The sequence below is a fragment of the Hevea brasiliensis genome, chromosome 5 (assembly GCF_030052815.1).
Source record: "Hevea brasiliensis isolate MT/VB/25A 57/8 chromosome 5, ASM3005281v1, whole genome shotgun sequence".
NCBI classification, from domain to species: domain Eukaryota; kingdom Viridiplantae; phylum Streptophyta; class Magnoliopsida; order Malpighiales; family Euphorbiaceae; genus Hevea; species Hevea brasiliensis.
The window spans coordinates 49,509,057-49,653,235 of record NC_079497.1 but is presented as its reverse complement, the minus strand read 5'-3'; the positions used below and the strand labels follow the sequence as shown (position 1 = coordinate 49,653,235).

The following is a 144,179-nucleotide window of genomic DNA, read 5'->3' as shown; positions in this document are numbered from 1 at the left end:
TTTCCCCACTTTTTCTCTATGGGTGATTTTCCCCACTTTTTCTCCATGCGTTTTCTATCTAATTGGTAGAAAACATCAAATCTATCTTTCATTGAGAGATTAGAAGCTAAGAGAACAAAAGAGTTAGAAGAAATTGAAGATTAGAAGTAGTATTGAGGTAAGTTTCTTTTCATGTTAGATTAGTTGTATAAGCCTTGAATGAAGTTAACTTATGATGAAATTTCATGAGAAATTGAAAGGAAACATGCATGGAACCTAAACTAGGGTTTTGGCCAACTTAGGAAAAATTAGGATTTTGATGTGTTTTAGTTAAATTGATGATAAATCTAAGTTAGATTGAGGTAGTATGCATGATTGGGAGTAGTAAGATTTCATGGGATTGCATAAATTAAATTATGAAAGATTAGGGTTCATGGGAAATTTGGGTTTTGGTGCTAGAGAGTGAAATTGGTGTGTGTAGTGTTAAATTATGATCATTTGAGGTTTATTTAATTTGAATTGACATTGGGTTGATGAATGGAGATAATGAAATGGTGGGATTAGGGAAATTGTAAACTTTGGTGTTTGAAAATTGTAGGTTTTGTGCTAGGAAGTGCCATTGATGTGCTAATGCTAAATTATAGTCATTTTGGGTAAATTAAATGTGAATTGAGGTTGGTTAGTAGAAGTAATTGAACAAATAAAAAATTGAACTTAGGGCAGAATTTTGCACACTGAATTTAGTGTGTTTGGAAGCCCATAACTTAAGCTACACAACTCCAATTGGTGTGAAATCAATTGGAAACGAAACTTAAGACATAGGGCTAGAATTTTCATGAAGATACCTTGCCCCGAAAATGACCTTAAGCTATCCGAAATGAGCCTTAAACTTGGAGACAGAAATCTGGAACCTGCAGAATTTGACCATATGAACAGTAAATTTTGCATGGCCATAACTCTCTCAAGAAAACTCCGATTTAGGCGATTCTTGAACCAATGGAAACCTAAGGCATAGTAGAACATTTAATATGCAGAACTTGAGGCCAAATTATGGACTTAACCAAGTCAAATAGCTGAGCAAAATTGAATCACTGAATCTACAGAATTGCAGATTTACCATATGAACAGTAAAATTTGCATGGCCATATCTCTCTCTAGAAAACTCCAATTTAGGCGATTCTTAAGCCTATGGAAACTTAAGACATAGTAGAACATTTCATATGAAGAACATTAGACCAAATTATGGACTTAACTTGACCAAATTTCTAAACGAAATTGGATCAATAAATCTGCCAGAACTGAATCTGCAGCATGAATAGTGACGTGAACAGTAATCATGTTTTGGGCATAACTTGAGCTACAAAGCTCCAAATTAGGCGATTCAAAAAGGAAAATAAAGTTAAGACCTAGATGAAAAATTTTCATGAAGAACACCTCACCAAATTATGATCGAAACTAGGTAAAAATTGGGTTCAAAGATTGGGGCACCAAGTTGTCCAAAACCAAAATTTTCTAAAATTTGTAAAGCTAACTTGGGATGCATTAGACATGCATGTAATGAGTTTTTGGCAGCAATTGAGATTGGTATTGACGTATTTTATTTGTGTATTTTCAGTAGAAAAAGCAGTTGGAACGGACAAAGAATAGAGAGTAAAGAGAAAGGAGAGCATTGAAGGTTTGTGCACAACTAACCTTTTTCTTTGTTTTAGCTTCATAAATTGATTTGAATGAGTTTGATTTGAAATGAGTTTATTTTGAATGAGGTATGTTTTTCTCTTGTATTTGAGGAATTTATGTGTTGCCACCCCTTTTATGGGTTTTATGATGATTTGAATATGTTATTGTTTTGCAAACATGATTATTGATTTAGAAACTCTTGAAAGTTGTTTTGAAACCACAGTTAGCATGACAGTCCCTTCGAAACTCCCCAGTAGTAACGGCTACTTGGGGTTTTATAATTGATATTGATTATGTTCCCATATTAATAACGGTTAGTAGGGTAAGACTGCATGAGTATTCATTAGCTAGCTAGCCCTTCCCTTATTAATAACGGTTAGTGAGGTTGAGATTGCTTTGTCGTGGTGTACAACACGGCACTGATCGTGAAATTTTGTGTTATGGCCTGAACTGTGTGTTGATGTTGGCAACACTAATGCTTTGTGAATTGTAATATATGAAGTGTGATTTCTCTTTTGAAATGTTATTCCAATAAATGGCTCTTATGGACTTAGAATTATTGTGAAGTTCTCATGCTTAAGAAAAATGTAATTTATTATGCTTTGACAAATTGTGTTTTACCTTAAGTTTTAAAGTAATTAGTTGTGCACCACTAAGTGATATACTCAACGATAGCTTCTTTATGTTGTTGCAGGTAAGGGAAAGGAGAAGGCTGCTGAGTGAGAGACTTGAAAGCAGCATTTTGGTATTATTTGTGGGTATTTACATTAGGTATACCCTTGTGATTCCTTTGGATGTATTTTATACCTATATGTATGGATGTACAAACATTGAGCAGTTTGTATATAAAAGCATTGCATTGCTATCATATTTTGAGTTTGTAACTATTTTGTATTTTACTTTGAGACTTATGAAAATGTAACTTTTGCAATATTTAGTCTATCATTATTTCCAATGAATGTTTACATGGAATTTTAACTATTCTCATGCAATTTTCCGTAAAAGAATTGATAAGATAAAAAGCTATGGTTTGTTTTAAAATCCTTTGTAGCATAACTAATGGGTTATTGGTAGGTGGAGTTCGATAATTCATTAGGTATACTACGGGAACATGTCGTGCCTTACAAGAGATAAGGTGTGACATATTTTAAGGGGGGAGAAAGGTCCCTTAGGCAAATCCCACATCGGCAAAGCACGGAGATGGTCTTGGGTTTAAAAAGTAATGATATATAAAATAGGGGAACTAATCACTAGAGGCGCCTTTTGGTGGACTAGCTTGGAGAGTTGGAAGAACTTCAGGGTTAAGCGTGCTCGCTTGAGAGAAATCCTAAGATGGGTGACCTCCTGGGAAGTTCTCCATTCCACCTATAGGACAAAACCGTGAGGCTTGTGGCCAAAGCGGAAAATTCCTCAAGTGGTTGGAACCTAATCATTACAATTGGTATCAGAGTCGCTCGCGTGTCCTCTTGGGCGATGGTGGGGCTAACCTCAGCGAGGACGCTGAGTCCCAAAAGGGGGGGAGAAAGGTCCCTTAGGCAAATCCCACATCGGCAAAGCACGGAGATGGTCTTGGGTTCAAAAAGTAATGATATATAAAATGGGAGAACTAATCACTAGGGAAGCCTTTTAGGGGACTGGCCTGGAGAGTTGGAAGAACTCCAGGGGTTAAGCGTGCTCGCTTGAGAGAAATCCTAGGATGGGTAACCTCCTGGGAAGTTCTCCATTCCACCTATGGGACAATACCGTGAGGCTTATGGCCAAAGCGGACAATTCCTCTAGTGGTTGGAGCCCGATCATTACATAGTTAGTTGCCTTCCCTTATGAGATAGCCATTAACTTCTTATCTACCTTCTGCCCATCTAAAATCTGTTGTAGTAGGTTTGGCCTCACTTGCAACTCAGCCAAAATAGCTCCATCTCGAGCCAAGGATAAACGGACATTCAATGATCTCAAAGCTGTGATGGATTTTCTTCTCAAAGCATCTGCAACTACATTTGCCTTCCCAGGATGGTAGTCAATCACACAATCATAGTCCTTCAGGAACTCAATCCATCGCCTCTGTCTAAGGTTGAGCTCCTTCTGGGTTGGCAAATATTTTAGGCTTTTGTGGTCTATGTAAATGTAGCACTTTTCACCATACAAGTAGTGCCTCCATATCTTCAATACGAAGATAATTGCTGTAAGTTCTAGATCATGGGTAGGGTAGTTCTGTTCATATGGTCTCAGTTGCCTGGAAGCATAAGCGACCACCTTACCCTCTTGCATCAATACACACCCTAACCCATTATGCTAGGCATTACTGTAAACCACAAAGTCCTTTCCCAACACTGGCTATGTTAACACTGCTGCTTCTATCAACATAGCCTTCAATTTCTTAAAACTGGCCTGACACTTGTCATTCCAGTCAAATCTGACATTCTTGTGTAACAACTTGGTCATTGGAACAGCTATTAAAGAAAATCCCTTCACAAATCTTCTATAATACCCAGCTAGCCCCAAGAAACTTTTGACCTCAGTTATATTTCTGGGAGGCTACCATTCCATCACTGCTTCTATTTTCTTGGGATCCACTCTAATCCCATCAGTTGACACTATGTGTCTAAGGAATGCAATCTCATTCAACCAGAAGTCACACTTGGACAACTTAGCATACAGCTTCTTTTCTCTCAGGGTTTGCAGAACAATCCTCAAATGCTCATCATGTTCTTCCCTGGTCTTGGAATACACCAAAATATCATCAATAAAGACCACTACGAACTGATCTAGGTATGGATGGAAGATACAATTCATAAGGTCCATGAATACTGCTGGTGCATTTGTTAGGCCAAAGGGCATCACCAGGAACTCATAATGCCCATACCGGGTCCTGAATGCATTCTTTGGCACATTTACATCCTTCACCCTTAACTGAAGATACCCTGATCTGAGATCAATTTTAGAAAATACTCCTGCTCCCTTCAACTGATCAAACAGATCATCAATTCTAGGCAACGGATACTTGTTCTTATTCAACTGTCGGTAATCGATGCATAACCTCAAAGTCCCATCCTTCTTCTTTATAAACAGCACTGGAGCTCCCCATGGTAGCACACTGGGGGATATGAACCCTTTATCCAGTAACTCCTGCAACTGGATTTTCAGCTCCTTTAACTCTGTGGGTGCCATCCTATAAGGAGCAATAGAGAATACTTGGCACATGTGGTAGACACCCAAGTGGGGAGTCCAGCATTGAGGGACATCCCTACAGTATGTGACTTTCCAGATGAGTTGCTAGGGTTCCCTCCAGAAAGAGAAGTGCAGTTTGAGATTGATGTTATGCCTGGTGTGGATCCAATCTCCATAACACCTTATAGAATGGCACCAGTAAAATTAAAGAAGTTGAAAGTACAGTTGCAAGAACTACTTGAAAAGGGCTTCATCCGCCCTAGTGTGTCACTTTGGGGAGTGCTAGTATTGTTTGTTAAGAAGAAAGATGGCACTTTCCGCTTATGTATTGACTACCAGCAGTTGAATAAGGTGACAATAAAGAACAGATATCCATTGCCTCGCATTGATGATCTGTTTGATCAGTTGAAGGGTGCAGCTGTGTTCTCCAAAATTGATTTGCAATCTGGTTATTATCAGTTGAAAGTGCAAGAGCAGAGTATTCCAAAAACTGCTTTTAGAATTCAATATGGCCACTATGAGTTTCTGGTAATGCCATTCGGGTTAACTAATGTTCTAGCTGCTTTTATGGATCTGATGAACACTATCTTCAGACCATATCTCGACCAGTTTGTGGTGGTGTTTATTGATGACATTTTGATATATTTGAGGAATACAGAGGAGCATGATAGACATCTACGGATTGTGCTACAGACATTAAGGGAGAAACAACTATATGCCAAATTATCGAAATGTGAATTTTGGCTGAAAGAAATCTCTTTCTTAGGACATATTGTGTCAGCTAAAGGGATCAAGGTAGATTCCAGCAAGGTAGAAGCTATCCTTAATTGGAAGCCACCTAGGAATATCACAGAAATTCACAGTTTTCTGGGTTTAGCTGGATACTACCGCCGATTTGTGAAAGGGTTTTCTATGTTAGCTTCTCCACTGACCAAGCTGCTTTGAAAAGATGTGAAATTTCAGTGGATGGATAAATGCTAGAAGAGTTTTGATGAGTTGAAGAGGTATTTGACTGAAGCTCCAGTCCTTACTTTCCCTACACCGGGTAAAGAATACACAGTTTATAGTGATGCTTCTCATAATGGGTTAGGCTGTGTACTGATGCAAGATCGAAATGTCATTGCATATGCATCACGCCAGCTGAAACCGCATGAGAGGAAATATCTGAAACATGACTTGGAGCTAGCAGCTATTGTTTTTGCTCTGAAGATATGGAGACATTACTTATATGGGGAGAAGTGTTATATCTACACAGATCACAAGAGCTTGAAGTATTTGGGCACTCAGAAAGAATTGAACTTGAGACAGAGGAGATGGTTAGAACTGATTAGAGACTATGATTACTTAATAGACTATCAGCCAGGGAAAGTAAATGTGGTGGCTGACACCGTAAGTCACAAGACTATGGCAAGTCTTAGAGTTTCTCCTTTGTCCATGGTACATGAGTTGAAAGCACTGCATGCCAGTTTTGAGATTGATGATGAGGGACAGACAGTAGTTGCATGGCATGTACAGCTAGTGTTGATTGATCAAATCAGAATAGCTTCTCAGAATGATGAAAAATATCAGAAGCTACTGAAAGAAGTCCAGCAGGGCAAGAAACCTGAATTTTCTGTGAGAGATGATGGTTTACTACTACATCAAGGTAGAATGTGCATTCCTAATGATGTGGAATTGAGACAGATAATTATGAAGGAAGCACATGAGTCTCCTTTTGCTATGCACCCTGATGGAACTAAAATGTACAGAGGGCTGAAAGAGCATTACTGGTGGATGGGTTTAAAAAGGAATGTAGCTGATTTTGTCTCCAAATGCCTAACTTGTCAATAAGTGAAAAGGAATGTAGCTGATTTTGTCTCCAAATGCCTAACTTGTCAATAAGTGAAGGCATAACATCAAGTACCAGCTGGTTTGTTACATCCATTGCCAGTACCAGAGTGGAAATGGGAACGGATAACTATGAATTTTGTTATGGGACTTCCGAGGACACAAAATAGTCATGATGCAGTATGGGTTATAGTTGATAGACTGACCAAGTCTGCTCACTTTCTGCCAGTCCGAATGGACTATAGCCTAGAAAGATTGGCCAGATTGTACATAAATGAGATTGTAAGACTGCATGGGGTGCCAGTATCGATTGTATCTGACAGAGATCCTAGGTTCACTTCTAGATTTTGAGGTAGTCTTCAGAGAGCCCTAGGAATTAGATTGAACTTAAGCATGGCATTCCACCCACATACAGATGGCCAGTCTGAGAGGTTAATTTAGATCTTGGAGGATATGCTACGAGCTTGTGTGATTGAGTTTGAAGGTAGTTGGGATAGACACTTGCCCTTGATTGAGTTTGCTTATAACAACAGCTACCAATCAAGCATTTGGATGCCTTCATATGAAGCTTTGTATGGCAGAAAATTCAGAACTCCCCTATGTTGGGATGAAGTGGGTGAAAGAAAGATGATTGGGCTCGAAATTATTCAGCAGACAGAGGAAAAGATCAAATTGATCAGAGATCGACTCAAGGCTACATCAGACCATCAGAAGTCCTATATTGATCTAAAGAGAAGAGATATTGAATATTCAGTGGGTGATAAGGTATTCCTCAAAGTTTCTCCTTGGAAGAGGATTATGAGATTTGGCAGAAAGGGGAAACTGAGTCCTCGCTTTATCGGACCATATGAGGTTCTGGAAAGAGTTGGTCCTTTGGCATATTGGTTGGCATTACCTCCAGAACTAGAAAGAATACACAGTGTCTTCCATGTATCCATGTTAAGGAGGTACAGATCTGACCCATCTCATGTTCTATCAGTTGAAGAGATTGAGGTAAATCCAGACCTCTCATATGAGGAAGAACCCATAGAGATTCTGGCATATGAGGTGAAGCAGCTGAGGAACAAACAGATACCCCTGGTTAAAGTGCTGTAGAACCATCATTTAGGCCAAGATACTTGGAAATGTGAAGAGGACATGAGGAGACAGCACCCACAGCTATTCAAAAACTGATGCTAGGTAAAATTTTGAGACGAAATTTATTTTAAGGGAGGGAGAACTGTAACACCCCTATATTCGGTATTGCGTTCTACTGTTATGGTGACCAGTGTCTGTCCGGACAGCTAGAATGCCTGGAACTACACTTAAATGTTAGTGAGGAGACATAAAATAATGAAATACAATAGAGGAAAATTCAAGAAAAATAAAGGAAAAATAAGAGCAATGAAATGTGATTAAGTTAAACGAGCCAAAAACCATAGCGATGGGTGACTGCACTGGGAAGTTACAGCTGTAACACCCCTATGTTCAGTAGGGCGTTCTACTGTTCCGGTGACCAGTGTATGTCCGGACAGCTAGGATGCCTAGAATTACACTTAGATATGGGTGAGGAGTCATAAAATAATGAAATACAAGAAAAGAAAATAGAAGAAGAACAAAGAAAAAATTATAGCAATGAAATGTAACCAAGTCAAACGAGCCGAGAACCCTAGCGATGGGTGACCGCACCGGGAAGTTGTAGCGTGGACCATTGACTAGTCCTGGACCACGGGGAACCCTAGAAAATATTTTTAGGACTTAAATAAACATCTATTGAAGTATAAATGTCATTAGAAATATCAAAGAAAAATTAAACAATTAATACAAAGAAAAACGGGAAATTGAGAAAACGACAAAAATCAATGTTACTGAAAAATCGAGAATGTAACTCGAACAGGGGCATTGTGGTCATTTAACACCGGAGTTGTCTTTTGACCTAAATGTCCATTAAAAATACATGATGTTACACTAGAAAAATGTCATGAAAAATTAAAATGGTGGTACATAATCTAAATAGCAAAAGATAGGAGGAAAATATGGGAAATTGGAAATGTTAGAATAAACAAACATATTAATTGATTTAGTGCTCCACTAAAGGGATTAGTGGACATATAATATATCATATTTGTGGTAGAAACCACTTCATCTTCAACCTCATAACAAACAGCCATATGAACCACCATTAAAGCTCCATTGCCGTCCATGGAGCATGCCACATGCACTCCCATTCCAAGCTTCATTTCACCATAGTTCCTTCACTAAAAGTGATCACCACACCTTGGGCAGCAATTAGGGAGCAAGAAAGATAGGTTTTGATGAGTTTTTAACAAGCTTCAAATTGAGTAAGTGCTTGTTTTCCATTTTTGCTTCATTAAAGTTTGTGTGGGTGTTGTGAGTAGTTGATTTATGGAAGAATTTTTGTTATTGATGAATTATTTGAGGAACCTAATTTTGGCAGCCATGGAACCTCAATAAGAACAGTTTGTTCTTGCATGTAAATAGTGGTTGGAATGATGATTTAAATGTTTGATTGTATTGTAGTTGAATTCCATGTGTAAGGTTTGATTTGGAAGCTTGAAAAGTGAAAATGAAAAGTGATGGGTATGTGTAAACTTGTGGCAGCCTCATGAAGAAAATTGAAGTGTTTGAGTTCATGAAATATTGTTGAATTATGTTGTCATTGATGGCAGCATGTGTATATGAATAATTGTTTGAATTTGGATATGTGTATTGTGGTTTGAATTTGGACATGTAAATGAGGTATGTCTTGTGGTTAATTATTGAAATTGGACTTTAAAAATTCTGTATTATAGTGTGTTTGTTGAGAGTGGTTACAAGCTGCCAAAATGACCAAAAATGTGTTGCTAAATGTGTTAATGTTATGGTACAAACCAGAATTGGCATGGAAAAGTGAACTTGGTAAGCATAGGATGTGTAATTAGTAAAGGATGAACAAATTATAATAGGATAGTGAATGTTTTGGCTTAGAACCTTAAGTGTGTGGCTCCAATTGGTATGAGACCAATTGGAGGTGAAACTAGGCACAAAATGTGTCAACTTTCATGAAGGAAGCTTACCTAAATTCTGCATAGAAGGTGACTTGAAAAATGACCAAATCCGGATTAGTGCTTTGAAAGCCTGAAAATTGACCATTTGGGCAGTAGTTAGTATTTTGACCATAACTTACTCAAAATAGGTCCAATTGACCTGAAATTTTTACTATGAATAATTGAGACATATATCTACAATTCTTATGAAGACACCAAAGCCCATAAATGGCCAGAACCAAGACAAATAGCTTGCACAAATTTAGGTCCAAAAACTGGCCGAACCAAAAGTGACCTAAAAATGACCTAAAGTTACCTTTTTGGTGCATTCTGTCCAGCATTGGTAAATTGACCATAACTTGGTCTACACAACTCAGAATGACCTGAAATTTTGCCCCACATGCAATAAGACATAGGCCTACAAGTTTTTAGTTTGGACCGAAACTCAAAAATCGAGGGAACTAGGTCATCCGATTAGGTCAAATTAGTACACCGAAATCCGGCAAATTGCAATAAAATGCAACATACTTGGAAATGAATTTGGTAACATGTACCAATACTAAAAGGCTACAAATGTGACATATTGGTCACATTAAAACCTAATTCATCTAGAGTGCATCGAGGGTCAACATCTTAGGTTGACTAAGGAAATAATAGAATTCAATAAGTTAATTATTAAGCTTTATTCTTAGAGACAGTTTAAATGAGTACTGAAACACTTCAAATTGTGTGTTTCAGTTAGCAAAGACTCAGGGAAGGGGAAGGAAACATTGAGTCAGAACCAAGAGACATTTATCAATGGTTTGTGCATAACAATTACTTCTTTTGAATTTTCAATTGAAATGAATTATGACAAATTGTCTATTATTGTTTAAATTGTGAAAAATTGTCTTAATGATATTTGATGGATACTTGTTGCTTGAAAAACATTGTAAATGGTTTAAAACCACAGCTATCATGTATATTGATTGAATTCCTCGCTAGCTTTTCTAGTGGTATGAATTGACTTTGAATTCCCTCTCTGGCTGAAGTGTTGAGGTGTGTGCCTGTTGAGGACGAATGGAATGAGTACTCATATTATTGCTAGCTAGCTATGTTATTCCTCACTAGCCATCGGCTTTTGAGATGAATTGAATTCCTCACTAGCCATCGGCTTTTGGGATGAATTGAACTTTGGCAACATGATTAAGCTGTGTGTGTATGATTTATTGATATTTATTGTGATGTTGTGAAATGGAGTTTAAATTCCTTATGACATTCACTGTCTTTGAATTTAACTATGGTTTTAAGCATCCACTATTTATATGACTTATGATTTGTGATTTAAAGTTGCATTTTGTTAATGTTGTGCACCACTGAGGCATTGGCTTAGTGATAGCTTTTCATTGCTGTCGCAGATAGACTGACTGACAGGGCAGCAGACTAGGCTGCTAGTGCTTCATTGAGAGTTCATCGGGTATATTGAGTATACCATATTTTACATTTTGTATTGTAATGTATGTTCAATTTATGTATATAGTGTTCTTGGTTTTGAGTAGTTGTAAATTAAAATTGTATATTGAGGTTGTAAAATAAATTGTAAATTATTTTGGCTTGTAAAATTTGTGATATATTTCTTTTATCTCAGCTTTTGAAAACACTGAAAAATTATTGTGGATTTGAGTTGACAATTGTTGAGAAACTTATTGTGTTGATTGAATACTGGAGTTTGGGGATTGAACAAAATAATTGAAGCGCTTTTTTACAGGTTTTTGAAGAACTGCTTTATTCAAAATACAGATGGCACTCTGCCAAAATTTTTATAGAAATTGTTAATTCTTCAAATGTGTTAGCTTTTCACCTCAGTTAAAAAAAAAATTTTAACACCATTAAATAGTGCTCACCACTCTAAAATGAAGTAAGAAAAGGTTTAAAATCCCTTGTAGTGTATTTAATGGGTTATCAGTAGACAAAGTTGGTAATTCATTAGGTATACTACGAGATCATGTTATGCCTTACAGAGTGGTAGGGTGTGACAACAGTGTAGACCTTTAACTAGCCCTGGACCCCGGGAAACCCTGAAAAATATTTTTAAGACATAAATAAACATTTATTGAGATGTAATTGACACTGGGAATGTTAAAGAAAATTTAGTAAGTCAATATAAACAAAAACGAAAATTAAAGAAATCGGCGGGTCAAGAAGTTAATCGGTAGCACCGAAAAATTCGAAATGCAACCCGAAGAGGGGCATTTTGGTCATATGACATCCCAAGTTGTCTTTTAACCTAAATTTCCATTAAAAATAAATGATATTAAACTTTGAAAATGTCATAAAAATTAAAATTGTGGTGCATAATGTAAATAGTGGAAGAATTATGGCATAATTATAATTTAAGGGACTTTGGATTATTTAATCTATTAATCACCATTAGTACTCCACTAAGTGAGCTTTAGTGGACCTATGTACAGCATTTGGGACAAAAAATCTATCATCTTCAACCTCACTTCAAACCAGCCAAAACCTCCCAAGAATTTCCTCCATAGCTGAACCTTGAAGGACCTCCATGTATCTATGATCCAACCATAAAAACCTCAAGTCTCCTTCATTAAAAGTTGTCTATACACTTTGGGGAAGAGATAGGGAGCAAGAAAGAAAAGATTTGATGAGTTTTTAACAAGCTTCATAAGAGGTAAGTATCCATTTCTTCATATTTTCTTTGTTAAAGTTTGTGTTGGTGTTGTGGTGAGTTGATTTATGAAGAAATGTTGAGGTTTTGATGATTTAGGGTGGTGTTCCATTTTTGGCAGCCATGGAAGTTCAAAATGTTTAGCTTGTTTTTATATGTAAATGGTGATTTGAGGTGTTGATTTAAGTGCTTAAATGTATAGGAGTGATTTACCATGTATATAGTTTGAATTGTAAGTTTGAAAATTGAAAATGGAAGCTTGATGTATATGTGTAACTTGGGCAGCCTTATGGTGAAGTTGGAAGTGTTTAATTGCATGGAATGGTTTGTTAAATTATGGTACTAAAAGTGGCAGAATATGTGTGATGGGTGTCAAATCCACCTCGATACCCCTATTAGAGACAACATGACCCAAAACAATCCCCTGTTCCACCATAAAATGACACCTCTCATAATTCAGAACAAGATTTTTCTCAATGCATCTCTCAAGAACAGAAGTCAAATGATGTAAATATGCATCAAATGAATCACCATACACAGTAAAGTCATCCATGAATACCTCAATGCAAGTATCAATGTAATATGAAAATATGCTTATCATGCATCTCTGAAATGTGGCAAGTGCATTACAAAGCCCGAAGGGCATCCTTCTAAAAGCAAAAGTTCCAAAAGGGCAAGTGAAGGTAGTCTTCTCTTGATCCTCCGGTGCAATCACAATTTGATTATATCTAGAAAAGCCATCAAGAAAGCAGAAATAAGACTTACCTGCTAACAGCTCAAGCATCTGATCAATGAATGGCAGTGGGAAGTGGTCCTTCCTTGTTGTTGAATTCAGCTTGCGGTCGTCTATGCACATTCACCATCCACTCTGAATCCTTGTTGGAACAAGTTCATTATCTTGATTTGCTACCACAGTGATTCCTGATTTTTTTAGCACTACTTGGACTGGACTTACCCAATTGCTATCTAAAATTGGGTAAATAACTCCTGTATCCAGTAGCTTTAAAATCTCCTTCTTCACAACCTCCATCATCTGTGGGTTCAATCTCCTTTGAGCTTCTCTATTTGATTTAGCCTCATCCTCTAGTAAAATTCTATGCATGCACACTGATGGACTTATAACTTTGATGTCAGCTATTGTCCATCCAATTACTTCCTTGTGTACTCTCAGAACCCTAATCAATCTGTCTTCTTGAATCTTTGTTAAATTACTTGAGATGATAATTGGAAGTGTCTCATTGTCTCTCAAGTAAACATACTTCAAATGCTCAGGTAAAGGCTTGAGTTCAAGAGCTGGTGCCTGTACCACAGAAGGTAATAATTTTGTGTGAGATATAGGTAAGTCAATCTTTGATACTTCATACCTTTTTGGAGCAGAAGGTAATGATTGCAATGCCATCACTGCCTCTTGAACCTCTACACTTAATGGTTGATTGGTAATGATTTCTTGAATTCCTTGACTAATCACCATTTCTAACTCATCTTCCATGCTTAATTCAAAAACATCCTGCATAATTGTATCAACAATATCAATAGAAAAGACAGAATGATCATCAGCAGGATATTTCATGGCATCAAAGATATTAAATTCGACAGTTTCTCCATCAAACTCCATAGTTAAGGTGCCATCATCCACATCAATTTTTGTCTTGGCAATTTTTAGGAAAGGTCTTCCAAACAGAATCAAAGCTGACTTTGATGTGGGAACACTATCCTCCATATCCAGAATGTAAAAATCTGCAGGAAAAATCAATTCTCCAACCTGCACCAACACGTCTTCAACTACTCCCAATGGGTAAGTATTAGAACGATCAGCTAACTGAATAATGACACTGGTTTTTTTCAAAGGACCCAAATTTAAAGTTTAAAAAACTGAATTTGACATAACATTAATAGATGCTCCTAAATCTGCCATTGCACGTTCAAATTTAGAATCACCTATTCTGCAGGGAATAGAAAATGAACCTGGATCCTTACACTTAGGGGGTAATTTTCACTTAATTAATGCTGACATATTTTCCCCCACACTGATCTTCTCATTATTCCTCAACTTGCGCTTTGTAGTGCATAGTTCCTTAAAGAATTTAGCATACTTGGGAACTTGTTTGATCACATCAAGTAAAGGTATATTCACCTCCACCTTTCTGAAAGTCTCCAAAATTTCTTTCTCTTCTTCTTCTTTCTTATTTTTAGCCAACCTGCATAGGAATGGAGGAAGAATAGAATTATTAACCTTATTCAATTTGGGTTCAGTATTTACCTCAACTTCAGACTCTTCAGACTCTTTTTCTCCTTGCTTTTTCTTTTTTATTGGCTCATGTGTAGTCTGATTATCAACTTCTTTCCCACTCCGCAACAGTATCGCACTTGCATTTTCTCTGGGATTCATGACTATTTGTGATGGAAGCTTTCCAGAACCTTGAGCTTCAAGTTTGCTCACAGATAAGGCTAACTAATCAATCTGCATCTCTATGTTTTGAATGCTATTTCTGGTCTCCTATTGAAACTAATGTGTATTGTTAGCCAAAGCCTTAACAATTTCATCAAGTGACATACCTTGATTTGAGGCAGGTGGAGGTGGAGGTGGTTTATTCAATTGTGGTCTTTGCTACTGGTATCGGTTTTGCACAGGTTGATTTCCATAACTCAGATTAGGATAATCTCGCCATCCTGGATTATAAGTATTGGAAAAGGGATCATACCTGTATTATGGCTGTCCATAATTTCCTACTGCATGTTGTCCATAATGTCCTACTGCATTAGCATGTTGCATTGATTCATCCTCTTGTAACGCAGGACACATATCAGTAACATGACCCGAACCCGAACAAATTCCACATACCTTAATAGTTTGCATGTTCCCTATAGTCAATTGCCTCACCAAAGAAGTTAAATCAGAAATTTGTTTCTCAAGTTTAAATGTACTTACCTCATTAACCTTCATGGGTGAGTGATCTATTCTCATTCCAAACTGTTGAGAATTTGCTGCCATGTTAGCAATCAGCCTCCTTGCCTCTTCTGGTGTCTTATCAACCAAAGCTCCTCCACTAGCAGCATCTATCATACTGCAGTCCATTAGTAGAAGTCCCTCATAGAAATATTGAATTAATAGCTGCTCACTTATTTGATGATGGGGACTGCTTGCACACAGCTTCTTAAATCTCTCCCAATACTCATACAAGCTCTCTCCATTGTACTGCCAGGTGCCACAAATTTCTTTTCTTATATTGGCAGCACGGGAAGTAGGAAAATACTTCTCCAAAAATATCTACTTAATCCCATTCCATGAGTTGACAAATCTAGAAGGAAGGTAATACAACCAATCCTTAGCTGTGCCCTCTAGTGAGAAAGGGAAAGCCCGAAGCTTGATCTGATCCTCTAAAACTCCTTGAGGTTTCATGCTGGAACACACAACACGAAATTATTTTAAATGCTTACGTGGATCCTCACCTGTAAGACCATGAAACTTAGGCAACAAATGGATTAGTCCAGATTTCAACTCAAAAGCAACATTTAAAGCAGGGTATTGAATACACAAAGGTTGTTGGTTTAGATCAAGAGCAGCCAACTCTTTCAAAGTCCTAGCAGCCATGGTTTCGTTTTAGGAACTTGACTCTGAATCCGAATCCCAACCCGAACTTAGCTCCTTTGGAGATTGTACTCCTTCAGATGTATTCGGAATCAGCCTACCTTGCTTAGCCAAATTTCTCAACTGTTTAGTTGTTCTTTTTACTTATGGATCAAAGATCAACTCACCAGATTGAGAAGTTCTTGTCATAAACAAAAAGAAATCAAAGTAAAAATAGAAAAATGCCTCAAAACCCTAGAAAACAATGGAATTTGGCCTCAAGAGGGTGGGGCCAAGGAATCCTATGGATTGGTTGATCTTGATCAGAGCGTCGTTTCCTTCAAAATAGGTATGGGCCGCCCTTCAAATTCAATCAAAATTCTTAATGAACAGTAACACCATAAAAAAAAAAATTTTTTTTCTTTCAAAAACCTAAAAATAGCAACACTTCACAAACAGAATTAATAATAAAATATCCTAACACTAAAAACACGAAATCCAATGAATTTCAGTCCCCAGCAATGGCGCCAAAATTCTTGATGGGTGTCGAATCCACCAGAAATTAAATTAACTGAAATTACCAACTGTAAAATATTTTTAGCAGCAAATGGTAAATCCAGGTCGAACCCTAGAGACTGAATTATTGAATTTTCATGCACTTATGTAATGGGAAACGGAAGAGACAAAGATTAGGGGGGGTTTTGTAACACAAAATCAGAAAAAATCAGAAATTCAAGAACTAAATATGAAAATCTCAATTTAAACAAACTTTAGTCCAAGGTAATTCTCATTCTAATGCATTGATTTGATCATAGACAAAAGAAATACAATTATCTCTTATTGAATGCTTAACGTAGATTTACCAAACAGTGAGGTAAACCCCTGACTTCCCTATACTCATCAATTCGAGCCCAGCACTCTTGTTGACTCTAATTATTAACTGAATTGGTATTAAGCAATCCTCATCAAATTAATAACTGCTTTAAGAATAGGAAGTAGTTAAGCTGAACAACAATTTATAAAGCATAAATCATTTAATTTCACCCTATTGTTTCCTTAAGTTATTATCGAAAACTGGGATCATAATCAATAAAACCTAATTGCTGCTCATGTTCAATCTTACACAACAATTACGGATTATGAAGATGAACCAGCAATTGATCTCATCAAACAATCAACTAATAGGCCTTTTTAGCGAATCATTCAATAGATCAAAGACAAATAAATCAGAAAACAATAGATATTCAAAAAGACATAAATAAAATTAAGAACCTGGTCTCACAAATCAAGCAAAAGAACTTGAATCCCTTGAACTGAATGAAAAACTTAGCCACTCATGGCTTACAAAAAAATAAAAGAAAAAGGTAAAGAAGAATTCTAAAAGACAAATAGAGAGGCTGCTGAATGATTTTAGAGGCGTCTTAATGCCCTTAAGATAGCTGTTATCTCTTCTATTTATAATAAATGGTCTAGGGTTAGGTTTTTTTAGAGTCTCTGTCAAAAACTGCAACTGGAGCAAAATTAGGAATCTGACTGTCGACGAATAAACGACCCGTGTATCACTACACGGCCCAGGGCTGTGTAACTTACTGGGGCTGAATGGGCATGTTTCGCATGGGCACAGAAAGTTACACGGGTCTCCAAGATTTACACGGGTTAAGTTACACAGCCCATGTACTTCGTCTCTTCCTCGGTTCTCTAGATTCCTTCTGGCAGAATGTTACACTAGTCTCTAGTTATGCTTACACGGCCCGTGTACTTTGTATCAACAATGCTTCTCAATCCTTTAACCTTTCCAAGCTTCCTTCCACACTATATTGCTCCGGAACTTCACCAAAACCCTAAAAAATATAGCAAGAGTCAAATTTCTCCATTTAACACAATTATTTCAACAACTCTCTAAACATATGCCTAATAGATAACAATACTTTAATCAACTGAATTAGACATAAAGATACATTAAAAACACTAAATGTGATGGGAGTAAAATTAATAAATTATGCACTTATCAATGTGTATGATTTAGTAGTGAATATATATGTAATTTGATGATGGAAGTTATATGTAATGGTTAGGAGTATTATATGGATATATTGTTTAGAATTGGATATTGTGAAATGGAAGTGTAATTGGTGCATTGTCAATTGGTTATATTCTGCCCAAAGTGACTATAATGTAAAATGATGAATGGTTGTGGTATGATACAAATGCAGAATTAGGTTTCGGAAATGAAGTATGGCTAGTTGAATGTGTGATTGGTTAGTGCTTTAAAAATGCATTAAGGGCAGTATGTATTTTAGGCTATAAATGGAATTGTGTGACTCCAATCGGTATGGGGCCAATTAGAGGTGAAACTAGGCACAAAATATGCCAACTTTCATGAAGAAAGCATACCTAAATTCTGTCCAAAAAGTGACATGAAAACTGACCAAATCCGGATTAGTAGCATTTCAAACCTGAAAATTTACCATTTGAACAGCAGTCAGTCTTTTGGCCATAACTCACTCAAAATAGGTCCAAATGACATGAAATTTATATAATTGGAAATGCTTGCTCAAGTTCGGGTATAAAACCTACCAGAATAAGAAGTGATCTAAAAATGACCTAAGTTTGCCATTTTAGTGCAACCTATCCAGCATTGGTAAAATGACCATAAATTGGTCTACTAAACTCCAAATGACCTAAAATTTATGGCAAAATTTCAATAAGACATAGACCTACAAGTTTGTAATTTTGACCAGAACCCAGAAACTGTGGGAACTAGGTCATCCGGCTAGGTCAAAACAGCATACCAAAATTTGATAAATTACAATAAAATGCAATACATTTGAAAATGAAATTGGTAACATATACCAACACTAAAGGACTATAAAATGTGACGTATTGGTAACATTAGAATTGACTTACTTAGAGTGCATCATAGGTCAACATTATAGGTTGACTAATGAAAGCAATAGTATTAAATAAATTTAATTATTGAACCTTATTGTTAGAAACAATTTAAATGAGTACTGAAACACTTTAAATTGTGTGTTTCAATTAGCGAAGACTCAGAGAAGAGGAAAGAACCACTGAGTCAAGGCCAAAAGGCTACTCATCAGAGGTTTGTGCACAACAGTTATTTCTTTTGAATTTTCAATTGAAATAAATTATGATAATTTGTTTGTTATTGCTTAAATTGTGGAAAATTTATTTGAATGAAATTTGATGGATACTTATTGCTTGAAAAATATTGCAAATGGTTTGAAACCACAGCTATCATGTATATTTGATTGAATTCCTCGCTAGCTTGTCTAGTGGGATGAATTGGCTTTGAATTCCTTCTCTGGCTGAAGTGTTGAGGTGTGTGTTAGTTGAGGACGAATAGGATGAGTACTCATATAATTGCTAGCTAGCTATGTTATTCCTCATTAGCCATTGGCTTTTGGGACGAATTGGACTTTAGAATCATAATTAAGTTGTGTGTGTGATTTATTGATATTCATTGAGACATTGTGATTGGAATTTAATTCTTTATGACATTCTCTGTCTTTTGAATTTAACTATGATTTTAAGTATCCACAGTTTATATGATTTATGGTTTATGGTTTTAAATTGCATTTTCTTAATATTGTGCACCACTGAGACATTGGCTCAGTGATAGCTGTAACACCCCTAAGTTCGGTAGTGCGTTCTGCTGCTCCGGTGACCAGTGTTGTCCGGACAGCTAGGATGCCTAGAACTACACTTCAATATGAGTGAGGAGACATAAAATAATGAAATAAAAGAAAAGAAAATATAAGAAAAACAAAGGAAAAATAATAGCAAAGAAATGTGATCAAGTTAAGCGAGCCGGGAATCCTAACGATGGGTGACCGCACCGGGAAGTCGCGGCGTGGACCGTTGACTGACCTTGAACTGCGGGGAACCCTGGAAAACATTTTTAGGACTTAAATAAACCCTTATTGAAGAATAAATCTCATTAGAAAGATCAAAGAAAAATTAAATAATTAGTACAAAGAAAAGTGAGAAATCGAAAAACAGACAAAACCCGGTGTTACTGAAAAATTGGGAATGCAACCCGAACAGGGGCATTATGGTCATTTGACACCCCGAATTGTCTTTTGACCTAAATGTCCATTAAAAATAAATAATATTACTCTTAGAAAATAAAATGAAAAATTAATTTGGTGGTACCTAAAGTAAATAAAAAAAATTAAAGGTTAAATGTGGAATAAGTGGGGGTTAAGTTTATAATATGAATTATTTGTGTGAGTGGTCCACTAATGATTAAACTAAACATAAAATGGGCTGATGTAAGTCCACTATAGCAGCTGAAACTTCATCTTCCTCAAACCCTCTCAACATTGCCGAATTGAAGAAGAATAAAATCCTCCATTGCCGTTTGGTTTAAAGCTTGATCCACTCCTCCATTTCAACTCCAATCACTTAGATAGCTTCATTAAAGATTGTCTACACATCATAAGGAAGAGCTTGATACCAAAATCAAGAAGTTTAATCAAGGTTTGGCAAGTTCCAACCATAAGGTAAGTTTGTATTTTGGAAGATTGCTTTGTTAAACTTTGTGTTCATGTTATGGGTGTTGGTTTTGTGAAGAAAATTTTCAAGTTTGAAGAGTTATTGAGATGTCCATTTTGGACAGCCATGGAGTTATGTATTTGATGAAATATTTGTGCATATATTTGATGAGAAATTATGTTGGTTATGGTGATTTAATGTCCTAGTAAATTATTCCATATGTATATGGTGAATTTTGCACTTGGGATGGAAATTGATGAATTGTATGATACTTTGGTATTGAGGAACATTTTCGGCAGCCTTGGAATTCTTGGATAAATATATGTGTTCATGAAGGTGTTGGCAGAAATATTGACATTAAGGTTGATGGATATGTATATAGATTGATTGTGTAAAGTGTATGTAAGAACTAGTAAGGTTTAGGTGTATATGTGATTGTACTTAGACTTTGTAAATGTGAGTTTTAATTGGTGTATTAAGGATGTTTGTAATCTGCCCAAAGTGATGTTAATGTAAAGTGGAATATGGTTTTGGTAATGAACCAAAACAGAATTGGTAAGGGAAGTGGACATATAGTAATGTAAGTGAGTAATTGATGTATGTTTAAGCAATGTGATTAAGGCAGTATGCATTTTAGCCTATAACTTTAAATGTGTAACCTCAATTGGTATGAGACCAATTGGAGGTGAAACTAGGCACAAAATGTGCCAACTTTCATTGAGAAAGCATACCAAAATTCTGCTTGCAAGGTGGCATGAAAAATGACCAATTCGGATTAAGTGCAATTGAAACCTAAAAACTGACCAATTGGGCAGCAGTTAGTGTTTAGGCCATAACTCACTCAAAACAGGTCCAATTGACCTGAAATTTTAACCATGAATAGTTAAGACCCATACCTACAAGTCTTATGAAGACACCAAAGCCGAGAAATGACCAGAAGTAAGTCAAAAAGCTTGCACAAGTTCGGGTCCAAAAACTGGCCGAACCAAAGTTGACCAAATTGACCTAAAATTGACCTAATTTGATGCCATTTGACCAGCAATAGTATAATGACCATAACATGGTCTACTTAACTCGGATTGACCTAATATTTTACCCCGCGTTCCATAAGACATAGATCTACAAGTTTGTAGTTTTGACCGAAACCCGAAAACCGAGGGAACTAGGTCGTCCGGCTAGGTCAAACTAGTATCCCGGAATCTAGCAATTTGCAATAAAATGCAAGGAAACGCAGTATACATAGAAATGAGTTTGGTAAAATGTACCAACCCTAAAACCCTATCGAATGTGACATATTAATGACACAAAAATCTAATTTACCTAAAACGCATCGAGGGTCGGTATATTAGGTGATTGAGCAAATAATACTCTTCAGTGAATTACTTATCGAACATTATCGTTAGAGACAGTTTAATTTAGTACTGAAACACTTCAAATTGTGTTTCTCAGTTACCAAAGACTCAGGAAAAGGGAAGGAAATACTGAGTCCAGACCAGGAGACAGTTATAAGAGGTTTGTGCACAACAACTATTTCTTTTGAATTATTTTCAATTGAAATAAATTATGACTATTTGCATATTATTGTTTTAAGTTGTGAAATTGTGAAAAATGGTTTGAATGATATTTGATGGATACTTATTGATTGAAAAGCACTGTAAATGGTTTGAAACCACAGCTATTATGTATATTGATTGTATTCCTCGCTAGATTGTCTAGTGGGATGAATTGAATTCCCTCTCTGGCTGAAGTGTTGAGGTGTGTGCCTGTTGAGGACGAATAGAATGAGTACTCATACTTTTGGGATGAATTGAATACCTCATTAGCCATCAACTTTTGGGATGAATTGAACTTGGGAACATGATTAAAGCTGTGTGTGATTTATTGATATGTATTGTGAGATTGTGAAATGAATTTAAACTCTTATTGACATATACTATCTTTTGAATTCAACCATGATCTGACTTATTGAATTTTATTGTGATATTGAGAAATGGAGTTTAAATTCTGGTTGACAATTATTGTCTTGAAATTAACTATGGTTTTAAGTATCCACTATTTACATGATTTATGAATTGTGATTTAAAATTGTATTTGGTTAATGTTGTGCACCACTGAGACATTGTCTCAGCGATAGCTTTATTCTTTGTCGCGAGTAGACAGTGACAGAGCGTGACGGGCCGCTAGTACCTCAATGAGAGACTAAGGGTATAATGAGTATACCAATATTTTGTATTTTGTAATGTAATGTATGTTCACTGTATGTACATATTGTTTTTGGTTTTGAGCAGTTGTAAATAAAAATTGTACATTGAAGTTGTAAAATAATTATGAGTTATTTTGGCTTGTAAAAATTGTATTATATTTTCTTTATCTCAGTCTTTGAAAAATTACTGTGAATTTGACTGGAGAAATATGTTGTGTTGAGAAAAATGTTGGAGTTGAGATTTGGAAATCTATTGAAGTGCTTTTTACAGGTTTTCGAAGAACTGTTTTATCCAAAATACAGATGGCACTCTGCCAAAATTTTTATAGAAACTCCAAATAATTCAAATGTGTTAGTCCTATCACTTCAGTTCAAAAAGGTTTTTAACACCTGTAAATAGTGCTCACCACTGTAAAAGAAGTAAGAAAAGTTTTTAAAATCCCTTGTAGTGTATTTAATGGATTATCAGTAGACGGAGTTGGTAATTCATTAGGTATACTACGGGATCATGTTATGCCTTACAGAGGGGTAGGGTGTGACAATAGCTTTTTCATTGCTGTCGCAGGTAGACAGATAGACAGAGTAGCAGAGTAGGCTGCTTGTGCTACACTTTTGGGATTTTGTCAGGTATATTGAGTATACCACCTCCTTGTAATTTTTATTATAATGTATGTGAACTGTATGTATATATTGTACTTGGTCTTGAGCAGTCGTAAACTAAATTTATAAATTATTTTGGCCGGTAAAAATGTTGTATTGTACTTCTCTCATCTCAGCTTTTAAACTACTCAGTCATTTTGCAGTCTATTTTTGGAACTACTAAAAATTGATGTTGAATTGAGTTTGACTTGTGTTGAGGACACTGATTTGAGTTGAGCCATATTGGAGTTTGGGATTGAACAAATATATTGGAAGTGCTTTTTATAGGTTTTTGAAGAACTGTTTTATTCAAAATATAGACGGCACTCTGCCGAAATTTTTACAGAAATTATTAATACTTCAGATTTGTTATTTGGTTTCACTTAAGTTAAAAAAATTTTAATACCTATCAAAAGTGCTCACCACTGTAAAAAGAAATAAGAAAATGTTTAAAATCCCTTGTAGTGTATTTAATGGGTTATCAGTAAACGAAGTTTGGTAATTCATTAGGTATACTACGGGATCATGTTATGCCTTACGGAGGGGTAAGGTGTGACATAATTTTTAAGGTAAAGTGATTGAAATTTTAGTGCAAACTGATATTGCAAATCTAGAATTTCCTAGAATTCAACAATTCAGCCCTGTGACCTCTATGTAGTAAAACAGGGCATATCTCCCTTTGTACATCTCCAATTGAGGTGCTACAATTTGAAAACCTAAGACATAGGCCTAAACTTTTGCTTTAGAGACCCTGTACAAAATTTAGGTGTGAAGTACTTGAATGTTGAGTGCAAATCTGAGTTGGAAATCTAAAAACCTGGAATTCTCAGGACACTGCATCCGTGAATAGTAGTTGGTAATTTAGATATAAATCATGATATAGGCCTCCAAATTAGGTGATTCTTAAACTATTGAAAACTTAAAATATTTAGGAACATATCTTGTGAAGACTACTTTGATTGAATCTGTCTTCAAGATGGTCAAATTGGCCTATGAATAGGAACTATAAATTCTAATTGTATCCAGACTTGGTCAGGTAGAAACTAGACAGTATGTAGAAAAATGAGCATAACTTGAGATCTAGATATTGGAATGAGGTGATTCTTAATTTAAATTAAAGGTAAGACACCAAGCTACAAATTGTAGGAAGATCATAGGAGCAAATTCTGTCTTTAGGGTACCCAAAGAATCGATAGAAAATAGGGTATCAAATAGGTGTCTCTCCTGAAATGATAACTCACCTTTTTGAACACTTTGTGAATAAAGGGTTATAAATGAATTTCTACATGTCTAAATGCTAATCAAATTGATTCCTAATGAAAGTTAAGACATAAATTGATATGTTTTATGAAAGAAATTAATCTTGAAAATGCCTTTCTCTAGGTTTAATTGTGATTGCAAAATGAGTTGGGAAATCTACCTTATTGGAGAGTGATGTGATTGATTCTAAATGCTATGGAATAAGATGCTACTACTTTGCCAAATGGAATGATAAATTGTATAATTATGTTCTTGTTAGGAATATGCAAATGATTATGTGATGATAAGAATTGATGTTATGAGAGTCACTACTTTGCTTTAAAAAAATGACATGTTACATGGTTTTGTCCTTATTCTGAACATGTGCACAATTATGTGATGATGAAAAATGATGTTAAAATTGATGAATGACAATACCTTGTGGATGTAAGAATGGTTGAATTATCTAAGATCATGTTATAAGACTATTAAGGCCCAAAATTCCAGCTAGCTTAAAGTTTGAAACCGGATTGTTTGGCATGCTAAATAGGAAAGTAAGTTAGCAGATCTGCAAAATGAATTGAACCTATATCTTTGATGATTTAAAGATGGCGTCTGAAAAATAGTGTCACAATGTACGTACTGATTCTAAAAAGAGCACGTAAAATGACACCTGAGAGAAGGTGTTGCAATGGTAAAAAGGACACGTAAGACAATATCCGAAAGAAGATATTACAGTAATAAAGTAAAAATATAAGACGACATTTGAAAGAAGTGTTAGTAGTATGCCCTAGAGCATATCATTTAGTATGTATCTTGTACATATTTTTATTAATAAAGGCATTTCCACTTTTCCGTTTACATAATATATTTATGTGTAATAGAAAAGGTCCATTGATATTTTATTAGAAATATTATTCTTAAGTTGTTAAGAATATGAGTGACAATATTTCTAGCACGAAGTATCATAAATAGGTTCACAATCGAGGATACTTCATAATAAGGACATGACTTATCCAGAAAGATTGTATTCATGTTTATTCCCAAGTTATTTATATGAGATATAAATAAGATGGAATGGTGAGTCTCATGCCATATAACAAACATGATAGGCACTTATAAATGATAAGTAGGCCGAACCAGTGACGCTTATGACAAGCACATGGAGTTTACTCTTGTCAATGTTTTGTCATAAATCATATCAGTGCATATAATCTTTAGACCTGAGATAGCACAGTTATCTTGTATATAGGTAGTTTGAGTTTGATACTGCTTTCATACTTGTACTATGTATGGGTATATGGGCATGTGTTGGCTCCTACTAGTTATATATGGAGGTAGGTGTTGATCAAGATGGAATCTGTTCCTCTAAGTAAATAGAGATAAAATCCTATGTTCATTTAATTGTTCTTGATGTTTCAAGTTCTGGCAGACAGATAGATTTATTCGAGAAAAGAGTTTCGATGAGAAAATCTTTTAATCAAGAACTGGAATTAAAAGAGAACATAATATTCATAGCAAATGGAGTTTGACATAAACCATGACTCGGCTTGAGTTGGGATTTTGTAATGAGAGATTCTAGTGCATGGTAACATATGATTATAGGTTCATTTAAGGTAAACCTTATTACTAATTGGGTGGCCATGGCATGCTATGCTAGGTGTTAACCATGGTCTATGAGGTTCATAAAATGATTTAGAGAAATCATTTATGGTAAGAAAGAGTTCTGATGATATTAAGAGTTGATATCATTTCTCATTGCCAATTAGTGATGAGCCTAGTAAGTCACACACATACACAAGTTATCACCTAATTAAATATGATTTAATTAATTAATTAAAGAGTTTAATTGATTAATTAAATAGGTTTGGTTTGCAATTAGATTGCAAAGTCCCTAGCATGACTTGAAACCAAATCTAGATTATTGGATGTATAATATAAGTTAAATTTATATTTAAAGTTTTTAAATATGAATTTAATTAATGAGAAATTAATTAATAGAGATTAATTAATTAATTTATATTTGATATAAATTTATTAGAAGAAGAAAATAATTATTTTGGGTTGAGAACTCAAAATTAAGACACATGAGCATTTTGGTCATTTTGCAGTGTGACACGTGGCATCATGAGATGGTGACACATGGCATAACACATAAGCTTGCCAAATGTTTTTTAATCATGTAAGATGATTAAAATCAAGATTAAATATAGGTTTGACACTTGGCACAATTTGATTGGGTCACTTAAACCTAGAGCTAATCAAAGGGAGACATGTGGCAAGGGTTTAATGTGTTAACCTAGCTATTTAAGTGTGGTTATGAAAAGAAAAAATAACCAGCAGCCTCTCCTCTCATTTTTCACGCCACTTTGAGCCTCTCCATCTATTTCTCTTCATCTCTCATCAATTCAAAGAGATTAGCTATCAATCTCTTGAATTAAGAACACTAGAAATTGTTTCTAGTGTCCTGTTTACATCTCTAATCTCTTAAAAGGCAGAACTTGAATTTCTAATTAATAGAAAAGGCTTTAGAAGCTGTTCAAGGGCTGCCATAGGTGTTCTTGGTGTGGACAAGCTAGAGGGACAACATCTGGTGTCCTGAAGACGAATCTCAAAGGCGCAGACACTGCAAAGACATCAAGAGGTTAGTGTAATCGTTCTTGATTTAATCTAGGGTTCTAAAATTAATCTGATTAATTTTAAAATCTTAAATAGCAAATACATATCCAAAAACATATTAAAAGAGTTTTAATATGTTGTTTATCATTGAAATCAATTAGATAAAAATAAATCTTGCATGATGCATGTGACCCTAGGTGAAAATTTTTGAATTCAATGGTATAAACTTGTGTTTTTCACGCTTCCGTTCCTTTCAATTGGTATCAGAGCCACTATATTTGCCATTTAGATTGTTGATTATATAATTTAATTGTGTGTTTGATCATGAGATCAAGAGATTCATTGCTGGTTGGATCAAGAGGTGTGGCGGCACACATGGTGAAGCCACCATTGGTGGCGGCAACAATGGTTCCATGGGTGGTTCAAGGTTTGGCTTTTAATTCTGCAATTGTTGTATGATCTAAGGCCTATTCTTTGACTAATTAAAGTGTTTAATTAGTTGTTTTAATCACACAATTAAATTATGATTCAAATCAGAATTTTAAAAATTGTTTGAATGTGATTTAAATCTGAATTTTAAAAGTTGTTTGAATGTGATTCAAATCTGAATTTTTAAAGTTGTTTGAATCATATTTAAATCTGATTTTTTAAAATTGATTCAATAAAATTCAGATTTGATTTTTTAAAAAATATTTGAATGTGATTCAAATCTGATTTTTTTAAAAATGTTTGAATGTGATTCAAATCTGAATTTTTTGAAGTTGTTTGAATGTGATTCAAATCTGAATTTTTAAATTTGTTTGAATGAGATTCAAATCTGAATTTTTAAATTTATTTGAATCATATTCAAATCTGGATTTTTAAGTTGAATATGAGATATTCAATTTAATTTAAGTATGTATGTTTTATTTAATTGTTAAATAGTGATATGCATGATGGATGATCATGGACTATAAAAGATCAATGTGATTGGATTTATTTCTTTTATGTTTCTTTGGGATTGTAAATTAATTAATTTATTTTAATTTATTTTGGCATGTATTATTAAGTTTGTAATATTTTTGGGTTGTAATTTCATTTATTTAAGTTCTTGTAAATTCGCCTTGGTATGCCAAGGATTACTATGTAATATTGGATTGTAAGAAGTTAAAGGAGGTTAAGAGCATTGGTGGGACTAGTGGGAGGAATTCAAGATCAAGTGTTGATTATGTACTCCTTCAGCAACTCATGTAAAATGAATGAATGAAATGCACCTAGGAATGCCCTGATTCAATTCTTGGTGGCTCAGAATTGAATCCCTTAGAAAGTCCATGATCATACCATATTTACTGCTTATCCATGAATGCATGAGATGTATGGGAATGTATGCAATTATATGATATATGCATGCTAAATGGATAATGTGCAAAGTGAGACCTTAATAGTAATTAGGATGGCTATAAAATCTTCCAAACAAATGATTAAGTTGGAAATGGTATAATTAAAGTAATTATAACATAAGCCCTCCATTGGGGCAATTATTTTAAGAAATTTTAAATAGTTGCATGAGATGCAATTAATTTAAGAGATTTTCTTAAGAATAATTGTTAAGCATGAGATGTTGTAAATATGTAAATGATTTGGTGGCCAATATTGGATGTACCTGAGGACATTAAAATTATTTGCATAATTACTGGCTCAATGGGATCAACTTAACTAATGCAAGATAAGTCAATAATGGATGTACCTGAGATTTTGAGCATTAGGGGCTAGGTAAAGGATTGAACCTCACATGAGATGTGATGGGCAAGGAGTTGCTCACTTATAGTTTATTGTAATTCCAATAATGGATGTACCTGAGGATGATCAATAGAATTATAAGAATTCAATCACCCACTAGAAATCTATCCAACTAGGATTTCCGTTTTCTACTTTGGAAGTGTAGGATTCGCTAAGTTAGTGGGAGGACCAATTTGATTAAAAGACCGTAATCATTTTGGTTAATTACATGATACATTTACTAATTAATCTGGTTATTTTTTGCAGTTAATTTTCTGATAAAAATGAGCACAAAACAACCACCACCATCCAATATCCTTGCAAGCATACTTGATCACAATAGGTTGACAGGACCAAATCTGTCTGATTGGCTAAGAAATTTGAAACTTGTCCTGAACCTTGAACATATAGGATATGTTCTAGATTCAAATGTTCCTGGTCCCTTACCTCCAGAGGCCACTCAAGAGGAACATGAAACTTTGGACAAGTGGAAGGAGCATGATATGAGAGCTAAGTGTTACATGCTTACTTCCATGAGTAATGAGTTATAGAAGCAACATGAGAACATGCAGAGTGCTAGTGAGATCCTCCTTCACCTACAAGAGTTGTATGGTGAGCACAGCAGGAATGCTAGGTATGAGATATCTAGACAGCTATTCCGTATGAGGATGTCTGAGGGACAGAATGTTGGGGATCATGTCCACAAGATGATTCGGCTAATTGAGCAGTTGGAACATCTTGACTTCAACATGGATTTCCAACTACAAACGGATTTGATCCTTCAGTCCCTTCCTGAGTCTTTTGGGAATTTTGTGACAAATTTCCATATGACTAAACAGAAATGCACCTTAGCTGAATTACTCAACATGCTGGTTATTGCCCGAAAGAATATGCCAGGCAATAAAGAAAAAGAGGTAGCTTTGGTTGCATCTTCTTCTGCTGGAAAGTCCAACAAGAAGAAGGGCAATAAGAAAAAGAAACCTCAGATTCCTGGTCCTTCCAAGAAAATAGCTAAACAGAAAAGGAAGACTAAAGCTGATGAAGGCAAAAGAAAATGTTTCCACTGGCCAGAGTATAGCAATCTAAATGAATGCAATGCCATGGTGAAAACCAACTCAAGTTCAAAATATATTTGGCACTTAAGGTTATGTCATGTTGCAGAAGATAGGATTGCAAAATTGGAGAAAATGGGGATTCTATCCTCATTGGGCTCTGAGCCTACTCCAACTTGTGAATCTTGCCTTCAGGGCAAAATGACTAGATCACCCTTTGTTGGACAAGGGCTAAGAGCTAAAAATATTTTGGAGCTAATACATAGTGATGTATGTGGTCCATTTAAAGAAATGGCTAGAGGGGGTTTTCATTATTTTATTACCTTTACTGATGATAAATCAAGGTTTGGGTATTTGTATTTGATGAAATACAAACATGAATCTTTTGAAAAGTTCAAAGAATTTAAATCTGAAGTAGAAATTCAAACAGGAAAGAATATTAAAGTTCTTCGATCAGATCATGGAGGTGAATATTTGAGTACTGAATTTGATGAATACTTGAGAGAGCATGGCATTGTTTCTCAGCTGACTCCTCCAGGAACGCCACAGCTGAATGGTGTATCTGAAAGGAGAAATCGTACCCTATTGGATATGGTACGTAGTATGATGAGCTATACTGATATGCCAATCTTCTTTTGGGGATTTGAATTAGAATCAGCTTTGTATATTCTGAATAGGATTCCATCAAAATCAGTTTCTTCCACACCTTATGAGATATGGCATGGAAGAAAACCAAGTCTTAAGTATGTTAAGATTTGGGGCTGTCCAGCTTATATCAAAAAGCTGAACACTGATAAATTGGAGACCAGATCGGAAAAAGGTCGATTTTTTGGATATCCAAAAGATAGTTTTGGATATTATTTTTATTTGCCTACTTCACAAAAGGTTGTGATAAGTAGAGATGCCACATTTCTTGAACAACAGTTTGTTCAAGAAGAAGGCAAAGGAAGGCAAATAGAGTTAGAATTGGAGAATTCTGACCAACCAACAGATCAGATGGATATAGATCCATCTAGTCAACCAATACCCGTTGATGAAACATCTACAGCTGTTCCTCGTAGAACAACCAGGGTATCTCACCCACCAGTGAGATATGGTTTTCTTCATGAAGAAGAACAAGAGTTGTCTACTCATGAAGAAGTAGATCATGGAGATGATCCACTTACCTATGAAGAAGCTATATCAGATATAGACTCTTCAAAATGGATTGATGCTATGAAATCCGAGATTGATTCCATGTATAAGAATCAAGTTTGGGATCTTGTTGACCCTCCTGAAGGTATTGTACTTATAGGGAACAAATGGGTTTTCAAGAAGAAAATTGGTTCTAATGGAAAGGTAGAGACCTATAAGGCAAGGCTAGTAGCGAAAGGGTTTCGCCAAGGGCAAGGAATAGACTATGAGGAGACTTTCTCGCCTGTTGCCATGCTTAAATCAATTAGGATTTTATTAGCAATAGCTGCATACTATGATTATGAGATTTGGCAGATGGATGTCAAAACAGCTTTTCTCAATGGATACATTGAAGAAAACATTTTCATGGAACAACTTAGGGGTTTTGAATCCCAAGATGGTTCCAAGGTATGCAAGCTAAAGCGATCCATTTATGGGTTGAAACAAGCTTCGAGGAGTTGGAACATCCGTTTTGATGAAGCCATTAAATCCTTTGGTTTTATCAAAAATGAGGATGAGCCATGTGTATATAAGAAGGTTAGTGACAGTGCTATCACTTTCCTTGTCTTATATGTAAATGACATACTATTGATGGGTAATGACACAGGTATGTTGACAACTATAAAGGTATGGTTGTCAAATACATTCTCCATGAAAGACTTAGGGGAGGCAACCTATATTCTTGGGATTCGCATCTATAGAGATAAAGCGAAAAGAATAATTGGTTTATCCCAAAGTCTATACTTGGAAAAGGTGTTAAGAGGTTTAACATGCTTGATTCCAAGAGAGGATTGTTACCAGTGAGACATGGTATCCATCTTTCTAAAGAGATGTCTCCAAAGACACCTGAAGAAAGAGATAAGATGGCTAGGATTCCATATGCTTCGGCTATTGGAAGTTTAATGTATGCAATGTTGTGTACTAGGCTGGATATCGCATATGCTATTAGTTTGACTAGCAGGTATCAATCCAATCCAGGTTTGGAACACTGGATAACTATCAAGAATATCCTTAAGTACTTGAGAAGAACTAAGGATTTATTCTTGATTTATGGAGGTGGAAACTTGCAATTGGATGGTTATTTTGATTCTGATTTCCAATCAGATATCGATGATAGAAAGTCTACCTCTAGATATGTGTTCATTTGTAATGGAGGTGCAGTCAGTTGGAAGAGTTCCAAACAGAGCACGACTGCAGATTCCACTACAGAGGTCGAGTATATTCTCGCATCGATCTCGCAAAGAAGCTGTTTGGATGAAGAAGTTCTTGACAGAACTTAAGAGTTCCTTCCATTGAGTCGCCAGTTCCACTACATCGTGACAATAATGGAGCGATCATACTGAGCTAAGGAACTAAGGTCTCACCCAAAATCCAAACACATAGAAAGGCACTACCATATTATCAGGGATATAGTTGGGCAAGGCGATATAGCCATGCAGAAAATATAACATCAGCTAAAAACCAGCTGATCCATTCACTAAGCCTTTGTCACAAGCTCAGTTAGACTGACATCTTGAGAAGATGGGTCTAAAACATTGTAATGAATGGCTCTAGTGCTAGTGGGAGATTGTTAGTAGTATGCCCTAGAGCATATCATTTAGTATGTATCTTGTACATATTTTTATTAATAAAGGCATTTCCACTTTTCCGTTTACATAATATATTTATGTGTAATAGAAAAGGTCCATTGATATTTTGTTAGAAATATTATTCTTAAGTTGTTAAGAATATGAGTGACAATATTTCTAGCACGAAGTATCATAAATAGGTTCACAATCGAGGATACTTCATAATAAGGACATGACTTATCCAGAAAGATTGTATTCATGTTTATTCCCAAGTTATTTATATGAGATATAAATAAGATGGAATGGTGAGTCTCATGCCATATAACAAACATGATAGGCACTTATAAATGATAAGTAGGCCGAACCAGTGACGCTTATGACAAGCACATGGAGTTTACTCTTGTCAATGTTTTGTCATAAATCATATCGTGCATATAATCTTTAGACTCGAGATAGCACAGCTTATCTTGTATATAGGTAGTTTGAGTTTGATACTGCTTTCATACTTGTACTATGTATGGGTATATGGGCATGTGTTGGCTCCTACTAGTTATATATGGAGGTAGGTGTTGATCAAGATGGAATCTGTTCCTCTAAGTAAATAGAGATAAAATCCTATGTTCATTTAATTGTTCTTGATGTTTCAAGTTCTGGCCAGATGGATAGATTTATTCAGAAAAGAGTTTCTGATGAGAAAATCTTTTTAATCAAGAACTGGAATTAAAAGAGAACATAATATTCATAGCAAATGGAGTTTGACATAAACCATGACTCCAGCTTGAGTTGGGATTTTGTAACAGAGAGATTCTAGTGCATGGTAACATATGATTATAGGTTCATTTAAGGTAAACCTTATTACTAATTGGGTGGCCATGGCATGCTATGCTAGGTGTTAACCATGGTCTATGAGGTTCATAAAATGATTTAGAGAAATCATTTATGGTAAGAAAGAGTTCTGATGATATTAAGAGTTGATATCATTTCTCATTGCCAATTAGTGATGAGCCTAGTAAGTCACACACATACACAAGTTATCACCTAATTAAATATGATTTAATTAATTAATTAAAGAGTTTAATTGATTAATTAAATAGGTTTGGTTTGCAATTAGATTGCAAAGTCCCTTGCATGACTTGAAACCAAATCTAGATTATTGGATGTATAATATAAGTTAAATTTATATTTAAAGTGTTTAAATATGAATTTAATTAATGAGAAATTAATTAATAGAGATTAATTAATTAATTTATATTTGATATAAATTAATTAGAAGAAGAAAATAATTATTTTGGGTTGAGAACTCAAAATTAAGACACAGGAGCATTTTGGTCATTTTGCAGTGTGACACGTGGCATCATGAGATGGTGACACATGGCATAACACATAAGCTTGCCAAATGTTTTTTAATCATGTAAGATGATTAAAATCAAGATTAAATATAGGTTTGACACTTGGCACAATTTGATTGGGTCACTTAAACCTAGAGCTAATCAAAGGGTGACATGTGGCAAGGGTTTAATGTGTTAACCTAGCTATTTAAGTGTAGTTATGAAAAGAAAAAATAACCAGCAGCCTCTCCTCTCATTTGTCACGCCACTTTGAGCCTCTCCAGCTATTTCTCTTCATCTCTCATCAATTCAAAGAGATTAGCCATCAATCTCTTGAATTAAGAACACTAGAAATTGTTTCTAGTGTCCTGTTTACATCTCTAATCTCTTAAAAGGCAGAACTTGAATTTCTAATTAATAGAAAAGGCTTTAGAAGCTGTTCAAGGGCTGCCATAGGTGTTCTTGGTGTGGACAAGCTAGAGGGACAACATCTGGTGTCCTGAAGACGAATCTCAAAGGCGCAGACACGCTACAGCACATCAAGAGGTTAGTGTAATCGTTCTTGATTTAATCTAGGGTTCTAAAATTAATCTGATTAATTTTAAAATCTTAAATGGCAAATACAGATCCAAAAACATATTAAAAGAGTTTTAATATGTTGTTGATCATTGAAATCAATTAGATAAAAATAAATCTTGCATGATGCATGTGGCCCTAGGTGAAAATTTTTGAATTCAATGGTATAAACTTGTGTTTTTCACGCTTCCGTTCCTTTCAAGAAGGTGTCACATTAAAATCCCAGTATCCGGTATAAGGAAAGTCATACTAGAAAAGAATTAGGCTTTTAAAAGGAAATAATAGAATGACAATATTCATGCCAAATAAGTTGTCCATTTGTTTGTAAATTTGGATCTTACCTTAGTAGATGAATAGCTTATTTCTATATGCATATTTCATGAGCAAGATTAGTTAATTACAATTAAATAGTTACTGTAGAATGCTTTACTTATTTTTGCAAAGTTATTATGAAATGTTACTTACTTGAAATTATTTTAATTGCTTGATTAAATGATTATAGTTTGTATAGTTATAAATAACTATTAATTAGTCGTCTTGAGCTAAACATGCACTACTAAGCTTTATGCTTAGCACGATGGGTTTTTATCTCGTGCAGGTACTGAAGTTGAGGGTTCACAAAGAGTATATCATTAAAGTTTGCATCAAAGGAGCAGAATTTAATCTAGAGTCTAATTAGGGTTGTTTCTTCACTTGCAAATGATTCTTTCTTTTTTTTTTGTGTATGAGTTGTTTAAGTAATTACTGATGTAAAGTTGTACCTAAGTGGATGACATATTATGTAAAGTTTGTATTTTGCTTAAATCACCTTTGAAAAAAATTTTATGTGATGAGTATGGAATAATCAAATATAAATTGGGATATAGATCTTATTACAGGTTATGGAAATTACAGATAATGCTCCCAGTTCAGCTGTTATGCTGCCGGATCAGGGTTTGTTGCATAGATCTTGATGAAATTCATGAACCATAAATTGCCATCGAAATGGAACGAATGAGTGAAACTATAGCATTAAATGCACAACTTGAAACTCAAGTAACATAGGAACCTCAAAAGTCTTATAGAATATGTCATGTTCTTACAAGATTGGATCTTTTAATAGAAACTAATAATGACGTATCACTCTTACCAAAAAATATTACTAACTTTCAAGAAGTAATGTGTGACATTGACCACGTGAAGTGGCTTGAAGCCATGAAATCTGAAATGGATTCAATGTACATTAACCAAGTGAGGACTTTAGTTGATCCACCTGAAGGGATAAAACCCATTAGGCTCAAATGGATCTTAAAAAAAAAGACAAACATGGATGGCAATGTACAAACATACAAAGTTAGGCTGGTTGCTAAAGGTTACAAGCAAAGGCAAGGTGTTAACTTTGATAAAACCTTCTCGTCAATAGCAATGCTTAAATCCTTAAGGATTTTGCTTGCATACCATGATTGTGAAATCTGGTAAATAGATGTCAAAATCGCATTTCTGAATGGGAATCTCCAAGAAGATGTGTACAAGACACAACATGAGGGGTTTGAATCAAAAGAATTTCCTAATACAGTACACAAGTTCCAAATGTCCATTTATGGACTAAAACAAGCTTCACGAATTTGGAACATCCATTTTGATGAAACAGTCAAAGAATTTGATTTCATAAAAAATGTGAATGAACCTTACGTTTAAAAGAAGGTTAGTAGGAGTGGAATCATTTTCCTTATTTTATATGTAAATGACATACTGTTAATAGGAAACAATGCACCATTACTCCAATCTATAAAGATATAGATATCTAAGAAATTCTCCATGAAATATTTAGGAGAAGCAACCTATATTCTGGGAATTAAAATCTATAAAGATAGATCTAGAAGGCTGCTTGGTCTTTCACATTTTGTGCACATAAATAAAATGTTAAAATGGTTTAATATGGAATAATCAAAGCGAGGTTGCTTATATTGCATGGTACTTGCCTTCCAAAGACCTGTGTCCTAAGACACAAATTGAGAAAAAGAAAATAGATAGGATCTCTTATGCCTCAGCTTTTGGATCTATCATGTATGCAGTGCTATGTACAAGACTTGATGTATCTTATGCTTTAAGCATAACTAGCAAATACAAAGCTAATCTAGGTGAACATCACTAGATGATTGTAAAGAACATTCTTAAGTACTTAAGAAGGGCTAAAGATATGTTTCTGATGCATGGAGATGGTGAACTAGTAGTTTAAGGGTATTCTAATGTCACCTTCCAATCTGACAAATATGATAGCAAATCCTAGTCTGGTTACATTTTTGTACTTAATGGTGGTGCTATGAGTTGGAAAAGTTTCAAACAAGAGACTACAGCAAATTCTACAACTAAGGCTAAGTGCACTCTGTATTTGAGGTAGCAAAAGAGACTATTTGGATCAAAAAGTTCATCACTGAACTTCGTGTGGTTCCTAGCATTTTTGATCCAGTAACCCTATATTGTGACAACAATAAAGCCATAAACAAGCTGAGGAACCAAGGTCCCATCAGTGATCTAAACATGTAAGTAGGCGATTCCATTTGATCAAGGAAATCATTGAGTAGAAAAATGCAATGATAGAAAAAGTATGTAACACCCCTATTTGCATAGCCTGGTAAATTATACTGTTCCGGTGATCGGTATCAGTCCGGATAATTAAGAGGATTAGAATCACATCTAAGACAACTAGTTAAGCCCTGAACACAAATAATTAGTAATCGCTAAATAGTTAAGTATAAATAAGAAAAACAGAACACAAGAAGTTAAAAGCCGAGAGTCATAGCGATGGGTGACCTTCTCGGAAATGACCATGAGGTCAGTCTAAACTCAAATTTCGAACCGTAAAATGTGACGCTGCGGTCCTTAGGACTATTACAAACATAGTGGAAAAGAGAAAATCATGAAAAATAGTTGTTAAGTAGGTCAAATAATTAGATTAGGGATCCGCAAGAAATATCAAATAACTTGCAAACCAGATTGAACCGGCGATGGGCAATTTGGTCAGTTCACCCCTAAAGTTGGTTCCTAACCTAATTATCTAATAAAAATGGAGAAAAGAAAATTTCGGGATCAAGAATTAAATTAAAGAACTATTGAAAAATTAATGAAAATGAAAAAAGAAAAGAAAAAGTTTTATTGCATCACCTTGATGACATCACAAATGATGTCAAAATAAAAATTTATTTTCCCCAATAATTGACCAAGTCAAAAAGCCATTTAAATACATAAAAAGAAAAAGAAAAAAATTTCATTTCTTCCTCCCCCATTTCAGCCGGCTCATCTCTCTCCTCTCTCTCTCTCTCTCATGTTTCCTCCATTAAAGCTAAAATTTAAAGCTTCACAAACCCTAGAAATCCTCTAAAAATTCAACTAAATTATGATTAAACTTTGTTTGGGCAACTAAAAGAGGAGATTGAAGAACCAGAAAGAAGAAAAAAGGAAGAAAATTAGTGATTGGAATATCAAACAAAGGTTAGTATGTAAATTTGAATTCTTTTGTTAAATTTCTATGTTCTTAGTTAAGTTAACTTAGATTTTAACTTAAATCCAAACAAAAAAAATTATTGAGGGACCAAACAAGAAATTTGGCTAGCTAGGGTTAGGGTTTGATATGAATGAGTTTGATAGTTTTGAATGGTTATTTGAAGTGAATTAGGAGTATAGATTATGAATATACACTTTAAATTGCATTAGAGTTGAAATTTAGGTAATTAGGGTTTGAGCATTTTGAAGAAATTGGAGAAAAATTTGAGAATTGGCCAAATAATGTAATTGACCTTACTTGAGTTGAAAAATGGTCAATTGTGACCATTTGTGGTGTGTATGAATTGTTGGAAACAAGTTCAAATTCAGATTGGTGAGGGTCAAGTCACTTTCAGGGCCAAAACTGAAAATTTACCAACCCAATTGGTGTGAGGCCAATTGGGAATGAAACTAGACACAAAATGACACATTTTTTATTTAGGAATCATGCCTAGAAAATGACCATAACTTAGTGAACAATTAGGCCAAATCCGGATTAGGGCACACTGACCTATACAAAAATAACCAAATAAACAGCAGTTACGTAAATAATCATAACTTGGCCTAGGAAGATCCAAATGACCTGAATTTTATACCGATGAAAATCTGAGACATAGCCCTACAACTTTCATGAAGGAAACAAAAACAAATTTTGACCATAACCTATCTGAAAATCTACCTGAATCAACCCACAAAAATTGCTAAAATTCAGAATTTGCCTAGAATTCTAGGTAACACCAAATCCGGCCAGCCATATTCAAATGGCCATAACTAAGGATACAAAACTCCAAATGGAGTGATTCAAAAAGGGAAATAAAGTTAAGACAATAAGGAACAACTTTGATGAGGGACACTTAGCTAAGTTCTCACAGTAACCAGACCAATGGAACAGTATAAAATATGGGACCAAAACTGAAAAATTGTAATTTCTCTTAGGAGACTTAGAAATTGAATTGGCAATCAATGTCAACAAAATTGACACCCAAAATGTGGTATATGAGTACAATTAGAATTAATAAATCTATTAAGTATAGAAAAGTCAACATTTTGACTTGAATGGTGCCATGAATGGTGCCACTATACACAAAAGTGTAAAGGATCGAATTTAAGAACCGTATTGGGTAAGATAAGACTACAAAAGTAAAATTATTGGAATTAGTTATTAGAAATGGATTGAATGGATTGCTGAAGCACTTTAAATTTATGTGTTTCAGTTGGAACGGGATCTTCGAAGGAGAAATGAAAGTTTGAGTAAGTTGATCAACAAAAGAGGTTTGTGCACAATAACTTTAAATTGTCATTTTCCCATTGAAAACTTGATTAGCATGCATTGTGTTAATTATGGGTTTTGATAACTACTGTGTTGCCACTTTGTGTATGGAAAATTGACTTTAGAAATTGATTATGTTTCGCATGAAATATTTGAATAACTTGATTTAAATTATTTTTTATTTACCCTTGGCATGTCAATATTAATATGTTCCCCCTCCACTTGTTGGGTTGAGTTTGATATTTGATCACTTTCCTCCCTCTCTGGCTTCCCAGTCTGAGGGGTGAGTTTGGATGAGTACTCATTAGCTAACTAGCCACCTCCCTCATTGATTTTGATTAGTGAGATGAGTTTGCCTTGTTGTGGTGTACAACACGGTATGTTTGGAAATTTTGTGTTATGGCCTAAGTTGTGTTAGTAATTGGCAACACTGTGTTTATTAAATTGTTTGATCAAATTGTATTAAATTAAGCTTTAAAAATTGTGAAATATTCAAATTGTGATTTGTGATAAATGTGATTTGAAAATTGAAATGTGATTGTGAAATATTTAAACTGTGAATTAATAACAAATGTTTTATATTATGCATTTTATATTTTATTGTGCACCACTTAGTATTTTTATACTCAGCGATAGCTTTTTTTGCTGTAGCAAATAGAGACAAGGAAAAATGCAGCAGAGTGAACTACCGATTGTTGGGACTACACTGAGGTTTTTGTACGGGTATTTAGTTATACCCTTGTATATTAGATCTTGATTATACATGTAAATATATGTGTGTAAATTATTTGAGCAGTTATACAAAAACTCTTATAATATTATTTTGGGTATGTAATTAAAATGCAAATTATTGTAATATTTAAATTTATTTCTAAGTTTTGTAATTAATGTAAATAATTCTTGTGTATTTTATGAATAATAAATTATTTCCTTTTCGGAAATGAGATGTTCCAATTGCGGTTGATTTTGTGTTGAGCATATTATATGGGATTGAGAAAATATTAGAAGTGTGTTTCTTTTCAAGTTTTGAAGAACTGTTTTTCTTAAAATTAGACGGCACTCTGCCGAAAATTTTCCAAAATTTACGTAAAATAAAAATGTGCAAAAATTTTAACTAGTCTTTAAACTTTAAGTAAATGTTTTTAATACCTGTTGTAAAAGCTCACCATTTTCAAAAAGTAAGAAAATTGTTTTAAAATCCCTTATAGTATATTTAATGGGTTACCGGTAGGCGAAATACGGTAATTCATTAGATGTACTATAGGATCATGTTACATCTTACTGAGGGGTAGGGTGTGACAAAGTACACATTAAAAAGAATTTTGCTGACCCTTTTACTAAGGCATTGTCCTAGCAAAAACACGATCACTACTTGTAGGGTTTTGGTATTAGATACATGGGTGATTTGGCTTTAGTGCAAGTGGGAAATTGCTAGTGCATGTGCAATGCAACCAATGTGTTAGTTGCAAGTGTGATCACTTAATTACATGTAACTACATATTGTTATTAATAAAAGCTGCTTTTATTTTTAATGTTTATATTAATTTTAATCAATATTAGCGAACATTGAGTAAAGATAAAGTCTATGGGACTTATATGCGTAGCCATGAAAATTATAATGAGATTATAATTATGAGATTTCAACTACTTTATAGCATAGTTTCAAAATGTTCCTAGTCAATGTTATATCGAGACTGGACAACGATCTAACCATTGAGACCAATACACATTATACTCTTTCTTTTATGAAAGGTAGCAAAAGTTCTCATTAAGCTGAGGTATATGAGATACCTATAACCAACGTGTAGATGCTTGTGGTGGCAAGTTCACTGAACTAATCCGCACAAGGATTCCATGTGGAAGTTTACCTGTGTTTATGGAAAGACTCGTGTGACAGTCTTGTAAGTGATCCTTTGACTTGAGACACCAAGTTATCTTATATAAAAATTAATGTGTTTTAATGCTACTTACATGTCATTCTACATAAGGATAAAAATGTAGCAGCTATTAGATACAGCATGAACTATATGAAGATATTTAATTGTCAACATAGGATTCATCACCCTAGGAAATTAGGGACAATGTTCCAAATATTCTTGGCTAGTATGAATTGTTAAATCCTTGCACAAGTTAAAATAAGATTGGGAATCTTATTCAATTAATAAATCACACTGGAAGAACATAAATGATTTTTACATAGCAGATACATTCTATGCATCAATGCATAAATCAAAATATTATGATAAAGGGATATTAATTACATTGATAGACTGATCACTGAAAGGTTAGTCAAACCACTTTGACAAGTTCTAATATTTGGGTGGTCATTACACATTACTAGATATCAATAATACTATGCAAATATGATTAATCAATTATGAATTGATAATAAAATTAAATTATTAATTTCTTTTTATTCTTGAGAAGGATTATAATTATATTTGCTGCCAGCATATTAGGAACCTAAATTGTAAGTGATGAATTAAAATAGGTTATCAAGTTGGACTTGAATGAAAAATAAAATAAAATAATTATGGAGGCCTATGGACCAAAGCATAAATTTTTGTGAAGACTGTTTTATGTCCGAATAATTAGTGTGAACTTAATTTAAAGTTTCAAGAGTTGTAAGAATTAATTATGTGATTTTTAATTTTTATAGCGGTCAATTTATAATTAATCAATTTAAATGGTTAAATTATTAATTACTAAAAGTTGCTCCTGTAAAACATTAAGAGCCTTCATTTTTACTTTCAGCTAGCACTTAAAGTTTTCATTTTCTCTAAGGGAGTTTTGAAGAATTTTCTCACAACCAGTCTGTGTGGATACCATTAGAGGCCGGACAATTGAGCGGCTAGCAGTTTACTATAACCCAACTGGTGGTTAGCAAACTCCCAAAGTTAATTTAGGTAATTTGCTTAACAATTAGAATTAAATTTCCACCATTCCATTAGTTGTAGATCTTTAGAATTTAATTTTCTGCTCAATAATTTTTGCAATTAATGTAGACTAATTGAAAATTGAGTCATGTACATTAAATACATATATGTCATTTTATAGTTTAATAAAATTTGTAAAATTCTATTTTTGTTTAGTATAATTTGCTGAATTGTTACTGAAATGAGAATCATATTATGGGATTGAAGCCAAGTAGTGCTCATCTTTCTCTCAATGAAATTTATCGAAATGCTAGACCATTTTCATAGGTACAATTCAAATAAAGTATAATATAGAATATTATTGCAAATACGAGATTAGCGAAGTGAATAGTAGCTAGTAGGGTATAGGCATTACAATTTCCCTCACCTTAGGGTTTGAAACAATAAAGAGAGAAATATAGGGGGCAACGAGCTTCAATTCAAAAGAAATTGCAAATCAAAATCTCAATCAGAAATAAAAATTGCAAATTGCAAAATCATAATCAATCAATACAAAATATTAAGTTTCAAAAATATATAATCACGCATTCAAACTAAATCTTAAAAAAAAAAAAAAAAAAAAAAAAAAAAAAAATCAAATGATTTTTTTTTTTTTAAAGGGCGTTACATGGAGGATCTTGAAAGATGAAGAGAGACACATTGCTTTTTAATACAGATTAAAGTTGATGGAAGATAGCTATGCCCCCACCTCTATTCCTCTATTCTATTCCTATATTGAGAGGGTGATTGAAATTTACTCTTCTTTTGGTAAAATATAATTTGTGATGTCAAGTGATGCCAGTGCACCGCGTGCTCATGGTTTGGCGTTGAATAATTTCTTAAATTAAACGTTCATTTTACAATTCAATTCAATTCAATCTACTTTTATTTTCTTAATAAATCAACTTTAATTTCTTTATTTTTAATTCAAATTTTATTTTTATTTTTATTTTCATTATATAAAATATTAAATACTTTAATTACAAATTTATTATAACTAATAGTAAAAAAAATGAAAATGATATAAAAACATTAGTCTATTAGCAATATTTGTACATAATAAATTGTTGTTTTATTTAATGAAAATACAATGAACCACAACTAAAGTTCAAACAAAAATTCACATGGAATTTTACTGGGCACATTTTTCTGGTGTTGCAAATCAATTTGCTTAAACCAGAAATTTGAATTTACAAATTTTACACTCATCACAGTTGAACTTGAAAAATAAAACAAAAGATTCTATTAACAATGATATCACCGCCTTTTTCTGGATTTTGGGGGAGGGTCTAAAGTTGGGAAGCGGGTATAGAACCACGATAAAAGGTCCGCCGCAGTCTACACCTTTCTGTCAATTTCAGCAGATCAGCCAAAGCTAACCAACTAGTTATTTGGTGCACAAGCAGCTTCTGCAAATCAACTATGTACTCAGGAGACGGATTATCATAACAAAGTATCACACCCTGCGAATGTTGAATTTGCAGAGAGGGCAGGTAGCATTAATTTGGAGCCATTTGCTAATGCATCCACAATGGAAGTGGTGGTTACAAGGAAGGGTATACAGCTCTACACCATCTACATATCTAGACAGGCAGATGCAACACTCCTGGAAAGCAACAAATTTTAAATAATATTTTCATATGGACCTATTATTCATCATTTAATAGATGCAAATCACCTACGGGGAAGAAGTTTCATTTGCTTAGGTACAAATTTATAAAAAAAAAATGTTTTAATTTTTGGTAAAGCTTAATAACAATAAAGACTTAAACTAAATGTTCTTAATAACAGGAGTTTTGCCCAACTTGATTAAACAGTATACAGACAACCTTACGCACAAATCCGCAGCACTGCCAAGTTATTTAAAACTTCATAAGGGAGACCCTCGGAACAAAAGATACTGGGGAAGGTGTTCAGTTGTGGAAAATTGAAGTAGTTTTCGGGAAATTTTTTCTAAAGAGAACTGTAAAACAGATTTTTGTATTCAAATGTGCTAGTTTTCCAAATTGAAAACTAGAAATTAATTTTCCAAGTTTTCAAAATTTAACTAAGATTTAGAACCTTTATAGCATAAGTTTTGTCTCTCAAATGGTAAACAATGACTTTTCTACAATCAAAATTATACTATAACCTTTTCATAACTAAAACTGAAAAATTATTTTCGAACACATTCATTTACAATGATAAAAATTAATCATATTAGTATAAAATAAACGAATAACACATTAAAAAAAATTAATAGTAAAATAAAATTTAACTATATTTTATAATGATTTAATATTTTAATTATGAAAAATAAGAACATTTTTTTTAATTAGAAAACTATTTTCTATTATTGACAAGTGAATATGTTTTCCATGGAAAATGTAAACTGAATTCTTCTTGAAAAATGGAAAATGGAAAGCAAAAAACCGTTTTCCACAACTAACCAGGCTATGGATATCTGCGATAAATTCCATTGGTCCAGCATATATATATATATATATATATATATATATATATATATTTACACACACACACACACGCACGAAACATGCCCTACAAAGTGGTCAAAAAATGTATGCAAACTACTCAAGTTTGTTAGACTGAATGCACATGATGACAGACCCCATTACCAACTAGTCCCATTTTACTCTATCGAGAACCATCTCCACCCATATTTATCTATTAGATTCAAAGAAACTTCAGTTCCACTCCATTATGTATTTTGCAAAATTTAATTCTCAACGGCTATTAATTCATTAACTTAATTTGAAACAAATTCTTGGAGATAGAATTGATATTTTAAAGTCAAAGAAGTCAGCTCTATCAAAAATCAAATAATAGTATTCATCAACAAATGCCATGCACATCTGCTTAAGAAAGCATGCAAAAAAATCACAAATGTAATTAGGTCTACTGACTGACTAAATTCAAAACAAGAGGAAAAGAAGCATAGATACTCACAGAATCCTCTGGAAGAAGAGCAAGTTCATTAGCAGAACTTGTGTTGCTTGACCCTAGCCTTTCTTCAAGGAATTCTCGTTTCTTATCATTGTCCAATGGCCTCAATTGATTATCTCGGCAGTATCTATATTTGGGAAGACTGCTGATGTCATCTTCAGACGCCCCTCTCCTAATTGCAACAGCATAGGCTATTGCTATAATTGGAATGCAGCAAAAAACAGCAAAGAAAATGATGCAGGCCATTCCAATGCAAAATATTATAAAGAACACGTCAAAGGCCAGAAAAACCACTGTTAACCTGCAAATCATACACCGTTTCATCATTTATGGTTCCATATGTTTGAATTGAAACAAAAAGAAAGTGAAGTGAAAAAGCATCGGAGTTAGGCGGTTCTCGTTTCATGATGAACCTATGCAATTATGAAGTGCCACATTTCAGCATCAAATTATGCTGGTTTTTGCATCACTAGCTTTGTTGAGAATTCAGAATTGACATTCTTCAGGAAGTTGATATAATTATCAACATATTTAGGTGAACATATATAATGCCAACTCAAGAGTTGGAAATAAAGATACTATGCATTTGCTTAAACAAAGTCATGATGATGTTGAATAAAGTAGGAAGTAAACCTAACATTCCATGAGCACATCACCTTCAAAAGTAGATTCTTCATCCCTCGATGAAATGAACAGAAAACAATAGTCCAAGGACATATTTAGGAACAGTTTCTTTAAAACAAAAAACTGGTTTTAAGATTTTGGTTTGGGTGCGTCACTATTTAGTCCTTAGGAATTGCCATTAACAATTTCATCCCTCTATTTTGACAAATATATTTAACCATCTCTAAGATTTGATTCCATCTACAAAGTAGTCTCCCTGTCCGTTTTTAATCCATTTATCTGTTAGTAAATGCTCTAAAAGATGGTCTAATGAGAATGAAAATTTTTATTCCTATACTACCCCTGCCCCTCTCTCCCTCTCCTCCTCGCCCCCCCCACCCCCCCCCCCCCCCCCCCGTCCTTCTTCTTTCTATCCTCCATCAATGAACAGGAAGAAGTCAACAACTGTTACCAAAAGGAGAAGAAAAGAACAAGTGGAACCCGTGCTAGTAAAATTACCTTCTGAAATTCCATTAACATTTAAACAAAAAACCAAAATTTTCTTATTAAATCAGAAAAAATAATATCCAGAGCCCATTTATTATCAAAACACCCCCTTCCCCATGATTCCAAAATGCCCGCTCCCTTTTTTTTTTGTAAAAGTAGCAATTATTATTGAAACTCAACTTCAAAATCAGCAAGCTATCATGGTAGAAAAGATTTGGGAATTGATGGGTTTCATGGCTATAGCCAGGCATGAAAAAGGCGTATCATCTGGGTAAGCTTACACAAGTTGATGGTGATATTTTTTTGCCGGAGTATTCAGTATCATTTTTTTTTTCAACCTTCCCTTAAACCCTTCTTCAAAATAAGTTCAAATCAGTATTTTCAGTGTTTATTCAGTGTTCAATTACCTAAGAGAAAGGTGGTTGGGGGCAGTTCTAGGGAGAGAAGAGAAAACCTCTCATGCCACTAGTTTCTCAGGCTCACCCTGATTTTGTGCCATTTGCCATACACTCCCTTCTCAATGGCGCAACCTTGGCACTCACTCCTGGGAAATGACAGAGGGCGGGTTGCAGAATTTAAGAATAGAAAACAGTGGATGAGAGGAGAAAAAATAGAGAGGAAAGTAAATCAAATATCTCTCACTGATGTGCTTTTCAATTATGGGAAACTTCAATTCCAATGTCGAAGCATCGTTCTTCATTGGTTTTTCAACTTGAAATCAGCTATAATGATGGATTTTGACCAAATAAGCAAACTCAGCTCCAATTTCAATGCCACAGCTTCGTTCCTTCATTAGGTATTCATTGAGTGAACATAACCAGCTTAGATTCAGCTATGATCATGTATTTTGCAAAATAAGACTTATGTTAGAATGAGGATAAATTGAGAGAAGGGAGATTGAGGTGGTTTGATCATGTGAAGCGTAGACATACGAAAGCTCCAGTTAGACAAGTAGAGCACGTTAGATTAGAGGATAGAAAGAAAAAAAGGGATAGACCTAAATTGACTTGGAGGAGAGTAGTACAACATGACCTAAAAGCATTACACATTTCTGAGGATTTAACCCAAAATCGTTTAGAGTAGAGAAAGCGAATCCATATAGCCGACCCCAAATTTTTGGGATAAAAGATTAGTTGAGTTAAGTAAGACTTATGTTAGAAGAAGGGCATTTGGGTTTATGGGTTTTGGATAAAAATCCATAACTGTCAGAAAAGAAGCTATTATGTGAAGATCTATCCCGATAGATTATAGCATTTGCGAGAAAAGCAATCAAAACATTTTGCTTTGTTGATCAATTCTGGGTATCTTTGGTCTTTTAAGATGAGTGGGTTTTTTTATGTTTTTTAAGATCAATGCTAGCCTTCTCCTTTCTTGTCCAATACAAATGGGCAAACTGATGGTTTTCTTATTGGATCAGAAGCAATGAGCTTCTGAGGGGAGGGGGACAAGGAGAGGTAAAAACAGGTGAGGGTATTTTTGTCTTCTAATTTATGACTAATAGCTGGATGTGAAAAAAAATGGACAGAGTAACCATTTTGTAGATGAAATCAAACCTTAGGGATGTTTTAATGTATTTGTCAAAATAGAGAGACAAAAATGTTAATAATGGTAATACATGTAATTGCTATGGGAGATACTATTAAAAAAAGCACCGTCTTAAATATGTTGGTCAAAGGGTATTAAGAATTGATTTAAAATTAAATTTGACAAGTTTTAGTTAAAATAACAAAATAGCTTTTTCCAAATAGTTTCTTTCGATAACATCTAAAATGATGTTTTTTTCTGAAAAATGTTTTTTTGACTCTGAACCTCAATGCGAAATGGGCAATAAATAGTAACTTGCTCCTGGTTTTACATTTTCTAAAACTTGTGTTTCTCTTATCCTCGTCGCTTCCTTTTTCCTCTCTCCTCACCTATTTCCACCCACATAAAAAATATTGTCGTTTTACCTAACCTACGACCATGGCACCATAAGCAGCCATGATTTCTTCCATTACACTTCCATCGTAGCACGTTGTATGCAACCCCCCTCCACAAACCACCAAAGGCTAGCAGTTTAAGAAGGGAGGAAGGCCACAGTAATTACAGAGGAAAAACCAAATAATTGAAATTGCGAGAAAGGGAACCAGATGTTGAAGATGGCAGCTGAAAAAGATGAAATAAACATGTAAAAAGAGATGATTCTCCTTAATATCAATTAATCTGTACATGGGTATATATATACAATTGATTCCTATAATTGTGTTCTACTAATTAGGAAGAAATCATAAATAATAAATCCTAAATAGGAATACAGAATACAGAATATACAGAGAAATAATATAGTGATTGACTTTCCATAACACTCCCCCTCAAGTTGGAGCATAGATGTTAATCATGCCCAACTTGTTACAAATGTAGTCAATCCTAGCTCCATTCAGAACTTTTGTGAAAATATCTCCTAACTGCTCTCCAGTTTTGATGTGTCCTGTTGAGATGATCTGTTGTTGAATCTTTTCACGAATAAAGTGACAATCAATCTCAATATGTTTGGTCCGCTCATGAAATACCGGATTAGAAGCAATATGGAGAGCAGCTTGATTATCACACCACAATTTCGCAGGCAGAGAGATCTTAAAACCTGTCTCATCTAGTAATTGAAGTATCCACATTACCTCACATATTGATTGTGCCATGGCTCTGTATTCGGATTCAACACTAGATCGAGAAACTACAGTCTGCTTCTTACTTCTCCAAGACACCAAATTTCCTCCAACAAAAACGCAATATCCAGTAGTTGACCTCCTGTCAACCTTAGATCTAGCCCAGTCGTCATCTGAAAAACATTCAATATTCAAATGTCCATGATTACCATATAGCAAACCTCTTCCTGGAGCGCCCTTCAGATAACACAAGATTTGTTCCAAGGCTTCCCAATGAGCAACAGTTGGGGAAGACATAAACTGACTTACAACACTAACGGCATAAGCAATGTCAGGACGAGTGACTGTAAGGTAGTTCAATTTTCCTACCAATCTCCTGTATCTCTCTGGATCTTCAAACAACTCACAATCCCCTGCTAACAGTTGTAAAGTTGGAGTCATTGGTGCACTACAAGGCTTAGCACCTAATTTTCCTGTCTCCGTCAATAGATCGAGGACATATTTTCTTTGAGACAAGAAAATACCCTTCTTACTTCTCATAACTTCGATACCCAAGAAATACTTTAACAATCCCAAGTCTTCGGTCTAAAACTGGGTTTGGAGAAAGGTTTTAAGAGATGAAATACCTGCAGAGTCACTCCCAGTGATGACAATGTCATCCACATAGACTGCCATGAGGATTAAACCAGCCTCAGATTGCCTATAAAATACTGAGTGATCACACTTACTCTTTTGCATACCAAATTCCTGTACTGCTTCACTGAATCTCCCAAACCATGCCCTAAGACTTTGTTTCAAGCCATAAAGAGACTTCCGAAGCCTACAAACTTTACCCAACTCCCCCTGAGCAACAAACCCAGGTGGTTGCTCCATATACACCTCCTCCTGAAGATCACCATGAAGGAAAGCATTCTTGATATCCAATTGATGCAGGGGTCAATTATATGTAGCTGCTAAAGAGATAAACAAGCGAATAGAAGTAAGTTTAGCTACAGGAGAAAAAGTGTCAGAGTAATCAACCCCATATGTCTGAGCATATCCTTTTGCTACAAGGCGTGCTTTTAACCTAGCCACAGAACCATCAGGATTTACCTTTACTGTAAATACCCATTTGCAACCAATAGCTTTCTTACCAGTGGGCAAAGGCAACAGTTCCCATGTACCATTAGCATCTAAAGCCTCCATTTCCTCTTTCATGGCATCACACCAGCCAAGATGAGACAGTGCCTCACCAACAGTATTAGGGATAGGAACAGAGTCTAAAGAAGTAACAAAACACCGAGAACAAGAAGACAATTGATTATAAGAAACAAAAGAAGAGATAGGGTAAGTACATGAACGTTTACCTTTACGAAGAGCAATGGGTAAGTCTAGATCAGAATCATGATCAGTATGAGGTACTGGATCTCCCAACGAAGTAGCTGGTGGAGGATCTGAGTCAGGAATCTTCAATCTTCTGGAATAAACATGAACAACGGGAGGTCTAGTAGGTCTAGAGATAGAAGGAACAGGCTGTGGGAGAGGACTAGACATTGGTTGGACAGTATATATTAAGAGATCATCCTCCTCCCCCTGACTCTCATACACAGATGATTGAGGAAAAAATGGAGTGAACTCAAAAAATGTGACATCTGCAGAAACAAGATAACGATTAAGAGTAGGAGAGAAACAACGGCACCCTTTTTGTAGCCGAGAGTACCCAAGGAAGACACATTTGAGAGACTTTGGATCCAATTTAGTAAACTGTGGATGAACATCACGCACAAAGCAGGTACAACAAAAAATACGGGGTTCAACAGGGAACAAAGATTTTGTAGGAAACAAAACAGTATAAGGAATATCCCCATTAAGGACAGAAGACGGCATACGATTGATCAAAAAACATGCCGTAGAAACTGCATCCGCCCAAAATTGTTTAGGAACTTTCATCTGAAAAAGAAGAGCAAGAGTTACCTCAAGAAGATGCCGATTTTTTCTTTCGGCCACGCCATTTTGGGATGGGGTATCCACACAGGAAGACTGATGAAGAATGTCATTTTGTGTCATATAATCGAAATTGTCTTTGAAAAGTATTCTTTGGCATTGTCACTTCTTAATATGCGTTTAAATATTAAATTGAGTTTTGATTTCATTACAAAAGGCACAAAAGATAGAAAACAACTCAGAACGATTCTTCATTAAATATAACCAAGTAACACGAGAGTAATCATCAACAAAAGTAACAAAATAACGAAATCCAGTTTTAGAAGTAACAGAATAAGGACCCCAAACATCAGAATGAACTAACTTAAAAGGGGATGAAGCCCGTTTATTGACTCTAGACACAGAAGGCAAACGATGATGTTTTGCAAACTGACACGACTCACATTCTAGTACTGATAAAGACTGAAACTGAGGACATAGCTTCTTCATGGTAGACAAAGAAGGATGACCCAATCTACAATGAGCTTCAAGAGGTGTTAAGGTACTGGAGCAAACAAGCGACCGCGGTACATGATTTTCCAGAATGTAGAGACCACCTGACTCACGTCCTCTACCAATAATCTGCTTCGTCGTAAGATCCTGAAACAAACACTGGTCAGGAAAAAAGGAAACAGAACAATTTAAGGTACGAGTAAGTTTACTAACAGAAAGTAGATTAAAAGAAAATTTTGGTAGACACAAAACAGATGACAAAGAAATTGACGAAGTCGGGTTCGCAGTTCCACAACCCATGACACAAGAAGTAGAACCATCAGCTAAAGTAACAGTAGAGGAATTGAGATTAGACTGAAAAGCAGATAGAAGACTAGAATTACCTGTCATGTGATCTGTCGCACCAGAATCAATAACCCATTTGGATGAGGAAGACACAAGACATGTAGTGGATTTACCTGACTCAGCGATTGCAGTGATAGGGGAACTGGTAGGCTTTAGAGATGCCTGATACTGGAAAAACTGTGCAAAATCCTCTGTAGATACCAAAATAATTTTCTCAGAGGAAGATATTGTAGAATCCTCTGCTGCCATATTTGCCATCTGTGATCGCTAATTTTTCCTTTGAAGTTGCAGACAATTATATTTTGTATGGCTAGGCTCATGGCAATAATAACAAATGACTCCTCTCGAGTCCTGATTAGAACTAGCCTCTCCATTACGCTGATTACTTCTGTTGCCTGTAATTCCTCCTCTACTTCCTCTTCTATTACCCTGTTGTCCATTTGGATTATGGCTAATAAGAGCACTACTTGCAGGCTGTGAAGATTGAATACTCTTTGTACGAAGGACCCGTGTAAACGTTTGATGCAAAGAGGAAATCTCAGAACTGGAGAGAATCTGAGATTTAGCAGTCTCATACTTTGAAGGAAGGCCTGCAAGAAAACTCATAACAGCCAGTTGCTCCCGTTGGGCCTGCTGAACCTTCACATCAGGATTAAAAAGCAACAATACATTAAGTTCCTCATATACCCGTTTCAAATTCATAAAATAAGCCGTGAGAGACTTATCCTCTTTCTCAGCACGGTAGAATGCCTTACAAACATCATAAATACGAGAGATATTCTCTTTACCAGAATACAAAAAATCTAAGTAATCCATCAATTCCTTAACAAATTCACAGTGATTAATTAAACTAATTACCTCACTGTGAATCGAGTTCCGAAGCTGCAAAAACAACCGAGCATCCTCCCTTAGCCAAGTTTGTCGTGTATCATCCGTAGGTGGATCTTTAGTAAGGTGATCATCCTTATCAATGCTACGCAAATAGACCCTAACAGTCTTACTCCACTCCAGGTAATTCAAACCATTAAGTTTGTGTTCCGTGATCTTAGTCATCACCGGAATCACATCAGAAATAACATTCTTATTGTCTGTCATTTGTTGAGACAGAAAAATAACCGAAACGCTAATCCAAAGTGCTTACAGCAGCAAAATAACCCAACATCACAAATCAAGCAAATACCGAAATAGGATCTGAGAGCCAAACCTCAGGAGGGTTGAGGCGATGCTGGCGATGTTGATCGAAGTCAAAACGGCCGGTCGACGGGTAAGGTCTCTCCTGAGCTGGGTGGTGAGAACAAATAGTCACCCTAGATAGATGACCTGCTCTGATACCATGAAAGAGATGATTCTCCTTAATATCAATTAATCTGTACATGGGTATATATATACAATTGATTCCTATAATTGTGTTCTACTAATTAGGAATAAATCCTAAATAGGAATACAGAATACAGAATATACAGAGAAATAATATAGTGATTGACTTTCCATAACAAAACACAACATCTGCAAACATGTGGAAGGACTTTTATCTTCTACAGCACATTGATTAGGCTTCATTCTTCATTAAAGGAAAAACTATGCAGAGAAAATCAAAGGGAATGGGTAAGGGGAAGGGAAGAGAGCCAGATAGAAAGCTTTAAAGTGCTCTTAAAATTGGCAGATAATTGGTCAAGTGAGAAAAGAGTGAGAGAAGGTGCGTCAGAAGAAAATAGAAACATTGAAATGAAACCAAGATTTGTGGTTTCATTATTTCACTAAGCATTTTAAAAGCGTTCAGTGAAAATGGTAAAAAAAACAACACAACACACTAAATGAAGGCGTAGGGCGATTTCTTTAGCATAAAAAGCATACCTAAATCTATAGAAGAAACAGTTTAGATCTCTACAAGCACATTAAACGAATTGCATTAGGCATTTTCTTTAGCAAATTAAAAAAGAATAAAAAGGAAACAGCAAGGATCCTGAATGAAGCCTAAATTTATAGAAGCGTAAATTTATAGAAGAAACTGCTTAGATCTCTACATGCACATTTAGGACGTTGATGGCAACCCTCCCTCGGAAACAAGAACTCGAAATATCCTAGTACCCATCAATCAAATAAAAGAGCAAACATTTTTTTTTCTTTTTGAAATGTGCATTTTATTTGCATGCTGTGTAAATTATGCTCTACAAATTATTAAACACACTTTTGGCAATTTAAAATTAAAAAATTCAACCACAGCAAAAAGAAGTATGAGGGCAGATGCCTAGAATTAAAAGTAAAATAAAGATTTTAGATGTTTGCTCTTACCAATATAGACGAGGCGAATCTTGTAAAAGTGTTTGGCCACCTACAACAATCCAATAGAATCCAGTCACCCACCAGATAGAAGATATCAGTGTACTGATAGACTCCAACCTTTTCATAATGCTGAAACAAAACACAAAGCTATTAAACATTTTCACACAGCTTCTAGCACCATAATCCATTACAAGTAAGATTTTTGGTCTTGGCAAAACTCCAAGGCTAAAAACACTATGAACAATTCAGAAGAAAACTAACATACAACAACAAATTTCATTGTAAGACAACAAAAGAAAATGAATAATCATGAAATCTCCACACCAAGAGGAAATCTAAGAAGGATAGGTCACCTTGAACCACATTTCAGTCAATTCTTGCACACAGTGAATTTGTTAATTTGCAAAAACATGTACTTGGGAAACAAAGATCCCCTCTGTTGTACAACAAAAATTTCTTCAGATCCCTTTTGTTGTATAATGAAAATTTCTTCATCCCTAGTTTCTTATATTAACATAAATTTCTCTCTTCAGTTTAATAATAATGATAACGCCATCGCTAAAAATTTGCAGGCGTCCACTTTCACAAAAAAAAAAACAATTACAGAATACAAAAGCTCTTAAATTTCTTTTCCACCATGGAAGACCCAAGGATGACCAATTTGCTTCTTTTTTTGTCACAACTAGCATAAAGTACCTAAAATAAGATTATAAAATTGTATTCTAAAATCACAAGATACAATAATAATTATATGGCAAAGATATTATTGTAATAAAATTCAAACAATACTATCTTGAAAAGTAGCAACATCAATTAATAATGTGGGAAGATTAAACATGCCTTGTTTAAACATTTTGTAGAAAGAGATGATTCTCATATATTTCAATTAATCTGTACATGGGTATTTATATACAATTGATTCCTATAATTGTGTTATACTAATTAGGAAGAAATCCTAAATAAGAAATCCTAAATAGGAATACAGAATACAGAATATACACAGAAATAATATAATGATTGACTTTCCATAACACTCCCCCTCAAGTTGGAGCATAGATGTTAATCATGCCCAACTTGTTACAAATGTAGTCAATCCTAGCTCCATTCAGAGCTTTTGTGAAAATATCTCCTAACTGCTCTCGGTTTGATATGTCTGTTGAGATGATACATTGTTGAATCTTTTCACGAACAAAGTGACAATCAATCTCAATATGTTTGGTCCGCTCATGAAATACCGGATTAGAAGCAATATGGAGAGCGACTTGATTATCACACCACAATTTCGCAGCGGGGGTCTTAAAACTGTCTCATCTAGTAATTGAAATATCCACATTACCTCACATCGATTGTGCCATGGCTCTGTATTGATTCAGCACTAGATCGAGAAACTACACTCGCTTCTTGCTTTTCCAAGACACCAAATTTCCTCCAACAAAAACGCAATATCCAAAGAGTTGACCTCCTATCAACCTTAGATCCAACGATCGGCATCGAAAAACATTCAACATTTAAATGCCCATGATTACCATATAACAAACCTCTTCCCGAGCTCCCTTGAGATAGCACAAGATTTGTCCCAAGGCTTCCCAATGAGCAACGGTTGGGGAAGACATAAACCGACTTACCACACTAACGGCATAAGCAATGTCGGGGCAGTGTGATAAGGTAGTTCAATTTTCCTACCAATCTCCTGTATCTCTGGATCTTCAAATAACTCACTATCCCCGCTATGATTTGTAAATTTGGAGTCATTGGTGCACTACAAGGCTTAGCACCTAATTTTCTGTCTGTCAATAGATCAAGGACATATTTTCTTTGAGACAAGAAAATACCCTTCTTACTTCTCATAACTTCAATACCCAAAAATACTTTAATAATCCCAAGTCTTTGGTCCAAACGGGTTTGGAGGAAGATTTTAAGAGATGAAATACTGCAGAGTCACTCCCGGTGATGATAATGTCATCCACATAGACTACCGGAGAATTAGACCACCTCAGTTGCTTATAAAATCTCGAGTGATCACACTTACTCTTTTGCATACCAAATTCCTGTACTGCTTCATTGAATCTCCCAAACCAGGCCCTAGGACTTTGTTTCAAGCCATAAAGAGACTTCCGAAGCCTACAAACTTTACCCAACTCCCCCTGAGCAACAAACCCAGGTGGTTGCTCCATATACACCTCCTCCTGAAGATCACCATGAAGGAAGGCATTCTTGATATCCAATTGGTGCAGGGGCCAATCATATGTAGTTGCTAAAGAGATAAACAAGCGAACAGAAGTAAGTTTAGCTACAGGAGAAAAAGTGTCAGAGTAATCAACCCCATATGTCTGAGCATATCCTTTTGCTACAAGGCGTGCTTTTAATCTAGCCACAGAACCATCAGGATTTACCTTTACTGTAAATACCCATTTGCAACCAATAGCTTTCTTACCAGTGGGCAAAGGCAACAGTTCCCATGTACCATTAGCATCTAAAGCCTCCATTTCCTCTTTCATAGCAGCACACCAGCCAGGATGAGACAGTGCCTCACCAACAGTATTAGGGATGGGAATAGAGTCTAAAGAAGTAACAAAACACCGAGAACAAGAAGACAATTGATTATAAGAAACAAAAGAAGAGATAGGGTAAGTACATGAACGTTTACCTTTACGAAGAGCAATGGGTAAGTCTAGATCAGAATCATGATCAGTATGAGGTACAGGATCTCCCAACGAAGTAGCTGGTGGAGGATCTGAGTCAGGAATCTCCAATCTCCTGGAATAAACATGAACAACGGGAGGCCGAGTAGGTCTAGAGACGGAAGAAATAGGCTGTGAGAGAGGACTAGACATTGGTTGGACAGTATATATTAAGAGATCATCCTCCTCCCCCTGACTCTCATACACAGATGATTGAAGAAAAAATGGAGTGAACTCAAAAATGTGACATCTGCAGAAACAATATAACGATTAAGAGTAGGAGAGAAACAGCGGTACCCTTTTTGGATCCGGGAGTACCCAAGGAAGACACATTTGAGAGACTTTGGATCCAATTTAGTAACCTGCGGACGAACATCACGCACAAAACAAGTACAACCAAAAATACGGGGTTCAACGGGAAACAAAGATTTTGTAGGGAACAAAGCAGTATAAGGAATATCCCCATTAAGGACAGAAGAAGGCATACGATTGATCAAAAAACATGCCGTAGAAACTGCATCCGCCCAAAAGTGTTTAGGAACTTTCATCTGAAAAAGAAGAGCACGAGTTACCTCAAGAAGATGCCGATTTTTCTTTCGCCACGCCATTTTGGGATGGGGTATCCACACAGAAGACGATGAAGAATGCCATTTTGTGTCATATAAGACTGAAATTGTCTTTGAAAAATATTCTTTAGCATTATCACTTCTTAATATGCGCATGAAATATTAAATTGAGTTTTGATTTCATTACAAAAGGCACAAAGATAGAAAACAACTCGAACGATTCTTCATTAAATATAACCAGTAACACGAGTAATCATCAATGAAGTAACAAAATAACGAAATCCAGTTTAGAAGTAACAAGGACCCCAAACATCAGAATGAACTAACTCAAAAGTGGATGAAGCCCGTTTATTGACTCTAGACACAGAAGGCAAACGATGATGTTTTGCAAACTGACATGACTCACATTCTAGTCTTGATAAAGATCAAATCGAGGACACAACTTCTTCATGGTAGACAAAGAAGGATGACCCAATCTACAATGAGTTTCAAGAGGTGTTAAGGATCAAGCAAACAAGCGATCGCGGTACATGATTTTCCGTAATGTAGAGACCACACGACTCACGTCCTCTACCAATAATCGCCGTCGTAAGATCCTGAAACAAACACGATCGAAAAAAGGAAATAGAACAATTGAAGGTACGAGTAAGTTTACTAATGAAAGTAGATTAAAAGAGAAATTTGGTAGACACAAAGCAGATGACAAAGAAATTGACGAAGTCGGATTCGCAGCCTGTAACCCATGACACAAGAAGTAGAACCATCGGCTAAAGTAATGAGAGGAAGTGTGATTAGACGAAAAATAGATAGAAGACTAGAATTACTCGTCATGTGATCTGTTGCACGAGAATCAATAACCCATTTGGATGAGGAAGACACAAGGCATGTAGTGGATTTACGACTCGTGATCGCGATGATAGAGGCGGTAGGCTTTAGAGATGCACGATCTCGGGAAAAGCGTGCAAAATCCTCTGCGGATACCAAAGCAGTTTTCTCGGAGGAAGATCTTGTAGAATCCTCTCACGCCATGTTTGCCATCCGTGATCGCTGATTTTTCCTCTGAAGTTGCGGACAATTATATTTTGTATGGCCGTGCTCATGACAATAATAACAAATGACTCCTCCGAGTCTGATTAGAACTAGCCTCTCCATTACGCTGATTACTTTGTTGCTGTAATTCCTCCTCTACTTCCTCTTCTATTACCCTGTTGTCCATTTGGATTACGCTAATAAGAGCACTCTTGCGGTGTGAAGATTGGATACTCTGCACGAAGGACCCGTATGAATGTTTCATGCAAAGAGGAAATCTCGAGCTGGAAAAATCCGAGATTTAGCGATCTCATACTCAAGGAAGGCTGCAAGAAAACTCATAACAGATTGCTCCCGTTGGGCTCTGAACTTTCACATCGTAACTAAAAGGCAACAATACATTAAGTTCCTCATATACCCGTTTAAAATCCATAAAATAAGCCGTGAGAGACTTATTCTCTTTCTCAGCACGGTAGAATGCCTTACAAACATCATAAATACGGGAGATATTCCCTTTACCAGAATCTGTAAAATCTAAGTAATCCATCAATTCCTTAACAAATTCACAGTGATTAATTAAACTAATTACCTCACTGTGAATCGAGTTCCGAAGCTGCAAAAACAACCGAGCATCCTCCCTTAGCCAAGTTTGTTGTGTATCATCAGTAGGTGGATCTTTAGTAAGGTGATCATCCTTATCAATGCTACGCAATTAGACCCTATGATCTTACTCCACTCCGGATAATTCGAACCATTCGGTTTGTGTTCCGTGATCTTAGTCATCATCGGAATCACATCGAAATAACATTCTTATTGTCCGCCATTTGTTGAGACAAAGAAAACTAACCAACGCTAATCCAAAGTCTTGTGACAACAAAATAATCCAAAATCACAAATCAAGCAAATACCGAAATAGGATCTGAGAGCCAAACCTCAGAAGTCCTTTAATGGTGTACTGGATCAGGCAACAGCACACAGTGGTGGAATGAGGGGATTGAGGCGACGCTGGCAATGTTGATCGGAGTCGAAACGGCCAAGGTCTCTCCTGAGCTGGGTGGTGAGAACAAATAATCACCCTAGATAGATGACCTGCTCTGATACCATGTAGAAAGAGATGATTCTCATATATTTCAATTAATCTGTACATGGGTATTTATATACAATTGATTCCTATAATTGTGTTATACTAATTAGGAAGAAATCCTAAATAAGAAATCCTAAATAGGAATACAGAATACAGAATATACACAGAAATAATATAATGATTGACTTTCCATAACACATTTCATGCACATAAACTCGTATTACCATCTTGCATCACAGTCTCCACCTTGATCACATTTAACATGAATCAAAAGCTATAAACCACAGTCTAAGACTTACCTTGTTTGCAATGATTCTCTCTTATGACTAATAAGGAGAATAGTAGATATGAGAATGTATAGGAGAATATTTGGTATAAATAGTGTAGAAAGAGATGATTCTCCTTAATCTCAATTAATCTGTACATGGGTATATATATACAATTGATTCCTATAATTGTGTTCTACTAATTAGGAAGAAATCCTAAATAAGAATTCCTAAATAGGAATACAGAATACAGAATATACAGAGAAATAATATAATGATTGACTTTCCATAACACTCCCCCTCAAGTTGGAGGATAGATGTTAACCATGCCCAACTTGTTACAAATGTATTCAATCCTAGCTCCATTCAGAGCTTTGGTGAAAATATCTCCTAATTGCTCTCCAGTTTTAATATATCCTGTTGAGATGATCTGTTGTTGAATCTTTTCACGAATAAAGTGACAATCAATCTCAATATGTTTGGTCCGCTCATGAAATACCGGATTAGAAGCAATATGGAGAGCAGCTTGATTATCACACCATAATTTCGCAGGCAGGGGAGTCTTAAAACCTGTCTCATCTAGTAATTGAAGTATCCACATTACCTCACATACTGATTGTGCCATGGCTCTATATTCAGATTCAGCACTAGATCGAGAAACTACACTCTGCTTCTTGCTTCTCCAAGACACCAAATTTCCTCCAACAAAAACGCAATATCCAGTAATTGACCTCCTGTCAACCTTAGATCCAGCCCAGTCGGCATCTGAAAAACATTCAACATTCAAATGCCCATGATTACCATATAACAAACCTCTTCCTGAAGCTCCCTTTAAATAACACAAGATTTGTCCCAAGGCTTCCCAATGAGCAACAGTTGGGGAAGACATAAACTGACTTACCGCACTAACAGCATAAGCAATGTCAGGACGAGTGACTGTAAGGTAGTTCAATTTTCCTATCAATCTCCTGTATCTCTCTGGATCTTCAAACAACTCACTATCGCCTGCTAACAGTTGTAAAGTTGAAGTCATTGGTGCACTACAAGGCTTAGCACCTAATTTTCCTGTCTCTGTCAATAGATCGAGGACATATTTTCTTTGAGACAAGAAAATACCCTTCTTACTTCTCATAACTTCAATACTCAAAAAATACTTTAATAATCCAAAGTCTTTGGTCTGAAACTGGGTTTGGAGGAAGGTTTTAAGAGATGAAATACCTGCAGAGTCACTCCCAGTGATGATAATATCATCCACATAGACTACCAGGAGAATTAAACCAACCTCAGATTGCCTATAAAATACTGAGTGATCACACTTACTCTTTTGCATACCAAATTCCTGTACTACTTCACTGAATCTCCCAAACTAGGCCCTAGGACTTTGTTTCAAGCCATAAAGAGACTTCCGAAGCCTACAAACTTTACCCAACTCCCCCTGAGCAACAAACCCAGGTGGTTGCTCCATATACACCTCCTCCTGAAGATCACCATGAAGGAAAGCATTCTTGATATCCAATTGGTGCAGAGGCCAATCATATGTAGCTGCTAAAGAGATAAACAAGCGAACAGAAATAAGTTTGGCTACAGGAGAAAAAGTGTCAGAATAATCAACCCCATATGTCTGAGCATATCCTTTTGCTACAAGGCATGCTTTTAACCTAGCCACAGAACCATAAGGATTTACCTTTACTGTAAATACCCATTTGCAACCAATAGCTTTCTTACCAGTGGGCAAAGGCAACAATTCCCATGTACCATTAGCATCTAAAGCCTCCATTTCCTCTTTCATAGCAGCACACCAGCCAGGATGAGACAGTGCCTCACCAACAGTATTAGGGATAGGAACAGAGTCTAAAGAAGTAGCAAAACACCGAGAACAAGAAGACAAAAGAAGAGATAGGGTAAGTACATGAACGTTTACCTTCACGAAGAGCAATGGGTAAGTCTATATAAGAATCATGATCAGTATAAGGTACAGGATCTCCCAACGAAGTAGCTGGTGGAGGATCTGAGTCAGGAATCTCCAATCTCCTGGAATAAACATAAACAACGGGAGGTCGAGTAGGTCTAGAGACAGAAGAAACAGGCTGTGAGAGAGGACTAGACATTGGTTGGACAGTATATATTAAGAGATCATCCTCCTCCCCCTGACTCTCATACACAGATGATTGAGGAAAAAATGGAGTGGACTCAAAAAATGTGACATCTGCAGAAATAAGATAACGATTAAAAGTAGGAGAGAAACAGCGGTACCCTTTTTGGATCCGGGAGTACCCAAGGAAGACACATTTGAGAGACTTTGGATCCAATTTAGTAACCTGCGGACGAACATCACGCACAAAACAGGTACAACAAAAAATACGGGGTTCAACAGGGAATAAAGATTTTGTAGGGAACAAAGTAGTATAAGGAATATCCCCATTAAGGACAGAAGACGGCATACGATTGATCAAAAAACATGCCGTAGAAACTGCATCCGCCTAAAAGTGTTTAGGAACTTTCATCTGAAAAAGAAGAGCACGAGTTACCTCAAGAAGATGCTGATTATTTCTTTCGGCCACGCCATTTTGGGATGGGGTATCCACACAGGAAGACGGATGAAGAATGCCATTTTGTGTCATATAAGACTGAAACTATGCTGAAAAGTATTATTTGGCATTGTCACTTCTTAATATGCGCACAGAAGTATTAAATTGAGTTTTGATTTCATTACAAAAGGCACAAAAGATAGAAAACAACTCAGAACGATTCTTCATTAAATATAACCAGGTCACACGAGAGTAATCATCAACAAAAGTAACAAAATAACGAAATCCAGTTTTAGAAGTAACAGAACAAGGACCCCAAACATCAGAATGAACTAACTCAAAAGGGGATGAAGCCCGTTTATTGACTCTAGACACAGAAGGCAAACGATGATGTTTTGCAAACTGATACGACTCACATTCTAGTACTGATAAAGACTGAAACTGAGGACACAACTTCTTCATGGTAGACAAAGAAGGATGGCCCAATCTACAATGAGCTTCAAGAGGTGTTAAGGTACTAGAGCAAACAAGCGACCGCGGTACATGATTTTCCAGAATGTAGAGACCACCTGACTCACGTCCTCTACCAATAATCTGCTTCGTCGTAAGATCCTGAAATAAACACTGGTCAGGAAAAAAGGAAACAGAACAATTTAAGGTACGAGTAAGTTTACTAACAGAAAGTAGATTAAAAGAGAAATTTGGTAGACACAAAACAAATGACAAAGAAATTGACGAAGTCGGATTCGCAGTTCCAGAACCCATGACACAAGAAGTAAAACAATCAGCTAAAGTAACAGTAGAGGAAGTGAGATTAGACTGAAAAGCAGATAGAAGACTAGAATTACCTGTCATGTGATCTGTCGCACCAGAATCAATAACCCATTTGGATGAGGAAGACACAAGGCATGTAGTGGATTTACCTGACTCAGCGATCGCAGTGACAGGGGAACTCGTAGGCTTTAGAGATGCCTGATAATGGGAAAACTGTGCAAAATCCTCTGTAGATACCAAAATAGTTTTCTCAAAGGAAGATACTGTAGAATCCTCTGCTGCCATATTTGCCATCTTTGATCGCTGATTTTTCCTCTGAAGTTGCGGAGAATTATATTTTGTATGGTTAAGCTCATGGCAATAATAACAAATGACTCCTCTTGAGTCCTGATTAGAACTAGCCTCTCCATTACACTGATTACTTCTGTTGCCTGTAATTCCTCCTCTACTTCCTCTTCTATTACCCTGTTGTCCATTTGGATTACGGCTAATAAGAGCACTACTGGCAGGCTGTGACGATTGGGTACTCTCTGTACGAATGACCCGTGTGAACGTTTCATGCAAGAGGAAATCTCAGAACTGGAGAGAATCTGAGATTTAACAGTCTCATATTCTGAAGGAAGGCCTGCAAGAAAACTCATAACAGCCAGTTGCTCCCGTTGGGCCTGCTGAACTTTCACATCAGAACTAAAAGGCAACAATACATTAAGTTCCTCATATACCCGTTTAAAATTTATAAAATAAGCCGTGAGAGACTTCTTCTCTTTCTCAGCACGGTAGAATGCCTTACAAACATCATAAATACGGGAGATATTCCCTTTACCAGAATACAAAAAATCTAAGTAATCCATCAATTCCTTAACAAATTCACAGTGATTAATTAAACTAATTACCTCACTGTGAATCGAGTTCCGAAGCTGCAAAAACAACCGAGCATCCTCCCTTAGCCAAGTTTGTTGTGTATCATCAGTAGGTGGATCTTTAGTAAGGCGATCATCCTTATCAATGCTACGCAAATAGACCCTAACAGTCTTACTCCACTCCAAGTAATTCGAACCATTAAGTTTGTGTTCCGTGATCTTAGTCATCACCGGAATCACATCAGAAATAACATTCTTATTGTCTGCCATTTGTTGAGACAAAGAAAACTAACCGAAACGATAATCCAAAGTGCTTACAGCAGCAAAATAACCCAAAATCACAAATCAAGCAAATACCGAAATAGGATCTGAGAGCCAAACCTCAGAAGTCCTTTAATGGTGTACTGGATCAGGCAACAGCACACAGTGGTGGAATAAGGGGATTGAGGCGACACTGGTAATGTTGATCGGAGTCGAAAAGGCCGGTCGGCGGCCAAGGTCTCTCCTGAGCTGGGTGGTGAGAACAAATAGTCACCCTAGATAGATGACCTGCTCTGATACCATGTAGAAAGAGATTATTCTCCTTAATCTCAATTAATCTGTACATGGGTATATATATACAATTTATTCCTATAATTGTGTTCTACTAATTAGGAAGAAATCCTAAATAAGAATTCCTAAATAGGAATACAGAATACAGAATATACAGAGAAATAATATAATGATTGACTTTCCATAACAAATAGGAAAAAATATTGTAATTGATAATCAGTCAAGCGTTCAATGATACAACAAATCCTTCTCCATATAACTCTTTCCATCTCTCTACTCCTTCCGCTCTCTCCCTTCTTTCTGGATATTCTCTCTCTGTTCTGCTCCTTCCTCTGTTCTTCTTCCCTTTATTTCTTCTTCTTCTACAGGTTTGGGTCTTAGGAACTCTGTTACGTAACAATTTAGAAGCTAATCATGAAAATTCAAGCAATATGGTTCAATGTGACCCCCCGAGCAATTCGGTACCTTCTATTGAGTCTGGAATTCAAGATGAGATGGGTATCAACAGTGCTATTCAAAATGTTGAAGTCTGTTATGGAAAGTCAATCACTATATTATTTCTCTGTATATTTTGTATTCTGTATTCCTATTTAGGATTTCTTCCTAATTAGTAGAACACAATTATAGGAATCAATTGTATATATATACCCATGTACAGATTAATTGAAATTAAGGAGAATCATCTCTTTCTACATGGTATCAGAGCAGGTCATCTATCTAGGGTGACTATTTGTTCTCACCACCTAGCTCAGGAGAGGCCGCCGACTGGCCGTTTCAACCCCAATCAACATCGCCGACGTCGCCTCAACCCCCTCATTCCACCACTGTGTGTTGTTGCCTGATCCAATACACCATTAAAGGACTTCTGAGTTTTCTTTGTCTCAACAAATGGTAGACAATAAGAATATTATTTCTGATGTGATTCCGGTGATGACTAAGATCACGGAACACAAATTTAATGGTTCGAATTACCTGGAGTGGAGTAAGACTGTTAGGGTCTATTTGCGTAGCATTGATAAGGATGATCACCTTATTAAAGATCCACCCACTGATTATACACCACAAACTTGGCTAAGGGAGGATGCTCGGTTGTTTTTGCAGCTTCGAAACTCGATTCACAGTGAGGTAATTAGTTTAATTAATCACTGTGAATTTGTTAAGGAATTGATGGATTACTTAGATTTTTTGTATTCTGGTAAAGGGAATATCTCCCGTATTTATGATGTTTGTAAGGTATTCTACCGTGCTGAGAAAGAGGATAAGTCTCTCACGGCTTATTTTATGGATTTTAAATGGGTATATGAGGAACTTAATGTATTGTTGCCTTTTAGTCCTGATGTGAAAGTTCAGCAGGCTCAACGGGAACAACTGGCTGTTATGAGTTTTCTTGCAGGCCTTCCTTCAGAGTATGAGACTGCTAAATCTCATATTCTCTCCAGTTCTGAGATTTCCTCTTTGCATGAAACGTTCACACGGGTCCTTCGTACAGAGAATACCCAATCTTCACAGCCTGCCGGTAGTGCTCTTATTAGCCGTAATCCAAATGGACAACAGGGTAATAGAAGAGGAAGTAGAGGAATTACAGGTAACAGAAGTAATCAGCGTAATGGAGAGACTAGTTCTAATCAAGACTCAAGATGAGTCATTTGTTATTATTGCCATGAGCCTGACCATACAAAATATAATTGTCCGCTACTTCAGAGGAAAAATCAGCTATCACAGATGGCAAATATGGCAGCAGAGAATTCTACAGTATCTTCCTCTGAGAAAACTATTTTGGTATCTGCAGAGGATTTTACACATTTTTCCCAGTATCAGGCATCTCTAAAGCCTACTAGTTCCCTTGTCACTGCGATCGCTGAGTCAGGTAAATCCACTATATGCCTTGTGTCTTCCTCATCCAAATGGGTTATTGATTCTAATGCGACAGATCACATAACAGGTAATTCTAGTCTTCTATCTGCTTTTCAGTCTAATCTCACTTCCTCTACTGTTACTTTAGCTGATGGTTCTACTTCTTGTATCATGGGTTCTGGAACTGCGAACCCAACTTCATCAATTTCTTTGTCTTCTGTTCTGTGTCTACCAAAATTCTCTTTTAATCTACTTTCGGTTAGTAAACTTACTCGTACCTTAAATTGTTCTGTTTCCTTTTTCCCTTACCAGTGTTTATTTCAGGATCTTACGACGAAGCAGATTATTGGTAGAGGACGCGAGTCAGGTGGTCTCTACATTCTGGAAAATCATGTACCGCGGTCGCTTGTTTGCTCCAGTACCTTAACACCTCTTGAAGCTCATTGTAGATTGGGTCATCCTTCATTATCTACCATGAAAAAGTTGTGTCCTCAATTTCAGTCTTTATCAGTACTAGAATGTGAGTCGTATCAGTTTGCAAAACATCATCGTTTGCCTTCTGTGTCTAGAGTCAATAAACGGGCTTCATCCCCTTTTGAGTTAGTTCATTCTGATGTTTGGGGTCCTTGTTCTATTACTTCTAAAACTGAATTTCGTTATTTTGTTACTTTTGTTGATGATTACTCTCGTGTTACCTGGTTATATTTAATGAAAAATAGTTCTGAGTTGTTTTCTATCTTTTGTGCCTTTTATAATGCAATCAAAACTCAATTTAATATTTCTGTGCGCATATTAAGAAGTGACAATGCCAAAGAATACTTTTTAGCATAATTTCAGTCTTATATGACACAAAATGGCATTCTTCATCAGTCTTCCTGTGTGGATACCCCATCCCAAAATGGCGTGGTCGAAAGAAAAAATCAGCATCTTCTTGAGGTAACTCATGCTCTTCTTTTTAAGATGAATGTTCCTAAACACTTTTGGGCGAATGCAGTTTCTACGGCATGTTTTTTCATCAATCGTATGCCGTCTTCTGTCCTTAATGGGGATATTCCTTATACTGTTTTGTTTCCTACAAAATCTTTGTTCCCTATTGAACTCCGTATTTTTAGTTGTACCTGTTTTGTGCGTGATGTTCGTCCACAGGTTACTAAATTTGATCCAAAATCTCTCAAATGTGTCTTCCTTGGGTACTCCCGGCTCCAAAAAGAGTACCGTTGTTTCTCTCCTACTCTTAATCGTTATCTTGTTTCTGCAGATGTCACATTTTTTGAGTCCACTCCATTTTTTCCTAAATCATCTGTGTATGAGAGTCAAGGGGAGGAGGATAATCTCTTAATATATAATGTCCAACCAATGTCTAGTCCTCTCCCACAGCCTGTTCCTTCTGTCTCTAGACCTACTCGACCTCCGAGAGCTAGGATTGACTACATTTGTAACAAGTTGGGCATGATTAACATCTATGCTCCAACTTGAGGGGGAGTATATGGAAAGTCAATCACTATATTATTTCTCTGTATATTTTGTATTCTGTATTCTTATTTACGATTTATCATTTAGGATTTCTTCCTAATTAGTAGAACACAATTATAGGAATCAATTGTATATATATGCCCATGTACAGATTAATTGAAATTAAGGAGAATCATCTCTTTCTACAAAGTCTTTAGCAATTAAGGTATTTTTCTTGATCACAGATTTATCAAAATTTCCAGAAGCGAAAAGGGTGTTCTTATTGTTGAGAATGTTTCGATGGAAGTAGAAGACTTGGAATTTTATGGAGAAGAAAAGTGTGAAAACAATTATTGGGATTTTGGAAGCAGTATATTTGGGTTGATTTCATGTAGTCTTTGCAAAGAAGATTCTTTCATTGTTAAGTTCTTTTTGTGATCCCATAATTTTGATAAAAGTAAGCGGGAGACATCAAGAAGACAGAAAGAAACTAATTCCTTATTTTGCAGAAAGTTGTAGTCATATGATACTTAAGGAATTTCGAGGGGACAAAGGAAGAGAGTTCCATTTCTGTTCCATTCTTGCATTTTTGTGGCTGTTGGTGCAACCGTAACGGATTCGTAAAATGAATGTGGTTATCTCTGACTTGAAAACAAGAGCAATGGAGATGTTCATAAAAGGACTAAGTGTTGTAAAAATTATATTAGATGACAAGGAATATTGCAGTAGACTTTTGAAAAGCCTCTTGGAGGACTCGGTATGTACAATCTTATTTGCAATTTCATAGCCTTTACTTCATACAATTTTGATAAGATACAAGTGAGCTAAGGAGTTGTATCACTAGGAAATTGGTGTTTGAGTTATTGGCAAGTTACTCTAGAACAGTGCTATTAATGGCGGGCAAGGCAAGGCGCCCCGTGCCGCCTAGACTGGGACGCTTGGCTTATCTTCCAAAAGGCAACGCCTCAAGCTAGCGAGGCAAGAGGTGACACTAGGCAAGGGGTGGCGCTTCTTCAACGTAACAATTTTTTTTCTTTACTTTTTTTTATTTTTTAAAATAAATACAACTAAAACCTAGCAGCCAACTTACCTCACGCCAAAAACAGAATAAAAAAGGCAGCAAATCCCTTCCTCTCTTCCTCACACAGCTCTAACAGGTATCTCTCTCTCTCTCTCTCTCTGTCTCTCTCTCATCTTCTTCTTCTTTCCTCTCTTCTACTCTTCCTCTCTCTCTCCCTCTCCTCTTCTTCTACTTTCCTCACGGTACAGCAGCAGTTGTCTTTTTTTTTATTTTTTTTTCTTTTTTTCTCTCCTCCTCCTTCTCTCTTCTTGGGTATTATTAATTAGTTATTTATTTGTTCTTAATTTAATTATTTTACTTTTTATTCTTTTTAATTAATTGTTTAAATTTTATAGGTATTGTTAAATTGATTATTTTACTTTGTATTCTTGTTAATTAGTTGGTTAATTAATATGGATATTGTTAATTTGTTGGTAATTAGTTTACTTTTTACTTGTTATTCTTGTTAATTTGATTAGTTTTACGTTTTGTCTTGTTAATTAAACATTAATTGTTAATTAGTTGTTTATTTTATATGGTATTAGTAATTTATTATTAATTTGATTATTTTACTTTTTGTTCTTGTTAATTAATTGTTTAATTTATATGGGCATTGTTAATTTGTAATTAATTAGTTTATTTTTTACTTGTTATTCTTGTTAATTAGTTGTTAGTTTGATTAGTTTTACTTTTTTTTCTTGTTAATTAGACATTAGTTGTTTATTTTATATAGATATTATTAATTTATTGTTAATTTGATTACTTTACTTTTTATTCTTGTTAATTAATTATTTAATTTATATGGGTATTGTTAATTTGTTGTTAATTAGTTTACTTTTTACTTGTCATTTTTGTTAATTAATTGTTTAATTTATATTGGGTATTGTTAATTTGTTGTTAATTTATTTACCTTTTATTCTTGTTAGATTTGAAGAGAATATTTCCTGTGTATTTTCTTGAATAAGATACAAGGTATTTATATACAAAGAATCATATAATTAAGTATTCTAATTAGGAAGAGATCCCAATAATTATGCTAACTAATTAATAAAGAATATTATGTACATAATTATAGGATTGACTTTCTATAACACTGTCTCTCAAGTTGGAGCATAGATGTTAATCATGCCCAACTTGTTACAAATGTAGTCAACCCGAGCCTTATTCAAACCTTTTGTGAAGATATCTCCTAATTGCTCCCCGGTTTTGACATGCCCTATTGAGATGATCTTCTATTAAATCTTTTCTCGAAGGAAATGACAATCAATTTCAATATGCTTAGTACGCTTATGAAACACTGGATTTGAGGCGATATGAAGAGCGGCTTGATTGTCACGCCATAGTTTGGCAGGAGATGAGGTCTCAAGACCCACTTCTTCCAATAACTGACGTGTCCACATAACTTCACATACAGCTTGGGCCATAGCTCGATATTCTGATTCAGCACTCGAACGAGAAACTACAGTCTGTTTCTTCCTTCTCCAAGATACTAAGTTTCCTTCTGCAATGGATCTTCTATCAATCTTTGAACCTGCCCAATCTGCATCTAAAAAGCACTCAATATTTAAGTGCCCATGATTGTTATATAAGAGACCACGACCTGAAGCACCCTTCAAGTAACATAAAATTTGCCCCAAATCTTTCCAATGGGTAACAGTAGGAGAGGACATAAATTGACTTATAATACTAACTGAATATGCAATATCTGAACGAGTTACTGTGAGATAATTAAGTTTGCCAACCAATCTTCTATACATCTCAGGGTCCTCAAATAGTTCACCATCTCCTGCTGTGAGTTGAAGATTGGGAGTCATTGGTGCACTACATGGTTTGGCACCTAATTTACCTGTTTCCGCCAATAAATCAAGGGCATACTTCCTATGAGATAAGAAGATGCCTTTCTTACACCTTGAAACTTCAATGCCTAAAAAATATTTCAATAAACCCAAATCTTTTGTTTGAAACTGAGCCTGAAGGAATGACTTCAGTGAAAAAATGCCTGCAGAGTCATTTCCAATAATGACAATATCATCAACATATACTATAAGTAGGATTAGTCCAGCTTTAGAATGTCTAAAAAATACCGAATGATCAGACTTGCTCTTTTGCACACCAAACTGCTGAACTACCTCATTGAACCTGCCAAACCAAGCTCGAGAACTCTGTTTCCAGCCATAAAGGAATTTTCGAAGTCTAAAAACTTTGCCTAACTCCCCCTAAGTAATAAATCCTGGTGGTTGCTCCATATAAACTTACTCTTGGAGATCACCATGAAGGAAAGCATTTTTGATATCTAACTGATGTAAAGGCCAATCATATCTAGCTGCCAAGGAAACAAATAAGTGAATAGAAGCTAGTTTAGCAACAGGTGAAAAAGTGTCAGAGTAGTCAGTCCCATAAGTCTGAGCCTATACTTTAGCTATAAGGCGAGCCTTGAGACGAGCCACAGTACCATCGGGGTTCATTTTTACTGTAAAAACCCATTTACATCCAATAGCTTTCTTATCTGGAGACAGATGCATCAATTTCCAAGTACCATTAGTATCTAAAGCCATCATTTCTTCTTCCATTGCGGCACGCCAGCCAGAATGGGACAATGCCTCAGCAACAGTTTTAGGAATAGAAATAGTGTCTAGAGAACTAACAAAACAACGAGATGAAGGAGACAATTGATCATAATATACAAAGGAAGAGATAGGATAAGTACTTTGACGCTTACCTTTGCGAAGAGCAATGGGAAGATCTAAGTTAGACTGAGCAGTGAATGAAACTAGATCTTCTGACGAAGAAGCTGGTGGAGGATCTGAGTCAAGAGTCTCCAATCTCCTGGAACAAACATGAACAATAGGTGGGCGATGAGGTCGAGCAGGTGTTGGTGCAGGAGGATTCTGAGGACTTGACACTGGATGGACAGAATAGACTAAGAGATCATCTTCCTCCCCCTGACTCTCATAACTAGGAGAGAGAGGAAAGAATGGAGTAGATTCAAAAAAGGTAACATCAGCAGACATAATATAACGATTAAGGGTTGAAGAAAAACATTTGTACCCTTTTTGAAGTCAAGAATAGCCAAGGAAGAGACACTTAAGAGACTTGGGATCCAGTTTAGTAACCTGTGGACGAACATCTCTCACAAAACAAGTACTACCAAAGATACGATGTTCAATAGGAAATAAAGATTTATAAGGAAACAAAATGGTATAAGGAATGTCACCATTAAGCACAGATGATGGCATACGATTAATTAGAAAACAAGCTGTAGAAACTGCATCATCCCAAGATTGTTTAGGGACCTTCATTTGAAAAAGGAGTGCCCGTGCTGCCTAAAGAAGATATCTATTTTTTCTTTCAACAACCCCATTCTGGGATGGAGTATCAACACAAGATGTTTGATAAAGAATGCCCTTTTGTGACATATAGGCTTGAAAATTGCCAGAAATATATTCCTTAGCATTATCACTTCTCAATATACGCACAGAAGTATTAAATTGAGTTTGAATCTCAGCACAAAAGGCACAAAAAATAGAAAATAATTCTGAATGATTCTTCATTAAAAACAACCAAGTAACACGAGAATAATCATCAACAAATGTAACAAAATAATTGAAACCAGCTTTAGAAGTACTAGAACAAGGACCCCAAATATCATAATGAACTAACTCAAAAAGAGACGAAGCCCGTTTATTGACTCTAGGTGTAGAAGGTAAACGATGGTCCTTAGCAAACTAACATGACTCACACTCTAAGACGGACAAAGACTGAAATTGAGGACATAATTTCTTCAAGGTAGCCAAGGAGGGATGGCTGAAACGACAATGAATTTCGAGCAGAGTTAAAGTGCTGGAGCAAGTAAGAGATCGCAGTACATATTTATTCAGGATGTAGAGACCACCGGACTCATATCCTCTACCAATAATCTGCTTCGTCGTAAGATCCTAAAACAAACAATAATCAGGAAAAAAGAAAACCGAACAATGTGAGGCATGAGTAAGTTTACTAACTGAAAGCAAATTAAATGAAAATTTAGGTAGACATAAAACAGATGATAAAGAAATAGATGACGTTTGGTTTGCAGTACCAGAACCCATGACACAAGAAGTAGAACCATTGGCTAAAGTAACTGTAGAGGAGGTAGGATGAGACTGAAAAGATGATAGAAGACTACAATTACCTGTCATATGATCTGTAGCACCAGAATCAATGACCCATTTGGATGAGGAAGATACTGTAAGTAGTATGCCCTAGAGCATATCATTGGCATATTTTATTAATAAAAGGCAATTTTACTTTTCCGTTTACATAATGTATTTATGTATAATAGAAAATGTCCATTGATATTTTGTTAAAAACTCTATTCTTAAGTTGTTAAGAATACGAGTGACAGTATTTCTAGCACAAAGTATCATAAATTGGCTCACAATCGAGGATACTTCACACAGAACATGACTTATCCAGAAAGATTGTATTCATGTTTGTTCCCAATGTATTTATATGAGATATAAATAAGATGGAATGGTGAGTCTCATGCCATATAACAAACATAATAGATACTTATACATGATAGGTGGGCCGAACCAGTGATGCATATGACGATCACATGGAGTTTACTCTTGTCAATGCATTGTCATATATCATATCAGTGTATATAATGTTTAGACCTGAGATAATACAGCTATCTTGTATATAGGTGGTTTGAGTTTGATACTGTTTTCATACTTTTACTATGTATGGGTATATGAGCATGTGTTGGCTCCTACTAGTTATATATGGAGGTAGGTGTTGATCAAGATGAAATCTATTACCCTAAGTAAATAGGGATAAAGTCCTATGTTCATTTAATTGTTCTTGATGTTTTAAGTTCCTGGTCAGGACAGACAGATTTAGTCAGAAAAGAGTTTCTGACAAGAAAATCTAATTAATCAAGAACTGGAATTAAAAGAGAACATAATATTCATAGCAAATGGGGTTTGATATAAACCATGACTCCAGCTCGAATTATGATTTTGTAACAGAGAGATTCTAGTGCATAGTAACATATGATTATAGGTTCATTTAAGGTATTCCTTGTTACTGATTGGGTGGCCATGGCATGCTATGTTAGGTGCCAACCATGGCCTATGAGATGCCTAAAATGATTTAGAGAAATCATTTACGGTAAAAAAGAGTTCTGATGATATTAAGAGTTAATATCATATATCATTGCCAATTAGTGATGAGCCTAGTAAGTCACACACATATACAAGATAATTACCAAGTAAAATGTTATTTAATTGATTAAATAAAGAGTTTAATTAATTAATTAAATAGGTTTGGCTTGCAATAAGATTGCAAAGTCCCTAGCATGGCTTGAAACCAAATCTAGATTATTAGATATATAGTATAAGTTAAATTTATATTTAAAGTGTTTAAATATGAATCTAATTGTGAGAAATTAATTAATGGAGATTAATTAATTAATTTATATTTGATATAAATCGATTAGAAGAGAAGAAATAATAATTTTAGGTTGAGAACTCAAAATTACAACATAAGGGTAATTTGATCATTTCACAGGGTGACAAGTGACACATGGCATCATAGTTTGTCATTTGTCTTCCTATCATACAAGATGATCAAAGTCAAGATTAAGTCCAGCTTTGACACTTGGCTTAATGTGATTAAGTCAATTAAAATTTAGATGCAATGTGGTAATGACGTGTGGCAAGGGTTTTAAGTTGTGACCTAATTATAAAAGGGAAAAAAAAAAAAAAAAAAAAAAAGGAAAAATTCAGCCACTCTCTCATTCTCTCTTATGTGCGGCAGCACCTCTTTCTCCCTCTCTTCTCTTCATCTTTTCTCATCAATTCAAAGAGAATTGCCCAAATTCCTTTGAATTAAAATTGCTAGAAATTGTTTCTAGTATCCTATACACACCTACAACCTCTCTAAAGGTAAGAACCCAATTTATAATTGGTTGGCAAGGCTTGAGAAGCAAAATTGGGGGCTGCCCATTGGTGATCTCGGTGTGGACAAGTTAGAGGGACAACACTTGGGGTCCTAGGTGCTTCCTAAAGGTGCCAATCACATCTATATTGCATCAAAAAGGTTAGTGCTCTAACTTCTCTTTTAAACTAGGGTTTAAATGGATTAATTTGTTAATTCACAATTTTGAATGGCAAACATAAATCCTAATACATATTAAAAGTGTTTTAATATGCAATTGAGCATTAAAATTAATTAGGCACATAAAGTATGTGGTATGATGCATGTAACTCTAGAAGAAAATTTTTGTAATTCAATTCTCTAATGAACAATTTTCATGCTTCCGCTCCTTCAATTAGTATCAGAGCCACTATATTTGTCATTTAGATTGTTTAATATGAGATTTAATTGTGTGATTTAATCAAATTTTGATTGATTCATTGCTGGTTAAAATCATCAATGGTGGCGGCATGGTTATGAGCTCCAATGGTGTGCATGCTTTTGGGCCTTCCAATGGTGCGTTTGGTTATGGGCTCAATCATGCAATTGTTGTATGATCTAAGGCCCATAATTAGGCCCATGCTTAATTAAATTATTTAATTAAAAATTTTAATCACACAATTAAATTTTGATTCAATTGTTTGAATGAGATTCAAATCTGAATTTTTAAATTTATTTGAATGAGATTTGTCCTCTACTTACGATGCGCTACATCGGAGCCCGGGTGTAGTGAGAAATATGCAAGGATATAAGGCGTTCACCGAAAGCGACACGTCATGCCGGCGCCCGAGTGTGGTGTTAAGTGAGCAAGAGTTCCCACATCATGGACGGGTGTGAGTAAAGAAATTAATCCGTAAGACAAATAGTAGAATAGATAGTGGAACAGAATACAAAATAGACATAGAAAACAATAGAATATCATAGAAGAAGACCAATTAGGAAGGAACAGGATAGGAGGAGGATCAGGTTTGGTACTTGCAATGTTAGATCACTTATAAAAAAATTAATGGAGCATGTGGATATCTTAGAAAGGAGAATGGTGAATATTGCTTGCATTCAGGAGACTAAATGGGTAGGAGAGAAAAGCAAGTGAGTAATTCAAGGTATAAGCTGTGGTTTACCGGAAAGGAGAGAAACAAGAACGGAGTGGGCATAATCATAAACAGGATATTGAAAGACGCTGTAATAGCTGTGAAAAGAGTAGGAGATAGAATTATACTAGTAAAAATAGTACTAGAAGAAGAAACAATAAATATAGTTAGTGCTTATGCCCTACAAATAGGACTGGATAGTGAGTAAACAAAAATTTTGGGAAGATATGGATGATTTAATGCAAAGCATACCGAATGAAAAGAATGTTTTCATTGGTGTAGATTTGAATGGACATGTAGGAAGTGATAAACAAGGTTATGAGAATGTTCATGGAGATTTTGGTTTTGGCAGTCGAAATAAGGAGGAAAAAAGTATCCTAGATTTTGCTATAGCATACGACCTAATACTAGCAAATACCTGCTTTATAAAAAGAGAGTCACATTTAGTGACTTTCAAAAGTGGGCAACATAGAAGCCAAATCGACTTCCTCTTAACCAGGAAGACAAATAGAGCTCTATGCAAGGATTGCAATGTTATTCCAGGAGAGGCTTTAACAAGTCAACATCGGTTAGTGGTCTTGGATGTCAAGTTTAGGAACAATTCAAGTAAGGTTAGAAGAAATAGTGTAGCTCGAACAAAGTGATGGGAGTTCAAAGGAGTAAAGCAAGTGAAGTTCAAAAATGAGTTTCTCGAGTCCGAAGCATGGAAGCTGGATATGGAGGCCGATGATATGTGGATACAGATGGCATCAAAGATTAGAGAAGTAGCTAGAAAAGTACTCGAAGAGTCTAAAGGACATGGACCACCCTCAACAGAGAGATGGTGGTGGAATGAGGAAGTACAAAAGGCAGTGAAGAGAAAAAGAGAATAGTATAAGAAATTACCTAAATGTGATAATAATAAAGCATATGAACAATACAAGATAACAAAGAAAGAGGCAAAAAAGGCAGTTAGTCAAACAAGAGCACAGGCCTCTAAAAAGTTATATGAGAAACTTAGAACTAAATAAGGGGAGAAAGATATTTATAGATTAGCAAGGAAGAGAGAGAAAATGTCAATATCTCAATCAAGTTAGGTGCATTAAGGATAAAGAAGGAAAAGTGTTGGTGAAAGATGAGAACATTAAAGAAAGATGGAGAAATTATTTTAATGATCTCTTTAATAATAGTCAAAATGGTAATAGCATGAATATAGACTATAGAACAATAGAAAAGAATGTGAATTATACTAGAAGGATTAGATCTTTAGAAGTAAAGGAAGCACTTAAGAGAATGAAAGTGGATAAAGTCTATGGACCCGATGGAATACCAATTGAAGTGTGGAAGTGTTTGGGAGATATGGGAGTAGCATGGTTAACTAAATTATTTAATAAGATTCTAAACTCAAAGAAAATGCCTGATGAATGAAGGAGGAGTATTTTAGTATCTATTTTTAAAAATAAGGGACACATACAGAGTTGCTCAAACTATAGGAGAATTAAACTCATGAACCATACTATGAAGTTGTGGAGCATCGACTACGTCATGATACTTCTATCTCTCTCAATCAATTTGGCTTCATGCCCGGTCGTTCAACTATGAAAGCGATCTTTCTCATTAGAAGCTTAATGGAGAAATATAGAGATGTGAAGAAAGATCTACACATGATTTTTATTGATTTGGAGAAGGCTTATGATAGTGTTCCAAGAGATGTCTTATGGAGTGTGTTAGAACAAAAGAGGATATCTATTAGGTACATACAAGTGTTGAAAGATATGTATGAAGGAGCAATTACTATTATGCGCACAGTAGGATGGGACACAAGAGATTTTCCGATCTTAATTGGATTACACCAAGGATCAACTATAAGCCCTTACCTTTTTACATTAGTTTTAGATGAATTAACGAAACATATACAAGAGAGTATTCCTTGGTGCATGATGTTTGCGGATGATATTGTTCTGATAGATGAGATGCGAGAAGGAGTCAATAGAAAGCTAGAGCTTTGGAGAAGTACTCTAGAGTTAAAGGGTTTTAAATTAAGTAGAACGAAGACAGAATACATGCATTGCAAGTTCAGTGAAGGCCAAACTGGTGATAGAGAAGGAGTTAGTTTGGATGGAGTGATACTGTCCCAAAGTAATCACTTTAAATATCTCGGCTCAGTCCTTCAAGTAGATGGCGGATGTGAGAAGGATGTTAGTCATAGGATTAAAGTCGGATGGTTGAAGTGGAAACGTGCCACGGGAGTTTTATGTGATCGCAAGATTCCCAATAAGTTGAAAGGAAAATTTTACCGTACTTCCCAACACTCAAATTTTCCTTTCAGCTTATTGGGCATTAAAGAAGTCGTATGCATCTAAGATAAGAGTTGCGGATATGAGAATGTTAAGGTGGATGAGTGGCCATACTAGACTAGATAAAGTCCGTAATGAGAGTATTAGAGAAAAGGTAGAAGTGGTGCCAATTGAGGATAAGTTGAGAGAAGGAAGATTAAGGTAGTTTGGTCATGTGCAGCGTAGACATACGGAGGCTCCAATTAGACAGGTAGAGCACATTAGGTTAGAGGATAGAAAGAAAAAAATGGATAGACCTAAATTAACTTGGAGGAGACTAGTACAACATGATCTAGAAGCATTACACATTTCTGAGGATTTAACCCAAAATCGTTCAAAGTGGAGAAAGCGAATCCATATAGCCGACCCCAAATTTTTGGGATAAAGGCTTAGTTGAGTTGAGTTGAGTTATATGTATGTTTTATTTAATTGTTAAATGGTAATATGCATGATGGATAATCATGGACAATAAAAGACCAATGTGATTTATTTCTTATATTTTTCTTTGGGTTGTAAAATAATTAATTTTATTTTTAGTGGCATGTATTATAAATATTGTAATAATTTCATTTATTTGAGGACTTTAAAGTTTATATTCTTGTAAATTCGCCTTGGTATGCCAATGATTACAATGTAATTGGATTGGAAGAAGATCAAGGAGGTCAAGAGCATTGGTGGAACCAGTGGGAGGAATTCAAGACCAAGTGTTCATTATGTACTCCTTCAACAACTCTTGTAAAATGAATAAATGGAATGCACCTAGGAATGCCCTGATTCAATTCTTGGTGGCTCAGAATTGACTCCCTTAGAAAGTCAATGATCATACCATATTTATTGTTTATCCATTTATGCATGAGATGTATGGGAATGTATGCAAGTTTATGATATATGCATGCTAATTGGATAATGTGCAAAATGAGACCATAATAGTAATTAAGCCGACCATTATATCTTCCAAACAAATGATTAAGTTGGAAATGGTATAATTAAGGTAATTATATCATGGACCCTCCATTGAGGCAATTCTCAACTCAACTCAACTAAGCCTTTATCCCAAAATTTTGGGGTAGGCTATATGTATTCGCTTTCTCCACTCTAAACGATTTTGAGTTAAATCCTCAGAAATGTGTAATGCTTCTAAGTACTACTCTCCTCAAAGTCAATTTAGGTCTACCTCTTTTTTTCTTTCTATCCTCTAACCTAATGTGATCTACTTGTCTAACTGGAGCCTCTTTATGTCTACGCTTCACATGACCAATTATTTTAAGAAATTTTAAATACTTGCATATAATGCAATTAATTTAAGAGATTTTCTTAAGAATAATTGTTAAGCATGAGATGTTGTAAATATATAAATAGTTTGGTAGCCAATAATGGATGTACCTGAGGAAATTAAAATTATTTGTATGTTTACTGGCTCAATGGGATCAACTTAACTAATGCAAGATAAGTCAATAATGGATGTGCCTGAGATTTTAAGCATTAAAGGCTAGGTAAATTATTAAACCTCATATGAGATGTGATGGGCAAGGAGTTACTCATTTACAGTTTATTATAATTCCAATAATGGATGTGCCTGAGGATGATCAATAAGACTACAAGAATTCAATCACCCACTAAAAATCCATCCAACTAAGATTTATGTTTCCTACTTTGAAAGTGTAGGAGTCACTATGGTTAGTGGAGGGACCAATTTGATTAAAAGACCATAATCATTTTGGTTAATTACATGATACATTTACTAATTAATTTAGTTATTTTCTGCAGTTAATTTTCTGATAATAATGAGCACACAACAAGCACCACCATCCAATATCCTTGCGAGTATACTTGATCATAATAGGTTGACGGGACCTAATCTTTCTGATTAGCTAAGAAATTTAAAACTTGTCCTGAACTTAGAACGTATTGGATATGTTCTAGACTCAAAGGTTCCTGGTCTCTTACCTCTAGAGGCCACTCAAGAGGAGCATGATACTTTGAACCAGTAGAAGGAGCATGATATGAGGGCCAAGTGTTACATGCTTGCTTCTATGAGTAATGAGTCACAAAAGCAACATGAAAATATGTAATGTGCAAGTGAGATCCTCCATCACCTGCAAGAGTTGTATGGTGAGCACAGCAGGAATGCTAGGTATGAGATATCTAGATAGCTATTCCGCATGAGGATGTCTGAGGGACAGAATGTTGGAGATCATGTCCACAAGATGATTCGGTTAATTGAGCAGCTGGAACATCTTGACTTTCACATGGATTTCTAACTACAGACGGATTTGATCCTTCAGTCCCTTCCTAAGTCATTTGGGAATTTTGTGACAAATTTCCATATGACTAAGCAGGAATACACCTTGACTGGTTTACTTAACATGCTTGTTATTGCCCAAAAGAATATGTCGGGCAATAAAGGAAAAGAGGTAGCTTTGATTGCATCTTCTTCTGCTAGAAAGTCCAACAAGAAGAAGGGCGATAAGAAAAAGAAACCTCAAGTTCCAGAACCTACCAAGAAAATAGCCAAACAGAAAGGGAAGACCAAAGCTGATGGAGGCAAAGGAAAGTGGTTCCACTGTCAGAAAGATGGGCACTGGAATAGAAACTACCCAGAGTATAGCAAGTAATAGCAGCTTGCAGTAACGAGATATTAGACTCCGGGATGGCAATAGCTCAACTGTTGAAGCTTTAGCCATAGGATCTAAATCTTTATACATATGTAGACATGTTTTGTATTTAAATAAGGTTTTGCATGTACCTGATGCTTTTAAAAACATCGTTTCTATATCTAGATTGGCTAGAGATGGTTATGAATTCCAGTTCATAAATGATGTTTGCAATATTTATTTTGAAAATAAATATGTTGATTCATGTTATATGCATGATGGACTTTATTATTTAGATAATAATGTTAAATACAAATCTAATGCAAGCAATTTCAATGAATATAATGCCATAATGAAAATCAACTCAAGTTCAAAATATCATTGGCACTTAAGATTAAGTCATGTTGCAGAAGATAGGATTGCAAAACTAGAGAAAATAAGGATTTTATCCTCATTGGGTTCTGAACCTACTCCAACTTGTGAATCCTGCCTTTAGAGCAAAATGACTAGATCACCCTTTGTTGGACAAGGACTAAGAGCTGAAAATATTTTGGAGCTAATACATAGTGATGTATGTGGTCCATTTAAAGAAATGGCTAGAGGCGGTTTTCATTACTTTATTACCTTTACAGATAATAAATCAAGGTTTGGATATTTATATTTGATGAAATACAAACACGAATCCTTTGAAAAGTTCAAAGAATTTAAATCTGAAGTAGAAAATCAAACAGGAAAAAGTATTAAAGCTCTTTGATCAGATCGTGGAGGTGAATACTTGAATACTGAATTTGATGAATACTTGAAAGAGTATGGCATTGTTTCCCAGCTGACTCCTGCAGAAACGCCACAGCTAAATGGTGTATCTGAAAGGACAAATCGTACACTATTAGATATGGTACGTAGTATGATAAGCTTTACTGATATGGCAATCTCTTTTTGGGGATTTGCATTAGAATTAGCTTTGCATATTCTGAATAGGAATCCATCAAAATCAGTTTCTTCCACACCTTATGAAATATGACATGGAAGAAAACCAAGTCTTAATCATGTTAAGATTTGGGATTATCCAGCTTATATCAAAAGCTGAACAATAATAAATTGAAAACTAGATCAGAAAAAGGTCGATTTGTTGGATATCCAAAAGAGAGTTTTGGAAATTATTTTTATTTGCCTACATCACAAAAGGTTGTGATAAGTAGAAATGCCACATTCTTGAACAACAGTTTATTCAAGAATGAGGCAAAAGAAGGCAAATAGAATTAGAATTGGAGAATTCTGACCAACCAACAGATCAAATGAATATAGATCCATCTAGTCAACCTACACTTATTGATGAAACATCTACAATAATTCCTCGCAGATCATCCAGGATATCTCACCCACCAGTGTGATATGGTTTTCTTCATGAAGATGAACAAATGTTGTTTACTCATGAAGAAGTAGATCATGGAGATGATCCACTTACCTATGAAGAAGCTATATCAGATATAGACTCTTCAAAATGGATTGAAGCTATGAAATCCGAAATTGATTCCATATATAAGAATCAAGTTTGGGATCTTGTTGACCCACCTGAAGGTATTGTACCAATAAGGAATAAATGGGTTTTCAAGAAGAAAATTGATTCTGATGGAAAAGTAGAGACCTATAAAGCAAGGCTAGTAACGAAAGTGTTTCGCCAAAGGCAAGGAATCGACTATGAGGAGACTTTCTCACATGTTGTCATGCTTAAATCAATTAGGATTCTATTAGCAATAGCTGCATACTATGATTATGAGATTTGGCAGATGGATGTCAAAACAAGTTTTCTCAATGGATACATTAAAGAAAATATTTTCATGGAACAACCTAGGAGTTTTAAATCCCAAGATGGTTCCAAGGTATGCAAGCTAAAGCGATCCATTTATGGGTTGAAATAAGCTTCGAGGAGTTGGAACATCCGTTTTGATGAAGCCATTAAGTCATTTGGTTTTATAAAAAATGTGGATGAACCATGTGCATATAAGAAGGTTAGTGACAGTGCTATCACTTTCCTTGTCTTATATGTGGATGATATTCTATTGATAGGTAATAACATAGGTATGATGACAACTGTAAAGGTATGGTTGTCAAATACATTCTCCATAAAAGACTTAGGAGAGGCAACCTATATTCTTGAAATTCGTATCTATAGAGATAGAGCGAAAAGAATAATTGTTTTATCACAACGTATACACTTGAAAAAGGTGTTAAAGAGGTTTAACATGCTTGTTTTGCCAGTGAGACATGGTATCCACCTTTCTAAAGAGATGTCTCCAAAGACACATGAAGAAAGAGATAAGATGGTCAAGATTCCATATGCTTTGGCTATTGGAAGTTTGATGCATGCAATGATGTGTACTAGGCCGAATATCGCACATGCTGTTAGTTTGACTAGCAGGTTTCAATCCAATCCAGGTTTGGAACACTGGATAGCTGTTAAGAACATCCTTAAGTACTTGAGAAAAACTAAGGATTTATTCTTGATTTATGGAGGTGGCGACTTGCAATTGGATGGTTATACTGATTCTGATTTCCAATCAGATATCGATGATAAAAAGTCTACCTCCGGGTTTTGTTCATTTGTAATGGAGGTGCAGTTAGTTGGAAGAGTTTCAAACAGAGTACCACTGCTGATTCCACTACAGAGGCCGCATACATTGTTGCATCAAATGCTGCAAAAGAGGTTGTTTGGATAAGGAATCCCAGTCTCACCAGAAATCCAAGCACATAGAAAGGCGCTACCATATTATCAAAGAGATAAATAGATGAGGCGATGTAGCCATGCAAAAAAAAGCATCAGCTGAAAATCCAGCTGATCCATTCACTAAGCCTATGCCATTTTGGGATGGGGTATCCATACGGGAAGACTGATGAAGAATGTCATTTTGTGTCATATAAGACTGAAATTGTACTGAAAAGTATTCTTTGATATTGTCACTTCTTAATATGCACACAGAAATATTAGATTGAGTTTTGATTTCATTACAGAAGGCACAAAAGATAGAAAACAACTCAGAACGATTCTTCATTAAATATAACCAGATAACACGAGAGTAATCATCAACAAAAGTAACAAAATAACGAAATCCAATTTTAGAAGTAACAAAACAAGGACCCCAAACATCGGAATGAACAAACTCAAAAGGGGACGAAGCCCGTTTATTGACTCTAGACACAGAAGGCAAACAATAATGTTTTGCAAATTGACACGACTCACATTCTAGTACTGATAAAGACTGAAACTGAGGACACAGCTTCTTTATGGTAGACAAAGAAGGATGGCCCAATCTACAATGAGCTTCAAGAGGTGTTAAGGCACTGGAGCAAACAAGCGACCGCGGTACATGATTTTCCAGAATGTAGAGACTACCCGACTCACGTCCTCTACCAATAATCTACTTCATCGTAAGATCCTGAAACAAACACTGGTCAGGAAAAAAGGAAACAGAACAATTTAAAGTACGAGTAAGTTTACTAACAAAAAGTAGATTAAAAGAAAATTTTGATAGACACAAAACAGATGACAAAGAAATTGACTAAGTCGGATTCGCAGTTCCAGAACCCATGATACAAGAAGTAAAACCATCAGCTAAAGTAACAGTAGAGGAAGTGAGATTAGACTGAAAAGCGAATAAAAGACTAGAATTACATGTCATGTGATCTGTCGCACTAGAATCAATAGCCCATTTGGATGAGGAAGATACAAGCCATGTAGTGGATTTACCCGACTCAGTGATCGCAATGACAGGGGAAATGATAGGCTTTAGAGATGCCTGATACTTGAAAAACTGTGCAAAATCCTCTACAAATACCAAAACAGTTTTCTCAGAGGAAGATACTGTAGAATCCTCTGCTGTCATATTTGCCATATGTGATCGCTAATTTTTTCTCTGAAGTTGCGAACAATTATATTTTGTATGGCCAGGCTCATGGCAATAATAACAAATGACTCCTCTTGAGTCCTGATTAAAACTAGCTTCTCCATTACGCTGATTACTTCTGTTGGCTGTAATTCCTCCTCTACTTCCTCTTCTATTACCCTGTTGTCCATTTGGATTACGGCTAATAAGAGCACTACTGGCAGACTGTGAAGATTGGGTACTCTCTGTATGAAGGACTCGTGTGAACGTTTCATGCAAAGAGAAAATCTCAGAACTAGAGAGAATCTGAGATTTAGCAGTCTCATACTCTAAAGGAAGGCCTACAAGAAAACTCATAACAGCGAATTGCTCCCATTGGGCCTGCTGAACTTTCACATCAGGACTAAAAGGCAACGATACATTAAGTTCCTCATCTACCCGTTTAAAATCCATTAAATAAGCTATGAGAGACTTATCCTCTTTCTCCGCACGGTAGAATGCTTTACAAAAATCATAAATACAAGAGATATTCCCTTTACCAGAATACAGAAAATCTAAGTAATCCATCAATTCCTTAACAAATTCACAGTGATTAATTAAACTAATTACCTCATTGTGAATTGAATTCCGAAGCTGCAAAAACAACCGAGCATCCTCCTTTAGCCAAGTTTGTCGTGTATCATCAGTAGGTAGATCTTTAGTAAGGTGATCATCCTTATCAATGCTACGCAAATAAACCCTAACAGTCTTACTCCACTCCAAGTAATTCGAACCATTAAGTTTGTGTTCTGTGATCTTAGTCATCACCGGAATCACATCAGAAATAACATTCTTATTGTCTACCATTTGTTGAGACAAAGAAAACTAACCGAAACGCTAATCCAAAGTGCTTGCAGCAGCAAAATAACCCAAAATCACAAATCAAGCAAATACCGAAATAGGATCTGAGAGCCAAACCTCAGAAGTCCTTTAATGGTGTACTAGATCAGGCAACAACACACAGTGGTGGAATGAGAGGGTTGACGCGACGCCGGCAATGTTGATCAGAGTCGAAACGGCCGGTTGGCAGCCAAGATCTCTCCTGAGCTGGGTAGTGAGAACAAATAGTCACCCTAGATAGATGACCTGCTCTGATACCATGTAGAAAGAGATGATTCTCCTTAATTTCAATTAATCTGTACATAGGTATATATATACAATTGATTCCTATAATTGTGTTCTGCTAATCAGGAAGAAATCCTAAATAAGAATCCTAAATTGGAATACAGAATACAGAATATACAGAGAAATAATATAGTGATTGACTTTCCATAACAATACAACAAATCCTTGTCTCTCTTATTCTCTCTCTCTCTTTCTTGTGTCTCTTATTCTCTCTCTCTACTCTTTCCTTTCTCTCCCTCTTCCCTTCTCTCTTGATATTCTCTCCCCCCTTCTACTATTTCCTTTGTTCTTCTTCCCATTATTTCTTCTTCTTCTTCAGGTTTGGGTCTTGGGAACTCTATTACGCAACATACTCTTACAATTACTTGATGTAGATTGAGTAAACAAAGAGCACCTTAATGCACCATAACAAAGCAGCCAAAGTAGCATTTTTTTCCCTCTTAAGAATTACCAATGTAGCATCATATGAGCCATCCAAACTTATCTTCTGCTAGTTATCAATTTGTTCCCAGAACAAATTTGTTTCAAAAATTTTGTTTATATCTTCAATAACTGCCCCATGAATCGCGTAGAAGGTGGAATTAGTTGTCCACTACATGCACGTTTCTACCATAAAAAGAATTCTGAAATCTCTTTTCCGTGGGCTGCAGAATATTAAGGCTCATATGGGCTTGCTTCATCATTAGCCCAATCATGTGTAGGCTTAGTTCACTACATCTCCCACTCACATATGAATAATTAACTTTCTTACTCAAAAACTGCAATTTTCGTATTTAACAAATAGACCGTGTGACCAGTGCATAATTCGAGAGGTCAAGTGCTATATATCTATTAGGATTATATAAACGCTCGATTGGCAGAATTAGAGTAGATGCAATATGCAGTACCATAAATCATCATATCACATTTAAATCTCCCCAAATTTCATTTAAGATACGTTGAGTTCATAATTATGTCATATCCAAAGATAAATATAATTGATAAGTTAATGAACACAAATTAATGTGATAATTCTTAAAGATCTTCCTCTCCCGATACTCTCAACCTTAATTTACTTTGCTTTTTTAGGAATGCCCCATCAAATCATATCTCACATAGTTTAGGAATGCCCCATCAAATCATATCTCACATAGTTCTTTACCGACAACCAAAGATAGCAAACACTAAATTAAGTCTTAAGTAACAAATTAGAGTCATAAGGGTACAGGCAAAGATTACTTACAATCCTTAAAGTCTCACACAAAAACAAGTAGAGATCTTAACTTGTGTTTCCCTTTGGACACAAGCACATGTGATATGAATCACATGTTACAATATCATCTCTTTTCCCATGAAGTGTATATCTCTATTCTAGATACCGTACAAATGATGATTCAAGCATATTTGATGCTTGAATTTGAGTTTCCTTACCTACATAATACCATATGAAACTCACATCTAGTGTTTAAGATAAATAATGTGATTTACTCACAGTGTCAATGTAATTATTACAAGGACTCTTTAATCATATTTCACTTGATACAATTTTTTGTGTTATAACTTCAAGCTCCCAACATTATCTCCTAGATAATAAAACTTATAACAGTCTAATTTTCAGTCCCTCATAAGTAATAAAAGCGATTGTCTGTGTGAGAAGGCCAATATATTTATCTGTCCAACACACTTCCCTTAATGAAAGACTTAGATACTTAACATGAACATATATGTATGTTTTGCAACAAATTGCAATAATGGAAAAATAAAATTACTATAAATAACATCATTTACATGAACATTCTTGGAAAATAATATGTACTAATACATTAACATCTATACAAGCCCAATGATTTTACATGCCTATAGAAAACATCTTTTGCAATAGGCTTAGTTAATGGATTTGCTACCATCTCGTGCGCAAAAATGTACTTCATGTTCACTTCTTTATGTACAACCATGTCCTTCACAAAATTATATTAGATGTCAACATGTTTGGTCTTCCCATGACATTTGGGATCCTTCGTGTAAGCTCTTACTACTCGACTATCACAATATACAGTCACTAGCTCAATAGCACTATCAAACATTATCAAGTGTACCAGAAAGCATTTTAACTAAACAGCCTTTTGCACAGTAGTCGAAAATGCAATGAACTCGGCTTCCATTGTGGATAAAGCTATCCATGATTGCTTTTTACTACTCCATGATATGAGACCATCATTCAGTAAGAAAATGTACCCGAAGGAAGATTTTCTCTCATCCAAATCTCTTCCCCAATCAGCATCGTATAGCCTCTTAATTGCAGATCTTTTCCTCAATAACACAATGAGTAATCATTTGTGCCCTTGAGATACCTCACTATTCTTTTCACTACTTTCTAATGTGCTTGACCAAACTCAAATTGACATCTACTTACCATGCATAGCAAATATCAAATTTTGTACACATCATAGCATACATTAGACTTCCGACCGAATTAGCATAAGGAAAAGTTTTCATTTGACCTTTTCTTATGGAGCCTTAGGACATAATCTTCAACTTAAAGCTTCACCCTTTGAAATAGGAGTATATATAGGCTTGCAGTCTTGAATATTAAATCGCTCTAGAACCTTCTTAATAAATGACTCTAGTGAAAGAGAACAATTTTTACAAGCGATCCCTTGAAATCTTAACTCCAAGGATATACGTAGCCTCACCCATATCTTTAACCTCAGAATTAGATGACAACCATCCTTTCACAATTTTAACATACTCTTTATCATGTCCAGCTATCAATACGTCAGCTATATACAATGACAAATTACATATTTGTCCTTAAATCCTTTAATATACATGCAATAATCTTCATTGATCATATTGAAATCATTCGACATGATTGCATTATGAAACCTAATATACCATTGCCTTGAAGACCGTTGATTTGAGACCATAAATTGACTTCAAAAGGCTACACACTATGTGCTCTTGGCCTTCTTTGATAAAGCCTATATGTTGTTCCATATAGATTTCCTCTTTTAATTCTCCATTGAGAAAAGTAGTCTTCACATTCATTTGATGTATTTCAAGATCTAGGTTGGCACAGCTAAAGATTAATCTTATCAAGATGAACCTCACAACAAGCGAAAAAGTTTTCTCACAATCTATTCCCTCCTATTGTGTATATTCCTTAGCCACTAGGCGAGCTTCCTGTCTTTCAATACTGCCATCAATTTCACGCTTTTTTTTTTGAACCCCCTTATTCTCAATTACTTTACTTCATAAAGGTAAAGTAACTAGTTCCCAAACATTGTTAGATTTCATATACTTCATCTCTTCTTCCATTGCTTTAATCAATTTTTCCTTAACTGGGCATGAAATAGCCTCATTAATATTCATTGGCTCTTCTTCACTAGTAGTAACTATAAATGTTATCCCTTCGATCTCAAAACGACAACGAGGAACCATTAGACTACTCATTCTTATTGGTTGAGATTGATTCATTGACTCGTCAATGAGTATGTTACTCCCACTCAGACCAAGCATCAAAGGTGGAATTCACTTCAAGGTGCAATGGTGAATCTAAATGAACATATTCATTGATATTCATAATGCTTCCACTCGGAAGTATAACTGTTTGAATTTCTACAACGGAAGCATCCTGATCATGAGTTTCAAATAGAGATAAGTCTTGTCCTATCCCACCCTGCCTTGAAAAATCTTTTTTTAAAAAACGTGACTTCTCGTGATTCAATATACTTCCATTTTCTTGCTCACCAATGAACACATATCATTTTGATTATTATATCATAAAGATCCACTTCTTCCCTCTTGGACCTAATTTTCCAAATTTATGAAAAGGTTCACACGAGCACATGCAGCACAACCCCAAGGTGTCATAAAACATAAGTCCGGTTTACATGTTGTCTATAATTCATATGGTATGGAAGTAACTAACTCGGTACGCACTCAGTTAAGTACAAAAGTGGTAGTGGCATCTGAAAGCATCTCTATCCTTCGCCACATGGTCTGTGGCACTTGAATCTACAATCCACAAAGTATTAGATTCAGTTAGTAAAAAGAACTAAAAACATGAATTGCACTTTTAAATACTAAAAGGCTGTTTAACTTTTTGGGCTAGATACAATCATAAGCAAAATGTCCTTTGTTGCCCTAATTAAAATGTTTCACTTTTACAATTTTCTTGTTCTTCTTCTTGAAAGGACCATTTCCTTCTCAATTTTTGGTTTCTTATTGGCTTCTCCTTTTCCCCTTTGATGGTTCCCACCTTAACTCGTGCTTGTGCCCTTTGCCTCCTTAAGAACATAAACTACCCATTTAGACATCTATACTTAGCTTGTCAAATCAGAGGCGTTCCTCCTCTAGCTCAAGGTGGCAATAGCATCTTCTAAAGTCTTAACGTAGACATTGCGAGTCAAATGCATCTTCATATTCTCCCAGCTGTTTAGCAAAGAGCGTATCACTGCCTGGAGGAGTTGTTCATCAATCAGAATCACAATCCCTCCTGTGTTGGGCTGTGTTGCCATCTTGAAGCATTTCCAAGATCAGGTTGAGCTTCTTGAGCCTCTTACTCTTCAAGCACATACTAGATATTCATGCTCCATATTTCATAGTTGTTACCATTCAGCTTTTCACCCTTGCTAAGCTCAACAACAATGTTTTTTAACAGTACATGTCATCTTATCATTAAATTGTAGGATTGAACATTTTATGCACATTAATTAGTACCTAATCTCATACATATAACTATCTTAGCACTAATTATGTTAGTAATTATTATATATTAGGCTTAGAATCAAAAGTTTACTACGTTCCCAATCACCCTCTAATGTCACTACGTTCCCAATCACCCTCCAATGTCATAATGTATTATAAAGTTGACAATTAATTATCTAAGACTTAACTCTTAAATTACTTAGAATTTAAAATTTAATAAATTTATTCTTAATAAATTTGCCGACCCCAAATTTTTAGGATAAAGGCTTAGTTGAGTTAAGTTGAGTTGTATTCTTAATAAATTTAGTATACATTTGTAAGATAATTATCTATAAACTAAAAAATAAAATAATAAATATCTTAAATTATAAGTAATTTAAGAGTTAAATCTTATATAATTTTTAGATCACATTGCCCCACCAACACTCTAATCAATCATCATTTTTAGATCCTTCTAATTCGTACACATGGCATTATGCAACCAGATCTCTCTTTCTGCTTACTTCTCCTGCTTCTGATGGAGATGTAAAGTTTATAGGGCACTTTTAGAGGACTATATGGAGAAATTTTGGGACAGAATTGATGGTGTTGATTTTGTCCTTTTTATATTGAGATTGAGGACTATATGTGTCCTTTTTATGGATTTGATGGTGTTGCATCTTCCATTGAGACTCAAATTCAGGAACTATCAGCTGCAAAGGCTGATGTTAGTGAAGAAGCGTTGAATATCAAGGAAGTTCAATCTAGACAAGGGAATCCATATAGACAACTCTTAGTAAAGTGGCTTGGTAAATCAGCAAATGAAAGCATGTGGATTTCTGAAGAAGAGCTTAAACGAGTTGATCCAGCCATATTCGAGGAATATGCCAAGGTTTACTCATCAAAGCCAACTTCTTCTCTGACCTAGGGAAAATGATGCAGGAGCATCCGAATTAAATTAGGATTTCAGTTTTTTTTTTTTTTTTCAATGTTCCTTCTTTATGAAGGATTCTTATTTAGTTTCCCTTCTTTATTTAGGATTCCTATTTAGTAAAGTATTTTACTTCATTAGGAATACTTTTCCATCTAAGATTAGGATTTGTCCTAACTAGTATAAATAGGACAGCGGTAGTTAATTTATGTATTCTATCATATTTTTCAATTCAGAATTTTAATTCACAAGTTTTCTTTAAATCTAATCACTTTCTATTGTTCCAACCCCGATCACCCTATTTTAACCCTAATTGTTGAGATATAATAGTACCACTATCCCACTACATCAAAGACACCTTTTGAAGCTGCTTATGGGTTGAAACCTCAACATGTGCTTCATTTGGTAGCCTTGCCACAAGAAGCTAAAGTGATGAAGGGGAAGCATTTGCTAATCACATTTGAAAGATTTATGAACAGTAAAAGCTGCCCTAAAAGCCAACAATGCAGCATATTCTTTTACTGCCAATCAGTAGCATCGTATGCAGGAATTTGAAGAAGGTGATCAAGTACTTATGCATTTGAGACGAGAATGATTTCCTAAAGGAACTTACAAGAAGCTGAAATCTAAGAAGTTGGGACCTTGTAAGGTGTTGAAGAAAATCGGTTCAAATGTCTATTTAATTGAGCTTCCACCTGAGTTGCAAATTAGTCCGATCTTTAAGGTTTCAGACTTGTATCCTTTTTATGGATTTGATGGTGTTGCATCTTCCATTGAGACTCAAATTCAGCAACTACCAGCTGCAAAGGCTGATGTTATTGAAGAAGTGTTAAATGTCAAGGAAGTTTGATCTAGACGAGGGTACCCATATAGACAATTCTTGGTAAAGTGGCTTGGTAAACAAGCAAATGAAAGCACGTGGAATTTTTTACGAAGAGCTGAAATGAGTTGATCCAACCATATATATGGAATATGTCAAGGTTTACTCATTAGAGCCGAGTTCTTTTCTGACCCGGGGAGAATGATGCAAGAGCATCCAAATTAAATTAAGACTTCAATGTTTTTGTTTTTTTTTCAATTTTCATTTACGCAGGATTCCTATTTTGTTTTCCTTCTTTATATAGGATTCCAATTTATTCAACTTCATTAATTAGGAATACTTTTCCATCTAAAATTAGGATTTGTCCTAACTAGTATAAATAGGACAGTAGTAGTTAATTTATATTGTTCCAACCACAATCGCCCTATGGTAACCATAATTGTTGATATTTAATTGCCCTAAACTCTCCCACTACATCAGTCCCAGAAAAGAGATATTTTTCCTTTTCACTTTCACTATGACTAGATCTCAAATTTGCACATAAAATCTTAGCCAGTATTTTTAGCTCCAAATTGAAATAGAAACTTGTGGTGCTACTCTTTGTTTTTTAATGTAAATTGGGTTTCCCTACTTTCAATTCCAAACTAAAAAATAAGCCACCAAACCAAGGCCATTAGTAGGGCTGTGCATGGTTCCTGGGGAATCCGAACTGAACCGAAATTGAAAAAAAACTGTTACTGTATGAACCAAACCGAAGTTGTTTTACTGTTTTGGTTTGGTTATGGTTCTTCATCAAGAATCAAACCGGAATCAGACTGAAACTGAAATGAACCGAAACCGAACCGAGGAATCGATTTTATACATATATATTTTTTATATATTTTAGATATATTACATAGTTTCAATAACTTACTATATGCAATTAAAATTGTTATATTCATAATTTAATTTGTTATTAATTATAAGTGTATATATGTAACCCAATATTAACATTTATTATTTTTAATTATAAATACATTAAATCACTTTATAGTCATTAATTATCTTATTAAATTATCTTTTAATCATGTAGTATACTTTCTTGTTAAAAATTATATAATTGAAAAATATGTATAAGATAGTAAATATATTTATTAAGATATATATTATGAAGTGACTTAATTTATGTATGTTTTGTTTCATAAGATTGAATTATGACCTATTTAAAAAGTCAGTGATGCGATCCAAATAAAATCTTTTATAAGATCTGTGGTGATAGTCGAGAGCATGAGCCAAAATAATATTTAAGAGTCGGAGTTAATAATTAAATTCATTAAGTTTAAGATTACATTAGCTATCTTATTTTTAATTTGAAAATGTTTTAATTATAATCTACAAAACTTTTATAAACATCTATTATATTAAAGTTAAATTTATTTTTAATACTTAGTATTGTTAATCAAAATTTAAATTAGTAAATATTATACATTGTTCAACAAAATTTTAATTTTAAAAGTTGAATGAAAATATAGTAAAGAATATCTATAAAACAAAAAATTATGTAGTTTTGTGCTCTAGACTTAGGTTACATTAATCCTAACTTATATTATACTCATTGATTTGCTGTTATTTTACAATTTGGATAGTAATATTATATAACTTATTATTTGTAAAATCAGACGCTTATCACCATACCAAAAGTTTAAACTTTTAGCAGATGCGCAACTCTAACCCCTTATAGTGTAGCAGCCCAAGCATCACAATTTGAAGGGGATCTAAGTAGAATGTTGGCCCACTGAGATATCTCCATTCAGTGCTAACAATCCACCCCCAACACCTGCCAGGGATATAAACCCATGACCTCAACTCTGATACTAATTGTATGAACGAGCGCTTACTACCATGCCAAAAATTTAAACTTTTAACAGAGGCACAACTCTAACCCCTTATAGCGTAACAGCTCATGCACCATGAGCTAAAAGGATTTGAGCAGAATTCTGGCCCACTAAACTATCCCCACTCAGTGCAAACATCATGGATATTTTGTATTATCTTGTGTTTTTATGTAAGAATTATTAGTTTGATTTTAATATTTCTCTTGAGCAAGTTATTATGTTTGTTACTTTATTGATATTTTATTTTGATATAGATATTATTATTTTAATATTAATACAAGTATTTTTATTGATATTTTAATACTAAAAATATATAATTTTTTTGTTCTTTTAAAAAAATATAATAATACTGCAATTTTAAGTGTAGGAAATGAGAACTAAACCGACTTGGAATTGGAACTAAAACCAAAAGCAGAACCGAATCGGAACTAGAATGGGAGCCAAAATTTGATTGCTCTTTTGGTTCCAAAAAATGAAAACCGAAGTTCGATTCTGGTTCTAGTTTTTACAAAGAACCAAACAAGAACCGGAACCACACAGCCCTAGCCATGGGTAAGCATGAGCTACGCAACCAAACCATGAAAGGAAATTATGGACCAAACCAAATAAATCATTTTAGTTAGAAATGGGTAATATTTACACACTGTCCCTAGACTTTGTAAAAAATAGAACAAAAGAAGAATATTGAGAATGATTGAAGAGCTTGATAATTCCCTCAAGCCAATGGTATCAATTTATAATCTGTACAGGACAACTAAATAGGAAATACAATCCTAATTAAATACGTAATTATAGCCACGATTCTAGCACCTAAACATATTCACACAATTATTACAGATACACATATCCTAGCAATTTATGGTACATATCTTAACACTCCCCCTCAAGCTGGAGCATACAAATCATATGCTCCAAGCTTGTTACAAATATATTCAATCCGAGAGCCTCTAAGAAACTTTGTCAAGATATCTGCTAATTGGTCATTTGAGCTAACAAAGCTAGTGGCAATACACCCAGATTCAATCTTTTGTCTAATAAAATGACAATCAACCTCCATATGTTTCATTCTCTCATGAAATACTGGATTAGAGGCAATGTAAAGTGTAGCTTGATTGTCACAAATTAGCTGCATTTGTTTAAGTTCCCCATACTTCAACTCTTGGAGAAGTTGTTTCAAACCATATAAGTTCACAAGTTGCCAAAGCCATAGCTCGATATTCTGCTTCTACACTTGACCTAGCAACCACATCTTGCTTCTTACTTTTTCAAGAAATCAAATTACCTCCAATCATAATGCAATATCCTGAAGTAGGCCGTCTGTCTGAAAGAAAACCTGCCCAATCTGCATCTAAATAACCAATAATCTGTGAATGACCCCTGTCTTCATATAACAAGCCTTGTCCTGGAGCTCCTTTAATATATCTGAGTATCCGAATAACTGCATCCCAATGACTACTATATGGTGCTTGAAGAAACTGACTGACCACACTTACAACAAATGAGATGTTTTGGCGTGTGATTGTAAGATAATTGACTTTTCCAACAAATCTCCGGTATCTACTAGGATCCTCCAATGGCTCCCCCTGTCCAGGAACAAGTTCGACATTTGGATCCATCGAAGTATCTGCATGTCTATAGTCTAACATGCCCATCTTTGTCAATATAATATCCAAAGCATATTTCCTTTGAGAAATGGCGCTACCTGTCTTGGATTGTGCCACTTCAATCCCCAAGAAATACTTTAGCTTCCCAATATCATTAGTCTGAAAATGACTAAACAAGTGTTGTTTGAGTTTTGAGATCTCAACATGATCATTTCCTGTAATAACAATGTCATTAACATAAACAACGAGATAAATGCACTTATCATATCTCAACATGATCATTTCCTGTAATAACAATGTCATTAACATAAACAACGAGATAAATGCACTTATCATGGCCATTATGGTGGAAAAATACTGAATCGTCATCTTCACTCCGAGACATTCCAAATTGTTGGACTACAGTACTGAACCGCTCAAACCATGCTCTCGAAGATTGTTTCAAGCCATATAAAGAACGCCGTAGGCGACACACCAAACCAGACTCCCCCTGAGAAACAAACCTTGGCGGTTGCTCCGTATAAACTTCATCAGCTGGCTTGCCATGTAAAAAGGCATTTTTGATATCCAATTGATGAAGTGGCCAATGATAGATGACAACTAAGGAAATAAGAAGGCGAACCGGGGCAATCTTAGCCACAGAAGAGAAGGTATCACTGTAATCGAGGCCAAAGATCTGAGTATAGCCCTTTACAACAAGGCGAGCTTTAAGTCTATCAATCTAGCAATCAAACCCCACCTTGACTGTATAAACCCATTGATAGCCAACAGTAGATTTGCCCTTCGGTTGTGGCACCAAATCCCAAGTGTCATTGTTATAGAGAGCAGTCATCTCTTCAACCATTGCATTACACCATCCTGAATGTTCCAAAGCTTCTCTAACAGTCTTAGGTACAAATACATTAGACAAAGTGGTGACAAAAGCATAATAGGAAGGAGACAAACGATGATAACTCACAAAATTATAAATAGGATGAGGATTTCAAGACGAACGAATACCTTTTCGGATGGCAATGGGAGGAGTAGCATCGTCTGTTGAAGGCGAGACCGGAATAGGTGAAGATGAAGGAGGGCAAGAGTCATCAGGAGCCAGTGTTGTACCTGTATCAAGCAAAGGAGCATCAATGGTATTAGTGGGATGATGAGGATGACGTGAGTAGACATGTAGAGGTGGTGGACTGATTGGTGGTGGAAGAAGAGTAGAAAATGGTAAGGCTGTGGGAATAAAAACCTTGGATGCAGTGTTGGAGGAAAAATAGGAAGATGTTTCAAAGAAGGTTACATCAGTTGACACAAAGTATTTATTTATAAGTGGATTGTAGCATTTGTAACCTTTTTGAAGCCTAGAATATCCCAAAAAGACACATTTTATTGATTTGGGCTGAAGTTTGTCTTTGCCAGAAGTGTGATCATGAACAAAACAAATATAACCAAATACACACTGGGACAACTGATGGGCATCTTGGTCGGGAAACAAAATGGAATGAGGACTGATTCTGCAAAATAGAAGAAGGCATTCGGTTAATAAAGTAACAAGCAGTAAGAATAGCATCTCTCCAAAAACGAAGAGGAACATTATGGTGAATGAGTAAAGTGCGAGCAGTCTCAACTAGATGACGATTCTTTCGTTTGGCAACCCCATTTTGTTGAGGGGTATAAGCACAGGAAGTTTGGTGAGTAATACCCTGATAAGATAAGAAATGAGTAAAGGGAGTAGACAAATATTCTTTTGCATTATCACTACGAAGTATTTTAATAGAAACACCAAATTGATTACGCATTTCAATAGAAAATTTTTGAAATATAGAGAATAATACAGAACGAGTCTTCATTAAAAATAACCAAGCGCAACGAGAATAATTATCAACAAAAGTAATAAAATAATGAAATCCCAAAGTTGTACTGATACAACTTGGACCCCAAATGTCTGAATGGACAATTTCAAATATTGACTTAACCCTATTATTGACTCGCTTGGAAAAAGAAATACGACTTTGTTTCCCAAGTTGACAGGACTCACACTCAAAAGAAGATAAACTAGAAAGACTAAGAACTAATTTTTGCAATTTGGCAAGACTCGGATGACCTAGACGATTGTGAAGAAGATCAGCGAAAGTAGTACAGGAGAATTTGAAGTAGAAAAATGGTACAACCCTTGTGACTCACATCCTATTCCAATCATCTCCGTACTCCGGTCCTGCACAACAGCAGAGTCAGTTGTAAATGTGACAGAACAATTGAAATTTTTAGTCAATTTACTAATGGAGATTAAATTATATGGGCATTCTGGAGTAAACAAAACTATGATTAAAGGAATAAATGGAAAGATTTTTACTTCTCCTATGCCCTTAACTAAAGTTTGTGAACCATTAGCCAAAATAACTTTAGACAAAACCGAAGGAGAAACTAGAGATGAGAACAAACTTTTGTTACCAGATATATGATTAGAAGCACCAGAATCTAGGCTCCATGGACCAGTGAGCGAAGACTGTGTTAGATAACCAGAATGAGCACTGCTAGGAGATTGTTATTTGGCTGTTTGATATTGCAAATACTCCTTGTAATCAGCTCCATTTAATAGGATAGAATCTGATACCTGATCCTTTCCATCATGTAATGGAAGAATACCATTTTCACCGAATTGAGCCATATGAGCAATTGATCGGCCCACATTATTTGACTGAATGAGGCATGATGGTTGACCATGAAGGGGCCAACAAGTGTCTCGACTGTAATTACTCTTATCACCATAAGTGCAATGGAGCCTTTTACCCTTGCCACTCTGATAAGTACCCTGTCTCGGTTGATTTCCACTTTGCGCAGCTAAAACTGAAGATTCAATTCTAGAGAAATTATTCTTATTGAGTGAGATGCGTAGAAACTTGGCAGACACATCCTCTAGAGTGGGAACAACCGGACTAGTTATTATCTGGTCTCTAACAGAATCAAAGTCAGGTCGTCTTAGCCCAATCAATGCCAAAACCATGAAGAACCTGTCCCGCTGTTGCTCAGAAATATTATCAGTACATTGCATACAACTCAACTCAACTCAACTAAACCTTTATCCCAAATAACTAGACATATCTTGTTGATTTTGCTGCAGATGAACCATATCTGATGCTACCTTATAAATACGCTGCACATCATTTGTATATAAGGTTTTCGCCTTCGTCCAGACTTTGCAACAGGTTTTACAAGACTAAAAAATATTAAGTAATTTTGGGCCTAGAGAATGCCACAAGAGACTACATAATTGAGCATCAATCTTAGTCCAATTAGCTCTATTTGTTAAAGCTATATCTATGGCATTTTTAACCAAGTGGTCATCATACCCCTGCCCCATAAACCATAATTCCACTGATGCAGCTCAAAACATATAATTTTAACTTCCTACTAATTTAACAGTAGTAATAGCTGGTGAATTACCAATGAAAGAAAATATGGGTTTGAGAATCTCAGAACCTGTGCTGGATATGGGTGTGAGAATCTGAAAACCTGTGTTGGAAGCTGTATTGGAGGACTCCTCAATCTCAGACATCTTGGCAAGAGAAGCACACTGAAATGTTGCTCAGAAATACGTCAGAAAAGCCTACTATATGAAGAGATAGTGACAAAAAAGTGAGAAACAGGTGAGGGGACTAGCGTTGTTGAGGTCGCCTGAGGCCGGCGAGTCGACGGGAAGAAGTGCGTGAAGGCACGTGTACCAGAGTCTCACCGGTGGTCAGTGGAGAGGCCGATCCTGGGCTGGGTAATCCACTAGGCTAGGCTGTGACAGCCACGGACTCCCAGAAAGTGACCGGAAAAGGAGGGAAAGTTCCTCCCTATGAGGACTTTGTTTCAGATTTCAAATCAGACCCACCGAGGGCTCTGATACCATATGAGAAGATAGAACAGAAGAAGAATATTGAGAATGATTAAAGAGCTTGATTATTTCCTCAAGCCAATAGTGTCAATTTATAATCTGTACAGGACAACTAAATAGAAAATACAATCCTAATTAACTACGTAATTATAGCAATGATTCTAGCCCCTAAATATATTCACACAATCATTACATATACACATATCCTAGCTATTTATGGTACATATCTTAACACTAAACATCAATTTGTAATATGAAGCCGATCTGACATTAATTTGATCAGTAAAATCCTTATTATCAATTTCCAGCAATTTCTCCAGTGAGATGCTGATGTATATTTCCTCCTCAACCTATTTTATAATATTTTATATTTTATTTAGGTAAATTGATCTTCTCTTTCCTGTCTCTCTCTCGTCCCCCCTCCCCTCCTTCTCAATTTATATCTCCCCCCCCCCTCCCCCCTCCATCTTTCCCTCCTTTAATCCAAAACTACCCCTAGTGTTAACTTGATTGCTTTGCTTAAAACCCTAACTCAAACTATCTCAGCCCCCAAAAAATTCCCTTGCAATAATCCACAATTCTAAAACCAAAACAACAAAATTTCTTGAGGAAATGGAGACATGGATGGGAAGAAAAAAGAAAGCAAGGTAGCCAAGGCAGCAACAAGTAAGGAGAGGAAGGAAAGAGAGACAGAAAGATGGGAGGGGAGAGGAGACTAGGAGTAAGAGAAAGGGAGAGAGGTAAGAGAAAATTATTTTACCCAACTAAAAGAAAAAATTGTTATCAAAATACCATAAAAATAGCAGACACGAAAGTACACATCATCAGTATCTTGCTAGAGAAGTCACTAGAAATCGAGTACTAGGACTTCACTGTTACTCAAATTAATATCTACAGGTTTTTGTGTTACAAATTAATTTTTACAAATGGTAATGTTACTACGGCACAAGTTCAGCGACAAGTGAAAATCAACCCTTTAGAAAGAATGTTATTAAAAAAAAATATAAAAAAAAATTTAAAAAAAAAACCCGCAATCTATCGAGGACGTAATGGATCAGACAACTTTTTTTTTCAGTTGCTTACTCAATTTTTCGATTTTCTTTTTACTCCCATAGCTAAATCATCATCCTCATAAATTGAAGGTGAAAAACCAAATTAGTGATATCACAAAATCCTCAAAGATCCATATTCATTATCAACAAAAAAAAAATCCATAGTGGTATGTCATATCTTAGAGGGGAGGAGGAATGGAGGATGCCACCACTAGATGCATCATTGGAGTAAAATACTAATGGTAGGTGGGACATCAAGGAACTGGAGGTAAATACACATGTAACTAAGATCAAAGTGGCCATCAAGTAATGGCGAAGAACAAGTTTTCTTGATGGAAGAAAAACAAAATAAAGAGAGAGAGAGAGAGAGAGAGAGAGAGAGAGAGAGAAACTATTGTATTGTGTTTCACTTACACTTCAATAATGAGAAGGGAATCAGAAAGGCATGCAGAGGACAATCAGACGACTTAATCAACAAATACAAGCATGTCAAAAAGCCCATGAAAATATAAAGAGAGTCTGAAAGAAGAATGCACTACATTGAAGGACAAGGAAATCGAGGATGAAATGGGGCCAAATGATAGATTGAGAAACTAAAGAGAAGAAGAGTAAAAAAGATTGGAATTGACAACAAAGCAGAAACAGGAAACTCATTTAAATGATTACAAATAATGATAAAAACAAAAAATAAAACAAATCATAAGGAGAGCTAAGAGCCAAAACTTGAAAAAATAAAATAAAAAATTCATTGGATCTTTGCTTTTAAAATAAAAATAAAATTTATTGGATCTCACTTGAGACAGCTCTTACTTTCGTTATAAAAACCTGAACCTTTTACCAGTAATCTATAATTCATTGCATCAGCCAAATCTACCTAGCATGGTTTTAAATCGCAGTCGCGTCCACGTTCACGGTCATGATCACAAATAATGGAAACGGGTTTATAATGGCTGTAATGTAACGGTAACGGCCTGTCGCTACACAAATTTTTTAAAAAAATTTGCAAAGTTCACGAAATGAATAAATATTCAAAGACATAATTAAAACTAAGATACACAACTACATAATAAGCACAAATATATTAAATAAACACATTAAATCCACTATTCTTATACATCATTAGTATTAATCAATTTAAAACCAAAATAACTAAGAAAATAGTAAACAACTATCATTATTACCACCAAAATGAGTGTTTAGGAGATTTTTTATTATCTTGATTTTGATCCTAGGATTGGGATTGGGAGCTTTGACCATTAACTTAGGTTGTAAACCCACTTACTATGTAATTAGGTTATTAACTTACTATGTGATTAGGTTGTAAACTTATTATTTAATTTAGAAAATTAATTTCAAGAATTAATTTCATGATTATTTATTTTTTTAAAATTTTATCTTGCCAAAGCCTAAATTTATACTTGGCAAATATTATTAAAACCTAAACTTTCTTTGATATTATTTTCTAATTATTTATGTATTTACCTAAAAATATTCAAAAATAACTAAAAATTAAAAAAAAAATTACCCTTCAATTTCCTTTACTTCAAAATTACCTTATCTATTTGATGATCCATGATCTTAAACTCAAAAATTTGTAGAGAAATGAATGACTTCACTTTACTCGGTTGTGGAGAAAATTGAGAGAAAGTTGGGAGAAAATGACTTAGTTACCTAGAGAGAAAATGAAGAGGTGCTAAAATGAATGAGCCAAGATAGTTTTTTGTCCCAAAAAAAATTCTCTCTACTGCATTTAATATGAAAGATGGAAAAAAAAAAAAAAAGGCTAAAAATTCTTAGTTGGAAAAGTAACGGCCATTACCTTTAAATAACAGCCAGAACAGCCTCTACAGTTACAAAGTTAAAAATCTGTTAAATAATAACGGCCGTAACGGCCTTTACCGTTACAAATTTAAAAATCGGTTAAATTACAGTGGTAACAGCAACAATAAGCCAAAAAAACCTTTAAAAGACGGCCGTTACGACCATTATTTAAAATCATGCTACCTAGTTCAACTGATGTCGTGTTAATTAGTTCAGCTAGTTAACCCGTGGTTTCTACAGAAGAGAAGTTGAAACCATCCTCAAACGGAAATAATTGAGGTATGCTGAACCAAATGGTTCAGATAGCCAGATTTTTGGATTTGGTTCTTTGATAACAGGTTTGCAGTTTTGTTTGCTCACCCACACCTAATCAAAACCATTCTATGTCAGTAACAGCCTTTGAAATTCCATTATAAAATGGCCATTATGTAACCATTTTATAAAACCAACCCTGATTCCGTGAAAAAACCAATGACCTTTAAATGTTGACCTGTATCATTTTGCTTCCTTATTTTCAACTACTCATCCACCAATATGTAGTAAAACCATGATCGGACTTTCTATTGAGCTCACAAACAGGCCAATGTGACGACTAAAGTTGAGTTCATCCCCACCAAGTAAGCAAGCATGATACAAAGGTCTCCCTAGAAATTTTAGTGGCCACAACAAGATTCCACTGTGGACCCAAAATAGCTAGAATTCCTTCCTCAAGAATAATTGTGCAAATTCAGAACTCTGAGTACTCCCCTGTTCAATTACCTCAATAGAATTCCACTCTAGGACTTAACAAATCCCACTAATGTAGGAAGGAAAGCTAATGCAGTATCATCTTAAGAAAATGGTGAAATGGTAAAAATGATTAACCAAATGCACATTAACTTGATTTGATATGCTGTTCCAATTCATCAATTGATATCAACTAATAATTAATTTGAACATAGAAATTCTGCATAATTTTTCAAGCTCAGCAAATATTAATTATTAGAAAGAAAAAAATAATAATAATCTCTTTAAATTGCCCATCTAACCTCGTAATGAAAAAGGATGTATACAAAAACTAAACTATATCTATCATATAGAGCAAAAATAGTAGAAAAATTATTGTCCTCTCAATTCTATATTGCTGCCTAAGGATTTCAAAAAGCGAGATAAAAGATTGCACAGAACGTTAATAAATAACATTGCAAACTAAAAACTGTTACTTGCAAGGGAAAGAAAAAAAACAAAAACATGAAAAGTCCACAAGCCACCATGAAAATGAAGTTGCAATCGCAATGATGTCTTTAAAAAGAGGTAAAATAACATTAATGGTAAAAGATACCTGCTGTGAGTCTGCAAGTATGGTAAACCCTCATTGCTTACACTACCACCATCACCATTATCATGATCAGTTCTCATTCTCTTTTGATACGGAAAATACACGAAACCCACATGCAAAAGACACTGCAAAGAGTAGCCGGACACCCAAACCCTCAAAGGGGTCGATGGCCTCTCTCTGGAAGCAGAAAATAGCACCGCCACTGAGACCGCTACAAAGGCCAGGTTCCATATGAGGTCAAGCACCATTATGGGCTTCGAATAGTAGAAGTTGTTGCCATTGCTGTTGCTGTCAAGGCTGGAGCTAGTTTCGTCGTCAAGACCGTCGGATCGGGGATCGGCGCAGTCCCCGAGGAAGATCGCGTGGTGGGGGAGGGAAAGTGCGGTGCTTATGGTTTGGTGGCGGAGTAGAGAATAAGCAGCTCCACCAACACCATGGGTAGCTTGCTGGTCCATTTTCGTTCAAGCTAAGGGATTCGTTGGTTAGAGAAGCATTGGGGTTTTGAACAGAAAGGAATGAATTAACCGATATGGTAATGGGTCAAAGGAAATGAAAATCCGAGCCATGAACCCATAGTCTGGAAAATGGAGCAGAAATAATAGTTTAGGGTGTGTTTGGTGTCACTGTAGGTTGTTTTCTTGTTTATTTTTCAAAAAACAAAAACTGCTCAGTTTTTTACTGTTTCTTTTTAAAAAATTGTTTTCTTCCTTGTAATTTTTTTGTTTGTTGTACAAGCAGAATTATTTTAGTTTGTCCAACATACATCTATTTAAAAAAATAAAATAATGATGAAAATATAAATTTTAGAATTAAACAGTGAGAATTTAAAATAAAATAGTTATTAAAATTTTAAACTCTAAAAATTATATATTTTAATATTAAAATTTTTTAAAGTTAATATTAAAACGGTTTAGAGTGTGTTTGGTGTCTTTATAGATTATTTTATTTTTAATTTTTTAAAAAATAAAAACTGTTTTCAGTTTTTTATTGTTTGTTTTTAAAAAATTGTAAATTTTGTTCCTTGCTTTGTGCAAGCAGAATTATTTTAGTTTGTGCAATATACATCTATTTGAAAAAATAAATAATTGTGAAAAAATAAATTTTAGAATTAAGCAGTGATAATTTAAAATAAAATATTTATTAAAATTTTAGACTATAAAAACTGTATACTCTAATATTAAATGTAAAAAATTTTAAATTTTTGAAAAATAAAGGAATATTCAAAGAAAATTCAACTACGAATTATGTTCATAACATTCAACATAACTACATTTAACCTTAATCATGAAACCAAGTGGAAGAAAGATAAAAAATAATAATACTAATAATAATAAATACAACATATATTTTTTCTTTGTAAATATTTGTAATGATCAGACTCCAATCACTAGATGAATTGTCCGATTTGGCCATAAGCCTTACGGTTTTGTCCCATAGAGAGAACTTTCTAGGAGACCCATTTTAGGATTTCTCTCAAGCGAGCACGCTTAACTCTGGAGTTCTTCCAACTCTCTAGGTCATTCCACCAAAAGGCGCCTCTTTTAACTCATCAAAACTTCCCTGGCACCGATCAGTCCACTGAAATTTTACATCCTTCCTAAGTAGCTTGGTCAGTGGAGATGCTATCATGGAGAATCCCTTCACAAACCTTCGGTAATACCCGACTAAACCAAGGAAACTCCGAACTTCCGTGACATTTCTAGGTGGCTTCCAATTAAGAATGGCTTATACTTTGCTAGGATCCAACTGGATACCCTCTGCAAATACAATATGCTCCAAAAATGTAATCTCCTTTAACCAAAACTCATATTTCGACAGTTTGGCATACAACTACTTCTCCCTTAAAGTCTGTAATACTATCCTCGGGTGCTTGTCGTATTTCTCTGCATTCTTTGAGTACACCAAAATATTATCAATGAACACCACAACAAACTGGTCCAAATATGGCCTGAAGATAGTGTTCATCAGGCCCATAAAAGCAGCTGGAGCATTAGTCAACCCAAATGGCATTACCAAGAACTCATAGTGGCCATAACGAGTCCTAAAAGCAGTTTTAGAAATACTTTGCTCCTGCACCCTTAACTGGTAGTAGCCTGATCTCAAGTCAATTTTGGAGAATACAGTTGCATCCTTCAACTGATCAAACAAATCATCGATCCGTGGCAGAGGATATCTATTCTTTATGGTCACCTTATTCAACTGTCTGTAGTCTATACATAGGCGGAGAGTACCATCCTTCTTCTTCACAAATAATACTGGTGCTCCCCAAGGCGACACACTAGGGCGGATGAAACCCTTATCTAACAATTCCTGCAATTGCACCTTCAACTCTTTCAACTCAGCAGGTGCCATCCTATAAGAAGTGATGGAGATTGGTTCCACACCAGGCATAGTCTCAATTTCAACCTGCACCTCTCTTTTCGGAGGCAATCCCGGCAATTCTACTAGAAATACATCCGAAAAATCCCATACTGTAGGAATATCTTTAAGATCTGGGCTCCCTAGCTGGGTGTCTATCACATGAGCTAGATAAGCTTCACATTCGTTTCTAATCATCTTTCTAGCAAGTGCAGCTGAAATGATATTGGATGGCAATAACTGCCTCTCCCTGTGTATCACTACGTTTGCATACTCGGGAAGACCAAAAGTGATTGTCTTCAGTCTATAGTCGATCATGGCGTGATGCCTGGCTAACCAATCCATGTCCAAGATGATATCATAATCTCAGAAGGGCATATCAATTAAGTCTAACAGGAATGTATGTCCTTGGATCACCAAAGGACAATCCTTATACAATTTGTTCACCCTAACCTCTTGCCTTAAGGGACTAGTCACTAGCACATCATAATCCATTTTCAAGCAAGGAATGGCAACAGAACATGCAATACTGGCACTAGCATAAGAATGTGTAGAACCAGGGTTAAACAACACATATACATCTCTACCAAAGATGAAGAAAGTACCAGCCACAACATCTGATGTCTTAGCTTCCTCCCTCTGGTGTATGGTGTACACCCTGACTGATGAACCACTCTGCTCTGGTTGGCTCGCTGTGCCTTGGCTGCCAGAAGTGTTACCTCTACCCCTGCCTCTGCCTCTGTCACACCTTACCCCTCCGTAAGGCATGACATGTTCCCGTAGAATACCTAATGAACTACCGAACTTCACCTACCGATAATTCATTAAGTACACTACAAGGGATTTTAAAACTATTTTCTTGCATTTTGGAAGTGGTGAGCATTTTGGTAGGAATTAAAATCATTTATTCAAAGCTTATAAACTAGTAAAAATTTTGTCTATTAAAATTTTACCGCAAATTTTATAAAAATTTTGACAGAGTTCCATTTATATTTGGAGAAAACCGTTCTTCAAAACCTGTAAAAAGCACTTCCAATGAATTTTTCCTAACTCCCACTACAAGAAAATATCATAATAGAAACTGAATTTAGAAATAGACTTCTATCGGTTTGTAATTTTGTAACATCCTCCCAGAGTAATTCCGCATGATCTTATTAGGTGGTCGGTCCCATGCCTAGAACGTCCGAAAAAATATTTAAACTAAAGCGAGGAACCATAATTAACTCAAATATTAATAAGAAAAATTTAGTAAAAATGTTAGAAATAAAATACAACTAAATCAAATGAGCGGTGCCTGCCGATGGGTAACCAGAGGGAAGTTGCGGTTCTCGCAACGAGGAGCCCTAGACCCGGGGGAAAAATTATAAAATAATTTTTGGGACTCCAGAGAAGGATTACTGAGGTTCCTATGGCATTAGAATGCCAAGAAAATACCTAGAAAAATTTTTCAATTCCAGACAGTAATTTTGACCCGTTAAGCCAAACGGAGGGCATTTTGGTCATTTCGCCTTCAGAGACAATTTTTGGCCGACTTGTCCAATCGAGTAAATAATTATTATGAACTAAAATATGAATTAATATTGATGAAAAATTAATTTGAAGTTAGTAGAAGAGAAAAGAAAAGAAAATACAATAAAATGCCAATTATGACATATTATGAGGTCATTTAAAATTGTCCACCAATCACAATTAAGTAACCATCAAATTAACTAATAAAAAGAGTCAAAAGAGACCAAAGAATTAAAAAGCAAACAGCAGCCCTTCTTCTCCTTAGAAAAACGTTTTACACCCCCTCCCCTCTTCCTCCATTGAATCTCAACCAAAGCTCCATTTTCATCCTTATTTCACCACAAACTCTCCTAAGTCCCTTCACTAAAAACTTGTCTCTACCTCTTGGGAAGTGTTTGCCAGCCTAGAAAAGAAAGGAAAGTGAAGTTTTAGCTTGGAGAAATCTGCCCCACAAGAGGTTAAAGTGAGGTTAGTGCCTACTTATATATATACTTCTTTAATTCCATGTTAGAAGCTTGAAATAAGTGAGAAATTGTAAATTAAATGAATAAAAGTTAAGTGTATGCATCCCTTGAATTTTCGGCAGCCCTAGGAAGGAATGAGTTTGATTGTATTAATGGACTTAGAGTGAATTGGAGATTATGTTTAAAGTGTATACATATATATATACAAAGAATGAAAGAGTTAACTAAAGAAATTGTGAAAATCATGAATTTGAACTAGGGTTTTGGAGAGTGAAATTTGGTTTTGGCTTATGAAGTGGTAAGTGAACATTATAAGGGTCAATTAGTGACCATTTGAGGTAAGTTCACCATAATTTGAAGAGATTTAGAGTGATGCAAACTGAATTGGTAGGCTGCCTAGGGTAACCAGTAGGGAGGCTGTGATTCCAGCCCACTTGAATAGCCATAACTTTGGCTGTGTAAGTCCAATTGGTGTTTGGCCAATTGGACATGAAATTAGTCTTATAATGGCACATTTTTTCTGAAGAAACCATGCTCAAAAGACCAAAGCAAGTGGACCAAAAGTTCGCCCCATTCCGGATACCCTGCAACCAGCACCTGTAGAAATGACCAAATGAACAGTAACTGTTCATTTGGCCATAACTCACTGTAGAATGGTCAAATTGACCTGAAATTTTTACAGCAACAAGATAAGATATAGACAAACAACTTTCATGAAGAACATCACCCCAAATTATGCCATTAACCCATTCAAATTATTGAGCAAAGTTAAGTTATCAAACCTACAACTCTGCAGATTTTCACTTGAGCAGTAATGTTTGGATGGCTATAACTCTCTCTAGAAAACTCGGATTTAGGCGATTCTTGAACCGATGGAAACCTAAGGCATGGTAGAACATTTTATATGAAGAAAGTTAGACCAAATTATGAACTTAACTTGATCAAATTACTGACCAAAGTTGGATCAAAATCTGCCAGAACCCAAAATCTCAGCATGAACAGTGCACTTGAACAGTAAACTTATTTTGGCCATAACTTGAGCTACAAAACTCCAAATGAAGTGATTCAAAAAAAGAAATTCAACTAGACAAAATAAGGAACAACTTTCATGTTTACCATTTCCTCAAATTTCCACTGTAACAGTCCCTAATGGAATAGTAAAGTTATGGTACAAATTCTGAACCCTTAGTGCTAAGTTTGGAAATGGATTTGGTGACTTATTCCAACAAGTTTTAAATGTAAAATGTGGTATGTTTGAAGTGCCAAAGTCGATGTACCTACTTTCTATGCAAAAGTCAACTTTTTTGTTGACCAATGAAATAAATAGTGACACCAAAAGTTGAAATTCAAAGATTGAAGAATTTTAAAGTATCAAATACCCTAGTATACCTAATAAGATTGGTTTGGATAGTTTGGCATGCCAATAGGGTATTGTTTTAGCAGTACTGCGAAAGGAAAGGCTTTATGCCTGTATTCATGGCTTTATGCCCGTATCCATGGCTTTTATGCCCGTATTCATGGCTTTTATGCCAATTATGTGATATCATGGCTTTTTAGCCATACTTTTATACGTGTGGTTGGCGTTCTGCGTCCCATGGTATGACGGCCGAGGCCCGCGGTGTCCAATGCCAACGCCGTTATCCATTATCGTCAAAGATAGGTTACTTGGGCATGGAAAAGTATAATCAGAATCGAACTAATTGTTAAAGAAAATACGAAAATTAAATATCAGAAATGATTACGATAGAATACAAAGAAACTCAAGATCATGAAGAAAATAAATAAACAAAATGCATGAAGAAGTTAATATCATAAAACGTAATTAGCCCTCGACTAAACATTAAGTTGGTAATTATTCAGTTCTTATGAACACAATGGCTAAGAAATTATGATTTTTATTTGCATATTATTTCTTTCTATTTTATTATTTGCACCACTAAGCTTTATGCTTAGCGCGTCGCTTTTGCAACGCGTAGGTACTGAAGATACTGATCGAGAGCCAGTAGACCACAGATTGGGTAAGTCCATCCTGCAGTTCTGCATAGTGTCTGTGTCACCTCACCGTCTGCAGTGCATTGGTAGGACACTAGGTGTCATTTTGGTATTTTGTAATTGATTTTATTTTCTCATGTGTAAATGAACTTATGAAATGTAATTTGATGTTCATGTAAATAATGAGAATTGTGTTTATAAATGGAAAAGTGAATATTTATCTGTAATTTATATATGATTATCACATGTGATGAATGATTGAGAAATGAATGGTTGAAAAATGTTGAGATTTTGATAAATGGAATTGAGATGATTGAATATGAATATAGGAAGTGTTTTTCACAGGTTCTGAAGAATGGTTTTCTCCATTTTTAGCCGGTATTCTGTCGGATTTTCTTTAAAATTTTCGGAACCTCAAATAAATAATAATTTCGATAAATGGCTTAAAATGAATTATATTTCACAAGTTATATTCAAAATTATGATAAAAATTAATTAAGATAAAATAGAATGCTCCGGCACACTGAGTGGCATTGCTTGCTCGGCTACACTGTAGTTGGGTAAGGGGTGTCACATTTGAGTGGCATTGCTTGCTCGGCTACACTGTAGTCGGGTAAGGGGTGTCACATTTAGTGGCATCAGAGCGTGGTTTAGGCATTTCTGGACCTAGATAGATTGCATATCATGCATTGCATTCATAAGAGTCGAGGTGACACTATTGCAGATCTGTATTTCCTATTTATTTTAGGTTAAGGTATGGAATAAGAGAGTGAAGAGACAATGAGATAGCGAATGGAGATGAGAAGGAGACTGTATTTAAGATGAAAAAGGATGAGTACATAACTGTTTGAGGATAGGATTGAGATTAAGGAGAAAGTGAAGTAGGATAACACGGAAAGGTAAAGAAATAAAGAGGTAATAGCTCCTTGGCTATTTACATTGGAAAAATTTCGAGGACGAAATTTAAATAAGAGGGGAAGACTTGTAACATCCTCCCGGTAGCAATTCCGCACAGTCTACTGTTTCGGTGACCAGTGTCGGTCCGGACAGCTAGAACGTCCGAAAAAATATTTAAACTAAAGCGAGGAACCATAATTAACTCAAATATTAATAAGAAAAAATTAGTAAAAATGTTAGAAATAAAATACAACTAAATCAAATGAGCTGGTGCCCAAGCGATGGGTAACCAGAGGGAAGTTGCGGTTCTCGCAACGAGGAGCCCTAGACCCGGGGGAAAAATTATAAAATAATTTTTGGGACTCTAGAGAAGGATTACTGAGGTTCCTATGGCATTAGAATGCCAAGAAAATACCTAGAAAAATTCTTCAATCGGTACAGGCAATTTTGACCCGTTAAGCCAAACGGAGGGCATTTTGGTCATTTCGCCTTCAGAGACGATTTTTGGCCGACTTGTCCAGTCGAGTAAATAATTATTATGAACTAAAATATGAATTAATGTTGATGAAAAATTAATTTGAAGTTAGTAGAAGAGAAAAGAAAAGAAAATACAATAAAATGCCAATTATGACATATTATGAGGTCATTTAAAATTGTCCACCAATCACAATTAAGTAACCATCAAATTAACTAATAAAAAGAGTCAAAAGAGACCAAAGAATTAAAAAGCAAACAGCAGCCCTTCTTCTCCTTAGAAAAACGTTTTACACCCCCTCCCCTCTTCCTCCATTGAATCTCAACCAAAGCTCCATTTTCATCCTTATTTCACCACAAACTCTCCTAAGTCCCTTCATTAAAAACTTGTCTCTACCTCTTGGGAAGTGTTTGGCAGCCTAGAAAAGGAAGGAAAGTGAAGTTTTAGCTTGGAGAAATCTGCCCTACAAGAGGTTAAAGTGAGGTTAGTGCCTACTTATATATATACTTCTTTGATTCCATGTTAGAAGCTTGAAATAAGTGAGAAATTGTAAATTAAATGAATAAAAGTTAAGTGTATGCATCCCTTGAATTTTCGGTAGCCCTAGGAAGGAATGAGTTTGATTGTATTAATGGACTTAGAGTGAATTGGAGATTATGTTTAAAGTGTATACATATATATATACAAAGAATGAAAGAGTTAACTAAAGAAATTGTGAAAATCATGAATTTAAACTAGGGTTTTGGAGAGTGAAATTTGGTTTTGGCTTATGAAGTGGTAAGTGAACATTATAAGGGTCAATTAGTGACCATTTGAGGTAAGTTCACCATAATTTGAAGAGATTTAGAGCGATGCAAACTGAATTGGTAGGTCGCCTAGGGTAACCAAGAGGGAGGCCGTGATTCCACCACTTGAACAGCCATAACTTTGGCTGTGTAAGTCCAATTGGTGTTTGGCCAATTGGACATGAAATTAGGCTTATAATGGCACATTTTTTCTGAAGAAACCATACCCAAAAGACCAAAGCAAGTGGACCAAAAGTTCGCCCCATTCCGGATACCCTGCAACCAAAGACTGAGAAATGACCAAATGAACAAGAATCGTTCATTTGGCCATAACTCACTGTAGAATGGTCAAATTGACCTGAAATTTTTACAGCAACAAGATAAGATATAGAAAAACAACTTTCATGAAGAACATCACCCCAAATTATGCCATTAACCCATTCAAATTATTGAGCAAAGTTAAGTTATCAAACCTACAACTCTGCAAATTTTTACTTGAGCAGTAATGTTTGGATGGCTATAACTCTCTCTAGAAAACTCGGATTTAGGCGATTCTTGAACCGATGGAAACCTAAGGCATGGTAGAACATTTCATATGAAGAAAGTTAGACCAAATTATGACCTTAACTTGATCAAATTACTGACCAAAGTTGGATCAAAATCTGCCAGAACCCAAAATCTCAGCATGAACAGTGCACGTGAATAGTAAACTTATTTTGGCCATAACTTGAGCTACAAAACTCCAAATGGAGTGATTCAAAAAAAGAAATTCAACTAGACAAAATAAGGAACAACTTTAATGTTTACCATTTCCTCAAATTTCCACTATAACAGTCCCTAATGAAATAGTAAAGTTATGGTACAAATTCTGAAATTTCTGCCCCTTAGTGCTAAGCTTGGAAATGGATTTGGTGACTTATTCCAACAAGTTTTAAATGTAAAATGTGGTATGTTTGAAGTGCCAAAGTCGATGTACCTACTTTCTATGCAAAAGTCAACTTTTTTGTTGACCAATGAAATGAATAGTGACACCAAAAGTTGAAATTCAAAAATTGAAGAATTTTAAAGTATCAAATGCCCTAGTATACCTAACAAGATTGGTTTGGATAGTTTGGCATGCCAATAGGGTATTGTTTTAGCAGTACTGCGAAAGGAAAGGCTTTATGCCTGTATTCATGGCTTTATGCCCGTATCCATGTCTTTTATGCCCGTATTCATGGCTTTTATGCCAATTATGTGATATAATGGCTTTTTAGCCATACTGACTGCATACGTGGTTGACGTTCTGCGTCCCATGGTATGACGGCCCGAGGCACCGCGGTGTCCAGTGCCAACGACCGTTATCGATCGATCGCCCAAAGATAGGTTACTTGGGCATGGAAAAGTATAACTGTAACTGAACTAATTGTTAAAGAAAATGCGAAAATTAAATATCAGAAATGATTACGATAGAATACAAAGAAACTCAAGATCATGAAGAATTTTATTGTTTATGTCACTGTTATTGTTTATGTCACTGTTCACCCTACAGTTTCAATTCTGGTAGATTTATCGATCCAATTTCGTTCAGCAATTTGATCAAGTTAAGTCCATAATTTGATCTAATGTTCTTCATACGAAATATTTTAATATGTCTTAGGTTTCCATCGGTTCAAGAATTGCCTAAATCGGAGTTTTTTAGAGAGAGTTATGGCCATGCAAAGTTTATTATTCATATGGTAAATCTACAGATTTCCAGATTTCTACAGATTCGGTGATTCAACTTTGCTTAGCAATTTGATTGGGTTAAGTTCATAATTTGGCCTCAAGTTCTCCATATGAAATGTTCTACTATGTTTTAAGTTTCTATCGGTTCAAGAATCACCTATATCGGAGTTTTCTAGAGAGAGTTATGGCCATGCAAAATTTACTGTTCATATGGTCAAATTCTGCAGGTTTCAGAATTTTATCTCTAAGTTCAAGCCAAGTTTTAGGCAATTTCTAGGCAGTTTCTGGGTTGGGTCTCTTCATGAAAATTCTAGCCCTATGTCTTAAGTTTCATCCCTAATTAGAGTTGTGTAGCTCAATTTATGGGCTGTCAAACACACTGAACTCAGTGTGCAAATTCTGCCCTAGGTTCAATTTTTCATTTCTTCAATTATTTCCACTAACCAGCCTCAATTCACATTTAATTCCCTCAAAATGACTATAATTTAGCATTGACACATCAATGGCACTTCCTAGCAAAAACTCAACATTTTTCAAACACCAAAGTTTGCAATTTTCCCTAATTCTACAATTTCATTATCTCCATTCATTAACCCAATGTCAATTCAAACTAAATAAACCTCAAATTATCATAATTTAATACTACACACTCCAATTTCACTCTCTAGCACCAAAGCTCAAATTTTTCCATGAACCCTAATCTCCCATAATTAAATTTATACACATTTCATGCAATTTCTTTGCCCCAATCATGTATACTATTTCAACTAAGCTTAATCTCATCATCAATTTCATTCAAAGACATCAAACCCTGACTTTTCTCCAATTTGGCCAAAACCCTAGTTTAGATTCCATACATGTTTTCTTTCATCCTCTTATGAAATTTCATGCTTTCTCATGTAAATTCATCACACCCAAACTTGATTCAAAGCATATTTGGTTAATCAAGCATGAAAGAGAGAGCTTACCTCACTTGATGATTTGTTCCACTTCTAATCTCTTCCAAATCTTGTTCTTCTTGTTTCAATCTCTCAATCAAAGATTTCTTTGATGTTTTCTTTTAGTGGACTATGGAATTTATGAAGAGAATTTAAGGGAATTAAAACTTGGGAGGAGAAATCAATGAGGGGAAGAAGTGGAACAAGAAGAGAAAAAGACAGAGAGAGGAAGAGAGAGGAGGGGTGGAGGCACCTTATGAAAAAAAAATAAAGAAGACATTTGTCTTCTTATATATATATATCCCCAAAATTAGTTTATTAAAATTATAAATTTTAATTGTGTCATAAGGATAATTAAACTTAAATTTTTATTCCTTTTTTTTTTACATTTATACTTAATTTTTCCTTTTAATTAAATAATTAAATTTAATTATCAAAAGCCCATAAGTCCATTTTAATTTTGTCATAATGATAATGAAAGTTTAAGTTTTCATTTCTTAAATTTTCCCTTACATATTTTTACTTTAATTTTTCTTCAATTTTTACCTCATAATTCAATTCATTAATTTTATTTAATTTAATTGACATTTTGGTCAAAAGTCAACTCTTGAGGTGAATTGACCAAAATGCCCCTCATCGGGTCATAATATTTCTTTTTATAATACCCGATGAGTCCTTAGATTTTTTTTTATTTACTTCAATTTTTATTGTGTCTATCTCAATTAATTTTCCATTTATTTTTTGTTCTCAATGTGTCTTTGAATAGTACTAGTCACGAACTAAAAATGATATTATTTATAATTCGGAGGTTTGAGGTGTTACAATATTAGTTATAGTATCGTGATGGAGGATGAGCCTATTGGGCCACTACGTGGAGCTCAGGGAAAAACTAAATCAATAATCTACTTTTGCTACTTTATACTTTACTGTTTTTAACTTTGAAAGCAAGGTTTACATAAGTTATTTGAATTGTTTATATCTATTAACCTCACTCTCGACTCAAAAAATATCAATTTCAATTTAATTGTCATAAAATTAAAAAATTACTCAAATGCAAAATAATTTATAAATTTAAAAACTTAACTAAAAAGTCAATTTAATAATTAGAATCAATTCAAAATTAATTCTTCTTTTGTTCAAACTTAAATTAACAAAAATAATTTCATAAACATTGACTTTTTGCTAGATATAAAAATTATTTTTAAAAAATAAAACTTCAACTTAAAATAACTCATAAATTGACCAAATAATTAGGTACATACCCACATTTGGGCTAAGGAAAGCACTAAAACCCTAAAATTTTAAATTTTAGGATTACAATGATAATTTTTTTTAAAAAATTAATATTTTCTACTATTATCAAATTTTGATGGAACACTTGACCCTTGAGTATTTTTTTTTAAAAGCTTTTAGGAGTTTATTAATAAATTTATAAAAACTCTCAAAATTTTTACTACTCTCTTTAATAAAAAAAAATGATATCAATAATGACAAACTCTCTTGTCAAAAAAATAAAACCATCATTGCTTTTTAATATCTTCTTTTTCTATCATTCTATTTTATCTTTTTTTTCTTCAAACAAATCCACAATCACCAATGTAGATCCATATCTTTTGTATCCTTGAGGCACATGCATATGTAAGGTAGTGAGAGTGTAACACCCCTCACCCGTCTACAGTGTAGCCAAGCAAGGCGTGTCATACGGAGTGCCGAAGCATCTGATCTTATCTGATTTCATTACAATTTTTGATTTACTTGTTCAAAACTTTATCTGAGGTTTAGGCTATTTTTACTGTTTATCAAAATCTGACTAATTTGAAAATTTTAAAAATTTTAACGACAATCCAGCAGAGTGCTGGCTGTAATTTGGACTAACAGTTCTTCTGAACTTACCAAAAATAATTTCAATATATACTCAAATTCACAACTCAGAATCAGTCTCAAAATTTCTCATACTCAATCTCAATCAGAATCATCATGATCAGATACTTAACTCATATATCAGAATTCTTACATTTTATTATCTTACATAATTTGCCAATTAATTACATAAGTTTGTCAAGTACAGGATATACAAATAATTCTTACATTTTTTTACAAGGGATTTGAAACCCTTTTTGTCTTTTTTTTTTTTATTTCTTTTTATAGTGGTGAGCACTTTTGACCGGTGTTAAATTTTTTTTTAACTAAAGTGAAACCAAATAACAAATCTGAAGTATCAGTAATTTCTATAAAAATTTTGGCAGAGTACCATCTGTATTTTGAATAAAACAGTTCTTCAAAAATCTGTAAAAAAAAACACTTCCAATATATTTGTTCAATCCCAAACTCCAATAATAGTTCAACACAAATAAATTTTCTCAACATTTGTTAAACTCAATTCAACATCAATTTCCAGTAGTTCCAAAAGCTGAGATAAGAGAAATATATCACAACATTTTTTTACAGGCCAAAATAATTTATAACTTTAGTTTACAACTGCTCAAGACTAAGTACAATATATACATACAGTTCACATACATTACAACATAAATTACAAGGAGGTAGTATACTCAATATACCTAGCAAAATCCCAAAAGTGTAGCACAAGCAGCCTACTCTGCTGCTCTGTCTGTCTGTCTACCTGCGATAGTAATGAAAAAACTATCGCTGAGCCAATGTCTCAGTGGTGCACAACATTAAGAAAACGTAATTTAAAATCATAAATCATAAATCATATAAACTATGGATACTTAAAATCATAGTTAAATTCAAAAGACAGAGAATGTCATAAAGAATTAAACTCCATTTCACAATGTCCTAATGAATATCAATAAATCACACACACAGCTTAATCATGATTTCAAAGTCCAATTCGTCCCAAAAGCCAATGGCTAATGAGGAATAACATAGCTAGCTAGCAATTATATGAGTACTCATCCTATTCGTCCTCAACTGACACACTTCTAAACACTTCAGCCAGAGAGGGAATTCAAAGCCAATTCGTCCCACTAGACAAGCTAGCGAGGAATTCAATCAAATATACATGATAGCTGTGGTTTCAAACTATTTATAATATTTTTCAAGCAATAAGTGTCCATCAAATTTTATTCAAACAAATTTTCCACAATTTAAGCAATAACATACAAATTATCATAATTTATTTCAAATGAAAATTCAAAAGAAATAACTGTTGTGCATAAACCTCTGATGAGTAGCCTCTTGGCCTTAACTCAGTGGTTCTTTCCCCTTCTCTGAGTCTTTGCTAACTGAAACACACAATTTAAAGTGTTCAGTACTCATTTAAATTGTTTCTAACAATAAGGTTCAATAATTAAATTTATTTAATACTATTGCTTTCATTAGTCAACCTATAATGTTGACCTTTGATGCACTCTAAGTGAGTCAATTCTAATGTTACCAATATTTCACATTTTATAGTCCTTTAGTGTTGGTATATGTTACCAATTTCATTTTCAAGTGTATTGCATTTTATTGCAATTTATCGAATTTTGATATGCTATTTTGACCTAGACGGATGACCTAGTTTCCTTAGTTTTTGGGTTCTAGTCAGAATTACAAACTTGTAGGTTTATGTCTTATTGAACTTTTGCCACAAATTTTAGGTCATTTGGAGTTTACTAGACCAAGTTATGGTTATTTTACCAATGCTGGATAGGTTGCACTAAAATGGCAAACTTAGGTTATTTTTAGGTCATTTCCGATTCTGGCAGTTTTTATACCCGAACTTGTGCAAGAATTTTGACTTGCTTATGGTCATTTCTGGGTTTTGTGATCTCTACAAAAGATGTAGCCCTTTGTCCAAGCTTTCTAACCATATAAATTTCAGGTCATTTGGACCTGTTTTGAGTGAGTTATGGCCAAAATACTGACTGCTGTTCAAATGGTCAATTTTCATGTTTGCAAAATCATCAATCCGGATTTGGTCAATTTTCATGTCACTTTCTGGACAGAATTTAGGTAGGCTTCCAACATGAAAGTTGGCACATTTTGTGCCTAGTTTCATCTCCAATTGGCCTCATACCAATTGAAGTCACACAATTCCATTTATAGCCTAAAACACATACTGCCCTTAATATATTTTTGAAGTATCAACCAATCACACATTCAACTAACTATACTTCACTTCCCAAACCTAATTCTGCATTTGTATCATACCACAACTATTCATCACTTTACATTATAGTCACTTTAGGCAAAATATAACCAATTTATAATGCACCAATTACACTTTCAATTCACAATATCCAATTCTAAATAACATATACACATAACACTCCTAACCATTACATATAACTTTCATCATCAATTATACAAGCTGCCCCTACATCATCACCACCAGAATTCATCAATAAGTTTCATGATATCATACATAATTTCATGGGTTTAAAGGCTGCCCAAAAATGGCAGTTTACTTAGGTATTGAATTTCCCTTACAAACCATAATTTCAATTGCTCAATTCACACATACACATAAAATACATTGGCTAAAACATCTTATGACATTAATCAACATGATTTCCCATCAATTCCCAACAATTATATGTAAGAATAATTCATTAACCATGAGGTTCCATGGCTGTCCAAAATTGGATATATCAATAACTCCTTAAAACTTTAAAATTCTTCACCAAATCACCTATCTCTAACTAAACATAAACTTTAACAAAAAAAAGGATGAAGAAATGGTTACTTACCTCTTATGGACTTCCTCAAAACTCCACTAAGGTGTGAGAAGCTACCAGCCTAAAGTTTTTGGGTATAATTTATACCCTAACTGTAAATATTTCTTTTGATGTATATATTGCACATAAATGTATGGACATGTACATGGGTCTTGAGCAGCTTGTACAAAGTTTGTATAAAAGTTGTAATAAATTTTAATTTGGACTTTTTGAATGTAAATTTTAGTATGATGAATATATAAATTGTTTATCTTGAATGGAATATGAATAAATGATATTGATGGATAGTATTTTGAGAATTTTTGAACTTGTGAATTTTGAGAAATTGGTTGAGATTGAGTATGAATTTGAAGCAGTGGTTAGATAATTATTGGAAGTGCTTTTATTTCAGGTATTTGAAGAACGGTTTTCTCAAAATACAGAGGAAACTCTGTCAAAAATTTTATAAGATTTGCAGAAAACTAAAATGGCCAAAAATATTAATTAGTTTTAATTTCAACTAAATGTTTTAAATACTTATTAGAAATGCTCACCACTTGTCAAAGATAAGAAAATTGTTTTAAAATCCCTTGTAGGGTACTTAATGAGTTATCGGTAGGTGAAGTTCGGTAGTTCATTAGGTATTCTACGGGATCATGTTATACCTTACAGAGGGGTAAGGTGTGACATGTTTTAGTGGTATCAGAGCAAATTTTTGAATTATGTTTTAAATTGTGAATTTGTGTCTTTTCTTTGTTAAGTACAACTGCTCAATGTCCATAATTGTTACATACAGTGCATTACATCATGAATATGAACTAACGAAGGGAATCTCCATGTGTTACTTGTTCAGGAGATACCCTAACTTCAGCTTGAAATGGAAGAAGGGGATCGCCGCTGAGCAAATTGCTGAAGCCGAGGCACAAGGGGAAGCCCCACTTTGCCGAATGTCGTGGGTCAAGAGCACCACTTCACAAATGCCGCAGCTTCTGACACCGCACGCCAGATGGTCGCGATGTTTCAAAGAAATGGTCGGGGTATGCTCGCCAAGCTCCACCCCAACCACTTGTGGCACAACCACCGCTTCACCTGCATGACGACAAGTTATTGAAGTATGGGGCTGCAGAATTTAAGGGTACAGTGGACCCTTTAGAGGCAGAGCAATGGCTTGAAAGAATGGACAGAGTGTTTAAAAAATTGCACTGCCCAGATGAACTAAAGTTTAAATATTCTATGTCGCTACTACAAGGGGATGCGTATGATTGGTGGAAGACCATCCCCACGGCTTGGTGAACCACGATCTTGACACAGGATGATTTCATCGAGAGTTCGCATGTAAATACATCCTGATGCATATATTGATCAGAAAATGAAAGAATTTTTGAGATTGAAATAAGCGAACCGAACTGTAGCAGAGTATGAGAGAGATTTATCAAGTCTAATCCACTATCTCGGAAGCTTAGTTTCCACCCAGAGATAGATGCAAGAGGTTTGAGTCCGGGCTAAGGCAGAGTCTGAGAATGCAAGTTGTGGGTTTCAGACATCAGAATTTTGCTGAATTGATATCACAAGCCTTGGAATTAGAAAGGATAGAATCAGAAGGGGCAGTGAGGAAGGGTTCACAAGAGAAATCAGAAAAAGACAAGGGGGAAAAATTAGTTGAACAGAGTTCTGGTGCTACCTCTGGAAAGAGAAAGAAGTTTAGTGGACCCACAGAGTCGGGTGGAAGATTTAGTAGAGGCAGATTTTCCTGACAGAGACCCCTAGGTCCGCCAACTGATCAGTGGTTTCACACCGCCCGCCCCTGTGAGACTTGTGGCAAGATTCATGGGGGGGAGTGTTATTGGGCCACTGGAGCCTGCTTTAACTGTGGAGGCAAGGGCCATATAGCTAAAGACTGTACTAGTGCTCCGAGATATGGTCCAGCTCCTACTACTGCCGAGGGATCTATTCAGAGTCCTGCTCCCAGAGGTTCACAGTCTGTTGGTAGAGGAAGAGGCAGAGGTAGAGGCACTGCTTCAGGCAGTCAGGGCACAATTGGTCAGTCAGGACAAGGAAGTGCTTCAACCAGAATCTACGCAATGAGACAGCGTGAAGAGGCTGAGACTTCTGATGTGGTAGCTGGTACATTCTCTATCTCTGATCAAGAAGTATTTGTATTGTTTGATCCGGGTTCAACCCATTCATATGTTAGTGCTAGCATAGTCAATTCACTTGCTGTCCCATGTGTGCAAATGGGTTTTGAAGTGCTAGTAACTAGTCCGTTAGGACAAGAGGTCCGGGTCAACAGAATTTATAGAGACTGTCCTTTGGTGATCCAAGGACATGTTTTCCTGTCCGACTTGATTGAAATGCCCTTCAGAGAGTATGATATCATCTTGGGCATGGATTGGTTAGCCAGGCATCACGCCATGATTGATCAGAGATCAAGACGTCACTTTTGGTCTCCTTTATACGGTGATGTGGTAATACATGGGGAGAGGCATTTATCGCCATCAAACATCATTTCGGCCGCACTAGCCGTAAGGATGATCGTAAAGGGGTGTGAAGCATACTTGGCACATGTGATAGACACCTGTGTGGGGAGTCCAAGACTAAGGGACATCCCTACGGTATGTGACTTTCCTGATGTATTTCTGATGAATTGCCGTGATTACCTCCGTAAAGAGAGGTGCGCTTTGAGATTGATGTTATGCTCGGTGTGGACCCAATCTCCATAACGCCATATAGAATGGCACTGTAGAATTGAAAGAGTTGAAAGTGCGATTGCAAGAATCGCTTGACAAGGGCTTCATCCGCCTAGTGTGTCACCTTGGGGAGCGCCGGTGTTGTTTGTAAAGAAGAAAGATGGCACTCTCCGCTTGTGTATTGATTATCGCAGCTTGAATAAGGTGACAATAAAGAATAGATATCCATTACCCGCATTGATGACTTGTTTGATCGGTTGAGGGGTGCGGTATGTTCTCCAAAATTGACACGAGATCGAGTTATTATCACCGAAAGTACAAGAGCAGAGTATTTCTAAATCGCCTTGTAACCCGTTATGGCCATTATGAGTTCTTGGTCATGCCATTCGGTTAACTAATGCTCCTACGCTTTTATGGATCGATGAACACTATCTTCGCACCATACCTCGACCGCTTTGTTGTGGTATTCATTGATGATATATTGGTCTACTCGAGGAATGCGTAAGAGCATGATAGACATTTGCGATTGTACTGCAGACTTTGAGGGAGAAACAGCTTATATGCCAAATTGTCAAGTGTGAATTTTGGTGAAAGAAATATCTTTCTTGGGGCATGTAGTATCGTAAGAGGGCATCAAGGTAGATCCAAGTAAGATTGAAGTCGCCCTTAATTGGAGGCCACCGTAAATGTCACAGAGATTCGTAGTTTTCTGGTTTAGCCGATACTACCGTAGATTTGTGAAGGATTTTCCATGTTGGCATCTCCATTGACCAAGCCGCTTAGAAAAGATGTAAAATTTCGTGGACGGATAAATGCCAGCAGAGTTTTGATGAATTGAAGAGATGTTTGATCAAGCTCACCCTAACTTTACCTACCGGGTAAAGAATATACGCTTTATAGTGATGCTTCTCACAATGGCTTAGGTGTGTGTTGATGCAAGATCGAAATGTCATTGCCTATGCATCACGCCACTAAACCGCATGAGAGGAATTATCCGACACATGATTTGGAGCTTGCATACCATTGTGTTTGCTCTTAAGATCCGGAGACATTATTTGTATGGGGAGAAGTGCTACATCTACACAGATCATAAGAGTTTAAAGTATTTGGGCACCCAAAAAGAGCTGAATTTGAGACAGAGGAGATGGTTAGAGTTGATAAAAGACTATGATTGTCTGATAGACTATCAGCCAGGGAAAGCTAATGTTGTGGCCGACGCCTTAAGTTGCAAGACTATGGCAAGTCTACGAGTTACTCCTTTGTCTTTGGTACATGAGTTGAGATCATTACATGCCAGTTTAGAGATTAATGATGAGGGGCAGACAGCAGTTGCATGGCATGTACAAAGGTGTTGATTGATCGATAAGAATGGTCGCTCGTAATGATCGAAGTATCGAAGTTGATGGAAGAAATCCACAGGCAAGAAACCGTAATTCTCAATCGAGATGATGGTCTATTGCTACACTGGCGTAATATGTGTTCCTAATGATGTTGATTTGAGGCAGATCATTTTGAAGGAAGCACATGAGTCTCCTTTTGCCATGCACCCTGGTGGCACAAAAATGTATAGAGGGCTAAAGGAGCATTACTGGTGGATGGGTATGAAAAGAGATGTGGCAGAGTTTGTATCCAAATGCCTAACTTGTCGCCAAGTAAAGGCAGAGCATCAAGTACCGCTGGTTGTTACATCCACTACCGCACGTAATGGAAATGGGAAAGAATAACGATGGATTTTGTAATGGGACTCGAGGACACGTAAGAGTCATGATGCGCTTTGGGTCATTGTTGACAGACTAACTAAGTCCGCTCATTTTCCGCGATTCGATGGACTACGCTTTAGAAAGATTGGCCAAGTTATACATTGATGAGATTGTGAGACTACATGGAGTGCGATTCATCATATCGCATGAGATCCTAGGTTCACTTCTAGATTCTCGGGTAGTCTTTAGAGAGCCCTAGGAACTAGATTGAACTTCGATCGCATTCCACCCACGCATGCATGGCCACCGAGAGAGTAATTCAGATATTGGAGGACATGCTACGCTTGTGTGATTGAGTTTGAGGGTAGTTGGGATACACACTTGCCTTTAATTGAGTTTGCTTACAACAACAGCTACCAATCAAGCATTGGGATGCCTCCATATGAAGCTTTATATGGTAGAAAATGTAGAACCCCGTTGTGCTGGGATGACGTGGGTGAAAGAAAGATGATTGGACCCTAAATTGTTCAGCAGACTGAGGAGAAGATCAGGGTGATCAGAGATCGACTTAAGATTGTATCAGACCGTCAGAAGTCCTACATTGATCCAAGAGAAGAGATATTCGATGCAGCAGTGGGTGAGAAAGTTTTCTCAAAGTTTCTCCTTAGAAGAGAATTATGAGATTCGCGAAAGGTGAAACTAAGTCCTAGTTTTATCGGGACATATGAGGTTCTGGAAAGAGTGGGTCCTTTGGCATATCGGTTGGCACTACCTCCAGAGTTGGAGAAGATACATAATGTCTTCCATGTGTCCATGTTGAGGAGGTACCAATCAGACCCATCTCATGTACTACCAGTAGAAGAAATAGAAGTAAATCCAGACCTCACATATGAAGAAGAACCCATAAAGATTCTGGCTTATGAGGTGAAGCAGCTACGGAATAAGCAGATACCGTTGGTAAAAGTCTTTGTGGAACCATCATTCGGCCAAGAAGCTACTTGGGAACGAGAGGAGGACATGAGGAGACAACACCCACAAATGCTCGTGAGATTGATACTGTAAAAATTTGAGACGAAATTTATTTAAGGGGGAGAATTGTAACACCCCGTTGTATAGCTGGTATATTTCATCGCTCCGATGACCTGGTGTCGGTCAGGACAATTAATGGGATTAGGGCCACACTTAAGACAATTTGAGAAGCCATAAACATAAATAATTAGTAATGTTTAACTAGTTAACTACAAATAAGAAAAACAGAACAAAGAGGTTAAACGAAATGAGAGTCACAAATGATGAGTGACCTCCTGAACGCATCGTGAAGTCATTTTAAACTCAAATTTCAACCGTAAAAGTGACGCTGCGGTCCTTAGGACCCTTATGAACATAGTGGAAAAGAGAAAATCATGAAAAAAGCGTTAAGCTACCAAATAATTAGGTCGTGAGCGGAAGAAATATTGGATTATTTGCAAACCGGATGAACCGCGAGGGGCAATTTGGTCAATTGACCTCGAGAGCCGACTCGACCTAATCACAAATAAAATCGGCGAAAAGAAAATTTCCGACTCGAGAATTAAAGTAAAGAACTAAAATAAAAAAAAAGAAAGAAGATGGAAAAGTCAAAGTGATGACATCATGCATGATGTCATAAAGGCTTAATTGATTTATTTTATTAATTTGGCAATTTTGGTCTTCCTAAGACATAAAAGAAAAGAAAAGAAAAGAAAAAAAATATAATAAAGTCATCTTCTTCATCAAAAACGTGACTCTCTCTCCCTCACCCAAAACCTCCATTAAAGCTCAATTTTGAGCTTGAAAATCATAAGATTTCACCATAGAAAAATTAGCCACCATAGTTAAAGCTTATCTAGGCAACTTGAGAAGAGGATTGAGCAAGAAAGAAAGAAGGAAAATTTGAAGGAAAGGAGGAAGAAAATTGCTACACAAAGGTTAGTATGCTAAACTCTTCATTTATCCATTCAAATGCACATGTGATGGTTGAAAGTGAGCTTAGAACTTGATTAAATGAAACAAACATGGGAGAATGACCATTGCTGAAATTTGGCCTGGTTGGGAGGAGTATGGTTTGCATGAATATGATGCAATTGAATGAGTTTAGAAACTTTACATAGTTAAATGATTAACATTTAAACCATTAGAACTAGTTAAAGGCATGAAAATGATGAGTTAGGGTTTTCAATGCTAGGGTTTATGGACCAAAATTTAGAGAAATACATAAATGGCATGTTTAACCTATTGTGAAGTGAAATAATGGTCAATTATGACCAAATAACTTGTGTGGGAATGATAGGAAACTAAGTTAAATTCGTAGGTCAATGGTCATCTTCGGGCAAAGATGACCAAACCCACTTTGAAGGACCAAAACTCAAATTTTACAAGTCCCATTGATATGCCACCAATTGGAGATGAAAATAGACATAAAAGAGCACAATTTTTATGAAGGAACCATGGCCAAAAACTGACCAAAACTTGGTGAAACAATTGACCAAAGTGAATTGATTGTCTGCCATCAAGATTAAATCGACCAAATGAACAGTAACTGTTCATTTGGTCATAACTCGAGCTAGGTAGGTCAAATTAACCTGAAATTTTACCAGAAATTAGATATGATATAGACCTAAAACTTTCATGAAGAACACCAACCCAAATTTGGCCATTAACTCATTCACATCATTGAGCAAAGTTAAATTTACTGTACTGAGATTCTGCAGAATTTTCATTGAGCAGCAATGTTTGGATGGTTATAACTCTCTCTAGAAAACTTAGATTTAGGCGATTCTTGAACCGATGGAAACCTAAGACATGGTACAACATTTCATATGAAGAAAGTGAGACCAAATTATGAACTTAACTTGATCAAATTATTAACCAAAATTGGACAAAAATCACAAAGAAGAAAATCTCAAGATGAATAAAGACACGTGAACAGTAAACTTATTTTGGCCATAACTTGAGCTGCAAAACTCCGATTGAGGTGATCCAAAAATGAGAATACACTTAAGACAATAAGGAACATTTTCTATGAAGGAAGTTTTGTCAAATTCCAACAGTAGATCGACCAATGGAATAGTGCAACTTCGGAGAACCAAAACCGAAAATTGGCAATTTTGCCAAAATGACCTAAGCTTTGAGAAAATGACCAAAACCAACAAGTTTAATGACCAAAATGTGGTATGTGGGTGAAGTTAGAGTTCCCATACCTAGTAAGCCTTAAAAAGTCAACTATTTGACTAGAATAGTGCAGTGAATAGTAACCCGAAACATAAAATTTCGAGAACGTCGAATTTAAAACGTTAGAGCTAAGTTTATTTTGGATTTATTTTAAGTTCTAGTACTGAAACATTGTAAAATTGCGTGTTTCAGTGGAAAAGAATACCGACGTAACCCGAGGAGTAGAGTCAAGGCCAACAAAGTACTCGTTTGAGGTTTGTGCACAACATATACTTTTATAATCATCTTTTGCATATCGTTTTGAACAATATGAAATATTGGATTATGGCATTTTTATGATGTTTGATCTAAATTGTTGAAAGTTATTATGTATATTTGAAAAGACAATGTTTAGCAAATTGTTAAGATAAGTTTTGAAACCACAGTGTCATGACCACATATTTGAACACCTCACTAGCACGACTAGTGGGGGTAATTAGTTTCGAATTTTGATTCCTTCTCTGGAGAAGTGTTGAGGTGTGCCAGTAGAAGAGGATGTGAATGGATATCCATATATTTGAGCTAGCTAGCCTTGTGATATGATTTCTCTTTAGCCTCTGGCTATTGAGATTCTATTTGTTTCGAATGGCGTGATCTAACTGTGGGTTTTATGAAATGTGTTTTGATACTTTGAAATGAACTTGGTTTACATGTAAAATCTTACAATGCATAATTGTATTTAATTTCCATGTTTAGCCAAATTTTTGAATGAATGTGCTTTAAGTTTTGCATAAAGATTATTTTAGTATATTGTGCACCACTGAGTCCTAGTACTCAGCGATAGCTTTTATTTGCCGCAGATACAGAGACTAGAGGAGCAAAGCAGATCGAGTCACGAGGTGTGAGAAGCTACCACTTAAAGTTTTGGGTATAATTTATACCCTAATCAGTAAATATTTCTTTTGATGTATATATTGCACATAAATGTATGGACATGTACATGGGTCTTGAGCAGCTTGTACAAAGTTTGTATAAAAGTTGTAATAAATTTTAATTTGGACTTTTTGAATGTAAATTTTAGTATGATGAATATATAAATTGTTTATCTTGAATGGAATATGAATAAATGATATTGATGGATAGTATTTTGAGAATTTTTGAACTTGTGAATTTTGAGAAATTGGTTGAGATTGAGTATGAATTTGAAGCAGTGGTTAGATAATTATTGGAAGTGCTTTTATTTCAGGTATTTGAATAACGGTTTTCTCAAAATGCAGAGGAAACTCTGTCAAAATTTTTATAAGATTTGCGGAAAACTAAAATGGCCAAAAATATTAATTAGTTTTAATTTCAACTAAATGTTTTAAATACTTATTAGAAATGCTCACCACTTGTCAAAGATAAGAAAATTGTTTTAAAATCCCTTGTAGGGTACTTAATGAGTTATCGGTAGGTGAAGTTCGGTAGTTCATTAGGTATTCTACGGGATCATGTTATGCCTTACAGAGGGGTAAGGTGTGACAGTACATGTCATGCAATTACTGTCTGTCCCTCGTCATCAATCTCCAAACTGGCATGTTATGCTTTCAACTCATATACCATGGACAAAGAAGAAACTCTGAGACTTGCCATAGTCTTGTGACTTAAGGCGTCAGCCACCATATTTGCTTTACCTGACTGATAGTCTATTAAACAATCATAGTCTTTAATCAGTTCTAACCATCTCCTCTATCTCAAATTCAATTCCTTCTGGGTGCCCAAGTACTTCAAGCTCTTGTGATCTGTGTAGATATAACACTTCTTCCCATATAAGTAATGTCTCCAGATCTTCAGTGCAAATACAATAGCTACTAGCTCCAAGTCATGTGTCAGATAGTTCCTTTCATGCAGTTTCAGCTGGCGTGATGCATATGCAATGACATTTCGATCTTGCATCAGGACACAGCCTAACCCATTGTGAGAAGCATCACTATAAACTGTGTATTCTTTACCTGGTGTAGGTAAAGTAAGGACTAGAGCTTCAGTCAATACCTCTTCAACTCATTAAAACTCTGCTGGCATTTATCCGTCCACTGAAATTTCACATCTTTCCGAAGCAGCTTGGTTAATGGAGAAGCCAACATAGAAAACCCTTTCACAAATCGGCGGTAGTATCCAGCTAAACCCAGAAAACTGTGAATTTCTGTGATATTCCTAGGTGGCTTCCAATTAAGGATAGCTTCTACCTTACTGGAATCTACCTTGATCCCTTCAGCTAACACAATATGTCTCAAGAAAGAGATTTCTTTCAGCCAAAATTCACATTTCGACAATTTGGCGTATAGCTGTTTCTCCCTTAGGGTCTGTAGTACAATCCGCAGATATCTGTCATGCTCCTTTGTATTCCTCAAATATATTAAAATATCATCAATAAACACCACCACAAATTGGTCGAGGTACAGTATGAAAATAGTGTTAATCAGATCCTTAAAAGCAGCTGGAGCATTAGTTAACCTGAATGGCATTACCAGAAACTCATAGTGGCCATATCGAGTTCTGAAAGTAGTTTTTGGAATACTCTGCTCTTGCACTTTCAACTGATAATAACCAGATCACAAATTAATTTTGGAGAACACAGGTGCTCCTTTCAACTGATCAAACAGATCATCAATGCGAGGCAATGGATATGTGTTCTTTATTGTCACCTTATTCAACTAGCGGTAGTCAATACATAAGTGGAGAGTGCCATCTTTCTTTTTAACAAACAATACTGGCGCTCTCCAAGGTGACACACTAGGGCGGATGAAGCCCTTTTCAAGTAGTTCTTGCAACTGTACCTTCAACTCCTTTAATTTTACTGGTGCCATTCTGTTTGGTGTTATGGAGATTGGATCCACACCAAGCATAACATCAATATCAAACTGCACCTCTCTTTCTGGAGGTAATCCTGGCAATTCATCAGGAAACACATCTGGAAAGTCATATACTGTAGGGATGTCCCTTAATGCTGGACTCCCCACTTAGGTGTCTACCACATGTGCCAAGTATGCTTCACACCCCTTTCTGATCATTTTTCTGGCTAGTGCAGATGAAATGATGTTTGATGGTAATAGCTGCCTCTCCCCGTGTATTACCACATCACTGTACTGAGGGAGACCAAAAGTGACTGTCTTCAGTCTACAGTCAATCATAGCGTGATGCCTGGCTAACCAATCCATGCCTAAGATGATATTATAATCTATGAAGGGCATTTCAAAGAGATCAGATAGAAAAGTATGTCCTTGGATCACCAAAGGACAATCCCTATACATTCTGTTGACCCTGACCTCTTGTCCTAGTGGACTTGTTACTAGCACCTCAAAGTTCATTTTCACACATGGAACAGCAATGCAATCAATGATAATAGCACTCACATAGGAGTGGGTAGAACCCGGATCAAATAACACAAACACATCTTGATTAAAAGTTGAGAAGGTACCAGCCACAATATCAGATGTCTCAGCCTCTTCTCTCTGTCTCATTGCGTAGACTCTAACTGAAGCACTGCTTTGCTTTGACTGATTCACTGTGCCTTGGCTGCCTGATGGACTACTTCTACCCCTGCCTCTACCTCTACTAGGTGGTTGTGAACCTCTGGTGGCAGGATTCTAAACTGACCCTTCTACAGTAGTAGGAGGTGGCCCAACTCTACCGGTATTGGTGCAGTCTTTGACAAAGTGTCCTGTGCCTTCGCAGTTATAACAGGCTCTTGTGGCCTTATAGCATACCCCACTATGATTTCTACCATAAGTTTCACATTGACGGAGAGGGTAGGAACTTCTGGTATCTGCTGACCAGATAGAGGAGATTTCTGTCCCAAAAATCTTCCCCTACCGAACTTTTTACCACCCCTGCTTTGTCCCCCAAAGTTCTTCCTCTTTCTAAGAGGACCACTGAAACTCTTATCTACTGACTTCCCCTCTTTCTTTTTTTCTATCTTCTCTGATTTCTTTTTCTCTGGGGCCGCTTTTGACTCAATTCTTTCTAATTCAAGTGCTTGAGAAATGAGCTCAAAGAAGTTAGTATGTTTGAATCTGACCACTTATAGTCTAAGACTAGGCTTCAAGCTGGTTTCAAACCTCTTACATCTTTCTTTGCTGTTAGAACGGAGACTTCTTGCATAGTGGCTCAGGCAGAAAAACTCTCTTTCATATTCTGCCACTGATCTACTTCCCTGTTTCAGACTTAAGAACTCCTATAGCTTCTGGTCCACATAGGCATCTGGGACATATTTTTGTCTGAACTCCCTGAGAAAGTCGTCCCAAGTTAGCACTGGAGGTTCCACTAAACTATGGGGAATGGTTTTTCACCAGTCATATGCATCCCCCTATAGTAGTGACACTGAATACTCAAATCTTAGCTCTTCTGTGCAGTGCAGTTTCTTGGACACCCTATCCATTCTCTCCAACCATTGTTCTGTCTCTAATGGATCTACTGCCCCCTTGAACTCAGTAGCCCCGTATTTAATCAGCTTGTCATACTGCTTAGCTGAAGGCTGTGGTTGTACCACTGGTGTCTGCAGTGGGGCTTGAATAGGCATGTTACCAGCCATTTGTTAGAACATTGTAGCCATCTACTAAGCAAACTGTGTAACGCCCTTATTTTATATAGTCCGTACATTTGACTTCTCCGGTGACCTAATATCAGTCTGAACAAGTCAGGATGTCTGGAACTACACTTCAGTGATAATAAATAGGCATAAAATGATTAAATAAATAAAAAGAAAATACAAGAAAAATTAAAGAAAAATAAAAGAGAGAAAGTGAAACTAAGTTAAACGAGTCGACACCGTAGCGATGGGTGACTGTACTGGGAAGTTATGGCACAAGCAATAGCTGACTCCAGGACTGTGGGGAACCCTCGGAATTAAGTTTCTAGATATAATTAAAGACTTATTAAAGTATAATTAATATTAGAAATATCAAAGAAAATTAAAGAATTAGTACAAAAAAAATGAAAAATTCAAGAAACCGATAAAAATCGGTGTTACCTAAAAATCAGGAATGCAAACCGAATAGGGGCATTTTGGTCATTTGACATCTAGAGTTGACTTTTGACCTAAATGTCTATGAAAAATTAGTAGTATTAAATTTTTAAAATGCCATAAAAATGAGAAACTTGACATATAATGTAAATAGTAAGAAATTAGGGTGTTAATTGCAAATAGGGAAACTTAGGATTATTTAAATGCTTAATTAAGATTAAGTGGAGCACTAAGGGGACTATTTAAACATTAGTGGACAAGAAGGGCAGCACTAACATCATCTTCATCTTCTTCCTTCAACATTGCCAAATTGTTTTCTCTCCATTTTCCACCATTGCCATCCCTTAATGCAAGCTTTAAAAGTCCATCTTCAAGCCATGATTTAGATAAATGGTCTTCATTAAAGTTAATTCTCACTTTGTAAGGAAGAAGTTGATACTAAATTCAAGGGATTTTGGTGAAGATTTAACAAGCTCCAACAATAGATAAGTGTTCAAATTCCTTTCCTTCTTAAGTAAAGCTTGTGAGAAGTTGAGATAAGTGAATTGATGAAGAAATTTTGAGGTTTTGATGAGTTATTATTATGTACTAATTTTGGTAGCCATGGTGAACTAAGAAGAGTGTTAAACTCCATGAATTAAATTAGTGAATATTGGTATTAATAGATTCATGGAAGTGTATAGTAAATTATTGGTTGGAATTCCATGTAATTGTTAGGTATAATCATGTATACTATGTTGATTTTGACTTTGTGAATTAAGATTGTATTTGGTGTATTGAGGACTTGTATATACTGCTCCAATTGACCATAATGAGATGTGATAAATGATATTAGCGCATTATAATTCCATAATTCAAATATGGGAGTTAAGGATTAAGGCTTTGAATGTGTAATGGTTGTGTAATTGAAAAATTGTATAAGGGCAGTATGCATTTGGGCCTATAACCCTAATTGTGTGATCCCAATTGGTATAAAGCCAATTGGAGGTAAAACTAGACTCAATATAGACCAACTTTCATGTAGAGAGCTTGTTCAAATTCTGCCTAGAAGTGACCTAAAAGAATGATCAAATTCGGAATTGCATGACATGAAAATCCAAAATTTTGACCATATGAATAGTAGTCAGTATTTTGGCCATAACTCACTCAAAATAGGTCCAAATGACCTGAAATTTATATCATGGAAAGTTTAGATATAGAGCTACAACTCTTATGAAGACACCAAAGCCCAGCAATGGTCAGAACCAAGTCAAAATGCTTGTACAAGTTGGGTTACAAAAACTAGCCGAATTGACTTTGACCTAAAAATGACCTAAACTTTGCAATATAAGTGCAACTTGACCAGCAATAGTAAAATGACAATAACTTGGTCCATATAACTCCAAATGCCCTGAAACCAGTGCCAAATTTTCACTAAGACATAGGCCTACAATAATTGTAACACCCCTATGTTCGGTAGTGCGTTCTACTGTTTCAGTGACCAGTGTCGGTCTGGATAGCTAGGATGCCTAGAACTATATTTAAATGTTAGTGAGGAGACATAAAATAATGAAATACAAGAAAATAAAATACAAGAAAAATAAAGGAAAAATAATAGCAATGAAATGAAACTAAGTTAAACAAACCAGCACTGCAACGATGGGTGACCGCACGGGGAAGTTACGGCGCAGGCAATAGCCAACTCCAGGACTGCAGGGAACCCTCAGAATTTAGTTTCGAGATATAATTAAAGACTTATTGAAGTATAAATGTCATTAGAAATATCAAATAAAAATTAATTTATTAGTACAAGGAAAAACGAGAAATCGAGAAAACGACAAAACTCGGTGTTACCGAAAAATCGAGAATGGACATTGTGGTCAATTGACATCCCAAGTTGCGTTTTGACCTAAATGTTCATTAAAAATAAATGATATTACACTTTAAAAATGTCATGAAAAATTAAAATGAGATACATATGTAAATAGTAAAAGAATTGAGATAAATGTGCAAATAATGAAACTTTGAATAAATAAACAATAAAGCTAATCCTAGTGCTCCACTAACTACATTATAAGAGACATAAAATGGTTTTAGTGGACAGAAAAAAGGTCTTCTTCAACCTTTCAAAACAATGGTCGAATTCATCCTCCATTAAAGCTCCATAGCCAAACCTCATTCTACCTCCATGCACCATTGATTTAGCCATCTTTTTTACTAGGTTCCTTCACTAAACCTTGTCTACACACCTTGTGCAACATACTTGGAGAAAGAAAGATAAGTTTTGGTAGAGTTTTGAAGAAGTCTAAAAGAGGTAAGCGGTTATTTTCAATTCTTGTTTCATTAAAAGTATAACTAAGGTTGTGGTTGTTTGATTTATGGAAAAAGTTTTGAGGTTTGATGAATTTTTGGTGATGGAGCATTTCGGCAGCCATGGAACTTCATCATGTACAGCTTGTATTTGTATGTAAATGGTTGTTTGAGATGTTAAATTAAGTGTTTAAATGTATTGGAGTTGGTTTTTATGTATAAAGTTTGATTTGTAAGCTTGAAAAGTGAAAATGGAAGTTGATGTGTATGTGTAATTTTTGGGCAGCCTCAAAATGGAAATTGGTAATGTTCAAATTCATAAAATGTTGTTGAAGTATTGTACAAAAAAATGGCAGGCTATGTGTGTGGAATAGTAGTGATAAGTATGTAAATTGATGATGGAAGTATGTATAATAATTAGAAGTATTTATGTGTATATATTGTTGGGATTGAACTTTGTGAATTGTGACTGCATTTGGTGTATTTTGAAGTGATATTCTGTCCAAGTTGACCTATAATGTAGAAAATTGAATGGTCTTGGTTAGTGCCAAATGCAGAACGGTATAGAGAAGTGAGGAGGTAGTTGGTGAATGTGTGTTGGTTTAGTGCATGAAGGGCATGTAGAGGGCAGTGTGCAAATAAGCCCTAAGTGTGTGACTCCAATTAGTATGAGGCTAATTGGAGGTGAAACTAGGCACAAAATGTGCTAACTTTCATGAAGAAAGCCTACCTAAATTCTGTCCAGAAAGTAACTTGAAAAATGACTAAATCTGGGTTAGTGACTTGAAAGCATGAAAATTTACCATTTGGGCAGCAGTTAGTATTTTGGTCATAACTCAAAACAGGTCCAAATGACCTGAAATTTTTACCATGAATAGATTAGACCTAGAGCTAAAACTCTTATGAAGACACCAAAACCCAGAAATGACCATAAGCAAGTCAAATAGCTTGTACAAGTTCGGGTATAAAAACTGCCAGAACTAGAAATGACCTAAAAATGATCAAAAGTTGCCATTTTAGTGCAATCTGTCCAGCTTTAGTAAATTGACCATATCTTGGTCTATACGACTCAGAATGACCTGAAATTTTGCCCCGAGTGCAGTAAGACATAGAGCTACAATTTTGCTTCTTTGACCAGAAGCTAAAAACCAAGAGAAATAAGGCTTTAAGCTAGACAAATCTAGCACAGAAAAATTGAGAACTTGACATTTACATACAATGATGCTTGAAATAATTTGGCAATGAATGTCAACTTGTAAAAATGGTAAATTGCACTATATTGGTAGCATATTGAAATGCAAAATGTGACATATTGTTAACATTAATCCTAATTCACCTAGAGTGCATCAAGAGTCAACATTATAGGTTCACTAAGGAAAACAATATAATTAAATAAATTAATTATTGAACCTTATTGACAGAGACAGTTTAAATGAGTACTGAAACACTTCAAATTATGTGTTTTAGTTAGCAAAGACTCAGGGAAAGGGAAGAAAACACTGAGTCAGGGCCAAGAGGTTACTCTTCAGAGGTTTGTGCACAACTAGTTTTTAATTGATTTTGTTCTAAATATTTTATATGATCAAATGAAGTTATTTTCCTTATGTATTATGTTTACCAAGTATTGGATTTTATTCAATGATTATTGAAATGATTATAATATGTATGAATTTAGCTTTGTGATATGGTATTTCAATAAGTATTAGGCATTGTTGTGGATTGAATAAATTATATTTTGGAAAAATGCAAACTTATGTTTTGAATTGTGATGAGCATAAAAATTATTGGATATTGGAATTGACTTTGAATCGAATTGTATTATGATTTATGCTCACAAAAAGGACAAAGAGATTCATGATATTGTTTTATATCTCACTATAGATGCTTGACTAGGTTATTACCCGTCTTTCTCATTTGTTGAGGAGACAATGGAGTTAGTTTGGTTTTGATTACCATGGTACGTGCACAGGCTTAGATTCTTCTCTTATTAGAGGTTAGATCTAAGTTTATATGTTATGGCATTTTTGGAAGTTTCATTATTGTGATGTGTACTGTGCACGATGATTCGACCTCCCCGACCATAGGGAGTTAGAATCCGATTCGACCTCCCCGACCATAGGGGGTTAGAATCACCCTGAAGATGGCCTTTTCGGATTAGTCTTGCATAGTTAGTGAGATAAAGAATGATTTTTGAATATTAAAGAATTGTGATTTCAATTATGATTCATGTATAATTGATTTTGTTAGAATTACCTTAAATGTTTGGTTGTGATTTGATAAATTGAATTTCATGATCAAAGTCATTTCATACAAATGATTTATATTATTGGCAATGAATAATTTGATTTTTGGAATTTGATGAGTATCCTGATTTCCAAATTATTTGCTGTAATTTTGCTAAGGTATATTGAACTATGTTTTAAGTTATAATTGTGCACAACTAAGTTATAGTTGTCACAGGTGAAAAGAGTATAGAGCAGTTGAGTAAGCTTCTTTGAAGACACATTTAGATCAGCTCCAGGTGTATCATAGGTATACCCATGTACATAGTTTTTGATGTATGCATGTAATAATATGTGTGTAAATTATTTTAGCAGTTGTATAAAAACTCTTGTAAAATATTTTGGTATATAATTAAATGTAAATTATTGTAAATGTAAATTTGAGATTTCATTTACCTGAACAATTTTGTAATATTAATTTTGAGTCTTGTAATCAATGAAATGTTTCTTTTATGATGAGGTTGGTTTGAAAATAAATTGATTTGATTATTGAGATTGAATTGTGAAATGAAATGAAGTTTATTGGAGTTGTATTTGAGAAATCATATTGGAAGTGTATTTCTTTGCAGGTTTTGAAGAACTGTTTTCTCAAAATACAGCCGGCACTCTGCCGAAATTTTGAAAAATTTTTATAACACCAGATTTTAATTGGTGATTTAAATTTATCGAGAATTGTTTTAAAACCCCTTGTAGCATATTTAATGGGTTACGGGTAGGAAAAGTATGGTAATTCATTAGGTGTACTACGGGATCATGTTACATCTTACGGAGGAGTAGGGTGTGACATGTTTATTGGTATTAAAGCAATGGTTTTAAAGTAAATTTTGAACTGTGAATTTGAAATCTTTTTGTCCATAAATACAACTGCTCAAATGTTTGATACATATAGTACATTACACCATAATATGATCTAATGGAGAGAAATCTCCTTGTGTTGGTTGTATAAGAAATAGAAAATCCTGTGAAAAGATATGGAGGAGAAGAATAAGACAATAGAACAGTCTGTGACGGCGAAAGTACAAGGTAAGGCCCTAGCCCGTCAGAGAGTCAGAAGTCTGACTTTATTAGCTCCACCTGTACAAATTACTGTACAAATGGCCTAGCAAATGGCCACTTTCTTTCAACAAATGGCTGATAATCTGTCAGCCCAAGCCCAAGTACAAACCCAATCCCATAAGGGCAACGTGAAATAGAGAAGAGAGAGAAACCTATGAGTCAGAGCTTGAATAGTCATTTGAAAAATAAAAGTAAGACATAAAAGAACAATTTCCTTTTAGGAAATGAGGCCAAACAGTAGCTACAAACTGTCCAAAGTGATATGCAAAGTTAAAATCTCGAAATTGAACCTAAAGAAAGGTTCTTGAAAAACATTATTGGCTTATCCCTACTAAGTCACTATATACTAAATTACTTGAAACAGGTATGTGGGACCCACTTTCCCACTATACATTGACATGGAAATTTCGTTATCACTACATGCTAAATCATATGAAATAGTGATGTGGGACCCACCTTTTCCACAATACATGGACATGAAGATTTTGTTAGACAATTGATAATGCTTAATTGCTCAAAGTAAACCTTGGCTTATGTATATTGTATGGATCGATTGGTATACCAATTAGGAATTACAAATAGCAGTACTGCCTACATGGAAATTCATGGATTGACAATATATGGTTGATATGATTTTAGAAGATAATGAATATCGATATCAAAGGGCTTGCAGGAATGGCGATACGTAACACCTGCAAAGTGCTCTGATAGGTACCACCCAAGGGCTTGCAGGGATGACGATACGTAACGCCTGCAGGTGCTTTGATAGGTACCCTTAATTGCCACCAAAGATAGAGAAAGGGCTTGCAGGGACGGCGATACGTAACGCCTGCAAGTGCTTTGATAGGTTACTTGAGCATAAATATAAGTAATGAGTTTTAAATTTAAATAATTACATGAAGAGACCACTGATATGACTTTAAAAGACAGAAAAGGAAATAAGTGTACAGATAAGATGTTAGAAAACCTAGTCCATGAGATTATAACATAGTGACTATGTAATATTCTCAATGTTTGTATTATAAGCTGCAGATTACAGTGCCAACATGGGATTATTGTGTAGAGCTACGTGCTTCCTCATGGTACAATAAACTAAGAATATTTATAAGTAATCTATAATTTGATACAGTTACACCCGAATAGAGAACTATTAAGGGAAATAAATGTGAAAATTCTAGTCAGAATTCTAAAACTTCAGAACTAGCCTATCGAAAGACTACACTTGTAAAGTAGTTAGAGTTAGCTACTCAGTTCTATTAATGTGAACTACTTGTACCACAGTAATTGCTATAAGCTTAGAGATATCTGTATGACTTATCATCCTCAGACAGATGGATTTTCGAAACAAGTTATTCAGGTAAATTCTGAAACTCATTGAGTTTCTGTAAACAATGAAATAAAATGATAATAATAACCTGTAAAATGTAATAAGCCCTCGAGAATATACTGAGAACTTGTGTCATTGAATCTGAGGGGAGATGGGACAAATACCTCCCACTAACAGAATTTATATATAATAATAAGTGTCAAGCTAGCATACAAACGGCACCCTATGAAGCACTGTAAGGGAATGGATAACTATGGATTTTGTGATGGGACTTCCGAGGACACAGAATAGTCATGATACAGTATGGGTCATAGTTAATAGACTAACCAAGTATGCTCACTTTTTGCCAGTCCGGATGGACTATAGTTTGGAGAGATGGGCCAGATTGTACATAAATGAGATTGTAAAATTACATGGAGTGTCAGTATCGATTGTATCAGATAGAGATCCTAGGTTTACTTCTAGATTCTGGGGTAGTCTTCAGAGAGCCCTAGGAACTAGATTGAACTTCAGCATAGCATTCCACCCACAGACAGATGGCCAGTCAGAGAGGGTAATTCAGATATTGGAGGATATGCTACGGGCTTGTGTGATTGAGTTTGAAGGTAGTTGGGATATACACTTGCCTTTGATTGAGTTTGCTTATAACAACAGCTACCAATCAAGCATTGGGATGCCTCCATATGAAGCTTTGTATGGCAGAAAGTGCAGAACTCCCTTATGTTGGGATGAAGTAGGTGAAAGGAAGATGATTGGGCCAGAAATTATTCAGCAGATAGAGGAAAAGATCAGATTGATCAGAGATCGACTCAAGGCTGCATCAGACCGTCAAAAGTCCTATGTTGATCTGAAGAGGAGATATTGTGTGACACCCCTTACCCGTTTACAGTATAGCCGAGCAAGATATGCCACGCAGTGTACCGGAACACCCTATTTAATTCAATCATTTTTATTCTTCCTAATTTATTTTTTTCATAGTTATGAAGTACAATTTGTGAAATATAATTCATTTAAGTCATTTATTGAAATTATAATTTATTTGAGGTTCAGCAAATTTTATAGAAAATCCGGCAGAGTGCCGGCTAAAAATGGATAAAACAGTTCTTCGGAACCTGTGAAAAGCACTTCCAAAATTTTCAATCATTCTCAAACTTCATTTTATCAACAAAATCCCAATATTTCTCATATATACTCCCATTCTCATTCATTCATTTCATATGAAATTCATATACAAGTCATACATAAATATTCAATTTTTTTTTCATTCATAAACCCAATTCTCACTATTTACATTAATACAAAAATACATTACATGAGTTTCAATTGCACATGAGAAAGTAAAAGTTAATTACAAAATATCAAAATAAAACATAGTGTCTTATTAATGCACTAATGACGGTGAGGTGACACGGATACTATGCAGAGTTGCAGAAGGTTTCACCCAATCTATGGTCTACTGGGCTCTCGGTCAGTCTCTCCAGAACCTATGCGTGGCAAAAAGCATTACGCTAAGCAATAATGCTTAGTGGTGCCAATAATAAAATAAAAAGAAATAACAGAAAATAAATATGCAGTGCATGTTCTGATGTCTTATGCAGACAATTTTTCGATCATTATTGGTAATCATATTTATTTTGTACTTGTTATATTCATAATTTCATTAAATTTATTTACTTTCATTTTTGGTTGCCCAAGTAACCTATCTTTGGGATCGATGGATAAGCGGATGGCCAGCCTTTGGGTATCAAGTACCTTGGGCCGTCACACCATCGGTCACATATGTATCTCCCGGTGTGCAACTGAACAGCTAATAAGCTGTAATAACATTAGGCACAAGGCCAAGTATCAACATAGTGTCAGAATGACTAAAAGCCATGAAATCACAGAATGGCATAATGCCATGTGCAGTACTGCTAACTGAACCCTATTGGTATGCCAACCTATCCAAACCAATCTTGCTAGGTGTATTAGGGCATGTTATACTCTTAATTTATATAATTCTTGAAATTTAAGTTTAGGTGTTACTATTCATTCCATTAGTTAAAAAAAATGTTGACTTTTGCATAGACAATAGGTACATTAGTTTTAATACTCCCAACATACCACATTTTGCATTCTAAAATTGTTGGTATTGGTTGCCAATACCATTTCTAAGCTTAATGTTAATTGTTCAAAATTTTCATATTTTAAGCTTTGTGTTTACTATTCCATTAGTCATTTTTGTAGTGGGAATTTGGCAAAGTGATCAACATGAAAGTTGTTCCTTTTTTTTGTCTAGTTACATTTCTTTTTTTGAATCACTCCATTTGGAGTTTTGTAGCTCACGTTATGGCCTAAAAACCATAACTGGCCGGATTAGACAGAATCCAAAATTCTGGGCAAAACTGGTTCTGCCAAATTTGGTAACCTAAGTTTGGTTGGCAATTTGACTAGGTTATGATTAGAATTTAAATTTGTGTTCTTCATGAAAGTTGTAGTTCTATGTCTCAGCTTCTTTCTGGTAAAATTTCAGGTCATTTGGACTTTTCTATATTGAGTTATGTCCAAATGAATAAACACTATTCATTTGATCATTTTGCCCAGGCAGACTGCAGGTCACCTGTATTAGGGCAATTTTTAAGCCAACTTAGTTTAGTTTTCTGAGCAGGGCTTCTTCACCAAAGTTGTGCCATTATGTGTCTAGTTTCATGTCCAATTAGCCTTGCACCAATTGCACCTACACCTTTCAAGTTGCAATTGCCCAAACCTGCTGGACTCACACCCAGCCCTGCAGGTCACCAAGGGCAGCATACCTAACTTCAATTCCATTGTCCTAAATCACTTCAATTCCTCATCATATATAGTTAAATGGTCACTAATTGACCATTACAATGTTTCTATACCATTACATGAGCAAACCCTAATTTTGTTCAAGTCTCCAAGTTCTCAAAGTACAATTTATGCATCAAACTTATAATTTCAACTTATATCATGTCCTTAAACATGAATTGAGTGAGAGAGAGAATAAATTGGGCACTAAACTTGATTTAGCTAATTCTCAAAGCTTGAGAAATCTTCTTTTTCTCTTGCTTTTTGCTGCCCAAGACTTGATTTAAGTTTGGTGTGGCTGCCCTTGGTGACCTGCAGAACTGGGTATGAGTCTAGCAGGTTTGGGCAGCAATAACTGGAATTGCAGAGGTTCAATTGGTAGAAGGACAATTGGACATGAAACTAGACACATAATGGCACAACTTTGGTGAAAAAACCATGCCTAGAAAACCAAACCAAGTTGACCAAAAGATTGCCCTAATCCAGGTGACCTGCATTCTGCCTGGGCAAATTGACCAAATGAACAGTGTTTAGTCATTTGGCCATAACTCAGTGTAGAAAGGTCTAATTAACCTAAAATTTTACTAGCAATAAGCTGAGCTATAGACCTACAACTTTCATGAAGAAATCTAACCCAAATTATGACCATAACATATTCAAAAAGTGACCTGAAGTCACTGCTCCTAATACTATAGATTTGGTCAGTCCAGAAATTCTGGAAAAATCATAATCCGGCCAGTTGTGGTTTTTGGGCCATAACTTTAGCTACAAAACTCCAAATGGAGTGATTCAAAAAAAGAAATGCAACTAGACAAAATAAGAAACAACTTTCATGTTGATTATTTTACCAAATTTTCACTGCAAAAATGACTAATGGAACAGTAAACACAAAGCTTGAAAACTAAAAATTCTGTCTAATTAACATTAAGCTTAGAAATGGTATTGGCAACCAATACCAACAAGTTTAGAATGAAAAATGTGGTATGTTGGGAGTATTAAAACCAATGTACCTATTGTCCATGTAAAAGTCAACATTTTGTTGACTAATGAATTGAATAGTAACACCAAAACTTGAAATTCAAGAATTGTGAAACTTAAAAGTGTAAAATGCCCTAGTATACCTAGCAAGATTGGTTTGGATAGGTTGGCATGCCAATAGGGTTCTGTTAGCAGTACTGCATATGGCTTCACGCCATTCTGTGTTTCATGGCCTTCCATGCCATTCTGTGATAAAATAGCCTTTGGCTATGTTGATTGAGATAATATACTTGGGTTTTATCCTCGATAATTATTACAGCTTATTAGCTGTTCTGTTGCACACCAGGAGACACAATGTGATCGATGGTGTGATGGTCCAAGGTACTTTGTACCCAGTGCCAGTTTACCCGTTTATCCTGTCCAGTCAATTAATATGGGTTATTTGGGCAATGATAATAAATTTTACCAAATTTTAATCGAATAATACTGCAATAAATATTAGAAATTAAGTCTACCAAAAAATGAAATCATACATTCTACATATTTTATTTTATTTTATTTTATTTTTTTATATTGTCACCATTAAGCAGAATTGCTTAGCGTGTCGCTTTTGCCACGCGTAGGTACTGGAGACCTAGCTGGGAAGCTCAGCAGACATCAGACCGGGTGAACTTTCAGACCTGCATCCGGAGTCCAGAGTCACCTAACATCTGCAGTGCACATGGTAGGACATTAGGACTTTGGGGTAGCATTTTGTATTTTGTATTTTGTATTAGTTTTGGATTGTAACTATAAACTCTTGAAATTATTTGATGATGTAAATATATGAAATTTCATGTTATTGAAATTTTCTGTATAATGTATGTGGAAAAATGAAATGTTGAGAAATATGTATAAATGTGCTTCAAGTGATGAAGTGAACAGAAAAGTTTTGAAAATAGTATTGAGATTTTGAGATTGATTTGAAATATGTGCAATGGAGTTCTGGATTTGGAAATTATATTGGAAGTGTCTTTTAAACAGGTTCAGAAGAACTGTTTTTTCAATTTACAGCCGGCACTCTGCCGGATTTTCTAGAAAAATTTTGGAAAAATTCAGATTTATCAAAAATTGTAAATAAATGAATTAAAAAGGGATAAATTGTAATTAAAATATGAATTGGTGCTCAGACACACTGAATGGCATAACTTGCTCGGCTACACTGTAGACGGGTAAGGGGTGTCACATTTAGTGGTATCAAAGCATCGATTTAGGCGTTTTTGGGCCTAGATAGAGTGCATACCATTGCATTGCATTTGTAAGTGTTGAGGTGACACTGATGCAGATATGTTTGTTTTCTTATTTTGAATAGGATGTGGATCCTGCTTCGCAAAGAGTAGTTAATGAAGAGGTGGAGAGTCGTG

At 35.4% G+C, this 144,179-nt stretch overlaps 2 protein-coding genes and 1 non-coding gene across 16 annotated transcripts; 1 reads left to right on the top strand and 2 right to left on the bottom strand.

The window, feature by feature from the left end:
- Positions 1–15,464: 15,464 nt before the first annotated feature.
- On the top strand, positions 15,465–15,571 carry LOC131180496 (small nucleolar RNA R71). The gene has a single exon (XR_009149263.1). It is a non-coding gene; the product is annotated as a small nucleolar RNA R71 (small nucleolar RNA).
- A 27,768-nt stretch (positions 15,572–43,339) lies between these two features.
- Positions 43,340–104,294, bottom strand: LOC110656064 (E3 ubiquitin-protein ligase At4g11680). 14 transcript variants are annotated; one of them, XR_009148912.1, is made up of 6 exons: positions 103,694–104,292; positions 96,869–97,133; positions 96,637–96,738; positions 54,038–54,157; positions 45,237–45,405; positions 43,614–43,753 (listed from the first exon to the last, which is right to left on the bottom strand). XR_009148912.1 is itself a non-coding variant. In XM_058147185.1 (5 exons), exons 1-5 carry the CDS (start codon positions 104,143–104,145, stop codon positions 45,508–45,510), a joined length of 966 nt encoding a protein of 321 aa, XP_058003168.1. In that variant the 5' UTR covers positions 104,146–104,288; the 3' UTR covers positions 45,353–45,507. The 14 variants fall into 14 exon arrangements, 13 of the variants coding, with proteins under 13 accessions (XP_021668329.2, XP_021668324.2, XP_021668338.2 ...); XM_058147185.1 differs by lacking the exon at positions 43,614–43,753 and having other exon boundaries at positions 45,353–45,534; positions 103,694–104,288; XM_021812637.2 differs by lacking the exons at positions 96,637–96,738; positions 96,869–97,133 and having other exon boundaries at positions 43,340–43,753; positions 54,038–54,175; positions 103,694–104,279.
- LOC131179934 (uncharacterized) lies at positions 97,330–99,925 on the bottom strand. The gene has a single exon (XM_058147188.1). It carries the CDS (start codon positions 98,669–98,671, stop codon positions 98,165–98,167), a length of 507 nt encoding a protein of 168 aa, XP_058003171.1. The 5' UTR covers positions 98,672–99,925; the 3' UTR covers positions 97,330–98,164.
- Positions 104,295–144,179: the final 39,885 nt, after the last annotated feature.

Bases quoted from the DNA above. Each gene is read 5' to 3' on its own strand.
- LOC131179934 (XM_058147188.1), bottom strand. From the start codon at position 98,671: ATGCAATGTACTGATAATATTTCTGAGCAACAGCGGGACAGGTTCTTC.
- LOC110656064 (XM_021812607.2), bottom strand. From the start codon at position 104,145: ATGGACCAGCAAGCTACCCATGGTGTTGGTGGAGCTGCTTATTCTCTA. The intron at 54,176-103,693 runs GTATCTTTTACC...AATGTTTAATAG, and splicing joins TACTTGCAGACTCACAGCAG to CTTTGTGTTTTGTTTCAGCA. The intron at 45,535-54,037 runs GTAAGAGCAAAC...TATGATTTGCAG, and splicing joins GATTCGCCTCGTCTATATTG to GTTAACAGTGGTTTTTCTGG.